The 141,791-nt window shown below is 51.5% G+C and overlaps 3 protein-coding genes and 1 long non-coding RNA gene across 7 annotated transcripts in view; 2 read left to right on the top strand and 2 right to left on the bottom strand.

Annotated features, from left to right (window-relative positions):
- The window catches only part of IGSF8 (immunoglobulin superfamily member 8), a 22,515-nt gene extending 13,681 nt beyond the window's left edge, over positions 1-8,834 (top strand). The window contains exons 5-7 of the mRNA XM_074981054.1: positions 1-246; positions 1,696-1,844; positions 2,697-8,834. The exon at positions 1-246 is cut by the window's left edge and continues 159 nt beyond it. Of these exons, the coding sequence (XP_074837155.1) occupies positions 1-246; positions 1,696-1,811 (362 nt within the window). The 3' untranslated portion in view covers positions 1,812-1,844; positions 2,697-8,834. The remainder of the gene's footprint in view (positions 247-1,695; positions 1,845-2,696) is intronic.
- A 21,015-nt stretch (positions 8,835-29,849) lies between these two features.
- KCNJ9 (potassium inwardly rectifying channel subfamily J member 9) lies at positions 29,850-42,981 on the bottom strand. The gene is made up of 2 exons (XM_074980828.1): positions 42,051-42,981; positions 29,850-30,374 (listed from the first exon to the last, which is right to left on the bottom strand). The coding sequence occupies exons 1-2, from the start codon at positions 42,979-42,981 to the stop codon at positions 30,061-30,063; spliced, it is 1,245 nt and encodes a 414-aa protein (XP_074836929.1). The 3' UTR covers positions 29,850-30,060.
- Positions 42,982-65,841: 22,860 nt separating this feature from the next.
- On the bottom strand, positions 65,842-78,058 carry LOC142003720 (uncharacterized). Of its 4 annotated transcripts, none has more exons than XR_012642878.1 (4): positions 77,872-78,058; positions 72,067-72,247; positions 69,069-70,008; positions 65,842-66,778 (listed from the first exon to the last, which is right to left on the bottom strand). It is a non-coding gene; the product is annotated as an uncharacterized LOC142003720 (long non-coding RNA). The 4 variants fall into 4 exon arrangements; XR_012642876.1 differs by lacking the exon at positions 65,842-66,778 and adding an exon at positions 73,343-73,452 and having other exon boundaries at positions 68,951-70,008; positions 72,067-72,793; XR_012642877.1 differs by lacking the exon at positions 65,842-66,778 and having other exon boundaries at positions 68,951-70,008; positions 72,067-72,793.
- Positions 78,059-80,754: 2,696 nt separating this feature from the next.
- On the top strand, positions 80,755-140,819 carry KCNJ10 (potassium inwardly rectifying channel subfamily J member 10). The gene is made up of 2 exons (XM_074981248.1): positions 80,755-80,936; positions 139,682-140,819. Exon 2 carries the CDS (start codon positions 139,682-139,684, stop codon positions 140,816-140,818), a length of 1,137 nt encoding a protein of 378 aa, XP_074837349.1. The 5' UTR covers positions 80,755-80,936; the 3' UTR covers position 140,819.
- Positions 140,820-141,791: the final 972 nt, after the last annotated feature.

Raw genomic sequence — 141,791 nt, 5'->3', positions numbered from 1 at the left:
GCCAGATGGTGGCGTCCGTGAGCCGCGAGGGTGTGGCCGAGCTTGGCAGACGGGCATCAGGCGGGGACATGAGCGTGGACAAGGTGGGGCCACAGTGCCACCGGCTGAGGCTCCACGGGGTGCAGCCGTCCGATGAGGGGAAGTACCACTGCGCCGTCACGGCCTGGGTGCGCTCCCCTGACCACAGCTGGTACAACGCTGGGGCTGTGAAATCCAACTCCATCACTGTGTACCCCTACGCCCTAGGTGAGTTTTGTGTGCACCACCTCTGCCACGTATCCCTCCGCCCGGGGCGAGTGCTGCTTGCACACTCCCCCATATATCCCTCCGCCCGGGGCAAGTGCCGCTTGCACACCCGCCATATATCCCTCCGCCCGGGGCGAGTGCCGCTTGCGCACCTCCCACGTATCCCTCCACCTGGGGCGAGTGCCACTTGCGCATCCCCCATGTATCCCTCCGCCCGGGGTGAGTGCTGCTTGCGCACCCCCCATGTATCCCTCCACCTGGGGCGAGTGCCGCTTGCGCATCCCCCATGTATCCCTCCGCCCGGGGTGAGTGCTGCTTGCGCACCCCCCATGTATCCCTCCGTCTGGGGTGAGTGCCGCTTGCACACCCCCCACGTATCCCTCCGCCCTGGGTGAGTGCCACTTGCGCACCTCCCACGTATCCCTCTGCCTGGGGTGAGTGCCGCTTGTGCACTGCCCCCGCCCCCACGTATCCCTCCGCCCTGGGTGAGTGCTGCTTGTGCATCCCCCCCACGTATCCCTCCGCCCTGGGTGAGTTCTGCGTGTGCACCCCCCCCACACACGTATCCCTCCGCCCTGGGTGAGTTCTGCGTGTGCACCCCCCCCCCCACACGTATCCCTCCGCCCTGGGTGAGTGCTGCTTGTGCACCCCCCCACACACGTATCCCTCCGCCCTGGGTGAGTTCTGCTTGTGCACCCCCCCCCACAAGTATCCCTCCGCCCTGGGTGAGTGCCGCTTGCACACTCCCCCACATATCCCTCCGCCCGGGGTGAGTGCCGCTTGCGCACCCCCCCATGTATCCCTCCGCCCGGGGTGAGTGCTGCTTGCGCACCCCCCACATATCTTTATGTGCCCTGGGTGAGCTCCCTTTTGCTCCACCCCATGTATCCGTACCCCCAGGTGAATTTCATGCTCACTGCCCCCCCCCCATGTATCCCTATGTTCTGGGTGAGTTCTGAGTGCAGTGCCCCCTCCTTGCATATCCCTATGCACCCTGGTTGTCTGCCACTGTGGCTCCGCCCCCCCATATCCCAGTGTGCCCCCGAGTGAGTACTGCTGTGTTCTGCCCCCACTCCCTGCCCATTGCCCCTCTGTGTATGCGTGTGCCTTGGGTGAGTGATGCTGCCTGTCTCCAGTGTATTCCTACGCCTTGAGTGAGTTCTTTGTTCCCCGCCCCTGTACCCTATGCGCTGGGTGAGTGTCGCTAAGCACTGCCCATCTTGGATGTATTGCTCGGTCTGCTGCAGCCCTTCCCACCCCTAGGTCCTGGGTGGGTGTGCCCACCCTGTGACCCTGCTCACTGTTGCCCTCCAGTGAGCCATGAGATGGGGCTGACCCAGGCACCTGGCTCTCTGCCCCTTCCCCCCACCCCGCCCCTCCTGCCAAGCCCCACCATCTGGCTTCTCCACCAGCTCTCCTGCTCATGGGCCTCTTTGCTCTTTCCTCCAGCCATGGACACGCTGTTCCTTCCCCTCATTGTGGGCATTGCCAGCGCCCTCTTCACGGGCATCACCATTCTCACCACCATCACCTTGTGCTTCATGAGGCGGCTCCGCAAGAGGTGAAGCGGGCGGGAGACCAGCCCCACGACGCTGCAGGTGAGGCAGCCTCTGTGCAAGGGATGCGGGGGGAGGAATTCGCATGATGCACCTAAACCCAGCCTCAGGGGTTGCCACAGAGCAATTCCAGGCTCTCCCTCCCTGGGGCTTTGCTCTGTATCCAAGATGTTCTTGGCCAGCAGGCTACCGCCCTCGAGACAGTACAGATCAGGCCCCATGTGCCCTCTGAAGACCTCATGCTGCATCTGTGACCTGTCTTGGGGCAGCTCTGTTCCATATCGGTGGGGGGTTCTTTGGTCCCTGGTACTCAGCGACTTGTGCCCAGCCCCGCCAAACACAGTGTGAAGTCGCAGGGGTGCTCCAGTCCAAGCTACCTTAAGCCACGCTTCCCGGAAGTGTGAACTCCAAGTAAACGAACAGTTTGCATCACGGGCTGCGCTCAGGGCCAGCCCCTGGTAGTTACAGTTCCAGATCGCAACACAGGTGGTGCTGGAGAAATCAGAGGCTAAAAAGGTTTAGTCTGCGTGCAGCTGAGTGTCAGAACTTAAGGGCCAACTTTGTAAGCATCCGCTGTCTTCGACTGGATGGATTCAGATTTATTTCACTGGGTGTCATAAGCCGTATACTGCGAACAGTTAACTCAGGTGGGAGGGTTCTGGGGTCTAACTAGACCTGGTTAGAAATTTTCTGTCAAAATGACGTTTTCATAGGCAATGTAGTTGTCACAAGCACAAATATTTCTATGGAAAAACTGGTTTTGCTGAAACTTTGGAGTTTTCTTCCTGCCCTAAATCTCAGCCAGATACTTCGTGGGGGGTCCAGTTCCCCCGAATGGAAACATCTTGGTTTGTTGAAGTGAACCAAAATGTTTTGTTCTTTCTTCCAAATCAGCTCAACAGAGGGAAGCAAGGGCATGAGAGGCACCTGAACAACTCCCATAAGCATTTCAGTGGCGTAAGAAGATGCTGTTGAACATGGAACGGGTCAGGAACGAAATGTTAGGACATTTCTTTGGACTTTTGCTTCTGTGAAAAACTTCAGTATTTGGACCTCGTTCTCCTGATTTGGGACCAAAAAAGTTGAGCTGTTGGTATTTCCTGAAGGACAAAATCTTGTCCCCTGCCCAGCTCCGGTTCTAACTCAACTGGCTGTGGTTCTTTGGGGTTTCCTTGTTGGGCTGCCCCCTAATCCCGCCCCCTCACTCTCTGCAGGTGCCCGCCCCATCTCACTTTCCTGCCAACCTTCTGCCGGCCTCCTGTCTTTCCCCAGTTGTGATGGGAGCTGGACAGGCCCCTCCCAGGAGAACGTCAGAGACAGAGGCACAACCACATCTGCTCCTGGACTGGCTGCTTCCCTGATCCTTTCCAACGTGGGCTCTGTGTCCTTGGGGGGTGGGCGCTTGGGGGTTGCTTTTCTCTCTGCTTCCAGCACTGGTGGAAACTCCTACCCTCCCCCGTCCGTAGCCCTTGTTCTCCGCTCCCCTCTCTCCTGTGTTTGGCTCGGTGAGGGCTCTGTGATTGTAGATGTGCGGCGCAGGACATGTGGTCCCCATGGGGAGGGGCCCAGAGGCTCTGGAATCTGGGATACCCGAGTCTTCATGTGCTGGAGATCTGAGTTAATTATGGGTTTGTAGCCTACACAATGGACAACAACATATTACCGTGTTGTTGCCAGCTCAGGGAACTCTGCCGCTAACTTGAGCAGTAGAACCCTGCCTGGGCTTTAAAACTGAAGGTCCTGGGTCAACACCCTCCTCAGGTGACCTGAGAAAGGGGAGGCATCTGCCTTCTTCTCTCATGCCAAGAGATGGGGGGATTCAGCCCTTCCTTGTTTGTGCCCCCTCCCCCCCACCTTTGGGGTTTTAAGTGCATCCCAGCTCTGCCTTCAGGAATAGCCAAGCAGCTTCCTCCCCCATTGGAAATATTTGCTACCAGCAGCTCCTTTCCAGCCAGCAGACCTGCTCCTTGCATATTGCTGGTGCCCTCTGCACCAGTGCTCACAAGCTGATCAGATGGCATGTTACTTTGGGAAATCCTGGCTCCCCTGAAGTCAGTGCAAAGCTCCCATTATCTGCAGTGGGGCCAGGATGCCTGTTCTGATGGCAACAGTGACAGATTCTGACTCATGTTGTTCTGTTAAAGGGACACAGGTGGATGTGTGTCTGAGGAATTTGGGATTCACTGGGTAGATTCCAATCCTTGATATCAGCAGAGATGGGTTTAAAACAAGGGGTGGCTGGTTCTTAATGAAACCTCCCCGCGTGTCCTGGCAGGAGTGAAAGCGCCCAGCCCTGGCAAGAGACATGCTGAAGAAAGGGACTTTGGTGTGCACAGGGTGAGAGCCACCGCTGGGCTGCTGGATTTCCTTACTGCTGCTTCACCTTCCCGGGGGCTAGAACGCCAGCCTTTGGGGAAAGAGCAGTTGGGTCTGATGTTGTGGTTTTACTGGAACAGGCATACGACAGCCGGGATTTTCCAAAACTGCTGGAACGTCGCTGTTAGAACTAGGGCTGTTGGCCATGCACACTCCCAGCACGGTTTAGAAAACCTCTGCCCAAGTAACGGTCGTTCCTGGGGACAGTTTTAGCACAACAGGGTGTTACCCAAAATTAACCGTTCGTATGAGCACAGTCTAGTGAGTATTGTGAAATAACATTTTTATACAGGTAAGTGCCATAGTGCGAAAACGCCATCTACATAGATGTATAAATTATTATTAGTCTCTTTCTGTAGATGTAGGGTCAGATCCTTGTCTGGTATAACTGTGTAGCCTCTTCAAAGCAGGCTAGAATCATTGCTGTAAAGGCCAAGCAGTCTAGTCTGTTTAACCGACAATAATTGGTCACGTGTTCCGCTGAACGACGTGGGATTGCTCCCATATTTAACGTGAAGCACCTGCTTTAAAGCTGAACGAGGGGTTCAGGATCTGATTCTGTCAGTACGCATTGCTGTGCGGAGATGTAGACCTACTGGTAATGTGATGTAAAATCCCAGAGATCACCCCACATCTTTATAACTATTTCATGTTGCGTATTCGAGCGGAAAGCAGTTTTCCAGAGCAGAAGGTCAAGGTGGCATAGTTCTTGAGAGCCAATTTTGTAAGTGTTTCCTTTCTGGTGCTCTTGTTAAACCAATTAGTAACCCAGCTTGTGGATAAAGTCGGTGTGGCTGGGTGGCACACGGGGGATTACTGCCTGATTTTGTTTTTTCCCCGCACACTGTGCATGCAGCTTAAGTCACGAAGCAGCCGCAATTAACAGACTGTTGAAGGGATCGGGGGAGCGAAACGGGAGGGGTCACGGTTGAGATTTAGGGGATTCTGGGAGAGGGGCCTGCAGAGTCTGAGATTCATGTTTGCAAACCCCAGAGCTATGCTTGGCCTATCGCCTTCAGATTCTGTTCCTGATGATTCGTGCAGACCCCAGGTTTCCCATGGGGGTGGAGGGCGCTAATCTGTTGCTATGGAAACCCTGGCTCATGTTGGAAGTGGGGGTGGGGGGTTGGGAATCATTCTGCATTCATATGACATCACAAGGAGATTCCAGTCCTACCGAAGATCATTTCCATATATCTTTCCCTTGGCTTGTCAGGGACTTGGACTCGATGACCTCCTGAGATCCCTTCCAGCCCTAGAATTCTGTAACACTCCTGCACATGAGTTTCTATGGTCCCTGCCTGAACTGGGCTGGAACAGATGGGGCAATCAGGGGGGCAGTGGGGGAACTGGAAGTCCAACTAAGGGAGGCAGCATTGAAGGGGGCCTGCGTGGGAGCTGGGCATCCCCGTCTTTTGTGCACTGCCCGAGTGAGCAGAGTGCCTGCTCCATGTCTGGGATGCGTCTGTGGGGACTGCAGTGCTTACGGCTGTTTTTCATTAGACATTTTCTCTCTCTTAACACCGCCCCCACCCCACCTCCTGGGTCCAATGAAATGAACTTGAAGCTCAAGGTTGCACTCACTTCCCAAAGTCACTTGCAATTCCCTGTTTTTTTGAGGCTTCCTGTAACATCCTGGGATAGAGAATCCAAAGGAGAACTCTTTGTTGAGTGGTTAAAACAAGAGACTCCTGGATTTTATTTCAGTCTCCATCGCTGCCTCTGGGCAAGTCTCAGAGAAGCCTTCTGTGCCTATGTGATGGTCTGATCAGAACCAGGAAGCGGGGATTCTGGGAGAGGGGAGCCATCAATATCCGGCTATGGCAGTGTAAAGCAACACTGTAGTTTGAACCCTTTGGCCTGGCTGGACTGGGACATTTTCCAGGCACCATAGAGAACTCATCTTGGTGAAGCTGCCTAATGCATCAACCGTCAACCTCTTGACGGGTTTGTCCCAGGCATGGCCCTTGCGATGGAGTGTGGTGCTTCTCTGCCTGCTTCCCAAATAGAGATAGAGAGAGGAATCAGGCAGACCCTTCTTCTCAGAGGGTCTGAGGGCTTTGTTTTCTGTTGTGGTTTGAACCTGACCTGGCAAGCTAGTCTTAACCCATGCACCCATGTGAGGTGAACTCTCTCATGTAGTGGTCCCTAGACCACTTCACAGGGAAAGAACTATCCTCTACAGCCTAAGCTGAGCGACAGCCGGCCTTTAGCTCAAGTTATGGAGGCACATGCCTTAAGCTTCTGGCAGCTCTGCTTCCAGTCTGCCTGAGGGCAGTTACACGAGAGCAATCAGCTCCAGGTGGGCTGAGACCCACCTGTTAGGTCCTACCAAATGCACCTTCCATTCCATTTTGGTCAATTGCACGTTCATGGGACTTCAAACTGGTAAATTTAACAATTTTAGCAATTTACATCTGAAATTTTATCATGTTAAATTTTGGGGGTCCTGACGTAAAAGGAATTGTGGGAAGACCACAAGATTACTGCAGGAGGGAGGGGTAATACTGTTACCCTTACTTCTGTGCTGCTGCTGGCAATGACACTCCCTTTAGAGCTGGGCAGCTAGAGAGAGGCGGCTGCTGGCTGGGACTGTGGTGGTATATTGCTGTCCTTACATCAGCTGGGCTGCCTTCACAGCTGGACCTTTGGTCAGCAGCCAGCACTCTCCAAGCCTCCACCTCTGAGGGCAGTACAGACATAATGACGGTCTCCTCATAAACATCCTTGCAACGAGTGTTCTCTGGAAGCTGAGCACTTGGGTGCTCCTGCCACCAGGAGAGTTTCAGGTGCCACCCAGCTGGTTAGGCGAGCGCCCACAGCTGGCAGCGCTTTTGTATTAGTGGTACACACCTTCGCATGCCTCAGTGGACATAAAATTATTCTGCAAACAGACGGAAAAAAGTTAGAGCCTGCAACACCTCTGCTACTCCCTTTTGGTGCAGACTCCTGCCCTCGGTTCTAGAAATACTGATCTTTCCCTGTGAAATCTGTATAGTGCAGATTTCATGGTGAAAGACCAGATTTCGTGGTCCATGACATGGTTTTGATGGCCATGAATTTGGTAGGGCCTTTCCCATGTGCCTGTGTGGAGCCCTTTCGTAGCAGAGTTTATCCATGTGTCTGACTGTAGGATCATCTCTAGAGTAAGGAGAGCTTTGAATCCTCCCCCTCCCTCTGCTGTTTGCTTGACAGGCCAGGAAGTAGCTTGAATTTCAAGCCTGGTCATGCAGCAGTTTGTAAATTTGTGTCTGCAGCTTCTTTGGTAAACAGTGAAGCTCTGTCTTTGGGAGGCAGGCCGGGGTCCAGCCCAAATCTGCTAGCAGAGCTTCAAAGCAGGACAATGAGGGAAACCTTACACGTAATACAAATGGACGGCCTTGCCGGAGCTCCAACACATGGTGGCAATGGAAAGACTTGAACAATCCAAAGATTAATTCCGCTGCGTTGGCAGATTGGTTCCTGCTTGATTATATTTTCCAACAGTGAAACCTACCCATGCCTGTTTCATCAGTTGTGCTAGTCGGTTTTGCTTTCAGGCGGTCTCTGGTGCAGCTTTGGGTTGCCAGTGGCATTTTCTTCTCTACAGATCTGAAGATTGACTTTAAAATCATGAGATTTTTAAAAGAATACATTTAGATCCTTCTCATTTGCCTACCCATTCAAGCCATCCGGGGTCACGTTCTCCAGTTTTTCTGCCCAGTTACGTAAACTGGAAACATCCTTAGTTTTAAAGTGAGTCTCAGGTAGGATGACAAGTATCAGAGAAGGAGCCTAGTTAGTCTGTGTCTTCAGAAACAACAAGAAGTCCTCTGGCACCCTCTGGACTAACAGATATTTTGGAGCATCAGCTTTCATTGACAAAGACCTGGTTCATCAGATGCCCCCACTCGCGCATCTGACAAAGTGGGTCTTTGCCCACAAAAAGCTTATGCTCCAAAGTAATTATCTCAGACAGGACAATTAACATCCTCCCCCGCACCTCTCACCCACTTCCTTCAACCCTATTTGATTTGTTAGGTTTTATTATTGCTTTTTTTTGTTGCTTTCTTTTTTTGGGGGGGGGCGGGGGTGTCCTCTGTACTTATAAATGTCAGTCAATATTGGAAATATATTTCAATATTGGAAATTAAATTGATTTGGTGAAGTGGGTCTGTTCCACAAAAGCTCATTGCTAAATAAATCATTTTGTTAGTCTTTGAAGTGCTACATTTCTGCTGCTTTGTTGTTTTTTTTTTCCCGAAATATCTGTTAGTCTATAAGATGCCACAGGACTTCAGGTGGGATGGCATCTGCCTCAGGCAAGCTGGGCCTTTAAGCACCAGGTATTGCAGGATGGGGCTGGGGGAGTGGGTTGTTGATTTAAAGATGTCTCCGTCAGGGATCTGCAACCAAAACAGCGAGAAGAGCCATTTTTTCAAATTCAGTTACAAAATCAATACTTCGAGTTGCAATGCATGTGACTGTGAGGCCGTCCTTAATGAGTAACATCAAATCATACTTTTTGTAACCCTTGTTTTAAGAGCAGCACTCACACAATGATTTGTAGCAGTTTGAAAGTTTAAGTTACTTTCACTTCTGGATTGGATAGCAAGGCTGCGTCTACACTAGCCCAAAACTTCAAAATGGCCGTGCAAATGGCCATTTCGAAGTTTACTAATGAAGCGCTGAAATACATATTCAGCACCTCATTAGAATGCTGGCAGCTGCGGCACTTCAAAATTGACGTGACTTGCCGCCGCGTGGCTTGTCCGGACGGGGCTCCTTTTCGAAAGCACCCCGGGAACTTCGAAATCCCCTTATTCCTAACAGCCCATAGGAATAAGGGGGTTTCGAACTCAGTGGGTTCCTGTCAAAAAGCAGCCCCGTCTGGATGAGCTGCATCAATTTCGAAGTGCTGGGGCTGCCGGCATGCTAATACAGTGCTGAATATGTATCTCAGCGCTTCATTAGTAAACTTCGAAATGGCCATTTTGAAGTTTTGAGCTAGTGTAGACACAGCCCAAATGAAGACAAGGAAAACGCTGTGTCTGGGGAGAGGCTCTTAAGCAGGAAGGAGCAATGTTCGCATCAACTCTCCATACCAGTGTTTCTCAACCTTTTTTTTTTTTTTTAAATAAAGTACCCCTTTTTGAAAAAAAAAAAAAAAAGTACCCTCAAATCCCGCTTTAACCCAACCCGCCACCCCTCCTCCAGAGCCGGGCACATCCAGCTCCCTCCCACTGGCTGTAATCGAATGCCAGAGACTCAACGGAGCCGCCGCCATTGCTGCTGTTACACACATCTCCCTGTAAGTGCTGGGGTGGGATGCGTGTGAATGGTGGCACACCGCGTTCCTGTTGCTTGGAGTATTTTAAGGCTCAAAGAGCCGCGTGTGGCTCGAGCATGTGTACCCCCCGCGCTTCTTCCATGTCCCGGGGTCAGCAACCTGCCAGCAGAGCAGGGAGCCTGTCTGAGGCACATTCTGTGGCCAGGCTTTGCCCAGGGGGATTCTTGTCAGGGGGGCAAAGTAGAGAGCCACACAGATGTCAGCAGCATCAGTGTCCGGAGCCGCAAATGAGTCCTTAAAAGCCACACGCGGCTCCGGAGCTGTGGGTTGCCAACCCCCTGTCTAGGCTTTATTCCAAGATTTGAAAGCTGAACTTAACCATTGTAATCATTCAATCTGAGCCCCTGCGTAACACAGGCCCAGAGCAGGTCTTATAGAAAAACCTCCAATCTTGCTGTAAAAACTTCCAGTGATGGAGAATCCAACACAGCCCTTGGGGAAATAGTTCCATTTCTCCTTACCTGGGTGTATAAACTTGGAGTCGTGAATGGGACTGAGCCCAAACCAGTGTAGATCAAGGCAAGGAAAGATGTGTCATGATGTACGGACTCTGCGCAGCTGTTTCTCTGCCACCCTGTGCCTTGTGCAGTCGTTTACGCTAACTAGAGCATAGTGGGTTGGAAAACACCGCCACAGTGACCTGGGAGTCTCTCACGCTGGGGGAAGTGACTACACAAGACACGAGCCCCCAGAGACTTGATCGGATGTTAAACCACATCTCATGTCAGTCCAGAGACACTGAGGCCCCGTGGGAAACACCTCCCCCACAAGAGCTTCAAGACCACCTTAGAGCTGACAAGTCTTTTCTGCTGGCAGGTGTCTGAGTCACGTATCTAGGTGAAGTTCCTCTGGGGGGTGTCCACTGGCTCCCTAGACAACTTTGAGGAGCAGTGGGCCCTGTCTGGGGTTCTCCGTGTCCCCCTCTGGTTCCCAAGTTATTTAGTTGTTCCCATAATACAAGAACTAGAGGACACCAAAGAAATTAATGGGTAGCAGGTTCAAAACTAATCAAAGAAAGTTTTTCTTCACACAGCGCACAGTCAACCTGTGGAACTCCTTGCCAGAGGACACTGTGAAGGCCAGGACTCTAACAGAGTTTAAAAAAGGGCTCGATAAATATTTGGAGGTTAGGTCCATAGATGGCTATTAGCAAGGGGGGGAGATGGATGGCAGGAGACAAATTGCTTGATCGTTGCCTTCGGTTCACCTCCTCTGGGGCACCAGGCATTGGCTACTGTCAGCAGACAGGATACTGGGCTAGATGGACCTTTGGTCTGACCCAGTATGGCCGTTCTTATGTTCCCTCATTTTACACCTGGGACCTGCACCCCGACCTGTGTTTTCTCATTTATTGTCCCAAGCAACCAGCTGGTTCCTCGGGCCAGTGGCTCTGCCCACTAGGCTGAGGGAGGGGCCTTAGCAGTAAGCGCACCCACTTCCCAGCATCCCAATACCACTGGTGGGTGTCACCCCAGCAAGGGGTGGGCAGGGAGATGCCAATGGGGCTCACTGATCCCTGGCTCTCAGCCTCTACCTTTGGGAAACCAGGTGATCGGTCCCTGATGAGACATCTGGCTCCCTCTGGGGTCACCCTGCACCCCTATGCTTGCTTCCTATGGTGTGCAAGGGAGTGCGGAGGGTGCAGGGGGGGTTAGCATTCAGCTGTTTATTCTACTTTGGATTTAGGGGGAATTTTAATACCTTCTCTTTTGCTTGTAGGGTTGTTTTCCCCTCAAACGTGGCACTAATCTGTCTTGCAACTGTCTAACCTCCTCGTTCCTGGAAACTGGTGAGGGGCAGAGGGGGGCTTGTGGCTGGAGCAGAGGGGGAGATTCACTCCAAGGAAGGGCCACGAACCAGCAGCTCCAGTGCGGGCTGATAAGGAGTGAAGGGGGCACACGGAGCCTGAACTCCCCCAGCTGGGACCTAGGCATGCTACGGAAGGAGCTCATGTGCAGGTGGTGGGGGCAGGGGAACTTGCCCAGGCTGTGACTGCAGAGGGTTGTCTGGGGAGGGTCCCCCGTAATTCCTTCCCTGCTAGACACACATGTAGCCACCATCTGGCAGCTTTAACCCCTCATCTGATGGAGCAGACCTTGGCTGCCAGCGCCATGGCTCCTTCTGGAAGTTCTCTGCTTTCCACTCATTGCACTGAGATCTGAGGTGCCCTGGAGCTAAAGAGCTGGTGCCACCCCTTGCAGGGCACTTGGCAAAGAGCAATGGGATTGGCTGGGGGCTGGAGGATTGGAGGGGGGTGGAAGGACTGATCCTGCCCATCCTTGAAAAGGCTCATGTCAAGTGTGGGAGGGGCAGCTGGAGCTGCATGCAGCAGCTGGTGGAGCAGGGCCCAGGGACAAGACGCAGCTAAGGGGAGACATGTTTCCAGAACGTGGAGGGGTCTCCCCAGGGCCTGGGGCACGTTTTCCTGGGTACTGAACCTGCCCTGGAAGAAGAAGAGGAGCTGAATATGGAGGGGCAGGTCTCTGCCAGCTCTGTTCATTCACTCTGTGTAGTGGCTGTGGTAGGCAACAATGGGGGATGCAGAGGTGACACCCCTGTGACTCAGGCCCAGCCATGGCGGGTGGCCTCCAGCATGGATTTGGATGCAGAGGGGAAGGTCGGGTAGAGAGGAGAAGAAGCAAGATCCAGATGCTTGGTTCAAGCGCAGTGGAAGGGGAACCACTTGAGGTTGTGAATTTTCTCATGCCCTTGGCAGCTATCAAAACAAAAAAGCGGTCCAGGAGCACTTTAAAGACTAACAAAATAATTTATTAGGTGGTGAGCTTTTGTGGGACAGACCCATTTCTTCAGACCAGAGCCAGACCAGAACAGACTCAATATTTAAGGCACAGAGAACCAAAAACAGGAATCAAGGTGGACAAATCAGAAAAAAAAAATTAGCAAGGTGAGCAAATCAGAGAGTAGAGGGGCAGAAGTGGGGGGGGGAGTCAAGAATTAGATTAAGCCACTCATCCAAGGCCCCACAACAGGTCCCTGGGAATAAAACTGGTGTGTCTTGACCACAGATCAGTGACTGGCTTTAACCTGCTTTAACTTCCCTTTCTTGTTCCGTCTCCCTCCACTTCCTACCTCCCCCGATCCTCTGCATTTCCTTCCTGAATTTGGCTGCCTCTCTGAACACAGCTCTGTACGGGGACTAGCCACCCCCGGGTAGATACGACCTCCAAACACAGTGGAATTGGGGGGACGTGCTTTCATTCTGCCCAACCCTGTGTCAATGTCTCCAAAGCACTTTTGCCTCCCCCATCCCCTGCCCAGATAGGTTTATTTAAAGTGTTTTCACTTCCCCTCATTTTTGGCAGTGAAGCTGCTGCTTCATCACAGCTCTTTGCCAGCTCCCGGCTCTTCAGCTCACAAGCGTGTGCTGGAAGTTGCATTCAGTCTCCATCTGACCTCACCTCCTCCAGCCTCACATGTGCACGCCTACACTGAGTGCTCCTTGGTGCCAGCCAGCCAGCTGCAAATTGGGTGGGACAAGCTTGGAAAATGTGAGTTGAGCCACCCTCCCCCAGTCTCTCTTGTTACTGTGCCATAGAAGAGTATAACAGTCCTTCTGGCACTACCTTTAGCTCTAGTGGCTGAAGCCCCAGGAGTTTGCACCCCATTGAATTTGTTACATCAATGCCCGAAAGCAGTCCTGGTCCAGATCCAGTCCCTGCTGCGTAAAGGAGTACAGCTTCCGCTGGCCTTCCCTTCTTTGTCAGCAGCTGTCCACCGCTCCAGAGGTGGCTGCGTTTCTCGGGCAGATGACTCTATTTGAGGTGAGTGATCACCAGAGAAAGAGAAGAATCGATCTGGCACAAAGGGACTCCTGTAAGAGTGATAGGCTGGAATGAAGGACGAGAGAATTGAAACTGACTGTCCCCCGGGGGAGTGGTGAGAACCCCGGTGTGGGACAAGGCCCAGGAAAACACATCAAAAGATACAATCCGTCCAGTTGTACAATTGGGCAACCTCTGCGTGCGGTGCTGGTGTCTAATGTCTGCAATCCTTGCATCAGCGCAGATGGACGCCATGGAAGTGACTGCAGATTTACAGTCCACACAGAAGCCCACTGGAAATCCTCACCAGGCTCAAGAACCCTTCTGCCCAGAACACACCACAGCAGGCTGTGAAGAAGGGAACAAGCCACAGAATCAGTAAATTCTGATGGTGTGCAAATGGGACAAGTTGGGACAACCTGTATTGAGCCTTCCCCTCCAGTGACCGGTTCCATAGGAGGATAATAGCCTACTACTGCTGCAAGCAAATGAAATTCAGTAAATGGGCTCAGAATTCCTCCAAAATACTGGATTGTTTGAAATTAAGTGTTAGTTTTGGCTCTTTATAAACTGAGAACCAATGCACAGCTCAGAATGGTAATTAGCAGTTATTGTTTGTATTCCCACCATGCCTGCAGGCGCAGGGCAGGATCACCACACCATGGCATCAGGCTGCTACCTGCATAGGTACCAAAGAGACATCCTTTGCTGTTAGTCTCAGGAATATTACAGCTTCCATGAGTTGGGACAGAGAAAATTTCCTCCAATATCCTCAATGATACTAAGTTAAATCCCACTGAGTTAGGTTAATGTCTTCAGGGTAAGTGTGTCTATGCTATTATGGAGCTGTATGTGTTTCCAAAGGAAAGCGAAACTGGAGATCTGCAGGGGAATTTACCCACGTCCAGAGAAGCTCTCTCTCCTACCACCATTGGGTTACCTATACTGGTTATCTATATATATGGAGATACACCTCTCATAGAGCTGGAAGAGAACTTGAGAAGTCATTGAGTCCAATCCTTTGCTCTCCAGGCAGAGTCAAGCACCATCCCTTTTTGTTGTGGTCCCAGATCCCTAAAAGGCATCCTCTAGAGTTGAGCTCACAGCTCTGGGTTTAGCAGGCCAATACTCAAACCACCAAGCTATCCCTTCCCATGGGGAGCAACAGCCAGGTGAAGGATTTGGGGATAAATAGCTTGGGTTCAACCTGGCTCAGGGCCTTGTCCCCTGATCCAGCAAATGGGCAGGACCCCAGGTTCACAGAGGGCCCCGATCCTTTGGAAGAGGTTGGATGGACAGCACCTACTGAATCTCCCTAAGAAAGAGCACTTCTTCAGAGCTGCGATGAACTTGCACCAACCCGGGTTGTGGGTCTGAAGGACTCCTGCTGCCCTAGAAGAGTGGGAGGGACTCTGGTGAGCTCGTTAGCAGGTGCATCGGTTGGTTAATTGTTCCCCATGTGTTTTCTCTGTCAGGCATTTACCTTGAGAATAAAGCAGGCCTCAGCGTTGCAGGGGTCCTTACACCTGGAGCAATTACACCAGGTAATAGCACTCACCAGGCAGGTGGAGAGCAGCAATTACACCTGCTCACCGTCTCCAAAGAGAAAGCCAGCAGGTGTCCAGGGGCAGCCCGTCAGTGCTGGAATAACATGCAGCAAGGATGGCTGCAGACTGGAGGTATGCCAGCCAGAAGGACTGTACCCAAAACAGCAACAACCGGGGACCCAGCCTCCTGAGAGGGAAATACAGGTGCAGCTGCTCTAGATTGTGATACCAGCAATGCTGCACTTTTGCCACGTTAGCTTACTCCAGCCTCCCTGTGTGAAATCAGGGGAGCCAGCCTGGATTCGCCAGTTTAACTGCTTCTGGCACAGATTGCTCCTGTACCCATGGGGCTGTGCTAGGACAGGCCTGGCCTGGGTCAACTCAGCTCTTGAGTCCTGTCTGCCTGCGCAGCCAGCATCTAGTCCTTGCTGCTGTTCTGATTCTCATCCCAGTGCGCTTTTTGCAGCAGCTTTTCAACCTTTGATCTCTAAGCTGGTCAGTCTAGCCACTCCTGTTTCATAGGTGGGGAAACTGAGGCACAAAGATTTGCCCCAGGGAAAAGCTGGGATTAGAACTGGGGCCTCCTGAAGATTGGACCACTAGGCAACTCTATCTGCTTTAACTGTATCTCCTTGAACCAGAGGGAGGAATAGTTGCTTTCCTTTGCAGTCCAAATGCCCCCTGAGTCAAGCTTCACTGGGGTGAAAGGGACTCTGACACTGACCTGGACAAATCTCCTGGCATTTGGTGGCTAATGAAAAAACAGAAGTCCTATCCCTGCAGTGCAACACCTCCTCCCTCAATGGCTACGTCTACACGTGAACCCTACATCGAAGTAGCCTATTTCGATGTGGCGACTTCGAAATAGGCTATTTCGATGAATAACGTCTACACGTCCTCCAGGGCTGGCAACGTCGATGTTGAACATCGACGTTGCGCAGCACCACATCAAAATAGGCGCTGCGAGGGAACGTCTACACGCCACAGTAGCACACATCAAAATAAGGGTGCCAGGCACAGCTGCAGACAGGGTCACAGGGCGGACTCAACAGCAAGCCGCTCCCTTAAAGGGCCCCTCCCAGACACAGTTGCACTAAACAACACAAGATACACAGAGCCGACAACTGGTTGCAGACCCTGTGCATGCAGCATGGATCCCCAGCTGCCGCAGCAGCAGCCAGAAGCCCTGGGCTAAGGGCTGCTGCACACGGTGACCATAGAGCCCCGCAGGGGCTGGAGAGAGAGCGTCTCTCAACCCCTCAGCTGATGGCCGCCATGGAGGACCCCGCAATTTCGATGTTGCGGGACGCGCAACGACTACACGGTCCCTACTTCGACATTGAACGTCGAAGTAGGGTGCTATTCCTACCCCCTCATGGGGTTAGTGGCTTCGACGTCTCGCCGCCTAACGTCGATGTTAACATCGAAATAGCGCCCAACACGTGTAGCCGTGACGGGCGCTATTTCGAAGTTAGTGCCGCTACTTCGAAGTAGCGTGCACGTGTAGACACGGCTAATGCATCCCCCTCCCCACTGCTCCATTGCTTTTCTCTGCTGCTGCAGGGAGCTGGGATTTTGCCACAGATCCCTGGCACTTGTAATTATTTATTGAATTATAATAGCTTCCCCGCCCCTTCCCCAGCTGGCCTTCTGCTGCAAGGAATGAATGGGAACTGGGTCAGGGATAATGTTTGTTTCTGTGGAGTGGGAGACAAAGCATTAGGGTGGGAGAAAGGAGGGTGCAAAGGGTGTGTTCTCACTTGGGATTACTGTTATTCCCAGCTTCCTTTAATGACAGCACTGGGGCCCTGTGTGGCAATTACTAGGAAAAGACAGGGCTCTTTCTCGTAGCATTAGCCCTGGCAGAGACTGGAGGCCCACTGGGCTCACCACGGCAGAAAGCTCCCTGTGAAAATAAGCCAGCCAGGCAGTGTGTGTAGCAGGGGCAGGTCCCGATTCTTCTGTCTTGTATCACAGCTGCTCACTGAAATCTGCCAGCTGCTCTGGCTCCATCCCAGCTGGGAAACAGTGCCACTAGAGCACAGCTGGACAATAATTTTGGCCCAGGGGCCACAGTGTGAATCATGGGCTGGCACCGGAAGGAACAGGGCCTGGGGCAGATGAGGCAGGCATGAGGGCTAGGGAGAGAGACAGTGTGTGAGTGTGAAAGAGAAACACTTTGCTTATGAGAGACAGACTTTGTGACAGATTGTGTGGGCTGCAGCGTGTGTGTGACAGGGACTGGCCCTGACTGGGTGTGTGTGACAGTGACACAGAGTGTGTGTGCTGGCGGCTGCTTGGTAAGTTTCAGGGAGAAGCCGCCCTCTGTCTCTTTAAGGGAAATCTGTCCTGCTCTGCACTCCTGTAGGCATAGTAGGCATCCTTCAGTCTGCATAGACTATGGATCACACCCTTTATAGTTTCAGTTGAGGGCTTCATTTACAGCGTCTACTGTGACTATGAAGACCCACACGAGAGTGACAGTCCTTGCTGCATCTCTTGCAGATGTGGTTGTCTGGCAAGTCCTTAGTGTGCTTTCTGTGCGCTCGCTTCTCCTCTGCTAGCTGTCTGATCCTCATCTCGCCCTTCTGAAGGCCCTTGTGTAACCCCTGCCTCCATCTGCTGCGGTCGTCTGCTAGTTCTTCCCAGTTGTCCAGCTCGATGTCTGCCTCTCTGAGGTCTCTCTTGCAGACATCTTTGTAGCGCAACTGGGGGTGTCCGGGAGGTCTTTTGCCAGAGGCTAGCTCACCATACAGGATGTCTTTTGGAATCCTTTCATCATTCATCCTGTGGACGTGGCCAAGCCAGCGGAGCCGACGCTGCCTGAGGAGGTTGTGCGTGGTTGGGATTCCAGCTTGCTCGAGGACGGCTGTGTTGGTCACTCTGTCCTTCCATGATATTCCAAGGATGCGCCTGAGGCAGCGCAAGTGGAAGATGTTCAGCCTCCTTTCCTGGCGGGCATACAGGGTCCAAGTCTTGCTGCCATAAAGGAGGGTGCTGAGGATGCAGGCTCTGTAGACTTGCATTTTGGTGTGAGTGTACAGCTTGTTGTTCCACACTCTCTTGCTGAGTCTGGACAGAGTTGTGGCAGCTTTTCCGATCCTCCTATTTAGCTCAGTGTCCAACGACAGGGTGTCAGTGATGGTGGACCCGAGGTAAACGAACTCATGGACGACCTCTAACATATAGTTGTCAGTGCTGATTGATGGGGATTCAGCAACATCCTGACCAAGTACGTTTGTCTTCTTTAGGCTGATGGTAAGCCCAAAGTCCTTGCACGCTTTGGAGAACTGATCCAGCAGTTTTTGAAGCTGGTGTTCTGTGTGAGACACTACAGCAGCATCGTCTGCGAACAGCATGTCTCTGATGAGGACTTCCCACACCTTAGACTTAGCTTTCAGCCTTGCAAGATTAAACAGTTTCCCATCAGATCTTGTGTGCAGCAAGATGCCCTCTGTTGAAGATCCAAAGGCATGCTTCAGGAGGAGTGCGAAGAAGATCCCGAACAATGTCGGAGCAAGCACGCATCCTTGTTTGACGCCGCTCCTGATTCTGAAAGCATCCGATAAAGCGTCGTCATATTGGATGGTTCCTCTCATGTCTTCGTGGAACAACTGGATCATCTTGAGTAATCTTGAGCATCTTGAGCATCTGCGCTCCTGAGTGAGTCACTTACCTTCCATGCTTCAGATTGGAGCAGCTCTGCTGTGTCATCCTCTCCCCGATCCCTGCTCTGCAAAGATAGGGTGTGGGGCAGGGGAACACCCTGACTTCAGCGCTGTCCTCTCCCCACTGCCCCGCACAGCTAGCGGGAGAATCCTAGGCACAGCTCAGCCGCAGACAGAACAAAGGTGCGGGGAGGGGCAGCTGAACGGGCTGCTGATGGTAAGTACACACACCCTGCTCATCAGCTGGGGGAGTGGCAAAGAAATGCTTGGCAGGCTGGATCTAGCCCCTGGGCATGATTTTGTCCACCCCTGCACGAGAGTGATTGTTTCCAGGGGACCCCTCCAGCTTGACTGGGAGCCCCCGGAGTCACCCTCCAGGGTCACTATCCTGATGTTCACTCCCAGACGTGCCGGTGTGTTGAAACGGGTAACGGGCCAGCCTGGCCCAGAGAAGTCCAGACAGCCAGAGCTGGGCTGCAACATCCTGTTCTGGGGATGGAGAGGCTGAACGTCGAATGCCAAGAGACAGAGCTGAATCCCCACTGAGCGTCAGGACCTACGCAGCTGGGAAGTCTGTGAAAGGACCAATGCAAGTGGGTTGCTTAATGTAGGAGGGTGGAGGAGGACTTCAGTGGACTTGGTTCTCCTTTACCCTGCTCCCTGGGCCTAATCCTTCTCAGCCCTGATCTTTGTGCCCTATCTTTTCTGACCTGGCTGGCCTTTTGCACCATCATCTACATCAGCACAAATCAATATCATGTCACATCCTCTTTGACCTGGTGCACTTGGTGACTTGTGGTGCGGGAGTTTGTGAGGTTCTGTGCTGCCTTGCACAGATGGGGTTGTAATTAAGTCCAAACAAGTCCTTGTTTGCTGCTGCAGACTGAAAGCCTGGCTTTTCTCCAGAGCCAGGCCTCTCTGCATTCAGGCAGCAGTGCCAGCTCTCTGTGTGGAGGCTTTATTTGGAGTGGCATCCCCGTTCCTTGCCATCCGAAGAGACTTAGTTTGTGAAGAGCAGAATCCAGATCCATGCTGAGTTGGAGAAAACAATGGAAACAATGGGGATTGCTATTGAGTGTGTGTATTTTTGAATCCGGCCATGGCAGCCTTGGTACTCAAATGAGACATTGTTAAGGCACATTTTTAGCAGGGAGGTTGAGCAGTTCACCACTGGCTCGGGGGTTTGCCGTCACTTGGAGTCTTTGCACCAAGGTTAATGCTTTTCCAAAAGATACGCTCAAGCTCAGCCACCAGATATGGGCTGGATGCAGGAATTACTGGGTGAGGTACTCCGGTTTGGATTATGCAAGAGGTCAGGCTAGGGCTCAGTGCTCCTTTCCAGCCTGAAATCTATGAAGGATCCCTAGAGAATCACTGGTTTGGCAGATTTCTCCTTTCTCGGCTTGCAAATTGTCTATGATCAGTCCTTCGTTTCCTATAATTAATTCATCAGCTGTTGCCTAACGGCTCCTCTGTTGCCAGTGCTCGGTTCACTTCTCTTTCAGCACAGGTGTTGCAAACGTTTCGTCCCCAAATTCCAATATCCAGCGCCTGTATGGGACACTTATTAAGTGAGTGCCTTGTAGACCCCCATCTTCTGGGCCACCTAAGAGGATAACAGCCTACTGCTGGTGGAGTTGCTCTTTTAGCTCAGTGCTAGAAGCAAATGCTCTCTCCGTGATAAAGGCCATGGGATCTGTTCTCTGCAATGACGTAAAGCCAGGTGGGGTCAGCTGTTGCTCAGCTAATAGTTTGGTGATAGTTTTCCACAAGTGTTCCCCTGATGTGAGGGGAGCAACCCTGAGCACCGATATTGCCAGCCATGTTCCCAAGGGCTCGCCACCTATGACTGGTGATAGATTGTCTGGAGAGCTGTGCACCGAGCATGCGGAGTCTTGAGGACATCATGCCTGTAATGTTCTCTGATCTGGGCTATGCAGGAAGAGGATGCTAATGGTCCATTCTGGCCTTAAAATCCAAGGGGGGTGTGTGTGTGTGTGTGTGTGTGTGGGAGAGAGAGAGAGAGAGAGAGAGAAGTTAGAAGGACCAACATTCTCTTTGGGCTTACTGAGCCCAAGGGGCTCCATGCTGGTGGATGAGTGAAGGAGCAGCCTGGTGTTCGGGCCTGCCCCAAATCCGTTCCATGCAAAATTAATGGTTGTTTCCCAGCCAGTAGCCCAGTGTCTTGGATTTTTCCATGTCATGTTTACGTCCTTTAGAAACCAGCCTCTTTACCTCCCAGGTGACTGTATCCATCCAGATGCTGGCACCAGCCAGCAGGCACCCTGCAATGGGAACATCAGCCCAAAGCAGCAAGCAACACAGGTATCACAAAGCCACAGCCCTCCCTTGTGGGGAAGAGGCGCGGCACAAGGAAAGGAGGGCAAAGAAACTTTGCCTGGGATGCCTGCCAGACTTCATGAATAATTTTGTTTGCTAATTAACTAACTGGCACACAGCACTTCCCCACTGCTGGGAAAACAGCCCTCGAGATCAGAGCTGCCCTGGAAAATGTTCTGCAGCTCGCCCAGATCTCGTTCGCGCTCCACCAGCAGTGCTGGGCTGGGCTGGGGCCTTGCAGGATCCTGACATTACCCTGGCAGGCAAAGCATAGATGCAGTGGCAGAGGTCGCTCTGAGGGTGCAGGATAGCCTGGGCCTGTGGGGGTAGAAGGGCCTGAGGCCACTAAGCTCAGCAGCACATGCTACTACTGCCACCAAGAAATAGCTGGGTGCTCGGCATCATGCCTGCAGTAGGCCCACTGTGCAAGGGAACGTCTGCCCAGCCACGCCCATATGCCAGCAGGCCACACCGCTTGGGAGATATGAAGCATGTTCCTTGGGGCATTTCTTACACTGAGCAGGGGGACCTGGTGGGAATTTTGCCCTGTTCCAGTGCGGGGGTGTGGGAATGCCTGTGCCCTGTTTTTCCTACCATGCCTGCTAGCTACTGCTTCAAACCGAACCCACTGCTGGGACAGAGCATGGCAGCAGATCAGCAGCTGCATGGGACCCCTGAAGGGTAGAGCCTGAGGGGGAATCCTGCGTGCAGCTGAACCTGCAAGGAGGGATTTAGTCTGACTTTTCCAGAGACCAGGGCTAAATCTCTGCTCCAGCTGCAAACACTGTGGGATAGTACTGCCCAGTGGTCACAGCCAGCAGTTTTTTCCTTTTGTTTGAAAGACAGTGAGCACCTCATCAGAGTTTTGGGACCGTGCGCCCTAGGGAGCCCCCCATGATTTTTCCTGCAGCCTAACACCCCTGCCCCCCGCTAAGCCCTAGCACCTCTCCCTGCAGCATCATGCCCCCCTTGCAGCATCACGGAGAAGAGATCTCCACCTCTGGATTCACCAGCTTCCTGTAGCACCTGCCTTTTCTTTGCAGGGCTTCTGCCCTGGTCCTAGCCATCATTGACTCAGCTTTGCCTAGGAGACTCAGTGGCCCAAGCAGGGCACAGCTGATCCCTGGCAGGAGAATCCTCAGGGCCGTTCTTCCACAGCAGTGCAGCATCTTCCCAGCACGTGTCAGTTTGGGGTTCCCATGGCAGTGCAAGATGGACTGAGCAGGCAGAGGACGCAGCCCTGTGTTTAGAGTAAAGCTGAGGATAGGCTGAGCTGGGTTGCTGCACTAATCTCAGCTAGTGATTCCCAGACTGGCAAGGCAGAGAGATCCCTGGCTGTGCTCATGGTGCCAGGGTTCCCTCTGGTACACTGACATCTAGTGGCATAGAGAGGCTGTGGCCGACATTTGAGGAAGAAGTGATTTAGAGTGAACCTGGGAACTGATTTCTGGGGGGTCCAAACAAAGCTACACTTTTGAAAGTTTGCCATGGCCCACAGCAACTGGGCAGCATCTTTTTATAGATGCTGGGATTTCTCTGGGGAGCAGCTCACCCCGCTGCTACAGCAGAAGCTGCTAAAACCAGCAGTGTGTCCACACGCTAGGCCTGGCAGGCTTATATACCACTAACAAACACAGTTATCTGGAAGCCAACTGCGTCCACATCATCTGGTTTCCTCTTATTGAGAAAAGACGCAGCATTGACAAAGAACATCCCCTCCCCTCCTTTTTCATTGTTTTTCCACTTTCACTTTCTGGGCTGATTTCTTTGTGTTTGTTTTTCCATCAGTGAATGGCAATTTTGGGTCTAGTCATCTGGGGGGAAATTTCCATTCCTGCTCCCCTCAAACAACACTGGATTCTGACACTAAAAAGTGTTTGTTCCTGCAGTGAAAAACACCAACTCGAGCAACAATGATGACAACAACCAAGAATTTGGTTTGTTTTTAAATCTTTCAAAAGTTTGAAAGAGGCTAAATTAGTCCAGGTTGGTTCTAAAACCCAGAGGAGGAAAACACATTCATGTTTTTTGATGCATCTACAATTTCTCAGGGCTGTTTTGAGCAGCTCTAGCTACTTCTTGTTATGGTTAAGGACCCCTTCTGTGCTAGGCGCTGTACACACGCAGCCTAAAAAGATAGCCTTTGCCCCAAAGAGCTTACAGTCTAATCATTTGGATGCCTGTCCAGATACTCACAGATATTTAGGTGCCTAACTTCCACTGGTCTCAGTGGGAGTTAAGCACCTAAACACCCATGGCTTTGTCAGCAGCCTTTTAATAATCCTTTTAATGGACATACTGCTGCTGGTGTAGCACCCTCTATTATTGGCTGATTGCATAGAAGCCTCAGTTAAGACCGGACCTCTATTGTGGTAGGATCTGTGCATACACAGACCCAAAAGCCAGACCCTCCATGGAGATGTGCCAGAGAGCAGTGGCGGTATCATGTCAATTAAAGCTGCAGAGGACAAATAGTAAAATGTTATGCAAAACGTGGCCAATGTTCCCTCTAATTTTTCTCTATCCATAGGCAGAATGAATTTTATTCTGTGCTCCCAGGCATGCAGAGATGTGCACCACCATAGAAACACTGGCTGCCTGCTGGAGGCAGTCTGCTCCCCAGCAGAGAGGCATCTGACTCTCTTCCAGGTGGCTGCCCAGGGGCTCACCTTACAGGAAACACTGGTGTGGGATTGGACAAGTTTCTGCCGTGTTTGTCTTGCATTCAAAAAAAACCCGTAAGAGTTGAGACATTTTTGTCATAGCTTTTCACTGAAAACTTTTCCCCCCCCCAAATCATTGTTTTGTTAGTTGCCATCACAAACGTTGTCGTGCCAACGCCTTATTGGAGGGGACATGTTAGTCAAATACAGGACTCTAAACCGGGGAAGCTGAGTGCAATAGAATGGCCTGTGACATACGGGAGGTCAGACCCGATGGTCTGATGTCTCTTCTTGCGTTAAACTGGGTGGCAATGGATTATTTTTAATTGTCCCCAAACACATTTATGATTGGCCACTTGGCATCACGTGGTGTTTTCTGAAAAAGGAAAAACAACAAAAAAAAAAAGAGGGAGAAGGAAAAAAAACCTGGACTGCTCCAGAAAAGGAGGGTGTGTCTGGAAAAAAATGCAGCTTTGGATCACACTGTGATGGAGTGTGGGGAGTGCATGTGTGTGAGACTCAGGCTGGATGTGTGTGAGACAAGCAGAGCAGCTCCCAGCGGCTAAGGATGACCCTGGGGCTATAACGTAGGCTGGCAGGTAACACCTCTGCCCTGAACAAAGAGGAGGGAGGAGCCAAGATGGGTTTGAATTGAAGGGGGCAGTTGGAAGCTGGAGGGGAGAGGGAGTTGGAAGGCAGCCAGACGGGTGAGGGGGGAAGCTGCACCCCAGAGGGGCACCCCTTGGGCTCCTCTCCCCAGGATGGGTTGGAATGACTGTCTCTGATTGCTGCACTGACTCTTCTGTGAGAAACTGGGCCTCTGTCGCCTAATAAACTTCTTATTCTACCTGCTGAGTGAGAGTCACTCCTGCCTGCGGCCAGGGTGCAGTGCCTGGGGACCCCTGAACCCCATCACACACGCATGTTATTCACTTTGGGCAGAATGGGACTTTATCCTGGCATGTTATACAGGGCAAATTGTAGGTTCCATTGGGCAGTATCTGATCCTCCCTGTATCGAGCTTCATGGACGAAGTGGCTAGCAGGTCCACAGGCAGAGGTGACGGTTAAATGCAGAGTGCATCAGGCAAAATGATTATGGCTCTTCACCCAGACTGGCTCAGCAAATCCCAGGTTTTGGATGGCTTCCCACCCTGGCACACACGCAAGAGATCTGTTCCAGCAGTGATTCCATTGCTGGATGATGACGAAGTGGAATTTGGAAGCTTTTTCCAGGGCGTCGCTCTGCCGCATCCCCTTCCCAATCTCTCTTCCAGGCACGGCGTGGTGAAAGCCAGGCTCCCGGAACAGAGACCTAAGTGCCTGCTGCAAGATCCACACACCCTCCCTCCTATCTCGCCAGCTCTCTGACAGCATCTGAGCACGTGTAGATACAGCTCTGTGCCACAGCTCAGATTAAAAGCTCCGCTCTGTGGACTCGCTGGGAACGCACTCAGCCACACAGGCCCTCAGTCAGTAAGGCTCTTACACGTGGGCATGAGATGTTCCTCTTTTTCCTCTGACTGTTGTACCACGAAGAAGTTAATTTTTCCCTGGTTTTAGGTGCATCCATTTTTGGGTGGCTCAGCAGAGTGCTGTTTTCCATGGGTGTCATGAGAGACCAATTGAAACTCCTTTACAGTAACAGAGCAGTAGCCATGTGAGTCTGTACTCCAACAAAACAAAGCACCAGAAATGGAGCACTTTAAAGACTAACAAAATGATTTATTCGGTGATGAGCTTTTGTGGGACAGATCCACTTCTTCGGATCAATTTCATTTCCAATACAGACTGATGGTTATAAGTACAGAGGACCCAAAAATAAAAAAATTGCAATAAAACCTGACAAATCCAAAAGAGTTGAAGGAAGGGGGTGAGAGGTGGGGGGGATGTTAATTGTCCTGTCTGAGATATCAACCACCACACGCATTGCAAGGACTGCTTCCCTTCCTTGGATGCTCTTGATTATCTCAGACAGGACAATTAACATCCCCCACTTCTCACCCCCCCTCCTTCAATCCTATTTGATTTGTTAGTTTTTATTGCCATTTTTTTTTTTGGTCCTCTGTACTTCTAAATGCCTGTACTGGAAATTAAATTGATCTGAAGAAGTGGGTCTGTCCCATGAAAGTTCATCACCAAATAAATCACTTTGATTGTCTTCCAAGTGCTCCATTTCTGCTGCTTTGTTTTCTTTATAAGAAGAACGAGGAGCCAGGCTCGTTCTGAGCAAGACCACTTTCTATGTAGCGGAGGGGCTGTCTGTACTGAAATCTGAATGCACTTTGTTTCTTGTCAGGGAGGATGACTGTGAAAAAACGATGGTTTGGGTCAGTGATTCTCAGCTTGTGCCAAGATCTCTCCAGAGACCAGGGCCCGGGTGGGACTCTTGGGTGCAGGGCTGGGCAGCTGGGACCTTGGACCCTGCAATGTGCAGCCAGACCTGCAGTGTGTGACCTCGCAGCATGGGGCCTAGCAGCTAGACCTGGACTCTGGGACCCCACGATGCTGGGCCAGGCAGCCAGACCTGACCCCATGGAGCCAGGCAGGTGGACCACAAGATATTGTAGCGTGGGGTTGGGTGGTTAGACCCTGGGACCCTGCAGTGTGGGGAAGCAGCCAGACCCCGCTGCAAGTTGCTGGACAACTGGACCTGGACCCCATTGCACAGGGCCAGGCAGCCAGATCCTGGATTTCTGCACTGCAGACCTTGGTAACTTGGGATGCACCCCAAGGGGCTGGGCAGCTGGGACCCCTGTGATAGGCCAGGAACAGAGCTCCAGCAGCCACACCCACCTAAACCCTGCAAGTCCCTGTTTCCAGACTCCTCCATCCTCTCAGTTCCCAGAGCTCCTCTCAACCTACCCCAAGCGTCACTCTCCTGCCCCCTGCTGGCACGAGCACACCTGCAGGCTGCCTGACTGGTTTTCCCCTTGGCCTGTGCTGCCCTGTCAGACCAGTTTAGCAAATCCTGATTTTTTTTTTCTTTTTTAAGCACATAGGGAGGGTGCATCTGTGTGTGCTAATTGGACTGCGTGCAGCCTGTGGGCTGCCAGTTGAGAATCATTGGCTTAGGTTAGTATCAGGCTGACACAAAGCCCAAGACAATGGCTGGAGATAAGGTGCCTTCGGTAAACATGTCAGGATGTTGGATAGTGACAGAGAGAGAAAGCTGTGTTAGTCTGTAGTCTATCAAAACAAAAAGCCGTCCAGTAGCACTTTAAGGACTAATAAAATAATGTATTAGGTGATGAGCTTTTGTGGGACAGACCCACTTCTTCAGATTCTTATTCATCACCTAATAAATTATTTTGTTCATCTTTAAAGTGCTACTGGACTGCTTTTTTGTTATGTCAGGATGGTAACAGCACAATGCCCACAGATTGTGTCCTCTCTGGGCCCCAACTTTGTCCCACCACTGGTTGTGCCAATAAGCTAAAGGGCTATAAACAGTCAACAGGTCTTTCTCTGTGCAGGCCAGCGGGGGACAGGAATTATTAGGGATCAGGGGATCAGGCTTGCAGAAGCTAGTTCTTCAGAGAGTGGAAGGACCTGGGCAAGACAGACCTGCCTGCAGGCGTTCTGTTCTTTTCCAATCCCACATTTCGCCTTGATCCTGCTGCTCTGACTAGGCAATCCCTCGGTTTGAGAAGGGTCACTGTTCACCACGGATCACCGAGTCCCACAGGGAAGAAATGCAGGTGCCGAGCCCAGTCAGACAGGGTGCCGTAGCCCAGGGCCCAGTCTAAGCGTGGGTGAACTGCAAGTTTCCACCCCAGGGGCAGCAAAGGCAGAAGGCCTGTGGCTGGAGGATGGGAGACCAGAGCGGTGTCTGGGGTGCCAGATTGGCGATGGGCTCATGGTTGTGTTAGCAGCTGAGGATTTATGGTTGATGCGTATGCACGTGTAATCCACACACTGAGGGGTGCGGTTCACTGTCCCATGTACTGGCAGCTAGACCACTTACAGAGAGAAAGAACAAGCCTCCTCTACAGCCTTAGCTGGGAGCCAGCTGGCTTTTAGCTCAAACTGCAGCGGCTCCTGCACTGAGCTTTCCAGGTTCCAGTCTGCCTGTGGGCAGGTTATATATAGTTATTTGTGTGTGGTATCGTCCAGCAAGTGACGACTGGGGTAGCTCCAGCTATGGTAGAAAAGCAGAGGGGGAAAGAGTCTAGAGAGCAAGAACAGGCAGTTCAGGAGAGATCAGCTCAGAGCTGCAGAGAGCTGGATAAAGAACCTCAAAAGGTAGAGCTGGTGACTGCGGATGGGAGGCAGAACAGTCCCACAGGAGGGGCCCAGCCCTCTGGTCAGACAGCCGAGCGCTCCAAGAGACAGCCCAGAATGGAGCAGGAGAATCCCAGGGCTGGCAGCTCTCAGCAGAAGGGTGGGAGATGCAGCTGGACCTGCAACGGTGATGATGTGCAAACAAAACAGTTGTGAAGCATCAGTTGCAATTGAACATTATGGGGCCCTATGAAAGATGCTGCAGATGGCAGCTCTCCACAGCAGGCCCAGCCCGGGAAGGACCATGCCAGCCCCTGCTACTGCTGAGCCTCAGAACCCCTTAACAACGTTTACCGGGTTTGTCCTCATGCCTGATGGAGCCCAAGGTGCCCAAGAAAGCAAGTGGCACTGCAGCAGAGCCAGCCATGGAGCCTTGGCCCTCAGCCCCATGCTTGACCTTAACCACTAGGCCATCCTGCCCGTTTGTGGTGCTAGCCCCCAGAGGGGATTCAGACCCTCCATGGAGCGGGAGAGGTACATGTCACTAGCACAGGCAATAGGAGGACGAGTCTCCCTCCTCTTCTTCCTCCGTGCATTTTCCTCACTGTCACCCTTCTCCACCTGCCAGGAGAACCCCATCAGTCTGTTGCAGCTGCCGGCCACGAGGCCATTTGGAACAGGGACAGCCACTGCCTAGGAACTGGACTGCGATCAAGCCATCTAGCTGTGATTTTTAGTCCCATGTAAGAGTGGCTGGATTTGTACATGTGAGTGAGAGGAGGGAAGCACCTGCCTGATGGGGCCTTGAAGTGCCTGCCTGTCTATTCCGGGTCTGCAGGCAGCGGGTCACACTGGGGGACAAGGAACTGCTGTTCCCTAGAAGATGAGCTCTTGGGCAGCCACTTAGATGCAATTCAGATGCTGCCCAGCTGATTGGCTGAGCACCCACAGCCTCCCACAGCCAGTAGCCTGTGTTTCTATGGGTGGTACACATCTGTCAGTGCATGAGACAAAAATTATTCTGCACATAGACTGAAAAAATTAGAGGGGAAGTTGGGCCCTGGCAACATGGGTGAGGAGAGAATCAGTTCACAGCTGTGGGCCAGTGGCTCAGAGGCAAGTTGTGTCAGCAAAGCATCCCAAACCCGGGAAGTACCAGGTCAGCTCGGCACGTGGCCCACCCATGCAGACTCCGATCACAGAGAAGAAACCCACCTCCCTGCCCCTGCATCTCCAGGGCACCTCAGCACACTGACTTCATTCCCTGCTGTGTGCAGGAAGCCCCTGGCTCTAGGTGTACCTGAGCTCAGGAGGGTTTCCCCAGTGCATCTGTAAGATAACAGACAACGATGCAGCTCTGATTTACGCCAGCTGAGGATCTGGCCCAAAGGGGAGAAGACACATCCATTTCAAAACCGTTTTTTTTTTATTATTATTAAAAGACAGTGAGAGAGAGAGCAAGCTTGGGGGCTTGGGGTGCTAGTGTGTCTGAAGTGGGGGCAGGGCACTGGGGATGCTCCGCAGGTGACCTGCCATCATGCTGCTCGTAGCTGGTCCTGCGGTCCCTCAGTCCCCTGTGTTGCCTATCACAAAGCCAGGCTGAATACAGCTTGCCCCTGTGGGTCCTCTCTCCAGCTACTCTATCCGTATATTCATCCCCTTGACCGTCCCCATCTGTCTCTCCAGCTATTCAGATATGCAAATATATAGCCCTGCCCCTATCCATCCGCCCCATGGCCTGTGCATCCTGTCCCTTTTGCCTCAGCATGCCTCTCCAGCTGCTCCAGACCCTTCTGCTTGCATAGCCACCCTTCCAAAGCTGCTTCCCATGCACATGCCCTCCCCCAGCTTCTGCCTGTCCCGCTCACTCATTCAGCTCATTCTTTGCTCCATCCTTCCATCCCGCCCATTGACTAACCTGAAAAACCCTCCCACGTGGCTATCCCATCGACGTCAGTGCTAGAAAACCCCTCCCCCTGTTCCTTCGCAGAGCAAGCCTCGTCCATTGAGCTGGACAGCTATAAAATAGACATATGTTGATAAATATCTGATTTATTACCTGCATAGTTGTCCCTTGCACACAACTCCACCATCACTGCAGAGTTGCAACCGCTATCATTTTACCCTGCTTTGTAGACCCAAATCACTGGTTACATCTACCATCTTTGTCTCCCTCCTCATTCTCCTATCTCCCTCCGTCCTTCCTCCCCAGGCATCTGCTGCTTCCTGAGTGGTCTTCTTCTCCTGCCTCTACCATCCCCCGGTCTCCCATTCCACACCAAAGGCTTTGTCCTTGGCTGGCTCCATCTTCCCATCTTGGCACCATCCTCTTACACCTTGGACTCACTCTCTGGGTTGGCCAAGCTGCCATTCCTCTCCTTGTCCCATGCTTCTTTCTCTGTCCCTTCCTCCACCTTCTCGTCCAGCCGGCTAGGGATGGACCAATACAGGTGGGCGTCCATGCGGGCCGTGGCCTCGGCCAGTTCCTTGGCACTGCAGCTGGGCGTGGGTACCTCAAAGGTCTGGTGGAAGCTGTTGTAGTCCACCTCATAGAAACCATCCTCCAAGCTCAGCACTGACATGAAGCGATGGCCCCAAAGCACCTCGTCCACCAGGTAGGAGCTCCGGGCCTGGCAGGTCATCCCTAGGAAAACAAGCACAACACTGATTAAGCAATGAGGTACCACTTGACTACAGAACACCAGGCTTCTGTTCCCAGCTCTGAGCTGTTGAACAGCTTTGGGCAAGGCACATAGAATCAGAGAATCCTAGGGTTGGAAGAGACATCAGGCAGTCATCGAGTCCGGCCCCCTGCCTCAAGCAGGACCAACTCTAACTAAATCATCCCAGCCAGGACTTTGTGAAGCAGGACTTAAAAACTTCTAGGGACAGAGACTCCACCACCTCTCTAGGTAACACATTCCAGTGCTGCACCACCCTCCTAGTGAAATAGTTTTTCCTAATATCCAACCTAGACCTCCCCCACTGTAACTTGAGACCACTGCTCCTTGTTCTGTTATCTGTCAATACTGAGAGCAGCCTCTCTCCATCCTCTTCAGAATCCCCCTTTGGGTAGTTAAAGGCTGCTGTCAAATCGCCCCTCACTCTTCCGTTCTGCAAACTAAATGAGGCCAATCCCCTCAACCACTCTTCTTAGATCTTGTGCTCCAGCCCCCTAATCATTTTGGTTGCCCTTCACTAGATCCTCTCCAATGCATCCACATCCTTTCTCTACAGGCGGTGGTGGGGGTGTGCAGAATTGGCCTCAATAGTCCAGATGTGACTCATCAGAGCCCAATAAAGGGAAACAACAACCTTCCTAGATCTGCTGTAAATGCTCCTCCTAATCCACCCCAATATGCCATTAGCCTTCTTAGCTACAAGGGCTCACCATTGACTCATATCCAGCCTCTCATCCCCTGTAATGCCTAGATCCTTTTCTGCAGAACTGCTACTCAGCCAGTTGGTCCCCAGCCTGTAGCAGTGTTTGGGATTCTTCTGTCCCAAGTGAAGGACTCTGCACTGGTCCTTTGTTGAACATCATCAAATTTCTCTTGGCCCAATCCTCCCATTTGTCTAGGTCACTCTGGACCCTATCCCCACCCTCCAATGTTTCTACCTCTCCCCAGCCTGTCACTTTGCCTCAGTTTCCCCGCCCTGGTGCCCATTTGGACTGTTGAGGGCACGTCTACACTGCAACTGGACGCCTGCCACTGGCCCACTGCAGCCGACTCAGGTTGCAGGATGGTCTCATTGCAGCACAGACCTGCAGCATCCAATACGTTTGCTACTCACCATGTGGCAAATAGGACACTGTTGTTGCGAACACAGGGGTGGCCAACCTGTGGCTCTCGAGCCACATGTGGCTCTTTGAGCCTTTAAATGCGGCTCCTCCTGAGAGCCACACATGGGGAGTGCCGCCCGCCTGCTCCACGCACGCACCCCGCCACTTGATGGAAGAAGCACGTGGTGGCAGCGGTGGCAGCTCCGGTGGCAGCTCCGGCTTTGAGTTAGAATGGTGTGGGGGGGGGTTGGAAGTGCCGGCTCTGGGGGTGAAGGGGGCACTTATTTAGAGCAGAAGGCAACCGTGGTGAATACGGAAGGACGACAACCACAAGTGTGGCAATCTTTGAATTCCTATTGGACATGACTCAGGAACACTGGGAACATCTATACTTCAATGAAACACCCTCCTAGACTGAGCCAGAGTCAGTGGCAGGAGCCAGCTGCAGGTTTATCACAGCGGTGGAGACAGCCTGGGAACCAGATTTCCAGAGGCATTTAAGTGATTAGAGATGCAGCTGGGTACCTCCATAGCTTTATAACTCTAGCCCTACGTTCCTCAGATCAGGCATCATTTCTCAGGCTGCACAGCCCCTGGCAGAAGGGGCTCTGATCTCAGCTGGGGTAGGCCCTGTCTCTCACCATCTGTGCAGCACCCAGCCCAACGGGGCCTGATCCCAGCAGAGGCAGGGACTGTCTCTTGCTATGTATCTGTGCAGTACCTGGCAAAAGGGGGTCTGGATCTCAGCTGAGGCCTCCCCATGTTATCAGATGATAAATAGTGATAGCTGGGCTGGTCACATTCTGACTGCCTCAGCCCGGAGGGTTAAGCCCTAGCTTGACTGCTGCCCTGGCAAGGGAAATGAGCCAGCAGTACTCTGGAACCCAGGGCTCTTGGGTCTGTGGAGAAAGGGAGCCAGGCTTCTTGCTGGGTGGATGAGAGATGGGAAAGATAGCAGCATGCTTCCCTCTCTGGGGTGCTCAGCCTGCTGCCTGGGCAAACTTCGGGGGGTGTAAGGCTCATAAAGCAGAGGAGCTGTGAGCAGGAGTGCTTTGCCTGAGGGGAGTGCAGGGGGATCCTCTGTCTCCTGTGCCTGAAGGGAGTACGGGGATCCCCTGACTGTCTCCCAGCTTGAGGGGACCCCAGCTCATCCTCTGTCTCCCCATCTGTGGGGAGTGCAGGCGATCCCTTGACTGCTTCTCATGAGGAGTGTATTGCCCCTTTTACCCTACGGGGTTTTCTGACGAGGCTGGTGGAGACCAGCTGCACTTAGAAACACTGAGGAGGCTCCTGGACTGTCGAGGTGGTATGTTGTAATGCCTGGTGCTGCCTTGTTTGGCCCCTGGGTGTATCAATCCCATCATCATCTCATTGCAATGACTCATTTCCTTCACATTAACAGCCCACACAGGTGGAATCAACTGGACTCATGAAACCAGGGAAATGCACCCTGGGGGCTGTGTTACCTGTGGGTTGCAAGATGTTAAATGATTAGGGGGGTGGAGCATGTGACCTATGAGGAGAGGCTGAGGGATTTGAGCTTATTTAGTTTGCAGAAGAAATGAGTGAGGGGGGATTTGAGAGCAGCTTTCAATTTCCTGAAGGGGGGCTCTAAATAGGATGGAAAGAAGCTGTTCAGGGTAGTGATGGATGGCAGAACTAGGAGGAATGGTCTCAAGTTACAGAGCAGGAGGTGTAGGTTGTATATTAGAAAAAACTATGTCACCAGGAGGTGGTGAAGCAATGCGATGCATTGTCTAGGGAGGTGGTGGAATCTCTGTCCCTAGAGGTTTCTAAGTCCTGGCTTGACAAAGCCCTGGCTGGGATGATTTAGTTAGGGCTTATCCTGCTTTGGGTAGGGGGCTGGACTGGATGACCTCCTGAGGTCTCTTCCAGCCCTAGGATTCTACGATAAATCTTGGTTCGGGGCTGTGTGACTTTTTTAATCCATGTAGTTCTGTTGGTACAATACAGTTAAGCTGTAGCTATGCTGTTCTGGTATAGGAACACCAGGGACTACATAGGCAAAGCACTTCTAGTGTGCAGTCATCTGTACTGCTGAGGGCAAGGTACAGCAATAAAAGTTTAGTTTTGCTGGTTTAGCTGCAGCCATGCTAATGACTTCTACTGGCACAGCTTTTCTGGTCAGGGATCCCCTGTTCTGGAAGAGGTCTGGAGTGCAGGCCTGGCCTTAAATTAGTGTAAAGGTGCTTTCTGAACTAAACATAGGTAGTGCTATATAAGAGCTAGTTGTTAATTATTATTCTGGCATAATGTTCAGCTGCCTGTGTGTGAAGTGCTACACCAAGCTACGCACCTTTTTAGCAATATAATGTGCCCACTCTTGATGGATTTGGATCTAGCTGCCTCTTTAGGCACCTAAGTACTTCTAACAGTCCAACCCCAAAACACTATGATGACATAGGTAGACTAAGAAGTAGAACAGAAGCCAAACTACCAGGCTCTGGTGAATTTTAGCTCAACACCCACAAACACCTGTGTCCTTGGAAAGAGTCCAGACCAGCCTGTGCAAATGTGTTAAATATCTAGAGTTAATTGACAATCAATTTACTTGAGCTATAACCTCTCCTGTATGGGACTTGCCTCCAGGGAAAATACTAACGGGTGATTTTCAATAGTGCTGATACAGTGATAGAGATATGAACAGTAATGCTTTTCTGTGTAGACAACCCCTCCTATCCCACCTCCCACCCTGCCCCAAAACAAACAAAAACAAACCTGGGGACTGGGTTTGGGTTTTTACTAAAACTTATGGGAAGAGAGAAAAGGTTTATAGAATCATAGATGCTAAGCCCAGAAGCGACTGGTTTGACTACCTGCAGAACGTCCCTGAGTTACTGGTGGAACTAGAGTGACTCTATTACAAAAATATCCAGTCTTGATTTTTAAATTGCCATGATGGAGAATCCCTTGGTACTTTGTTCCAAGGTCTAATTCCCCTCGCTGCTAGAAATGTGCACCTTATTTCCTGTCTGAATTTATCTAGCTCCAACTTCCAGCCATTGCATTGTGTTACACCGTTGTCTGCTGGATTGAACAGAGCATTATTAAAAGTTCCCTCCTTCTGTAGACACTATAGACAATTCAGGATGAATGATGGAAGGATTCCAAAAGACATCCTGTATGGTGAGCTAGCCTCTGGCAAAAGACCTCCCGGACGCCCCCAGTTGCGCTACAAAGATGTCTGCAACAGAGACCTCAGAGAGATAGACATTGAGCTGGACAACTGGGAAGAACTAGCAGACGACCGCAGCAGATGGAGGCAGGGGTTACACAAGGGCCTTCAGAAGGGCGAGATGAGGATCAGACAGCTAGCAGAGGAGAAGCGAGCGCACAGAAAGCACACTAAGGACTTGCCAGACACCCACCACATCTGCAAGAGATGCAGCAAGGACTGTCACTCTCGTGTGGGTCTTCATAGTCACAGTAGACACTGTAAATGAAGTCCTCAATTGAAACTATAAAGGGTGCAATCCATAGTCTATGCAGCCTGAAGGATGCCTACTATAGACCAGTGCTCTGCAACTGGTGTGCCACAAAGCAGCTCTCAGTATGCCTCAGAGTTGTGTGCTGGGAATGCCCTACACCGCTCAGTTCACACACCCCGCCACTTGGTGGGGGAAGCGAGTGTGGGCAGTGGTGGCAGATCCAGGGGGGCAGTGGCTCTGGTGAGTCACTGGCATTGAGTTAGAGCAGGATATATATATTGGGGGTGCTGTGAAATTATAACAAGTGCAAAAGTGTGCATGGGCAGCATGTTGTACGGATGTGAGACATGGGTGATAATGAAAGATTTGAAAAGAAGAATATTGGCGTTCGAAAGGAATTGTTACAGAAAGATTCTGAGACTAGGACGGGTGCAGAAGGTCACCAATCAGGAATGATATGGGAAGATGCAGCCAAAAGAGAACCTGCTGCAGAAGGTTATAAAACAGAAGCTACAACAATTTGGACATTCACAGAATGAATGACGAACGAAAAATCAAGACCCTGGTATTGGGCATAACGGATGGTTCCAGTGGGAGAGGCAGACCCTGCAGAGAATGGATAGGTGATGTAGGAGATTGGTGTGGAGCTAGTCTACAGAAACTAAGCCACTCCGCACTGGATAGGGAGAGATGGAAAGAAATAGTGAGGGAGGCATCAGACACCAACAGGCACTGAGCCCATGGTTACTGATGATAACGATGATGATGATGATGAAGTGTGCCATGAAGTGGTAAAGCTTGATGAGCTCTGCTACAGACAGTGATCAAGCCACCCCCTACCCTTCTTTACATTAAAAGAAATAGATTGAGCCCCTGGAGTCTATGACCTCCACTTCCTTCACTCATTCTCCGGGCAGAGCCCTCTCCATGATAGCAACAGCCTTCTGGCGTGGCGGGTATCAGAGTTGGCAGGCTGGAAAGAGCTCTCCTCGGCAAAGAGGGACAATGAGAGGGTAATCCAGAAAGAGACTGAAAGCACAATGGAAGAGAGAAAGGGAAAGTGATCGAAAGGAGTGAAAAAGGAGCTGGAGAAGAGACAGTAAATGAGAGGGTGAGAGTGGAAAAAGGAGAAAGGGGGGGGAGCTATTTGAAGCTGAAGGTTTGTTGCACTGGGCAAATCACGTAGCCAGCCAGTGAGCATGGCCTGGTGCCGCCATTCCTCTTATGCTCGCATTCACTCCAGCCATCCAGAGGGATTAGCCTTGTATTATTGCGATCAATTGAAGCATTCAGCCTCAGCTTGGATAAAAGATGCACAGATCCTAACTAATGCTGAAATCCCTCCGAGCAGGCGCCCGGCCTGCCTCCTTCGAGGACAGAGCGCCGGCTCCATCAGGATCCATGAATGAGCTTCATGGGGTGCAGACAGGGTGTACGGAGGTGAAATTCCCACTGTGCCAGTGTCCTGACACAGGCGGGAGGACGGGGTATGTGGTAAGAACAGAGGATCAGCTTCTAAAATTAGGGCCAGAGAATCAGTAACGCGCTTGGTCCACAGGGCAGCAGGTGGCCATGGTTTCTGGGCTTCGTGCCCACCCTGCTGGGGCCCTGCCAGTGCCAGTCACAGGAGCAATCCCCTGGCCCCCTTATGCTGGTTGTAGGGCACAAGAGGAGGGTTATTTTAGCGCGCCGTGGAGCACCAGTGAAGTATCAGTGCCACCTACGGGTGGAAATGTGCCACGCACCCATGCAGGGAGGGTTCAGCCGCCATGGGTCTGGCTGGTCTCCGCCTTCACTGGAGACCCAATAGCAACAATAACCGGCAAGTCAGGCACCTGTGTGTGAAATTGAAGCCCTGTACATATACAAATGTCACTTCTCCCGCCGTGCAACCCCCTCTGAGGCAGTGGCATCATTTGAGGCAAACATCAGGGATGGGGCGGTGTTGCATCAGCATGTGGGCCGTTGTGTGATTTGAGAGCATCTCACGAAGCTGCGGTGGGGAGCTGAAGAGAGCGCGGAGTACAGAGAGCAATGAGAAGTCGGGGAGCGAGCCCAGTTGGAGCGGGGAGGGATCAATGGCCCCTTTGCCCCATAGTAAATAACACCCTTACTTGGGCGGGCGGAGCAGCTGTGTAAGGCCTGCAGAATGACGCTTTGCCACTGTCATGAGCATTGCCCGGGCGTACGCAGCGCCTCTTGTCCCGCTGGCTTCCATCCGAGTGCGTCCTAAAGACAGCCCCAGGTCTGTTGTGCCTGCTTGTTAGTGAGCTAGGGAGCGCGGGGCCAGCGTAGAGCAGAGGACAGAACAGAGAGCTGGGATTCTGCACATCTGGGTTCCGTTTCCGGCTCTGTACTAGGTGAGCTTGGACAAGTCCCGTCCCTGCTCTGTGACTCAGTTTCCCCATCACTAACTGCAGGGGTAGTGAGCAGAAACTTCAGGGACAATGGTGGAGAAATGATGATATGATGGTGTAAGGTCACTGTAGCGTCCAAGCCTTGCTTGGCTCCTGGGCAAGGTGGGGAGGGGGTGGCTCCACACTCCTGGAAGGGGCAGGGCCTCGGGCTGGGGGTCAGGGGGGTGTTCTTTGGAGTCCCCTGTGCCAAGCCTCTCCACCCTCAGGCTGCCCTCAGAGCCATCCATGGGGAGGGCACTTCAGCAGTGATTTAAAGGACTAGCACTCCAGTCCCTGCCACTGCCAGTTCCAGCAGCAGACCGTGGCTGCCCATAAGCCCACGCTGCATCTCTCACAGCCTCCCACCGTGAGAGGTCTGCTGCAGCCGTAGCCACGCCAGAAGGAGCACAGGGCTGGAGGTGTCAGGGGCTGCTCCCCAAGTCAGTCCTGCTCAGAGGGAGGCCCAGAGCTCTCCCCCTAGGGATGCATTTGTTATTGACCTGCTGCTCCACGCGCTCAGAGCCAGCTGAGGGGGTGGAATTCTCTGCCGGTGGGGTGGCCCTGGGTTGCCGTGGCGACTAACGTGGCCACTTCAAGGGAGGGTTACATAATTCCATAGGCAGAAGTCTCTGCTGGTGGCATGGCCCTGGGTTGCCATGGCGACTAACGTGGCCACTTCAAGGGAGAGTTACATAATTCCGCGTGGCAGGGAGAGGAAAGTGTTTAAAAATAAAAGCTGCTGTTCCCATGCCCGGGAGCAAGGGGCGAGGGAGGGAGAAGGAACAGGGAGGCCAGGAGCCCTGGGAAGATGAGGTTCTGGGGAGAATTTGCAGCAACTTCCCTCGAGGCGGGCTCCTGTCCTTAATCCCCTCTGCGTTGCCACACATGGCCGGCGGGCTGGGCTTCAGCTGAGCCGTCACTTCCTCTCGCTCTGAGCGGATGAGACAGTGGGAAATGTCCAGCGGAAGCCTGGGATTTGATACCACATAATGAGACCTCGTTCACGGCTCTAGCTCTATTCTTCAGGCGCTCTTGGAGCAGGGCAGGCTTATTCTCTCCTGTGCACAGGCGGCTAACTGAGGCAGGGTGGGGATGCCACCGGTCCAAGATCCCCCAGTCTGCCAGTGACAGAAGCAGGGAGAGAGCCCAGGTCTCTGGAGTCTTAGTGCTGGCGGTGCCCACGCCACACCGCCTGCCATCTGGGCTGCTCTCAGCCCTAGTCAGATGGATGGGACCCGGGCGCTGCGCTAGGGTTAAATACCTGGATTCTGGTCTCACTGTGTCACTTCAGGCAAACCACTCAGCCCCGGCTTCCACACCAGTATCCTGGTGACATTCTTGCCTCACTGTGTCTGCCTTGTGTAGTCAGACTGAGCATTTCTGGACAGGGATTGTATTCGGTGCTTCATTTGTAATGAAAGAAGTGACGGGGCTCAAGCAGTTTTTTTTCACTTTCATGTCTGAAGCAAGTCCAGAGGTGCCAGGGCTCTGAACTGCCAGGCCCAGAGGTGCTGGGCTCAGTCCTGGCCTTGGCACTAGTTAAGCACTGATTGTATCTCATTATGTCTCTGTGAAGCCCCTTCCACAATAAGGCCCTGATCTCAGTCAGGGTCTGTGAAGTGCCTGGCTCAGGGCTGGGAGGGCTTGGATCTCACTCCGGTCGGGGTCTGTGCAATGCCCAGCACTATGAGGCCCTGAGTTCATTTGGGATGTCTGTGCCAGAGCAGCACAAATCACAATACATCACCTACTTCTTATCAGTTCTGTGAGAGTTAATGGGTGTCTGAAAAGTGCTAGGAACAGACAAAATGCTCAACCCACCGGCTCTCAAACTGTGTTCGGTGAAGCCCTCGTGATGGGCGGGCAGATGGCTGGGCACACGGTGCTGCTGCTCTAATACTTGCTCCGGATACTAGGTTGTGCCAACAGGCAGCTAAACTAAAACCTGGGCTCGCTCTGCCTCTCTCGCAGAACTCCATGGCACTGAGCTTCACACACAGGAGTGCCCAGGAGTTGCTGTTCCTCTGGCTTGCTTAGACTTCTGCTGCTGATTATCTAGCAGCCCCATTGTGGCAGACTCGGAATGTCTCACACACCTGAGTGAATTTAGCCTCACACATCACCCCTACGGGGGGTAGTTTTACTAGCCAGTTTTAAAGGGGAGTGTGGTCTGGCGGTGAGAGCATTGATCTGGCATTCAGCAGACCTGGGCTTTAGTCTTATCTCAGCCACTGACCTGATGTGTAACCTTGGGCATGTCAGTTCCACTCTTGGTGCCTTGGGTTTTAATTCCCATCATTTGCCTATCTACATGAGCGTGGGGATAGCATAGGCCAGGGCACACTAAGTTAGGGAAGGTAGCCAGGGCTGGCTTGGGCTGGCTCGGGAGTCAGGCTGATGCTCAGGCTAGCTCAGGAATCAGGCTGGTGCTCAGAACTGGCCAGTGGCTCTGGGGTAAGGGCAGTTAGGGTAGGCCAGCCAGCAGCCTGGAATAGTTTGGCTGCGGCTCCCCTGGCCGTGGTGAGCGTTGGATCTTGAGCTCTGGAGGTGGTGGGGGGTGATGTTGGTAGAAGGGCTGGGACAGGGGCTAGCCTCACCAACAGGGCAGAGTGTCTAATCTAAACTGTGAACACTTTGGTGCTGGGATTTCCTCACAGTATACGTCTGTGCAGCACCCACGGCACCATGATCTTAATGGGGCTTCTCCATGACCCTACAATAAATAATAATTGCATTGAAACAGATGGGGAAACAGGTGCAGAAAGCTCAAGGGCTTACATTGTTGAAAGGGACCCGGGATCTGGAGAGGGAGGGGCTGAACTCCTGATGGGAGCTGTGTTTTCAGATTGTTGGAGCTCGACACTCAAAGCTGTTAGTTGCCATTGAAAACTACAACCCACGCATCTTTATGGGTCACCCAGGGCAGCCCCAGACACCGAATCCAGAACTCCTGAGTCCCCATCCAGTGCCTTAAACGTGCAGGCATCGCCACACCAGGAATCCTCTTCACTACAGAGCACACCCTGTTGAATTACATCCAGCAGCTGTCAGTAGGAGCTGTTGTGTAACAACAAAGCACTGTAGCACATAAATGCCCTCTCCAGAGCAGAAAGCCCCACTGCCACTAGCAACCCACATTTCATTTACCCAAAGGCTCAGTGTCATTAACAGGGAATAAATGGTGCATTTCTGCCACCAGGTTATATTAATTGTACAATGCTTTATTGCCTGGGCTTGACACGAAGCTTTAGAATAAAGGAGACTTTTTTTTAACCTTTTCAGAGTAATTGTGATTCATTCCCTATTGATTGACTGGAATAGGAATTACTGTTCATTTAATAACCTTCTCTTAGGGTTCCTATTTCTTCCCGTTGCCCTTTTTTCATTTTTAATTAACTAACAGAGAACTCAAATGCATCCAGTACTGTATAGTAGTATTTGGATAACAGTAATGCCTGCAGCCTATAACCAAAATCCGGGGCTGAGATTGGGGCCTCTGGGTGCCAGGTGCTGCACAGACATGGCAGGATAGGGAATGTCTGCCCTGAAAGAGATCAGGGTGTAAACAGAAAGGGAAGGATCATTATTCCCATTTTACAGGTGGGGAGCATGAGGCAAAGGGCGATGAAATGACCACATCCAAACCACACCGACCAAACAGTAGAACCAGAATTAAACTCAGATCGCATAGCCCTGAGCCAGTTCCTGGGCTGCAAACCCATGATTTGTGTTCGCATTTTACTGTTACCTTCAGGGCTTGTCAAAGGGTTTTGAACCACTGGTCTTGTCCCCACTTTTAGCACTGCAGCATCTCTACCTTTTCAGCTAAAGGAATAATTCCATTAGCTGTCAGGAGTAGTAGGCTGTTATCCTTTTACGTGGCTTTGTTGCTCTGTGCATGTGCTGTGACCAAGAATGAAGCAGGAGACAGGCTCCAGGGGAAACCAGGAGAGAGGCTGGCCAGAGATGGCAGAGCATCAGACGACAAGCTTCCTTGGGGTTGGAGTCAGATCATGGGGGCTACACACAGGAGAGGAAAGCAGGCAGCATGGGAGCAATGTAACAGGCTGGCAAGCTCCCAGCTGTGGAATGGCAAGTGAGCTTTCTTAACTCACCAAGGTTAGGCAGCACTGCCCACCTAGATACAGAACAAACAGGAGCAGGTGTCTGGAGAGTGAGCACCTAAGGTGTGAGCTGAGGAGTCCTGAAGTAGGATCCTGGCTGATCACAGCCTGGGCAAAAGTCTTGGGCTGGCTTCCTATGGGGAATAAAGTGTGTCCCCCCCCGCCCCGTATCAGATGTGTTCTGACCCAGTGCAGCTGCTCATGGATATGAATGGAGCAGCCACATCATCACATCTTGGCTAAATGTTCCCCAAACCCTGGACTGGCACCAACCTGGCCAGATGAGCAACTCACTTGGAACCCTGTCCCTAAACTGGGCTGGGAAAATGTCTGCCTGGGACTGGCCCAACACCTGGAATGGAGCTAGTGTGAAAATGGAAGGGACTCAGTCTAAACTTGGTCCCTACACTGAACAAGAACTAGTGGGACTCCCCAGATGAAGCCCAAATATGGACTAGATCCAGTGCAAGACTGGGGCACGCTCAAGGTAAACCAGCCTTAGCCTAGGCTAGGCCCAAAGCTCATCCCGGTCCAGTGTGGTCATGGAGGAGCTCAGGTGCACCTTACCTGTGGCCTCCACCATCCCTTCCAAAATGACGACAATCTCAAACTCATCCTTCTCCAGCTGCTCCTTGGAGACCTCCCAGAAGGGGCTGTGCTCATTGATCTCGTGGCTGATGATGAGGGGCGAGACCAGGAAGAGGCGGTCATCACCCGTCTCGAAGCCCACATTGATGTCCGTCTGGTTGAGGGGGATAAACTCCCCCTCCTGGGTCTGCTTGGACTTGATCAGCTTGGCCCGGATGGAGGCCTCCACGATGTGGGAGCTGCGCAGGTCCCCAACCCGGAACATGAGGCACAAGCGGTCGTCCCGCAGCGAGACCACGGCGTGGGAGGAGAAGACAAGGGTCTCGGCCCGCTTGTTGGGCTGGGAGATCTTGACGAACATGCAGCCCACCATGAAGGCATTGACCATCGAGCCGAGGATGGCCTGCAGCAGCAGCAGGATGATGCCCTCGGGACACTTGTCTGTAATGACCCGGTGACCGTAGCCGATGGTGGTCTCGGTCTCAATGGAGAAGAGGAAGGCCGAGACAAAGCCATTGAGGTTGTTGACACAGGGCGTCCAAGTGTGGTCCTCCAGGTGGTCCAGGTCACCACGGCAATAGGCAATGAACCACCAAATGAGGCCGAAGAAAAGCCAGGTGATGGCATAGGCCAGGATGAAGACTAGCAGGCTGAAGCGCCACTTGAGATCCACCAGGGTGGTGAAGATGTCCGTGAGGTAGCGGTAGGTCTCCCGCACGTTCCCGTGCTGCACGTTGCACTTGCCGTCCTTCTCCACGTACCGCTGGCGCCTCTTCTTCTTCTCGGCCTTCTCGCGCTCGTTGCCCCCCAGCCGTGCTGAGGCCTTGGGCGGGAGGGAGCAGAGCGGGGGCTTCACCTCACTCACCGGTGTCTCGGGGATGGTGGAAAAGCCAGAGTTCTCCTTCGCCATCTTAGCACCCTGGAAACTAGCTTCCCCGGCCAAGCTCCTTAGAGTCTGAGGGAGCAAGCAGGACACTGGGGGTAAAGAGATGCACCCTCTTTCCCAAGCAAGGATACTTAACTCTTAGAGTGCTGAGGTCTTACAGACCCACCTCCAGCACTCCCTCTACCATGCGCTACAATGCCCCAGTTCTATGGTTATCTCTCGATTACCCCCCCGTGATGTCTAACACCTCTGAAACCCCCTCAGGCCTGTCCTCAACGCCTGATTGCTCCCCCAATGGCCCCAGCTCCCCTCAGCCACAGATACAACCCCTGTCTGCCCCCAGCAACTTCTCTCAACCCACCCAGGACCCATCCTCAGCTTCTGATCACCTTCCTGGTGCCTCCGGACCAGAGAGAGGTACCCCCAAAAAGCTACTTGAGTAAAAGTGCAGCTGCTTGGGGGGTGTACTTAAGTACAGCCAGTGATGTCCCTCTAGAAAACTACTTGAGTAAAAGTACACATGTGCACACACAAACACATCACATCTTTATGGTACTCAAGTATACAGAAGTGAAAGCAGCTGCACTTTTGCTCAAGTAACTTTTTGGGTACATTTCCACCTCTGCCCTGACTCCCCTCAATCCCAGACGTACAGCCATCTCCCAGCTGCCTGCCAACTTCTCAGAATCGCCCTCCCAGGCCCACTCCAACTCCTGATTGTCTCCCTGGTGCACCCAGCTCCGCTCAGCCCGTAAACCTGTCCCAGCCTGTGGCCTCACCTTCTATCCCTCACCCAAAATGCAACCCCACGGAGCCCCAGCATGAATCCCACTCCCCTTCTTTGGGTCTGGCTTCCTGCCATCTCCCTTTCCTGAGGTGCACCCACAGTTGGCCTGCGCCACCCCTCCTGGGCTATGGGACTGAGACAGGGACCCCTTTGTGCCAGGTCCTGCACAGACATGCCAGGATACAAAACTTCTGCCCCGAAAGAGATCAGGGTATAAACAGAAAGGGAAGGATCATTGTTCCCATTTTACAGGTGTGGAGCATGAGGCAAAGGGTGAGGAAATGACCACATCCAAATCTCATGGACAGGTTCTATGGGGAGGGCTGCAGGCTGTGGCACTGACTGGCTGTCTGACCTTAGGCAAAGTCCCCCTCCCTCTGTGCACTGCAGCTTGAAAACTCTCCCCCTACTGTGTAGGGCACACTGGCAGAGAGAGAGGTGTGAACAGAGTTTAGACTTCACAAAGCCTTGAAGGGAGACAAAAAGCCAGTGGAAGTCTCCAGCTACCCTCTCCGACCCCAGTATCTGTGCAGGCTGGCCAGCTGGCCCTGCAGCAGAGCTGGTAATTCTCAGCAAGCAGACTCGAAATGGGGAGGGGTCCCAGCTTGGGATTCTCTGGCATCTTTGGAAGTGAGACTGGAGCCCTTTCTTCACAGATCAGAGACAGCCAGGTGAGGGGCAAGGGTGACGTTCCCTAGGGCTGGGGGAGGGCAACTTCAGGGCCCTGGCAGACCTGCTTCCTACCCAGCTCAGAAGAGGGGTCATTTGTCACAGCAGCTTCTCTGATCTGGATGCACCTCCGAACGCAAGTCACACATACAGAGTCACAAAGGCCAGGAACTGCAACCAGGAACTTGCATCACAGAGCTCTGGGGACTCAGCTGAACACCTCAAACTTACTGCACTGAGCCCATGGAGCAGCCATGAGGCACAGCTGGCTTTCAGTCATTAGAGAACTCGTAACTACTGACTGAAGCTACCTTGGGGTGTGTCCCCAGGGATTAAGCCCAAAATGTAGCTGTTGTAGAGAAGGGGAGATGTGTTTTGAGCTGGATTTTGGGATCCAGTTTTAGTCTCTTCACAGAGCTACAGGGATTTAAAAAAAATACTCACGACAAAATCTGTCTCGGAACTGGATGAAAACTTCAGCATTTAGCTCAGCACAAACACAAATATGGGGGACATATCACAGCACCTTGGCCTAGTGCCATAGAACCAGGACATGAAAGTGACCAAAAAGAAAAGTGTGAAACTGACTAAGATGCCCTAGGCTGAGTAACCTGCAGAAAAGCAACCAAGCATCGCCCATGGCAAACAGTGAATGGGAGCATCCACAAGCAGTATAGCCTTGATTCTCCCTGGCCCTGCATACTGATGAGCTGGTGACATTTTGCATCTGGTTTGTACAGGCATAATAACAACATCTAGTTCTTACTCAGTGCTTTTCCCATTAGGTCAGAATCTTTATCTTCATTTTACAGATGGGGAAACTGAGGCATGGGGAGGTCAAGTGACTTGTCCAAGGTCATTGAGCAAGCCAGTGGCAGAGCCAGGAATAAAGCACGTCTAAAAAAAAAAGTACTTGGACCACACTGGGGAGGGCAGACTACCTACTGCATACCCAGGTGCAGAGCTTACCTCCACCCCCAAATCACAGCTCAGGCACCCTCCCTTTTCTGTCCTCACCTGGCTGAGTGTGGCTGGGCTCCCTGCAGGCCCTAGGAGCTGAGAACGGGGGTGGGGGGGAAAGGGATGACAATAAGTTCTCTGCAGAGGGGAGGCCTGGCCACCTCAGCCTTGGGATCAGCCCTGTTTCCATGACTACCCAGCCAATTTAATTGGGGGCACTACCAGACTGCACAGTTGCAGGAGCCAGGGTAACATCTAGCTAAGGGTATCCCTGGCCATTGGCTGGATGTGCATCTGTCCTCCCAGACCCATCTCTACCTGGCATGCTGGCCACCCACACACAGCTGGGACTCCCCTCAGGAGGGGTGCGGGGTGACCAAGTGCACCCCCACTTCCCTGTCTGCTAATATCTACAGTTCAGCTTTGCCTGCACCTAGAGGTCACACCTGGAGCCATCTTCCCCACTTCTCATTGCAAGCCTTGCCAAGTGCCCCCCCGTCTGCACTGGAACAAGCAGTGCAAGGGAGGATTAGGACCCCAACCCCTCATCTCCAGGAGCCCAGGCCTCTACAGCTAAAATTAAGTGAGGGTTCCCTTAATCGCCCCCAGGAGCAGCAGCAACAGCCATAGTAGAGCCTTTATTCCCTGGGAGGGGCAGTGAGAATGGAAGCTGCTGCCTCACAGAAAGCAAAGTGGATCAAGGAGGCAGCTCACTGCCCTGAAAGGAGACAGCTGCTTGGAGGGACCCACAAAAATTCCCTTTCTATTTTCAGTCAAGTCCCACTTGACCTTGCTATTCCCTGTCCTCACACTGGAGAGGTCACCCCATCCTCAGCAGTTTGCCATTGTCAACCATCTTTTCAGGCCAAAGGGCTTTGAAAACAGACAAGAACCCAGCTCTCAAGCTGCCCAGGGTTCAGTCACCAATACAGGGCAAGGCCTCCCCTCCCTTGCAGAGCTCCAGGGTGTCCCCATGCGGAGGGGCAGAGCTCAGGAACTCTCAGGCAGGGCCTTAACACAGGCAGGGCACCTGTTCCATCTACAAGTCCCTTGCAGGGGAAGAGCAGCCAGGTGTCAGCTACAAAAGCTACCAGAGCTGCGGGACTGGCTCCATCACTCCCATCCAGAGCTCCATGGAACACCCCACTAGGTCCCTGGTCTTTGGTGCTGCCAGTGATTTAGCCGCATCCCCCAGTCTCTTCTAATGACAGTGAAGTACAGACCCATATCCCTCACTGGAGGGCCATCGGCCCCTCTTCCCCCTTCCGAGCATCCTTATATCTAGCATTCGAGATATGGCTGGAAAGCAAGAACAGCTTTTCTTCTTGTGAAAAACATCTGGAATTCTAAGCAGATCAGAACTCAGACTAAGATCAGGTCATTGAACTCCAACAACAAATCAGTCCTCCTCCATGGAGCAGAGACTGGGAGACCAACAAAGAGGACTGTCAAAAAATCCAGGCACTTATCAATATCTGCCTCCGTAAAATCCTCCGACTCCACTGGCCATATACTATTGACAACCAAGACCTCTGGCAAATGACTCACCAACTTCTTCCCAATGAAGAGAAGACGGTGATGGATTGGATGTAGCCTCAGAAAAACGGCCACCACCATTACAAGGCTAACCTTAAGCTGGAACCCACCAGGGAAAAGTAAAAGATGGCACCCAAGAAACACCGGGAGGAGATACCTGAAGGCAGACACTAAAAAGACAGGATACTCCTGGTCGGAGCTGGAAAAGATCACGCAGGACAAGGGACGCTGGCAGGTGGCTGTCAATGGCCTATGCTCCAAAATGTAGGAGTGGAAGAGGCTTACTGTTACTGCTAGGTCCAAGCGGGACCATGCTCCAGGGCACTGGGCACTGGCTTGGACAAAGGAGAAAACGTCAGTCAGACCCTCCAGACTCAGGCGCTAGGGAATCTTCATACACTCACAACAACAAAGGACTCTTATCACTGGCTAGAGGAGGTGAATACTGAAGGTGCCTCTAACACTGAACCCAGAACCCTGGCCCTCCAATCCTGCCCCCTCTCCTGTTCGGCTGATGCTCCTGAATCCAGGTTTGCTGAACCCCTGCTATTCCAGCCTCTGGCTCCCCACAACAGCTCAGCCAGTGCCCTTCAAACCCATTTCAAAGCCCTCTGCGATCTTACCCCTACACTCCACACACACAGAGCTCTGCCAGGGCGCCTCACTCCTGACATGCCCTCACTGCTTTTCCAGCCCTGAGCTTCCCCTCCGGTCTGCACAGCTCTATGGAGGCCCCTCTATCCCAAACTCTAGCTCTCCATTCTTGCCTCTCAATCCTGACCACCTGTCCCTTCTCTGCCCAGATACCTGCACATTCTGCAGGGACAGGAAAGGCTCCCCAGGGCTCTCTGTAGAGCAGTGAACTCAGCTCTGGGACACAGCACCTAACTGGCATTCCATGCTTTTTGCAAGGAGGATAGTCCAGCTGAGCGGCCGGGGAAGATTAGGCCGGGGCCTTGGAAACAAATATTGTCTTTGCATATTAAGATAATGGGCCTGTTTGTGCTTTTTTATGCTACAAAAGTATCCAGGAGCAGCTGCTGCCTCAGCATTTGTGTCCCTGCATGTTCCTTATCAGCCTCGGTTATTCCTTCAGGAGGCCTCTACCACTGAACTTTCCCAGCATTGTTGCATGCACCAAACCCATTGCAAAAAACCATCCTGGCTGCTACTGGCTCAGCTTAAATAGCCCCGGTAAGATTGTTAAGGCAGCTTTGGCCCTGACAGGGCCAGCACAACTTTGCAACATGCAGATTCAGAGAGAGAGAGAGGGAGGGAGAGAAAGACAGAGAGTCAGTTTGCACCATGGGTGGCCAACCAGTTAGAGACAAAAAGCCAACACAGCTGAGGATAGAGTGTAAAGAGCCACATATTATAGATTTATTTTTATGCATCTCTCTCTATAATATGGATTGACAGATAAAAATAAATATATAATACGTAGCTTAGTGCCCTCCCCATCCCCCAGAGCCAGGCACCCCCAGCCCCCTGCTCTCACCATATCACCCTGTGCTCCTCTCCCTCAGAGCCAGGCACCCCCAGATCTCCCCCCCCCCCCCCCAACAACACTAACCCAAAGCTGGCAACTCCCTGGAGCTGATGCTGGCACCATGCATTTCTCCCTCCAAGCGGTGGGTGTAAGAGCAGAGCTGCGGTAAGCATTCCCAGTGTGTGGCTCTGAGTAGGAGCTGCATTTCACTGCTCTAAGAGCCCCATGCAGCTTGAGAGCCATGGGTTGGCCACCCTGGGTTTCCACACACAGAGTATCAGCTCAAATGATTTGCCTAGCTCTGACATGCAGCCACCTCTGGAGAGTGCTGTGGAAGCTGCAAAACAGCACATGGCCATGCTGCTCAAAAGCAGGATAAGCGTCAGGGAAAACAAAAGAGAGCAGATATCAGGAATCTCAAATCATATAAGCTGGTTAGTGAACACTTCCATGGCGTGGGCCATTCTGTTAAAGACCTGAGAATTTGTGTCCCAGAACAAAGAGAATTTAAAAACAGGTTACAGAGAGAAATTTGTGAATTGGAATTCATATTCAAATTTGACACATTAACTCGTGGTATGAGCAGAGACACCAATTACCTCACGCATTACAAGGACTGCTTCGCTTCCTTTGATGCTCATAATTATCTCAGAAAGGACACTGAACATCCCCCATCCCTCTGCCACCTACTTCAGTCCTACTGCAACATTTTTTTTTTGGTCCTCTATACTTATAATTGTCAGTCTGTATTGGAAATGAGATTGATTTGAAGAAGTGGGTCAGTCCCATGAAAGCTCAACACTGAATCATTTTGTTAGTCTTTAAAGTGCGACTTGACTGCTGCTTTGTTTTGTAGGAGTACAGACTAACACGGCGACCCCTCTGTCAGGAAAAAGTTGAGTGGTATCTTCTCCAGTTGAAATTCGGAGGCAGCAGCAGCAAAGAGGAAGAGTCTGAGCAGGAAAACAAACTGCCAAGCCCTGGGGCCGTGAGATCCTTAGGGACTGGCTCTGTGAGATGCTGTCACTGGCAACTCCCACTGAGGTCAGCACCCCAGAGTGTCAGAGCCTGCGTCTGAGTGCAGCCACAGCCCGTCTTCCAATTGGCAGTGCCTTCAGCCACCCAGAGCACTGAGCTGGTCCCTGCTCTTGGCTTAGACTGTCACTGACTCTTAGGCTTAGGCAAGTTTATCAGGGCCCTAGTCAGGTTTCAAGGGCCGCCACTCACAAACTCTCCCTGCCTCAGTTTCCCCATGGTAAAATATTCAAATCTGTGCAAAATTCAGTGGAATTTGCCACCATTAGAGTGGGTACCTTCACTCACTCACACACACACACACAATCACAGACATACTGTACACACCATACAAAACACGCATCTGAGCAAACCATTCACAAACAAAAATACCTGCACATATAACAAGAGAGACAGAAAATGAACGCACACACTAAATATACCAAACACACAGTGACTCAGGTGTACACATACTTAAACAATAGCACAAAGACCAATTATGTATACACGCACAAAAAGAACACACACTAACACTCCCAACCACATACACTTTTACTTGTGAGCATGAATTTTTGAGCACAAGTACCCTGCCACTATCTTCAGATGTTTCCATGGGGAAAAGACACGGGTTCCAGAAATCTCACAAAATAAAGAAATCAACCAAGGCTGGCCCTATGAAATGTGCTGGTGACTGATCCCACGCCCTTCCCCATGATTCTAGCTCCAGGTCTGGGCTTTCCCTCCACGTGGTTGAGGTTTGCTGTGTTGTATTAACGTTATTCACCTCCAAACGTCTTTTCCCGAGGATGGGCCGCAGGGAAGCAGCCTCTGCCAGAGACGCAGCTGGTGATTTTATTTACTGTGGGATCTGAACCAGGGATGGGAGGAATGATAAGATCTTACACTACATTCCTAGAGAGTAGCAAAGTCCTTCTCTGTACTGTACATAAAGGCAGCACAGGACCCTGCCCCAAGGGAGGGTGATGGGACAGCTGTCAATGCATCTGGGAAAGGGACAGTTTGGCCACAGAGACAAGCATAAGCCATTTGCAAAAAACAAGCGGTTGTGTAGCACCTTGGAAGACTAGCAGATTAATTTATTAGGTAATGAGCTTTCGTGGATAGGACCCACTTCTTCAGATTACCCATGAACTCAGGTTTTACCCATGAACGTTCATTACCCAATAAATAAATGTGTTAGTCTTTAAGGTGCTATAGGGGTCAGACTGCTTGCTTTTTTGTGAAGCTACAGACAAACACAGCTACCCCTCTGAGATTATAAGCCCTTGAGTAACCACCCTCTTTATATGTCCTTGGGGCGCTTAGAACCAGCAGCTCTAGCTTTGAGGGGACAGAGCTATTCCAAAAGCACCCTCCCCTGGCTTCGCGCTGCTTGCCCTGCAATCGGCAGAGATTTAATTTAATGGAGCAGAGCTGGGCCATCGCTGGGCACTTCTGAAACTGCCTCACTTCATTGCCCCATATCATCTGAGCTAAAAGAGCCACTCTGCCAGTTAGCAGCAGGGATAGGTTCTCTACTGGGGAGACCCAGAGCACCAGATTCACTTGCTCCAGATCAGTGCCCTGGTAGGCAGGATGCCTGCGTTCTGTCGATTCCGTCATAGGCTCCCCCGAGACATCCTCTGCTCTCTGGTGATTTATTTCCACCTCCCCTCCTGGGATGATGTAGTGGCCCACGCGCTGAGAGTGACAGACGGGGGTAATCAAGATGAGGACTGTGAAGCACGTGCTGGAATGGTTCATACAATGAATTAGGCTGAGCAGCAGACAGGTGTCAGGGTGTGGATGTCCTTCGTAGCATGCCTGGGATTAGACAGTTTATCTCACCAAGAAAGAAGACAGGTGAATCAGACCAAGTAAGGGGCCTCTGAGCTACAAATCCATGCCCCAATCATTCAGTGGGGTCCAGGCTCCAGTGGGACAGCCCCCTCCCCTGCCCAGATTTGACTGCCAGGGCTGAGCCTGCAAAAAGCCCACAAAGCCCAGAGGCACATTTCCACCCTTAGACCTCAGGGAGTTAAGGGGCTTTCCCTGCCCAATAAAAGACAGGCTCAGAAGGAGCAAAGTCTCCTGGGTAATTACAGGAAAATGGCAGAGCTGCCAGCTGGGGATTCAAACTCTGGTGACTTGTTAGGAAGGACATCCAGCACCGAGGGAGATCGTCCAGGTGCTCGGCAGGCCAGGCGCAGGGGACTCCTTGTGGGAGATGAGCTTGGAAAACCTGATCCTGTGTGTTCGGGATCCTCTGGGATCCTAATTAGTCCTTGGGAAGCAGCCCTCTTTCCGAGCTGTATAATACTTAGTTTTTTACAGCTGTTCCTCAGGAGGTAAACAAAGATAGGGCTGTGATAAAGGGCCCGTTTCCCAGCTCCCATGTGGACTCCTTGTGTGACCTTGGAAGAGTCTCAAGATCACTCAGTGTCTTGGTTTCCTGTTTGTTAAATGGGGATCCTTCCTTTCAGCAGGAGTAACCTCTCAGCTACTAGCTCTTGGGGCAGGAACCAGGTCTCACTCTGTGCAGTACCTGGCACAATGCAGCACTGATCTCAGTTAGGGACACTAGGCATTGCAGCTCTATGAAGAAACTGCCATTATCCCCATTTCACAGCTGGGAAAACTGAGGCACAGAGCAGCCACAAGCTCAAGAGCACTGGGGAACAAAACCGCACACTAGAACCTCCCAAAAGCTACCTCTGAGCTGTATTGTTTGAGAAACAGATCGGGGTACAACAGGGACTGACAACATAGCTACCTGGTGGGGTGATAACAGACGATCTCGCTTCCCTGTGCTGTGCAAGACTCCTGCCATCCTGAGCTCTGATTCCAGCTATGCAGGGCTGGATCCTCCCATGTGGCCTGGTTGTTCCATACCCTCAGGGCTGGTAAAATCTGGCCACCCTCAAGCCATCTTCATTGGCTCAGAAGACTGCCCCAGGCTGGTGTAGCGCTGCCATGGGGGCTCCTCTGCCACTCCCCCCTCACTTGTCATTGGCATAGCAACAGAAGTGGGGCACAACTGGGATGCTTCTGCCTTAGGCTGATCTCAGCTGGGTGCAAACAGTGTAGACTAGAGCAGCTCCCAGGCTGCTCCAAATGGTGGGTGTGAGGGACCACCCTGGAAGAAAGGTTATGCCTGGACCAGAAGACACCCCAGGGGAGCTTCACCCATTTCCACCCACACCCACCTGCAGCCTTGGCACTTTCCTCCTCGGCTTGGCCCCACGAGCTCTGCACTGAGCCATCAGGCTGGGATCCCCAGTGACAAATCCCACCTCTGGCCCCTGACCAGTGAGGGGCAGAGCCCACCCCCCCGCAATCCAGGGAGCTGTCAGCAAAGGCCTCTCGCCCTCAGGTTCCCAGCCTAGGTGACCTGCCACCTGCTACGTGGGCACCTCACACCCTCGAACCTATTTGGCCTCCTCACCACCCCCGACCCCGGCAGGGCCCGGCCATCACCCTCATTGCAGGGCTGGGAAACTGAGGCACACACCCCCTGGGAGCGGGTGGCCGAGTGAGCCCCTGACTCCAGCTCCGCCTCCCCTCGCCTGGCCTGGGGTCTCCCAGCTCAGGCTGAGGGACGGCAGCTTCCAGAGCAACCCCCTCGCCCCTGCCCAGCCACCTCCCAGCGCGGGGCCTGCCGCAGGGCTGCCCCCCCGCACCCGCGCCCGTCTGCCGGCGGTGTCCTTGGGCGGGGGGCGCGGGGGTCCTGCCAGGGGCTCTGCCAGTCCCACGTCCTGGCCCTGTCGCCCGCCTGGGTCCTCTCCCTGCGCCCCCCCGGGCGGGGGTGGGTAAATTCAGCCTCCCCCCGACCAGCACACCCCGGGAGCCGGATCGGAGCGGCCCAGATCTGGGGGGGGGGGGCGGGGGGGCGCGGCGACCCTCTATCGCCCAGTCACTTGCCAGCACGGGGGGCAGCCAAACGCCCCCCAGCTCCGAGTTTCACGCCCCGCCCCCGTGTAAACGGCACAGACCGGCTCCGGACCGGCCCGGCGCGCTGGAAGTCAGGGAGAACCGCGGGGAGGGCCCCCCACACCTGCGCTGCTGCAGATCCCCCCCGCACCCCCCTCTCCAGGGCCCCGTGCAAACACCCCCTCCCCCACGTCTGCTCAGCCCCGCCCCCCCAACGTGTGAGCAGCTCCGGCGGGGGGCCGGGGGGGGGGTTCAAGCTCTAGCAGCGCCCGAGGAAGCCCGGCTGAGATGGGCCTCCCCTCCCCCCCCGCACCCCCACGCCCGCCCGGGATCGGGCCCTCCTCCCCACGCCCGGGATCGGGCCCCACGCCAGCCCCAGCTGGGGGCGCACGGAGCTGTCCGGCCCCGCGGTGCTGATCACTTACCGCGGCCGGGCGCCCGCCGCCCGCCCATGGCCCGCAGCGCAGCCCGCCGGGGAGCGCCCGGGATCCGCGAATCCAGCCGCAGAGGCAGCCGGAGCCGCTGTGCGTGTGTCTGTGTGTCTGTCTGTCTGTCTGTGTCCTCCCCTTCCCAGGCACCCCCGCTTCCCGGCCGTCGCCACGGCAACCGCTCCGGACCTCCCTGGGCTGGGCTGCCAACGCTCCGCTCCCCCAGCCCGCTACGCGCCCCCCCTCCGCGCCCCGGATCCCCGCAGCGCCAGGCTGCCGCCGCGAGGCGCAGAGCCGAGCCCGGGGCCGCACAGCCGCGTCCCGCACCTGGGAACGTTCCACAGCCACCGAGCCGGACTGACGGACCGGCCGGGCGCTCCCCACACCTGCTCCCCTCGCCAGCCTTCCAGCCAGCCAGCCATCCCCACACGCCTCCTCCATCCACACACCTTGTCTGTCTGCCCATCCATCCTCACCCACATCCTCAGTCCACCCATCCCATCCAGATATCCCCATACACCTCCTCCATCCATCCTTCTTCCACACACCTCCTCTGTCTGTCCGTCCATTCATACACCTTGACTGTCTCCCCATCCATACACTTCCGCAGCTTGTCTGCCCAACCATCCATCCCCATACACCTCCTCCATCCATCCCTCCAGCAACCCACTTCCTCCTTCTGTCCATTCATCCATCACCTCTGTTCATCTAATCATCCCTACTCTACTCCACCCATTTGTCCATCCACCCACCACCTCCTCCTCATCCATCCATTTGTCCACTTCTTCTGTCCATCCATCCCTCCATCCATCCACCTCCTCCATCTTTCCATCCATCCATCTATCCCCATACATCACCTTTATCCGTCCATCTATCCATCCATCCACAGATGCTGATGTCTATTTTTTAATCCAGAAGATCCTGCATCCCAGCTCCTTCCCCTCTCACAAACTGCCTCTTCCTGCCCCCTACTGCTCCCCCAAATGCTCCCTCCATCCAGCAGCTGATCTGGGCCAGTTGCAGACAGCTGTTTGTTGGAAGCCTGCAGTACAGCTGATGAGATAGTAGCTGGCTGGAGCTGAGTATTTATTACCCTAGAGCAGGGGTCAGCAACCAAAATATCAAGAAGAGATATTTTTTTCCAATTTGGTAAAAAACAAACAAACAAACCCTCAATAATTCAAGAGCTGCAAGGCATGTGAATACGAGACGGTCCTTAATAAGTAACATCAAACCAGACTTCTTTGAAACCCCGATGATTTGTAACACAATACGTGTTTACTGCAGGACAGTTCCCAAACTTTTAAAATATTCTATTTCCTCATACTGTACGTGTGTGCTTGTACCACCGTCTTCCTGACTTCCACTCCCGAACCTTCTCTGTCTCTGGAGGACATCAGTGGGAGTTTTGAGATCCCATATCATTTGCTATTGAGATATGAGTTGTTCATTTTGGGGCTTTTAGACGTTCACCATTTATCGAAAATGAGGAGGAGAGTGTTTGCTTTGCTTTGGTTTTGGGTTTGGTTTGTTTTACTTTGCAGTTATAACAAGAAGTCTTGTGGCACCTTATAGACTAATAGAGATTTTGGAGCATAAGACCCCACGAAAGCTTATGCTCCAAAATCTCTATTAGTCTATAAGGTGCCACAAGACTTCTTGTTGTTCTCGAAGTTACAGACTGACACGGCGACCTCTCTGATACTTTGCAGTTATAGCCAAAAAGGAGTCCTTAGAGAGCTACATGCCGCTCTGGAGCTGCAAGTTGGAGACCTCTGAACTACAGCTCCCAGAGTCTGTACTTATGGATCCACCCATTCAGGTGCAGCTCCCCTATCATCCGTCCACTCGTCTCTACATACCTTGTCCTCTGTTTGTCCATTCATCTGTCCCATATGCCTCCATCCATCCATCCATATATCTATCCTCACCTCACATCCATCTGCACGCACCTCTATCCACCCCTCCTTCAATCCATACAGGAATGTTTATCTATATCTATCTATCTATCCACCCCCATCTCTCTCTTTCTCTGTGTCCACCATTTCTCACTCTATCAACCCGTCCAGCATCTCTTTCTATTGCCCTGTATGCGTAATGTCTCCTTACACCTCCATCACAATTTTCAGTGTCCATCTCCCAAGTCCTTCTCTGCATCTTACAACAAAGTCACGTGTATGAAGGTCTTTCTAAAAAGCTCTCAGTGTGTCTCTCAGTTTCCCTCTCTCCGCCTATATTTATACACACACACAGAGCTCCCCAGATCTCCACTATTTACGAAGCTTTCTCCCTCCCTTCTCTATATCCAGTGCATTATCCACACCCTCCTCCAGGAGCAGTGACTATTTATAGAACTCTCTGCCCCTGTGCTTCTCTCTTCATACAACATTCAATATGCAGCTTCCCACTCCAGCAGTGACTATATATAGAGAAGAAATGAAAATGCTACAGGCCTTTCCCAGGCAGGCTGGGCAGATGGTGGCCTGGCCTGGGGGTGGGAAGGTTAGAGGTTTGCTCCCCAGGTGCAACCAGGCGGATCTGGGGGCTTGTCAATGGAGGTTCTCCCATTGAACTAGCAGTTTGCCAAAGCACACGTGAGCTGGGGGAGCAGGCCAGGCAGCTGAGTCATCTGCCAGCACTGGATGGGGTTGTCTCTTCCCTTGCGGTCAGTGAGAGGGCACAGCTGCTCTTCTCAATCACCCCCCAAAGCACCTTCCTTCTGGCCCTGTTTCTGTAAATATCTCCCGTGGGCCAGGCCAGGGCAATGCAGGAAGTCATGTGCCCAAGTGCAGGGTGGGGGCTGTGCCTGGATCTGAGAGGTCTGGAGTGGTTGTGTGGCCCCACACTTCGACGCTCTTAGAAGCAGGAGAGAGAACAGCTCCTGCTATGACTAGTGCAGGGGCTGACTGGTAGGTGGGGCAGGGTCCTGAAACATCTAAAAACCTGGGCATAGCTCTGCCCCTCTCCCATCTCACTCAGTTTCTCAATTCCTCTTACTCTCCTCCTGCCTCCCCTCTGCTCCAAACTCTGCCATTCTCAGGAATGGGTGAAGGTGCAGCCTGGCTGAATCCCCTAGGACACTTGTAGGGTCTCCACCGCCCAGAGGATAGATGAGCAGATGGCAGCAGGTGTCTGGCACCCTGGGGACACCTCAGAGCTGAGCCTTTTGGAGCAGATACCCTGTTTCTGGTGCTATCTGTCTGTTCCTCCTGCCCATGAGCATACACATCCCAGTTATCCCATCACCTGCTGTTTTGGGGGAGGCTGAGCTGAGGGGGTGCATCTCTCCCTGAGCTGCTGGTTCCCTCCCAGACAGCAGCTGCCGGTCCCTGTCCTGTGATCCAAGTGTGCCAACGAGCGCTGCCTGGGAACTGGGGTGACGGCCCCCTGCAGGAGAAGGCCAAAGGGCAGGCAGCCGTAGTGGACAGAACTGCCGGCCAGAGAAGCAACAATCTTTTCCTCGCAGGGTTCAACATACGTCCCTGAGCCCAGCTCTGAGGGTGGGGATCTACCCCTCCCAGACTCACCTGCCCACAATGCTGGGCCTGGGGAATCATTGCTGAGGATACACTAGCAAGACTCGGCTTCCAGCTCTGGAGCCCCATGCGGCACTCAGGGCACTGGCTCTCATGGAAGCTCATTCTGAGCCACCCTTTTGCCTTGTCTGGTTCAAGAAGCTGCATTGCTGGGGTGCAAGTCCCATGCTGTGCTCTCCTCTGCTGGGAACTTTATGTTTGTCCTTTCTTTGATTTTCCTCCAGTTCAAAATAAGACTAACTAGGACTGAAGATGCCTGTTTATTGTTTGCCTGGGGCTAGTCACACAGCATTTAATGGAACAATACCAGCTAGGGCTGTCTCTGAGGGGAACATTTGGGGTAAATCCATATAATCTCACAGCTTTAACTGGAGGAATGATTATCTGTATTATAGCAGGGACAGCTGAAATTAGACCCCCATTGTGCCAGGTACTGCATAGCGTGAGAGATGGTCCCTTTCCCAAAGAGCTGCCAGTCTAAATAGCCCAGACAGACCCAAAGGGAGGTGGGGGCAGAAAGAGAGACTTAAGGTCATAGAATCATAGAACCCTAGGGCTGGAAGAGACCTCAGGAGGTCATTGAGTCCAGCCCCTCGCTCAAAGCAGGATCAACCCCATCTAAATCATCCCAGCCAGGGCTTTGTCAAGCTGGGACTTAAAAACCTCCAGGGATGGAGATTCCACCACCTCTCTCAGTAACACATTCCAGTGCTTCACCTTCCTCCTAGCGAAATAGATTTTCCTAAAATCCAACTGAGACCTTCGGCTCTGTAACTTGAGACCATTTCTCCTTGCTCTGCCATCTGTCACTACTGAGAGCAGCCTGTCTCCATCCTCTTTAGAGCCCCCTTTCAGGAAGTTGTCCCTCACTCTTCTCTTCTGCAAACTAAACAAGCCCAAATCCCTCAGCCTCTCCTTGTAGGTCACGTGCTCCAGCCCCCTAATCATTCTGATTGCCCCCCACTGGACCGTCTCCAATGCATCCACATCCTTTCTGTGCTGGGGGGTCCAGGGAAGCAGAACGGGCCCTTACAGCCTTACAAGCTGAGTCATTCCCTTTCCACTGAGGAGGCGACTCAGTCAAGGTGAGGTGCCCAAGGTCAAATGGAGCTTGGAAGAGAACTCATGGGTCTGGGTTCTCCATCCTCTGGGCCACCCTGTCCCCAGCCTGGCAGAGATGTTCCCCGGTACCCGTTCTTTGCTCAGCCCTGGGCAATGATCCAGGCTCTGTGGAGAGATCAAGAGAGAAAAGAAAGATCCATGTACTGCCCAGGGGCAGAGCCAGCCTGGAGTAGCAGGACTTGGTCCCCCGCCCATCCCTCGCCACCCGTACTGCTCTACCAGGAAGGCGCTCGCTAGCACAGAGGGTCACAGGAGACAGGCAGGAAGAGCAGGCGAAGAATCCAGCTGCTAAAATTGTCCTGGCCTGGTTAAAGCTGAGTGTATAAATAACCCATCTGCCGTGCCTCGGTGCTGGCCTCCTGAGGGATGCGCTTGGCACAAGGCTCCTGCTGGTTTTAGCAGCTTGTGTTGCTTGCTGCTGCCTGGCTGGAGGTGCCAGGCAGTGCATAAAGCTGCTGTGCTCTATGCAAGTATTGGAGGGGCAGCCATATTAGTCTGTATCTGCAAAGACACTGAGAAGTCCTGTAGCACCTTATAGGCTAACAGACTTATTGGAGCATAAGCTTTCGTCAGTAAAGACCCACTTCTTTCCCCACAGAAGTTTATGCTTCAGTAAATCTGTTACTCTATAAGGTGCCACAGGTCTTCTCATCTTTGCCTTCTGTATAGGACTCGTGAGTGGTTGGAATTCATGTGCCCCAAAGGAACCTCCCTGAGCTGGGGGTCGAACGCGTTGGCAGCCGTTATTAGCTACCCAGGTTTCTGCAGAGGCTGGGTGTATGGAATGGTGCTGCCTAGTGTGGGGAGAAGTAGGCACCAGGACTCCTGGGTTCTATTCCCAGTGCTGAGGGGAGGGGGCATAGTTCTCCTCAACTCTTCCACTGGCCTCTCTGAAGGCTGTATCCTGCTTGTGCCGGGTGAGATGGAACACCTGCCCTTGCATGCTGGCCCCAGCTCTGCCACCGTGTGACCCTGCCCTTTCCACAGGGGTGAGGAATAAGCCCCTTGCCCTGCTCTCTGTAGCTTTTAACAGGGCTGAGTGGGCACAGGGGACGCTGTCCCTCCATCGCCACGGGCAGCGCAAATCCTTCTCGGAGCAAGGCTGTCAGCACCCTCAGCTAGTGAGCGCAAAGCCCCGAATCAGCTGGAGAATGCTTCTCCATAGATGAGCCTGGCTGGGATGCAGCACGGCCTGGGACACAGCCCTGCAGGAGTGAGGGGTCAGGGTGGGTGCGGGCGAGGGGGATGGGCTGTTTGAGGGGGCTAAGAGGTAGTAGTGAGGTAGGGACCATGGGGGTGGTGTAGCGGCGGCAAGACAGGGGAGGGGAAAGGCTGAGGCACAGGGGGCTTGTGGGCAGGGTGTTGGATGGCAGAGGAGCTGGGCTGTGTGTGCTGGGTGCCTAGGGTTGGGCACATCAGGATTCCCATGCCATGCCATGCCATGCAATTCAGTCAGTCAGGCATGGATGCTCTCCCCCGCTAGGGTCCCTCCCCCGATGACAATGCAGGCCCTGGCTCTGGCCCTGGCTCCGTGTGTCCCTGACCCGCCCAGCTCCAACAGTGGCTCTCTCTGCCCAGGCCTTGCAGTGGCAGGGGACGAGATGGCAGCATGCCTGGCTTCTCCTGCCCCATCTGATCAGCACCGAGCTGGTGCCCTGGGTAATGTTCCCTCTAATCTTTTCCATCCACATGCAGAATAATTGTTATGTGCACGTGGCAGGTGCTATGTGCACCAACCACATTTAGAATCAAAGAGCCCAGCTGGGCAGCACTTGACATTTTGAGCAGACGCACAAGTGCCCAGATGACAGGGAACGCTGAAGGCAGAGCTGGGGCCGGATGCTGTGCTCTGGCATGGGGAGGGGGGTTAAATCTAGCATAGCCTCGGCATCACATCAGCATGACCGGCCCGGGTATGGTACCGGCACTCAGCTGCTGAGCAGTAGTGGGTGCCAGGGCAGGCAGGGTGACCTGTCTGCTAACCTGAGGGGCACGTCACGGTCTCAGTGGCCAGGTCTGGCACCAAACCCATGCAGCAAACCCTGTCCTGTGTCCTGCACTGCACCCCCCACCCAACACTGTACCATTGTCCTGTACAGACCAGCTCTGCCCTGCCTTCTGCATGCTCCCCCCATTTGGGCTGAGAAACTAGATAAAACTGGAAAAAATCTGGAGCAAGTCTTACACGGACTCTCAGCTCTGGGTTCATAAGCAATGGGATCTCTAGCATCAGTTCCAGCTGCGTGTGGGCTTCTCATCAGCTTTACAATGTTCCTGCTAAACAGTGGCTGCGTTCCACCCCAGAGCTGGCTGCATTGCAGCCCTGTGCTGTGCCCATACCTTCTCTGGCCCTCATTCCTCCATGCTCCTGGCAGTCTCAGGGACCCTGGATAGTCCTGTCCCTGTGTCCTTTTGGTCTGCTCCATGCAGCTCCATGGGTGCATTTAGCATCACATTGCATTGCATCTCTTTCCATTCACCTGGCACTTCTCACTGCCAAGCATGGAAATGCAGTGGACAGCTGTCAGCACTGTGCCAGGCAGGCAGGGGACAGGCTGGATTGCAGAAAGGAGAACTGAATCGGGACCAGAGGGAATCAAGATTCACAAGACTGTCCCATCAGGTGTAACATCCCCTTGCCGGCAAGAAGGAAGGAAGGTGGGAACCTGACCAACCTGATTGCCTTCTCGGATGAAGTAACTGGGTCTGTGGAGATGGGGAAGGTGGTGGATATGATATACCCAGACTTCAGCAAAGCTTTTTAAACAGCCTCTCACAGTATTCTTGTTAGCAAGTTGAGGAAGCATGGACTGGATAGGAAGATTATTGGGCTCTTTGGGTGGTGATCAAAGGCTCCGTGTCTGATTGGTGATCGGTATCAAGTGGAATCCCCTTAAGGTTGGCCTTGGGGCTGGTTTTGTTCAACATTTTCATTCATGACCTGCAGGAGGGGATGGATTGCACCTCAGCAAGTTTGCAGATGACACTGAGCTAGGGGGAGAGGTAGATACGCTGGAGGGTAGGGAGAGGGTCTAGGCTGACCTAGACAAATTTGAGGACTGGGCCAAGAGAAATCTGATGAGGTTTAACACAAACAAATGCAGAGTCCTACACTTAGGACATAAGAATCCCAAACACTGCTTCAGGTTGAGAACTGACTGGCTGAGCAGCAGGTCTGCAGAAAAGGACCTGGGCATTACAGTGGATGAAAAGCTGGACATGAGTCAACAGCGTGTCCTTGTAGCCAAGAAGACTAATGTCATATTGGGGTGCATTAGTATGAGCGTTGCCAGCAGACCTAGGGGACAGGTTATTCCTCTATTTGGCACAGGTGAGGCCATATCTGTAGTACTGCATCTAGTTCTGGGCCCCCAGTATAGAAAGGATGTGGGTGCATTGGAGAGAGTCCAGCAGATAATAAAAAAGATTCGGGGGCTGGAGCACATGGCTTATGAGAGGCTGAGGGATTTAGGCTTATTTAGCCTGCAGAAGAGGAGAGTGAGGGTGGATTTGATAGGAGCCTTCAAACACCTGAAGGGGGATTACAAATAACAAAGAGACAGGCTGTTTTCAGTGGTGACAGACAACAGAACAAGGGGCAATGTCTCAAGTTGCAGTGGGAGAGGTCCAGTTTGGATATTAGGAAAAACTGTTTCACTAGGAGGGTGGTGAAGCACTAAAATGTGCTACCTAGAGAGGTGGTGAAATCTTCTTCCCTGGAGGTTTTTAAGTCCCAGCTTGACAAACCCCTGACTGGGATGATTTAGTTAGGGTTGGTCCCTCTTTGAGCAGGGGTTTGGATTTGATGACCTCCTGAGATCTCTTCCAGCCCTTTGATTCTAGGATGGACAGACGGACGGACGGACGAAAGGAAGGAAGGAAGGAAGGGTTAAATAGCTAGAATAAGAAACAAAGAAAACAAAATAGAAGCAGCACTTCAAAAGGCTGAGAATGAATGAGAGGGAGTAAGAACAAAAACGAACGAGAAAGAAAAAAATGACAACATAGCAAAACAATAATTCAAAAGACAAAATGAGAGAAGTGACAGAGAGTGACAAGGAGACAGAAGAAGAAAGCAAGAGGAAGAATGAGAGAGAGGAAAAGATAAAGGCACAAAAGGAAGAAAGAAAGCGAATAGAAAGTCGGAAAGCAAGAAGCCTGATTTAATCTGTTGGGCTCTGAGCTCCCAGAGCTCTGAAAGGGACATTTGTTTCTTGCCATTAAAGCCCCTTTGATTCGACTTTGAGAAACAGACCCAGAAAATTTTGGTCAGGGAAAAGTCATGATAAAACTGACGCCGCGTGAGAGCAAAGGGGCCTGATCCTGTGGGTAGCGCCTCCAGCCAAAGCCCCTCACTGAAGCCAATGGGGGCAGGTTGCAGAGGGACAGACACAGAGAGAACAACACTTGGAAAAAACGGAGGGTTCAGGCAGACCCAGGCCAGTGGCAGAGGGATGTGGCAGGGCCGAAGCACCTTCCTACGCATGTGGCCACTGCCCAAGAGGTGCCACCAGGGGTCAGTGCAGCCTCAACAAAGGAAACAGTGTTGAGGGCTGACACAACTCGCTACACTGACCAGCCCTCGGATGGAAAGGTATCAGCCTGCTCCACCTCACAGCAGGCACTGGACAGGGGGGCACTGCAGGGCCCAATGACACTGCTCTGAAATACAGACAGCAGGATTCATTGTCCAAACCAGGGCCAGGGTTTTGCTGGGTCCATAATTATTCAGAGCCCGGAGTGAGATGCCTTCAATTACCAACGTGCTGCTCCTGGTCCTGACACCACAGGCAGACAGATCCCCTTGCACAGGCGACCCAGACTTCCGCTACCCCTACTATGCATCTAAAGGAGGCAGTCGCTGGGTCCAGAAGCCTCCCTGCCCCACACAAATGTGCCTGGAGTGGCTGGGAGGCTTCCCTCCCCTCTGAAACGAGGACACTGACCCCACCCCCAGTGGTGCTGAACGTGACTGCCTGGTCCCCACCACAGAACAACGGGAACTTGATGTGACGGGGCAGGTGTGGGGCCCGGTACCTTCCTCTCTTGCTGTAGCAGCCACTGGTGGAGGCTGCCTGCAGACTCAGGCAGCATCACTTTGTCGTTTGCCTGTGGGAAAGTGCCTTCCCCCTGCCTCAATGGGTTCAGGCTCTCCGCATGCTCAGGCAGCATCCCACAGTCAGTTACACTCAGGGCAGCTCCCCCCTGCCAGAGTCATGGGCTCAAATAGTGTTGCTGCTGCAGTTACACCTGAGCCCTGTTCTGGGGCTTCCCTCCACAGCTGTGAGAGCTGGAAAGTCACCGAGCACCTGGCCCCTTAGGGGCTGTAGGGGAGGGACCCCCACAGGATTTCTATGGAGCTGGCTCAGCTCTTGGAAGGAGATGTGCAGGGTTGCCAGCCTGGAGCTTCAGCAGGTGCAGGACGCCATGGCCCTCCAGCATTCCCTTCTCCATTTAATGCCTCCAGCCCCAGAGCAGCTGCAGCCAGAGACTGTCTCAGCAAGCCCTGGACAGCCCCAGTCCCATGTCTGATCCTGGCTTGTGAAAGTGCCAGCTGGGGAATCCTTCCCCTGAGGGATGTGGAGCTTGATCTGCAGAGATCCAGGTGCGGAGCCTTGAGAGGAGAGAGTGGAATCAACCCTCAGTCCCCAAGGGCTGGGCGGGGGAAGGAGGGAGAAGGATGGCTTCTCTGGCCAGTCCCAAGGCAAACCAACAGGATGGCCAGGCCTGATAGCCTCCCGCCAGGCGTGGGCCCCAGCCAGTTCCCCACACAAGAGGCTGTTTGTTGCTCTCCCTCCACACATTGGCTACGTCTACACGTGAAGCCAACATCGAAATCGGCTATTTCGATGAATAACGTCTACACGTCCTCCAGGGCTGGCAACGTCGACGTTCAACTTCGACGTTGCGCGGCACCACATCGAAATAGGCGCTGCAAGGGAACGTCTACACACCAAAGTAGCACACATCGAAATAAGGGTGCCAGGCACAGCTGCAGACAGGGTCACAGGGCGGACTCAACAGCAAGCCGCTCCCTTAAAGGGCCCCTCCCAGACACAGTTGCACTAAACAACACAAGATACACAGAGCCTACAACTGGTTGCAGACCCTGTGCCTGCAGCATGGATCCCCAGCTGCCGCAGCAGCAGCCAGAAGCCCTGGGCTAAGGGCTGCTGCCCACAGTGACCATAGAGCCCCGCAGGGGCTGGAGAGAGAGCATCTCTCAACCCCCCAGCTGATGGCCGCCATGGAGGACCCGGCAATTTCGACGTTGCGGGACGCGGATCGTCTACACGGTCCCTACTTCGATGTTGAACGTCGAAGTAGGGCGCTATTCCGATCCCCTCATGAGGTTAGCGACTTCGACGTCTCACCGCCTAACGTCGAAGTTAACTTCGAAATAGCGCCCGACGCGTGTAGCCGCGACGGGCGCTATTTCGAAGTTAGTGCCGCTACTTCGAAGTAGCGTGCACGTGTAGACACAGCTATTGCGGCCAGAGGCTGAGTTCCTCCTTTACAAGCCTCCCGAGCACATGAAAAAGCCACCTGGGGTGAGACCCTCCTGCGCCAGGCGAAAAGGAGCAAGGCCAGCCCAGGCCCTTTCTCAAACACTCAGGCCCTGGGATCCATCCAAGCCCCGGGAACAACAGTGGTTTTGTGCCCCTCCGCTAAAGGACTGGGGACTGCTTGTCCACCTGAGCTTTCCTGCCCCTGGCCGGACTCCTGCACAGCACTGAAGGTGGTACCACTTGATATTTTGATTTAAAAATCAGAAGAGTATTCCATGATCCCAGTCCTCCTTCAACGGGTTCAAAGCCGACTAAGGGCTAGGGGTCTGCAAGCGTAACCAAACATTGATTCCTCATTGAGCAGGGGTGTTCCTAGCGGGGTCCCACAAGGAGCTGCTCCAGGCCTGATGTTAGGTAATGCACATTGGGAAAAATAACCCTAATTATACATATAATATGATGGGTGTAAATTTAGCTACAACAGATCAGGAAAGGGATCTTGGAATTATAGTGGATAGTTCTCTGAAAACATCCACGCAGTGTGCAGCGGCAGTCAGTAAAGCAAATAGGATGTTAGGCATAATTAAAAAAGGGATAGAAAATAAGACAAAGAATATCTTACTTCCCCTATATAAAACTATGGTACGCGCACATCTTGAGTACCGCATGCAGATGTGGTCTCCACACCTCAAAAAAGATATATTGGCATTAGAAAAGGTTCAGAAAAGGGCATCTAAAATGATTAAGGGTTTGGAACGGGTCCCATATGAGGAGAGGCTAGAGAAACTGGGACTTTTCAGTCTAGAAAAGAGGAGACTGAGGGGCAATATGGTAGAGGTATATAAAATCATGAATGGTGTGGAGAAAGTGAATACAGAAAAGTTATTTACTTGTTCCCATAATATAAGAACTAGAGGACACCAAATGAAATTAATGGGTAGCAGGTTCAAAACTAATAAAAGAAAGTTTTTCTTCACACAGCGCACAGTCAACCTGTGGAACTCCTTGCCAGAGGACGCTGCGAAGGCCAGCACTCTAACAGAGTTTAAAAAAGAGCTCGATAAATATTTGGAGGTTAGGTCCATAGATGGCTATTAGCAAGGGGTAAGGTATGGTGCCTAGCCTTTTGTCGAAGGCGGGAGATGGATGGCAGGAGACAACTTGCTTGATCATTGTCTTCAGTTCACCTCCTCTGGGGCACCAGGCATTGGTTACTGTCAGCAGACAGGGTACTGGGCTAGATGGACCTTTAGTCTGACCCAGTATGGCTGTTCTTATGTTCTTTCTTATGTTCACAAGGAGCTGCTCCAGGCCTGATGCTAGCGAGGATTTTTATTAATGACCTGGAATAAAATGAAGCCATCACTGATCAAATGTTCAGGTGACACCCAGAAAGTGAGAGAGGCAGCTCATGCAGACGACGGGTCACAGTCACATGAGCTGGCTTCCTTGATAAACTGGGCTCAAGGAACCCCTGTGCATTTTAACACGGTTGTATGTAAAGGGGTGCAGCTAGGAACAAGGAGTGTAGCCATGTTTGCAGGCTGGGGCTTGGCCCTGGGAAGCATGGACTCGAAGGAAGATTTGGGGTAGTTGGGGGATGATCAGTTGAGCATGAGTGGCCAGTGTGATGTTGCGGCCAAAGGAGCTAACGTGATTCTGAGATGTATAAATGGGGGAATCTTAAGGAGGAGCCAAGAGGGTCCACTGCTGATCTTGTGCCATTGCTGCTGGGACGCCTGTGTCCAGCTTGGAGGCCATCGCTGCTGGACTCCTGCACCCGGCTCTGAGGCCATCGCTGCTGGACTCCTTTGTCTGGCTCTGGTGCCCATAATTTGAGGCTGTGAATAAATTGAAGAGGGGTCAGAGAAGAGCCAAGTAAATGGTCAGAGGGTTAGAAAACCTGCCCAATAGTCAATGCAGAGTCCTGTGGTCCCTTCAAAACTAACACATTTATTTGGGCATAAGCTTTTGTGGGTCAAAACCACTTCACCACGGAAAGCTTATGCCCAAATAAATCTGTTAGTTTTTAAGGGGCCACAGGACTCCTCTGAGACCTGCCTAATAGAGAGAGACTCACGGAGCTCAGTCTAGCTTTACAAAGAGAAGGCTGAGGGCTGGCTGTAAGTCCCCACCCACGGAACAGGAATTTGATGATGAGCTCTTCAGGCTAGCAAGCAAGGGTGGGATGGGATCAGATGCTGGAAGTGAGATAAATGCAGCCTGGAAATCAGGCCGGCCCTTCTTGTCTGGTCCCATCAGCTTCAGGTCAGGTCGATGGCTCTACTCTGGCCTGTGTTACCCAGGAGGTCAGACAAAAGGGTCACAATGGTCCTTTCTGCTGCTGGAATCAAGCAATATTTTCCCTCTCCCATGTCATTTTGTCATGCTGCTGGAGTAGTGTCGCTTTGCCTGTCTCTCGGGGCTGTGGTGGCCAATGGTTAGCGGGCCAGACAGGGATTCAAGGGATCGCATTTCCATTCCCACCATGGGGAGAGTTTCTACCCTCTCCCCGGCCTTGTTCTGCTTGCCAGCTCCTGACACTCACTACGTGTTTGCAAAACGGGGCCCAGAGCTGGACGGCAGTGACAGCAATGCTCTACCCCCTTCTGCCCAAAGGCTTCACAGATGTCACTGAGTTAACCCTCGCAACCCCACTGGCGAGTTAGCAGCAGGACCCGCCTATGTAATGAAGAGGAAACTGAGGGATAGGGAGGCGGGGCCAAATCTGCAGCAGAGCTGTGTGTGTGGCCACCAATCCCAGCTCCCCCAGGCCTGTCCGGAGAGATACAGCTGCAGAGAAAGAGGCGCAAGACGTTGTGGCTTTGTGACTTCTCTAGGCCGTAGGGAAAGCCCCTGGCCCACAGCTGCAGCGACTGCAGGAACTGCCCGTTTGCATGTCCCAGAGCCAGCACATTTCTCTGCACTGTCCCAGATGGTCTCTGAGGAATCAGTCCCTTTGGCCTCTCTGTCCTGGTTTCCAAAGGCGACAGCCCATAAGCGAATAAATGAAGGCTCCTTTCAGGACCAAGCCTCAGGTGAGTGATTCTGCTCCATCCCAGCATGTGGCGCTACCTAACTCCACCCCAGGCTGCAGACACACTCTGATGGGCGCCTCAGAGCTAAGGTGCAGTTGGGAGCTGTGTCTATGGGGCAATGAACCAGTTTCTGTCTAAAGTACTTACCTGGTGGAGTATCCAAGCTCCTCACCTTCTTTAATCTATGTCTCTTGACAGCCCTCCTGTGGGGTAGGGCGATTTCCCCCCCACTTGAGCAAAGTGGCTGGCCACGGTCATAGAGGCACCTTGCAGAGAATTGACCCAGCATCTCTAGAGATCCTCTGCTACCCATTCCTGTTATCCCGCACAGCCTCAGTGGTGCTGAGGGAGGCGTTGATCTGTTTTCTGCAGCCCGGTCTCTCTGATGCACGTAGATGTCACCGCTCAGGCTCTGCTCCACTCCGCACCACCCCAAGGACATCAATCCCGCAGGAAGGCTGGATTCAGCTCCTGCATCGGCTAGAGGCAGCCCAGGACCACAGGCACAGGGCAGGGAACATCTTGTCCTCCTGTGCACACAGGACTGGAGATTACTGTGGTTATGCCTCTCTAGAGCCAGCCAGCACTGCACCTGTCCAAGCGATGCCAGGCCTGACGCAGTGAAAAATTAAGGGCAAATCCAAAATACCTTCTGCCCTCAAAGCAAATAGAACCACCCAGCTGGCCTTGTACTAGTCACCACGCTGCATGTAACTCCTTGACAGCTGCACAGCACTACTATGGGATCATTCACCCAGCAGCGAAATGCAGCCACCTCTGGGGTGCAACAGGAGGACTGCTTAAAAGCTCGGCAGCAACTCTGCAAAATAAAAAGCCATCCAGTAGCCCTTTAAAGACTAACTAAATCATTTATTAGGTGACGAGCTTTCGTGGGGCAGACCCACTTCTTCGGGTCCGAAGAAGTGGGTCTGCCCCACGAAAGCTCATCACCTAATAAATTATTTTGTTAGTCTTTAAAGGGCTACTGGACGGCTTTTTTGTTTTGATAGTATATAGACTAGCCCGGCTGTCTCTCTGTTACTCTGCAAAATAGTTAGGGGAAAGAAAGAAACCTGTATCCAAATGTACTGGCCTGAATGGTTCCCAGGAAAGGGTCGTCCAGGCAGACAAAGCTGAGGTGTGATACATCTGTCCTCTTTCTTTGCCTTCTTTCTGTTGTCCTGTTGCTTTTCTTACAGGGACTCCTGCTTTTAGGCCATCTCCTCCCATCTCTTTCACTGAAAGGGACTCAGCTTTCAAGGCTGGAGTCTCTGGAGGGTCCCAGAGGGATGTCTCTGAAAGCACCTCCTGCAAGACACTGGGCCCACAGGCAAAGGGACCGAGGAGCTGTGTCCAGCCCGAAGTCACTGGATACACCTGTTTGTCTCTTATCTGCGCTCTGAGTTGCGTCATAATGGTCACTTGTTTAAAGCAAGAAGGTGCGGGGGGAGGGGGACACTGCAGTAGTGCGGTCTAATGGTTGGAACATCCAGCTGCTCAGGCAGTTCTTAGCTGCTCAGTTCTATTCCCAGCGCTACTGCTGACCCACTACAGAGTGTGACCTTGGGCAAGTGCCTGCCCTTTCTCAGGAGCTGAGTGCTGGTTGTTGCTCCCAGGGAATCTGCCCTGGACTCAGGCAGTCCCAGGCACACAGTTGCATCAGAACGGCAGCAAGCTCCACAGAGACTGCAGGCCAGCCTCTGCAAGGGAGAGGTCTAAAGCTAAACAACTCCGGCCACGCTCGGGCCCCTCGGAAAACCCAGTTTTGAAGGCTGGCCAGCGTCTGTGGCTCTCGTGGACTGAGCTGTGGGTGTGTCACACTGGAAAGGGATCGTTGGTATGTGCAGCACCAAGCACTCTTGAAGCCCTGATCCCTTTTCACTTCTCTCCTAGCGACTCCAGCCAGTTCCAAGCACCGGGGTCCCTCTTTTCTGTGCAGACAAATACATTCTTATGTCGCTGGAATTCTGCAGGATCCAACTGCCGGGCATGGGGACGTCCTCATCTTGCACGTTAACCAGGGCAGCTGTTGCCTGCAGGAAAAAAATAGCCCAGGGGAGCCCAAGGTGGCAGATGGGTGTGGGAACTTCCCTTTAGCAGGACAGCCGGGTATGTGCCCCGTGACTCTGCAGAAGTGGGATCAGTTCGGCCTCCCCCATGACCTCGATAAATAAGCAGCACTCCACCCAGGTCACTGTTTAACACTCCCTGTCTGTGTCATCCAGGGAGGTGGGTTGTCTCCCTGTGGCCCCAACCTCAGCTGCAGCTGCCAGGAGCCCCTGTAATAAAACCAGGCTAATAGGCACGGTGTCCTTTGTGATGGGGACACCTGGAGGGGATATTTAGACCCTCCTCTTTAAGGAGCCAGGCTGTGGAATGATAAAGGGAACAGGGTTGGTCTTGCAGGAGGACTCCTTTCAGACCGTAGCACTGGCAAGGGTGTGGCCGATGCCACAAGCAGGTGGGTCATGAACCACATGAGACCTCACCTCCTGCCTTGCCCTGGAGCTTTGTTGCACTGGAAAATGGCTTCACTTCACTTCACTTCCCAGCCCTTTGCGGCACAGCCAGGCTCGCTCACCCCTGCAGTGCCATCCGAGAGCTGGTGCTTCCTCCCCACGCCCACCGTCAGCTGAGTCTCCACCAGTAGGGCTTGGGTGTTGACCTTGCACAGAGCTGAGCCAATGCCCCAGCAGGCCACAAGGTGGTGCTGCTGGGGGACACTTTTCAGATGAGAACAAGAAGTCCTGTAGCATCTCATAAACTAACAGATATTTTGGAGCATCAGCTTTCATGGGCAAAGACCCACTTCGTCACATGCATGAGGCCTTTGCCCACGAAACCTTATGCTACAAAATACCTGTTAGTCTATAAGGTGCCACAGGACTTCTTGTTGTTCTTGAAGATACAGATTAACACGGCTCCCTCTCTGATACTTTTCAGATGAGTGACAGATAGGCAGCCGTGTTAGTCTGTAGTCTATCAGAACAAAAAAGCAGTCCTGCCGCACTTTAAAGACTAATAAAGTAATTTAGTAAGTGATGAGCTTTCGTGGGACAGACCCACTTCTTCAGACCATAGCCATACCAGAACAGACTCATCACATAAAGCACAGAGGTCCAAAAATAGTTGTCAAGGTTGGCAAATCAGGAAAAGTGTTATCAAGGTTGGCAAATCAGAAGAGCAGAGGGGCAGCAGGAGGGGGGTGTAGGGTGGGGAAGTTAAAAGTTAGATAAAACCAAGTATGTAAAAGAGCCCTTAAGGACCCCACACACCCCTCCTGCCGCCCCTCTGCTCTTCTGATTTGCCAACCTTCATAACAATTTGTGGACCTCTGTACCTTTTCAGAAGAGTGATATGTTAAGGTCTCAGAAGATCCCATGGTCCTTTCCTCCAAAGAGCCACAGTGTTCCCTGTCGTCTCTCTGCCAAATTGTGTCTGCCCCTCCACGAGAGGGCATGGAATTCACCTCCTGTCCCAAGCTGCTGTGCGCTATCACAGCACGCTGCTACCTAGCTTCTGCCTGTTGCTTGAGAGGTGGCAGCATTTCAGTGGTAGGTGCAGGGACCCCTTGAGATACATCAGAGCTGCCCCCAGGGAATCTGCCCTAGACACAGGCCGTCCCAGGCAGGCTGCCTTCACAGAAAAGCAGCAAGTTTCAGAGACACGGGGCCAGCCTCTGCTAGGGCAGGTGTCTAAAGTTAAACAACTCCAGCCATGCTCGGGGCCCCCACGGAAAAGTTGATTGTCAGGAGCCATGGTGCTTTGAAGTGGCTGGAGTCACTAGGATGGAAATGAAAGGGGCTTAGGGATCAGGGCTTCAAGAGTGCTTGGTTCTGTACAGACCAGCGATCCCTCCCTTTCCAGCACAGAGCACCCACAGCTCAGTCCAAGGGCGCCACAGACGCTCACCAGCCCTGACAATGCTAGTTCCTTTCCATAGAAAGGGATGACAGGCCACTGGGTCAGGGCTAGAACCCAGGCAGCAAAAGGTGCCTGTTTCACTAACCCAACTTGCACCTTCGAGAGGTGACTGAAAAGAGGATCCTCCCCCCTTCTGACCCTTACTTACCAATGCAAATCAGACTTACCCCCTCGGCTTTGGCTCTTCGTCCCACTTCCATCACCGAGGCTGGTTACAGGGCCTTTGCGCGAACCAGAATCCGTCTCGGTGGTGCTAGTCGGAGATGTACCTGCTAGGATCTGGCCCGCAGTGGTTTTAAAGAATCAGGAGGATTTTCCTCCCTGGGCCTGTAAACAGCGGAGCTCCCCCTGCCGACAGAAACAGGAGCTTTTCGTAAGGCAAACCAGCCATTGCTGCTCCATGCATCTCCTCTCGCCCCACACGTGGGGCTTTGCCAATGGAAATGTCACATTGCTAGAGAGATGCTGGTCCAGGGCCTTCTGCCGCCTCAGCCAAAATTGGCCTCGCTTTCACCGCTACCAAAGAGGGAGAAAACCCTCTTGGGTCACATCCCATCCATAGTCCTGGGGCAGACACACTGCTTGCAGCAGATTTTAGCAGATCAGGGGCAGGAATATTACAAAGGCTGCAACATGCACACGCCTTAGTCTTTTGTTTATGACAGTGGCACCTCAAGATCCCAGCTGAGCTTGTTGCAATCTGACTTGTCTGGTTTCCTCTGCTAGGCTGCGTTATCTGAGAGGCCAGGCTGCCATGAGTCCTCTGGAACAAAGGCTGGGTAAAGAGATGGAGGCTGAACGGTGAAGCAGGAGGAAGAAGATGCATGGAGGAGGTACAAGGAGCCAAGGGCCCTGTTCCTATTTCGAGGCCAGTTGAGGTCTTCAGTTCCCATCCTGAGGGGCCAAGACAACCGCCATGACTCAAGAATAAGGAAAACCACAAACCACACAGCTTGGCTGTGCCAGAGGGGCTGGCCTCCCCACCTGCAGCACGAGGGGCCCGGCAGGGCTAATTAATACGGGGAAGATTAAACTCTGGGGCCTGTTCATATTAGCAATGCCTGGGGGACACCTGGCAACAAAGGGGTCTGTCTTCATCTGCAGAACTGCTGTTTTCTGTGCAAACAGCTGCGCTGGGATTTCCAAAGTATTGGACGGAGCTGGGCACCAAACTTCCATGGCTTCTAACGCCCGGGGCTGCACCAATGGAAAGCCAGGTTTGCACTGGTACAGCAGCCAGCAGCAAGGGCCTGGGCTGGTTCTCCATCCCCTTGTGCAATCACCAGTGCAAAGACGTGTAAAACCCACCCTGACAGAATAGCAGCAGCTCGTGGTGTTGTTGCACACTGTTAAACAGCAGCTGCCTGTCACCTCAGAGGTGGCCGCATTTCAGTGGTGGGTGAAATTAGCCCTGGAGAAACAGCGGGCGAAGAAGCAAGTTACCTTTGTATCAACCTGGTTGGAAGGGGCCAGGACGGGTGTTATCGCTGGCTGCCTGCAACCTGGCCGAGTTCCTTCCCATCTCAGGGCACGACTGGCCACTGGAGGCAGAGCTAGAAATCAGGTGGGAATCAAATGACATTTTGCCAGGAAATGCCCTTCACTGGACTGAAATATTTTGACACTGGTATTGCACATTCGACAAAACTTTGACAGAGCCACAGGCTGGTGTCCCAGTGTTTCAGGGTCTGCAGCACCACACCAGGGTGCCTGAAAGTCCCGGGAGTCCTGCCAAGAGCCAGCCTCTTGGGACTGATAGGTTCTACTGTGTGGCAGCCAACCTGTCACCGCTGCTGGGTCTCCCAGGGCTGATAGGCTCCCCACTCAGGGCAGACCTGCCAGGTGGACTGCACAGTGCCAGGCACTTCCAGGGTCTATGGCAGGGATTCCCAACCTATGGGTCAGGACCTAAACATGGTCACTATTTAGATTCATGTAGAGTTGCCAGCAGCTCAGAGCTGCACTTGGCTCTTGAAGAAGCCATTTGCAGCTCCTTAGCACAGCCATATCCAGCAGCTCCCTCCGTCAACAGAGAAGCATTTGCGCATTACAAAGACAGCTTCTCCACCTTTGATATTCCTTGGCATCCCAGGCAAGCCACTCAACAGACTCTTGAAGTAAGTAATTTTCATCCCCCTTCCCCTCTTGCCTCTTTTTGCCCCTATGTAGCTGATTTGTCAGATTTTTTTTTGTTTGTATCTCCCCCCCAGCTTCAGAGTGTGACTCCCCCAGGCTCTGATGTGACTCCTCCGCGGCCCCTCCAGCCTCTGAGTGTAGGGTTTAAGCTGGTGGAGCCAAGGGGAGCAACTTGGGGCTGAGGGTCTTTCCCCCACCACAACGCAGAAGAACTATAGTAATAACATAATAATTAACTATCATAAATGTCGTGTTATTAGTTTATTATTATTAATGTGTTTTCCCCTTTTCTATGAAATAACTCATATGAATATATAAACATGAGGGGGCACAAGCTGCGTCTACACGTGCATGCTACTTCGAAGTAGCGGCACTAACTTCGACGTTAGGCGGCGAGACGTCGAAGTCGCTAACCTCACGAGGAGATAGGAATAGCGCCCTACTTCGACGTTCAACGTCGAAGTAGGGACCGTGTAGACGATCCGCGTCCCGCAACGTCGAAATTGCTGGGTCCTCCATGGCGGCCATCAGCTGGGGGGTTGAGAGATGCTCTCTCTCCAGCCCCTGCGGGGCTCTATGGTCACCGTGGGCTGCAGCCCTTAGCCCAGGGCTTCTGGCTGCTTCTGCGGCAGCTGGGGATCTATGCTGCATGCACAGGGTCTGCAACCAGTTGTCAGCTCTGTGTATCTTGTGTTGTTTAGTGCAACTGTGTCTGGGAGGGGCCCTTTAAGGGAGCGGCTGGCTGTTGAGTCCGCCCTGTGACCCTGTCTGCAGCTGTGCCTGGCATCCCTATTTCGATGTGTGCTACTTTGACGTGTAGACGTTCCCTCGCTGCGCCTATTTTGATGCTGGGCTGAGCAACGTCGAAGTTGAACATCGACGTTGCCGGCCCTGGAGGACGTGTAGACGTTATTCATCGAAATAGACTATTTCGATGTTGGCTGCACGTGTAGACGTAGCCACAATGTTATATTCTTGCCTCAGGTACAGAATTAGCTAATTATGGCCCTGCTCCCATCCCTCCTACCCCTGTTTTTGAGCTGCCTTGGGTCACCAAGTCTTCCTGAATTGTCAAAATGGGTCCCCATCTGGAAAAGGCTGGAAACTGCTGGTCTAGGCTTATACACAGACACTCCGATAGGACACAGGAATTAAACCATTACCTTAAAGAAGTAATTTATTCACAGGAGATGAAAAAATCATAGAATCATAGAATCCTAGGACTGGAAGGGACCTCGAGAAGTCATCGAGTCCAGCCCCCTGCACTCATGGCAGGACCAAGAACTGTCTAGACCACCCCGATAGACATTTATCTAACCTGTTCTTAAATACCACCAGAGATGGAGATTCCACAACCTCCCTAGGCAATTTATTCCACTGTTTGACCACCCTGACAGTTAGGAACTTTTTCCTAATGTCCAACCTAAACCTCCCTTGCTGCAGTTTAAGCCCATTGCTCCTTGTTCCATACTCAGAGGCCAAGAAGAATAAGATTTCTCCCTCCTCCTTATGACACCCTTTTAAATACCTGAAAACCACTAACATGCCCCGCCTCAATCTTCTCTTTTCCAAACTAAACAAGCCCAATTCTTTCAGCCTTTCTTCATAGATCATGTTCTCTAGACCTATGATTATTCTTGTTGCTCTTTTCTGGACCCTTCCCAATTTCTCCGCATCTTTCTTAAAATGTGGTGCCCAGAACTGGACACGATATTCCAACTGAGGCCTAACCAGCGCAGAGTAGAGCAGAAGAATGACTTCTTGTGTCTAGTTCACAACACACCTGTTAATGCATCCCAGAATAATGTTTGTTTTTTCTGCAACAGCATCACACTGTTGACTTGTATTTAGCTTGTGGTCCAGTACAACCCTTAGATCCCTTTCTGCCACAGTCCTTTCTAGACAGTCACTTCCCATTCTGTATGTGCGAAATGGATTGCTCCTTCCTAAGTGGAGGAATTAAGGAAGTAAATCAAGGAAGTAAATAACCATACTTGGTTGCTAGAGGTAATTACAGCACCTAAAGATTATCAGTATTAGAGCACAGAGAATTACTTCCCTGGGATTCAGCTTAAAAGTTACAGAGAACAGGGGAAAATAATTAACCAGCCTAGAATGTTCCACCCCAAATCCCAAATAAAAATAACCTGATCACATCTAACTAAATGTTTCCTTTCTACTTGCATATCTATGTGCTGATCATGATGTGGCCAGGATAGTTACTGGATTCATTCAAGCTGCTTAAGATCAATATAGTGGTGTCTCTCTCTCGTATAACTCTACACCAGTCAGTCACCCTATGCATATATGAAAACCTCAGCACTCCTGGCTGTGTTCATCAGTGTGTCAGTCATCCCTGGCACCTTCTTCTGGGCTCTGCCTCAGCACTGCCACATTCCTCTTCCAAGGGAACTTTTGAATCTGCCCTCAGGCTGGTCCATATGTCTGGTCTTCCCCACCTGACAATTCTTTACTGTCCCTGGATCTGGTCCTATTCTGCTCTCCGAATGCCACAGCTGTTTGGAGGTGCTGAGTTTTCATGCTTCTCATTCACACCTCATTCATTCAATGGGGCACCCAATTAAATAAAAGGGGAGAGATTAAATCTGGTACAAAGATGTTCTCTTTACCTTACTTATTTTTAGAGACTGTTATACCAAGATTTGATACCAAAGACTTAATGCAAAGTTCCTACGTAAAAGGACTTCATACAAAGTTTATATCTATATCCATATGGATGTAAACTACTGGATGGAGCAGAAACTTGGAGAACAACACAGAGGACTGTCCAAAAATCCAGACATTTATCAATAACTGCCTCTGTAAAATCCTCCAAATCCACTGGCCATACATCATCAACAACCAAGACCAGTGCTCTGGAACCCCCTACTCATGGATCGGACGAAATGAGTTTCTCCCCACGAAAGTTTATGCTCCAAATAGTCTGTAAGGTGCCACCGGACTTCTTGCTGTTTTTAACCAAGACCTGTGACATCTGACTCACCAATTTCCTGATGAAGAGGAAATCAGGAAGAGAAGACAGCGATGGATTGGACATAGCCACAGAAAACCGACCACCACCATCACAAGACAAGCCTTAAGCTGGAACCCACCAGGACAAAGGAAAAGAGGGTGCCCAAGAAACACCTGGTGTAGAGACCTGAAGGCAGACACTAAAAGGACGGGATACGTCTGGTCAGAGCTGGAAAAGATCACCCAGGACGGGGGATGCTGACGAATGATCGTCAATGGCCTATGCTCCAAGATGTAGGAGTGGAAGATGCTTACTACTTCTACTACATATACATACATACATATGCAAAGTTAATAAGAAAATGGTACAGCAGTTACAAGGTTTCCATGTAAAAAGACTTAATAAGCACATGCTGTAGAGACTTAATACAAGGTAACAAGAAAATGGTACAGAAACTTCTACAAACGCTTGGGGCCCCTCTGAAACACCGGCCCCGAGGGCAACTGCCACATTTCTTCCCGCTCCCCCCGTCAGCAGACCTGGTGCTATGTGAGGTTCTGATCCACTTCTATGCTATGTTGTACAGAATCTTTACAGTTAACCCAGTGGAGACCGTCCAAGCAAACAAATTCTCCCCTAGCAACTGCTCAAGGTGCCAAGGAGGAGCTGTAGGCAAGGTAGAGGCCCCCCAGGCTATGGGTCAAGGCCACCAGCAGCCTAGGTACTTAGCCCATAACATCAGCAGGAGGATTCTGGGAAGTTCCAAACGGCCTTTTGAAATCCAGCTTGTAGAAGAAAACGTCAACGTCTAACGAGCCCCTGTGAAACTCCCACGATCCCCCAGTGCGTCGCGATAGCTTACATTTGGCCAGGTAACATCCCTCCACAAAGGCATGCGCGTTGTCAGTAGAAATGACCAGGAATATGGTGCCTACTAAGGAAGCAGTGTGGGCGGTAGCCCTCATTCCACCTTCCTGCTTGCAGTTTTACCACTTGTACAACGAGAGGAACAAGTGTGCCTCACAGGAGGCTCTGCAGGGCTTAATGAGTAAAAGCTTCGCAAGTGCTTCTGTGAGCTATTAAATCCTGAGGCTGGAAGCTGTGAGGAAGCAAGCATGCAGATCGGGTATAAGCCAGCAGCCAGCTTGCCTACAAGAAGGTGCAGGGAGTTGTCCTTCTCGGGGTTAGGGCCCAGCAAGGCCGGATTGTCTCAATCTTGTTCAGGCTTCCTGCGTGTGGCTGTTCTGAATTCTAAGCACTAAAGGCATGTTACGTTGCTCACTCCCACATCTGCGAGGAGCAGTGGGCATTGTCTGGGACTCTCTACTCAGTATCCCCCTCCGGCTTCCTTATTTTAGCCCTTTGACTCCCGCACCCGTTCCTGTTCTTTCTTTAGTAGTCCCCCATATTCATTTGGGAACCGTGCTGTTTTAAAGGATCCCCCTGTTAAGGGGAACCTTTTAGTTGTGGGTGGGCTGCACCTGCCCACTCCCTCACTTATCCCAGTATGATCCTGCAAGGTATGCTGTGAAACATAACACCTTCATAGCATCATAGAATCCCAGGGCTGCAGAGGACCTCAGGAGGTCATCTAGTCCAGCCCCCTGCTTCGGGCAGGATCAACCCCCACTAAGTCATCCCAGGCAGGACCTCATCAAGCCAGGACTTAAAAATCTCGAGGGATGGAGAATCCACCATCTCTCTAGGCAACACATTCCAGTGCTTCACCTCCCTCCTGGTGAAGTAGTTGTTTCTAATATCCGACCTACACCTCTCCCTCTTCAACTTCAGACCATTGCTCCTTGTTCTGCCATCAGACACTACTGAGAACAGTTTCTCACCCTCCTCTTTAGAGCTCCCCTTCAGGAAGTTGAAGGCTGCTATTAAATCCCCCCTTAGTCTTCTTTTCTGTAAAAGCTAAACAAGCCCAAATCCCTCAGCCTCTCCTCATAGGTCTTGTGCTCCAGCCCCTTAATCATTTTTGTTGTCCTCTGCTGAACCTGCTCCAGCACATCCACATCCTTTTTATACTGGGGGGCCCAAAACTGGACACAATATTCCAGATGTGGTCTCATCTGTGCCAAATAGAGGGGAACAACTGCTTCTTTAGATCTGCTCAAAATTCTCCTCCTAATGCACCCTAGTATGCCATTAGCCTTCTTGGCTACAAGGGCACGCTGTTAACCCATATCCAGCCTTTCATCCACCATAACCCCTAGGTCCCTTTCCGTCGTACTGCTGCTGAGCCAGTCAGTCCCCAGCCCATAACCTTCTCCCTTCCACGGGCTGGGAATCCCAGCTGGGTTTTAAGTCCCAGCTAGGGCCCATTGTCCAATCCCCCGAGAACAGCTAGCAGTTCTTGGGAAGTAGAGAAAAAGAGGCAGTGGTGGGCAAAGCCTTTACCAGCTTCCCTGTCTTTATCACAAGGCTTGCAATATGGGATGCTGTACTCACAGAGCCAGCTCCCAGAGCCAGGTGATGATGGGAGACTCTCGTCTCTCTTGTTGATTGCTTTTGTGTTTCAAGTAAGTTTCAAGGCTTCCAGGCTGCAGAGAAGAGCCCGAGAAGGTGACCTTGGAGGCTCTGAAACCAGACAGCCAAAGGAATCCAACCCCACGAGTCTTCTTTAAAAACAAATAAATACCAATTTCAGGATGTTGGAACCAATCTGGGGATTTTTGAGGTGCTTGGGGCTGTCGCCAATGTTCTCGCTCACCTTTTCCAACCATGTGCAGAATAATTTTATGTGCACCGAGGCCTGTGTGAATGTGCACCACCAGCAGAAACAAAACCTAGCAGTGGGCGCTCTGCTAACCATCTGGGAGGCAGCTGAATCTCTCCTGCTGCTGCAGAAGGGAACACTGGCTGGCCCAGCCACTCACCCCTGCTTTAAGGCCCTTTTGTGCTTCCAGAATGACGAGAAGGTGTCAGTGAGGTGCAGGGGCATGGCGCTGTGAATCTCCATGCCCGGGTATACAAAGCTCTGCAAGGTGCCAGGGCAGGGGAGAGCCAGGCCCTGTGAATGAGTCCCAGCCTGTCCTGTTTGCACCTTCCTTCCCTCCAGGAACCTCCAGTCTGGGGATGCTCATCCAGGTGGCTGCTGGGGTATCCCTGACCTGCTGCCAAGCCCCAAGGTGATGGCTGCATTACACCATCACAGCACAGCTCTCTTTGTCCTGCGCTAACTGACACTGGTACGGACAGACAGGGCCTAGCATGGAGACCTGCTAAGCCTGGCTTTCCGTGCCCTTTAAACCCACACAGCTTGGTGGGGATTGGGCCTGGTAAGGAAATCCTTCGCTGGTGCCTGTTGTTTGCCATCCCTCCCGCTCTTGGGGAGCGGTAATGTGACCCTCTCTGAGAGAGGGATTGATTTCCACCTCATTAACTTTCCTCTCAAACTTTCACTCTCCATCCTTCCCCCCACCTCCCACTTTTCACTGCCAGTTCTTTTTCTGTCTTTCTTTCCTTTTTTCTTTCACCCTCCCCAGCTCCTCCCACCCTCCTCAGGCCCCTCCAATCCCTACCAGCCCCATCCTCCTGTGATAGGGCCTTTGGGCCTGTCAATCAACTGCCTCTGCCGCCCCCTCCTTTTAAAAAATAATCCTTTCATTCAATTGAACTTGGACAAAGTTTTGTAACAGGGGAAGGGGGAAAAAAAGAGCATAAAAGAGATGGGAGCTCAGGGCTTTTCAGAGCCTCTTATCTGATCATCGAACCAGCATTTAAGAGCCCTTGCCCGCTCGCCTCTGCAGCTGAACCTTGGCACTGTGCGGCATCAACTTTACTCAGCTCAGCTCACGGCGTGAGGAAATTTTTCAGACCCAGGCAAAGGGGGAAATTGGGTTCTTTCCATCTCAGGGTCCACCCAGAGTCCTGCCAACGTGGACACCAGCTGCAAACCGTCCCGCTTTCTCTGGGCGCAAGGTAAGGGCAGAGGCCACTCCTAGCTGGGGTGAAGATAGAGCAGGGGATGGTTCTGATCTGATAGCCTGGACTCCCGGCAATACACTGTTCCTTGCTGTAGCCCTGCACTGAAATCTCTTAAACCGATGTTTCTTAAATGATGTTCCATGGCCCACAGGTGTTCTGTGACCAACTCGCAGGTGTGCCATGAGCCATTGAAAACATGCACTGGTGGGCTCTATTTTCTGTTATTAAGACCAAATACAATTTCACTTCTTCATCACTCTGGCACCTGATTCAATGACTTCATTTAGTCTTTGCTTTATATGTGGCTGTTTGGGGGGGTTTGGTTTGGTTTGGTTTTTTTTTGGTCTGAGAACAATTTTTTTTTTGGAAGAAAATTTTCAGAGATGTTCCACATAAAAAATATTATTGTTTGGTGTTCTCTAGTCACAAAAAGGTTTAAGAGACACTGTTTAGATGCAGGTGAGCAGAGTCCCAGAGTTGGGCTAATGCTGAGTTTGTGCAGGCTGATTTTACACAGGGGAACCTTTCCCCTGGAATTTCTCCTTCTTCAGACCAGGGTAAATGAGAACAAGATCAGGGCCTGGGAGGAGGGAGGGGTGTAACAGAATACAGAGAATTAAGAATCAAAGTTTTATTCGAAGTGCTGGCAAAGTTTCTCGTGCACAGGAAAAATCTCCTGGAACTTAATACGTCTTTGGGATCCCAGCTGACCCCTGCTCGCCCCCGGCCCTGGGTCAGACAGCTGTGCAGCACTAGCCTCAGTGTTTACCTTCCTGCGTGCGTGTGTGCAGGGGTGCGTGGGATCCCACAAGACACCCCCACTGTCTCCCTCTGCCAGCCTGGCATTCTGCGCTGCTGGAACGTGCTCCGTCCCCAGCCCGAATGGCCGACCCAGCACGGCCTCTTTGTTGAGCTGGGATTCCTTTCGCAGCGCAGAGCGGGTGCTGATTGACGAGACGGTATCTCTCGTCAATCCCCCACTGCAGCCAATGTGGGGGGATTGGGTCCCGCAGCTGGGAGTCTGCAGACCCGCCCCAAAACCTGCTCTGCGCCTGCCGTGCTGGAGCTTGGAGCAAATGCCCCGATCTCCTGGTGTCATCTCCTCCCCTCCCTGTCTCTCTGCCCAGCGGCTGGAGATGGGGCAGCTAGGAAATTGCTCCCCCCATTACCCTGCCCTGCCTGGACTCGTCCCTTGCTGTGATTGACCAACAAGTGCAGGATTGGATTCACAGTTCACTGTTGGTGCTGTTAGATGTCCTTGGGGCTCCCAACAAATGGCTCGCCCCAGCAGGTAATGACACAATTATTAAGCACTCCCAGACCAGACCAAGGGCTGCCACAGGTGCTGCACAGTCATCTCAAGAGAGAGGGAACCCAAAGTGCTCACAACCCACTAGCAGAAGAGAGATTATCCTCCCCACTTGACAGCTGCTTGGGTGAGATTAAGAAAAGTGCCCACGGCTGTCCTGGGAACTGTGGCAGAGCCAAGAGCTCGACCCAGCTGTCTACTCAGTGCCTTCACCACAGGAGATTCATCTTCTCCTTGTGCAGGCAGAAAGATTGCCCTGTAAAAGCCCCACCTGCCCTGCATCATCAAGGCATGATGCCGGGTGAGTCCGGCCCTTTGCTATGTGCTCAGTGGCTCAAATGCCTTCGAATCAGGTGCACTGCAGCTAATGGCGGTTCGTTAAGGCAGCCCTCCTAAATGTCCTAAAAAGGTGGCAAGGGAGCAGCAAAGGGCCACACCAGCAATTTGCCAACGCCTCCTCCTGAGAGCCATACAGAGCTCAGTTGTTCATCTGATCAAAGGGAAGGGTGACAGGTGGCTGGATTACAGCAGAGGAATGCTTTCCCAGGGAGACAATAACGGGTGCAAATGGGCTCTTTGAGTGAGTGGAGAACAGCAGAACAGGAGCCAGGGGCTGGCAGCTGAAGTCAGATAAATTCCAGGTAGAAATTCGGGCCACGCTTCTAACTGGGAGGGAGACTGGGCCTTGGGATGAACAACAAGGGAAACAGGGATGCCGCATCTCTTGACATCTTCAAACCAGGCCTGGCTTCCTCTCTTAGGCTATGTCCACACTGCAGGGTTTTTCATAAATAACTTATTTCAACATTCTAATGCCGAAACCAGTTATTTCTGAAAGGAGCATCCCAGCTGCAAGAGCATTTTGCTATGGAGCATTCACGCTCGAGAGCCCAATTTCGAAATCCAAGCAATGACGGGCGGCCTTCCCGCAGGCCAATTAAGTTGTAACGACCTCTGCTTCGTACACGCTGAGTCAAGTTTGAAACTGAAAAGCAGGGAGGGTTGGCGAAACTCGTTCGTTTTGGTGGAGCTGTTATTTTGAGTTAAATGCCCTGTGATTCCACAATAACAGGCTCTGCCGCGTGGGTGTCGGGGTTTGTTTGTTTGTCTGTTTGCTTTCCGAAAAAGGGCTTTTTCCACACACACACGCACAGCGTGTAGACAAGCCCTGAGCCAGAAAAACGTTACTGGGCTTAGCACAGGAGGAACTAAGTGAAAATTCCTGGCTTGTAATGCGCAGGGGGACAGACTAGATAAGGAATCAGCAACCTCCAGCGCAGGCTCATCCGCCCATGAGCTCGGCCCTGCCCTCCTCCGCCGTACTGTGGGAGCGTGATCAAAGCCAGGCCCCCTGTGGATTAACAGAAGACTAGCTAATGCTCCCAACCACTGCCTAAGTGGTAAATCTCTGCATCTCCACTGATTTATTCACGAAGCTGTTGTAAATAGGACTATTAGTGACTTATAAAGTATCACTGGCACTTGGACTGGCCATAGACGTCAAAAGGTCAAATTTCAGCACTCCGCCTTGGAAAGGTTGCTGACCCCTGGACTAGATGGTCCCTTCTGGCTTTAAATTCTACCTGTCTATGACCCCATCGTGCCAGGAGGCTGTGCTGGGTTATACAAACATGCTGCCATCATCATCATCATTATCATCAACAACCATGGGCTCAGCGCCTGTTGGTGTCCGATGCCTCCGTCACTATTTCCTTCCATCTCTCCCTGTCCAGTGCAGAGTGGCTTTGCTTCTATAGACTAGCTCTCCACCAGTCTACTACATCATCTGCCCATTCTCTTTGGGGTCTGCCTCTCCCATTCAAACAGCCCATTATGCCAAATACCAGGGTCTTGATTTTTTGTTCGTCGTTCATTTTGGAAATGTGCCCTAAGAGCGGTAACTTGCGTTGTATAACCTTCTGCAGCAGGGTCTCTTTCAGCCGTAACTTCCTACATAATTCCTCATTGGTGACCTTCTGCATCCATCCTATTCTCAGGATCTTTCTGTAACAACGCCTCTCAAACACCAATATTCTTTTCTTCAAAACTTTCGTTATCACCCGTTTCACATCTGTGCCCCCACCCAAAGCTGGATTCCAGAAGGGCAGGACCACGGTGCCTCAGAAGGGTTTCTCCTGAGGTAGCCACTGGGTGAAAGGTGGTTTGTAAGCACTCGCTGTGGACATCAGTTCTCCTGCTGGCTCTGCTCCTGTCTCCAAACCACTGGCCGGAGGGGACACTTCCAACCTGAGCCCTGCGCTGGTTGCATTATTAGTGCTGAGTGACTGGAAATGCCCCTTCAGAGTCCCCCGGCCTTTTGCTTTTGCTCTGTCCTAGAGGCTAGTCATTCATGCCAGTGTGATTCACTTTGAACCCAGGTTTAAGGACCGCCTTCCCTAATCACAAGCTATGTTCCTCTCTGAAACAGGGGTAAATACCAGCAAATCAGGGGATTCCCCGTGTTCAGTGCCCAGAAGGATGGTCTGTTGTTTAGGCAACAATTCAGGGTTTCTCTGGCTCCCTGTGTAACCTTGGGCCAGTTAATTCTCAACAGCTGGGGCCAGATTTTTAAATGTGCCCAGGTGGGTGTGGAGCCTGTTGCCGACAGCAGTGATTTTATCCCAAGTCCTGCCTTACTTGCTGCTTTCCTGCAAGCTCCAGCTCCTGGAGTCAGGTGATGACATGAACCTCTCAGCTGTGTCAGTCTCACCTAAAAGTTTATGGTTCTCCTTATTACGGAGGAAAGGTGAAACTGTGTGGCTCTGAAAAGCTTGGAACTCAGAAGGCAAAGAAATTGAACCCACTTGTATAATGATTATTATTTTCTAATTGTGTAATTTTTCAACCAATCAAGTGATGGGGAAGAGGAGTCAGCTCCTTTTTGAAAGAGTTTGTGTTGACAGGGTTGTAGCTGAAAGGTTTTGCTGAGCTCTGGAGCATCTGCTCCTCCTTCCCTATCCACGCAGTGTGCAGCGGCAGTTAGTAAGGCAAATAGGATGTTAGGAATTATTAAAAAAGGGATCGATAATAAGACAAAAGATATCATACTTCCCCTATATAAAACTGTGGTACGCCCACATCTTGAGTACTGTGTGCAGATGTGGTCTCCTCACCTCAAAAAAGATATATTGGCATTAGAAAAGGTTCAGAAAAGGGCGACTAAGATGATTAGGGGCTTGGAACGGGTCCCATATGGGGAGAGGCTAGAGAGACTGGGACTTTTCAGTTTGGAAAAGAGGCGATTGAGGGGCAATATGATAGAGGTATATAAAATCATGAATGGTGTGGAGAAAGTGAATATAGAAAAATTATTTACCTTTTCCCATAATACAAGAACTAGGGGACACCAAATGAAATTGATGGGTAGTAGGTTCAAAACTAATAAAAGGAAATTTTTCTTCACACAGCGTACAGTCAACCTGTGGAACTCCTTGCCGGAGGAGGCTGTGAAGGCCAGGACTCTATTAGGGTTTAAAAAAGAGCTTGATAAATTTTTGCAGGTTAGGTCCATAAATGGCTATTAGCCAGGGATAAAGTATGGTGCCCCTAGCCTTCAGAACAAGGGCAGGAGATGGATGGCAGGAGATAAATCACTTGATCATTGTCTTCTGTTCTTCTCTGGGGCACCTGGCATTGGCCACCGTCGGCAGATGGGATGCTGGGCTGGATGGACCTTTGGTCTGACCCAGTATGGCCATTCTTATGTTCTTATGTTCCCTGTGTAAAAGGGAAATAACACTGATCAATAATAGTGATTAATAACCCTTCGCCTGCTTCATGGGGCAGCTTGTGAGCGAAAGCCCTTAAATACCTGCCAACTCTCAATCCTGCGTAAAGTTATATGGTGATGCCTCCATCACGGCCTCAGACCTCCTGGTGCTCAGCCCAGAACACAAAGACAGCCCCTGCCCCCAGCAACTCCCAACACAACTCTAAGAGGAGAAACAAGAAATGGGTAGTGACAGGGAAGGAATGGAGGGTAGAGGCCTCTCATCACATCCAGCCAGGTCGCTGAAGCAGTGTCAAGGGACTCAACAAATATTAAACATGCTGGAGGGAAGGCTCTTCCATGGGCCCCTAGGGTGACTTTCTTTGCATCAGTTGGGCAGTGAGCACTCAAAGCACAGAAGACCTACATTCGGCGGGGGCTCATTTGCAGGCAGAAAAAAAGAGAGAACTTGGTAAGAGAGTCCTGATCAGTGGTCTCAGAGGGGCTGCTGGGTTAGTCTGTAGCTTCACAAATAACAGCACCTAAGAGTCCAACAAATGTATTAGGTTCATTAGCTTCTGCGGGGCTGTGTCTACACTTGCATCCCTCTTTTGAAAGAGGATGCAAATGAGGGAAATTGAAAATGAGAATGAGGCACTGATTTACATATGCCATGCCTCATTTGCATAATCTCTTTTCGGAAGAGATAGGTTTTATTTTCCAAGATCCCTCTTTACACTGCTTTTCCTCTTTCGAAAGAAACTCTGCTGAAAAGAGATTATGCAAATGAAGCACAAGATATGAAAATCAGTGCCTCATTTGCATGTTCAATTTGCCTTATTTGCATTCCTCTTTCGAAAGAGGAATGCAAGTGTAGACACAGCGTGGGTAAAGCCACTTCCTCAGGTGACTGGAGTGGAAAAAGAGAATCCAGGGTTTATATAATGGGGGTGGCCGGGGGGGGGAGGAAACGGTATTACTTGGCCCTAGTAGGACCAGTTAAGGAAACAATTAAGCAAGATGTTTCCCATTCCTGTGAACATCAAAGGTGGGGAATTTGTGCTTGTAACGCATAACGTAGTTGAGCTCCATGCTCAAGCCAAGGTTAAACATGTCACATTTGCAAATGAATTCTCATTCAGGAATGTCCCTCTGTCATCTTATGGCAGAATTCTTTTGCAGAAGAGTGGCTGCTTTAAATCCATTCCTATGACATCAGCAGAGCACGGGGCATTCCCAAAGCTCTGCCCAGGCTGAGCCCCGTCCTGGAAGAGCTGAAAATCTCAGGAGCTGAGCCCTGGCAGGACACAGGCATGATGTACACTGGCTCTTTGCCATGGCAGGGACCCCCCCGCGTCTCTGCACCCAGCTGCGGTCTAGCTGGGACGCCCATCCCAGTTAGCCATTTGTGATGGGGAGGTGGGTTGTGACCTCTGCTCAAACACACACCCGCGCACGCGCACACACACACAACCAGGACTGTGACACCCAGCGTGAGAAGTCCTGCAGTGGTGGGGGCTGTTAATGGGGGGAAGGCAAGAGGGAGGGCAGCACAAAGTTAAATGTCATCAGTGTGAGAAGGCAATGGGGCTCAGGATGCAAAGGCAAGAGAGAAAGGGTGTTAGTAATACAGGTGTGGGATGGGAGGCAGCTGTGGAGCATTCTCCATCTGAGAGCGTGCAAAGCAGGGAGCTCTTGCACTGACATAGTTCATACCCCATAGTTAGCTATCTCCATCAATCGCTCTATCCCCACCCACCCACCTATCTATCTATCAGACTTGAGCACTTCGCAAATATTTGAACAAATCTTTATTTCCAGGACTGTATCAAATCTTGTGTTTTCTTGGGTGTTGTGTGAGTGGGTGGGTGCAGTGGGATGAGTGTTTAATGCTAAAATGTATCAAGGAAAAGTACAATTGAAGAAAGCTCTTTACCTATCATTCTGAGCACAGTAAGGCTCGTGGCCCATTCTTTCCAGTGGCAGTGAGTTCCACAGTCTTGCCACAGTTCCTATGATCATTCTGCTTCCTGTGCTATGAGGGCTGGGCCTGTCACACCCCTCCCAAGATTTATGATGATCGTCTTATAATATGATTATTGCATAGCTCAATTATGCTTTGAACAAAACCTGTCATATAGCATATCGAGTTTAAAGTTACACTCTGCACATCCCATTTTTGTGCTGGTATCATTCTTGTATGTGAAGTTAGAAATATGAAGAGTGAATCTGGTTTTAATCATAGTGTGCTAATGAGGACCATTAGGGATACTTCAGGAGCTTAATGGCTCAGTACGCAAAGCAATGATCTATGAATGGTCTTGTTTGTCCTATAAGCCCAAACTGTGGTTGGTCCTAGAAAGACCTGTGACCATGCCACCTGGTACTGGAATCCATCTAGGAACCTGGTAATTTTCTGTGGGGCTGGAGCATGCTAAAATGGGTTCCCACCTTGGAGGGAAGTCTATTTAATGTAAAGCAGTCAATCCTTTATCTTCAGCTGACCCTTGAAAACGTCTGGCTCATCCTAAGACAAACATTAAGAAACTTGACAAGGAAGAACTCTGAAGAGTTTGCAGTGTAGGAGGGGCAGCTGGGGAGGGTGTGGGGCTCTGGATGGGGAAGAAGTGGTCCTTAGTTTGGCATGTTGAATCCTAAAGGTACAGATGAGGAAACTGAGGCAGGGAGTAGGACAGGCCTGGCTCAAGTTCATACTAGAAGGGAGTGTGAGATCTCACCAGCTCTGGGCCCCTACCTCATGGAGCACACTGACAAGGCTGGCTTGGAGTGTCTGGGGGGGAAGTGCTGGACCCAGGATGGGAGAGGACCAGGAGGAGCACCAGTATCTCAGGGTGTGGTGAGGGAGGGGGCAGAGGAAGCATGACCATAGCTGCAGGCAGCAGCAAGATCAAACAGGGCCTGCAGAGTAAGGCTGCGGCACCTGAACCAGCTGTGATGAGAGGCAAAGAGCTGACGTTGGGCACAGAGGGGGGCCTGAGTGGGGTGAGAGTGAGGCAGAGACACCAGCAAGGAGTGGGGCCAGTCAGTGACCACAGGGCAGGCAGAGCCTTCAGCAGCCAGGCTGGGATGCAAAGGCCACTCTGGTGAGGAAGAGCCCAAATGACTGGGCAGGGTGTGGACCATAGGGTGAGGGGAACATGGCCGGGGCCAGTGGCAGGCTGAGGGATTCAGAGGCCAGGTAACTCATTTGTTCGGCTCCCCCGCCCCATCCCATGTGGCGCAGCCCCCACCCAACACATGTTGTCCTCTTCAGCCCATCTCTCTTGTGCACCAGCTCTGGGAAGAACTAGCTATCCACTATGTCTGCAAGCAGGCCCAGAGGTTTGGGTGGCCCTGGGTGGGAAGCCCAGCATGAAGGCCCTGTTCCCCCCTGCAGCCCAACAGCTGGCACTCTCTCACAGGGCAGCAAACACCAGACTGCAGGAGGCACCCCTGCAAAGACCAGACCCACTCAGCATGGCCAGGTCCCCTGGCTATTAAAGAGGAGTTTATCTGACAGCCATCCCATGACAAAATAGAAGATTGCAACCCACCAATTAGAGACACGTCCCTCGGTCAAAGGACAGTCCTTGAAACCTGTGGAGTCTCCTGGGGTTGTTCCTGCAGGGAGAGTGCGTGGTTCAGAAAAAAGTCTGTTCAGTTGGCCTTTGGGTGGAGTGCTGCATTTTAAAATGATATTTACTCAAGAAAGACCTTGAGCAGAAAGGAAGCCTGCCGGCATAGTTAAAGCACCAGTCTGGAGTTCAGAAAATCCACGTTTAATTCTCAGCCTCTGCCAAGCTAAATCACTTGGCTGCCCGGTGCCTCAGTTTCCCTTCTGTGAAATGGGGGTAATTTCCTTGGTGACTTGCCTGTTTGGCTCATGATCCAAGAGTGGGTCTTAGCATTTTCCATCACTTTTCCTGGGTTCAAAGGACTCAAAGCAGGACTGTCAGCTTCAAAAGGAGCAGAGTCAAGTCCCACCAATGTCCCAAAGCAAAGTGTTTCTGCGAACAGACAAAGATTTGTGGATTCATCTGGAAAATAATAATAATAATAATAATAATAATAAAACCCCTGGTTGTTTTGCACAGGTCACAGTAGAACGCTTCCTAGCGGTGTTTCACACCCCTCCATGTGCTGTGGAGGGGGACATCAGGAGCAGGGCAACAAAGCGAAGGAGGGACAGTGTCTACTCCCTCCCTCGCTGGACAGCATCAACACAGTACAGCTTCCAAAGGGCTCCACCGGCATCAGCAACAGGCGCTGGCCACAGTTGTTAAGGCCAGAAAGGCCCATTCTGATCATCTCATCCAGACTCCCCAGGGATTCCTACAGTCGGACGCTAACCCCGGCTGCAGAAATTGCTGGCTGAGGTTCTTTGGCCAGAGAGAGGGAGCTGAGGGGAGGATAGAGGAATGGAGAGCGATCGCTAGAGAGACAGTCGGGTGTGTAGAGCAGCAGAGGGATGGGCTGGTGGGGAGAGAGGGCTGTACGGTGATAAACAGGTCACTCCGAGAGGAAGATGTTCATACCTAAATGCCCCGTTGCTGTCTGCCCTTCTCTCTGCACCTGCTGGTACCACCCCCATCACTTCCTCTCCTGTTTCGTGTCCCTGCCTGGGGGCCCTGCTTTACTCCCCAAAGAGATCCCCCGTGCGATGTATTTTCACCTCCAGCAGGGATTCCTCCATGCCCCCGCGAGGCAGTGAGGTGTCTATGTGAGGACACAGGGTTTGGAACAGCGCTTTCTCGACTATGCGGCTCACCTGCCCAAGGCTCAGGAGCAGATTAGGGTCAGGCTCATGTGCTCTGGTTTGCAAGGAGTGCAAACCAAACCGAGAGCATAAATCAGCAGCCCCTGCTTCCATAGGTAGTACAACAGCCTCCGAAAATACACCGGCCGGGGAAAGGGATGCCTGTGTAGCGTAGTGGGGGGAGCGTGCGACTCCCATCTGATCCACATGGCATATGCACTGCAAGCAGCTTCGATCTTTCGTTCAAGTTAGAGCAGCTCCTGCTTGTAGTCCTGGAGGGCCCCGCTTCAGTCCCTGGAGCGCCAGCCAAGTTGGCAGCTGTCACATATGTTTAAGCTGCATTTTCTAGGGCTCGGCTCCAGGGGACCCTGTAAGCTGTGCACCTGGGCAACCCATTAGGACAGATTCAGGACCTGCCCCCACTGATTAGCAGAGCACCCACAGCCTGCCACAGCCAGTGTTTCTACGGGTGGTGAACATCCAAACATGCCTTGGCGCACATCACAAAATTTATTCTGCACATGGATGGAAACATTAGAGGGGTGATTGCTCAGCTCCTCTTTGACAGTCAGTTTTAAAAGTGCCCGATGCCCTCAAATGCCCGCTGTGCAGCTCAGAGCCAAAAAAGGCATTGAACGCCAATAGCTCTGGGGGGATGTGCCAAGAACACTCAACTGTTGGTTTTCAGTGCCTTGGGAATCCGGTTCATTAGGGCCCAGACCAGGCCTGGGGTCTAGAGGCCTTTCCCCATTTCTCTCCGGGCATGTCCTTGAACAAGATGCTTCTCTTCCTTGTGCCGTCCTTTCCCTTTCTGTAAAGCAACAATTGCCTGTGTGGCTGGAGGAGGCAGCTGAGAATCATTATAAACAACTATCTGTGGTTTGATGATGCTGATGGCGAAAGTAAAGCAAGTACAGTGATTGATTAAGCTCATATACTGTGCTATAAATCAGGGCCATCTACCATCTCAGAAGACGGTATCTGGTGTGCCGGCAACTCCTGAAAATCAACCCATTTGCCAAACAAAGGACCCAAATTAGGTTATTGGATTCTATCACATTAACAGATTCGCGTTTGAAAGCTGATTGGAGAAGGCATCGTTTGGCCATGGATTGCCAAGCAAACAGCTCAATAAGCAAGGAGCAGGGAGTTAAAACACCAAGTTAGGTAAACATATTTTAGCCTATTCTACCCATGCACGGGCTTGTCCTTGGACGGGTTCTATACACAACGAGCAATTGGGATGGAAGGTTATGGTTTTGAGGTCCTCTATACTCAGACATGAAGCTCTTTGGGACAACGACCGTCTCTTACACATTGGGGCTCTGCTCCATGAGCAGAGCTTGTTAGCAATATAATAATAATTAATAAATAGTATTAGTATAAAAAATTGGGCACAGTTAGGACGATCTGGTAGCATTTCAGTGTTGCCAGCCCTCATGGTTTTACTGCTGCTTTTCTTAAATCTCCAGCTCCTGGAGTCATGTGATTAGGTGAGAACCTCTGTTGTCGTTTGGAAAAAAAGTATGTTTCCAGTCCTGTTGATTGGGGTTAAAAGCTGGAAATGGTGATCCCCAAAGGTCCAGAAATTAGTAAGCCCATAACGCCCCCCTCACTTCCATGTGTTATGTTTTTCGAATATCTCGTGAATTTGAAGCCAATCTCATGATTTTAGGTGCCTGACTCCAGATTTTGATCATGGCATTTTATACCTGCCTTGCAATGAGGTAGATGTCTGTTAAAGGGGGAGGACAATGGAGAACAAGACCCCTGAGTGGTAAATAACTCTGGCTCGCAAATTCACCACATGACCAAGTGTGGAAAAAGTTGTCTGGAAGAAAACAAAGTAATAAATCCAGCCCCAGGGTGGGGAGGAACTGAGCTGTGGACAGTGATTTTTTTCCCCAAGCTAGAGACAATCTGAGGGGTTGATGGGGGCAGAAGAGCCATTTGGCCTTGTGCTCAAGATCAAAGGGGACCTCAAATTTAGACACACGTTAATTTTTTGGCATTTGGTAAGTTTCACACATTTGTTCCTCACTAATTAGTGCATTTGCACAGGAAAAGGCTAGAAAAGCATTTGTTAAACAAAAAGATATTCAAATTATGTATCACGGTACTATAGCTAATGGCCTCCAAAGCTGGAGTGGCCTGGGCCTCTCTGGACCTCTGAGAGGGTCTGGCCCTGGAAGATGTGTCGTCTTGGTTTATCAGTATATTTGCAGGTTGTGTAGCCACACTCCAATTAGCTTGAATCCAGGGATTCCCAACCGATGGGTCAGGACCCAAACATGGGTTGGGATTAGATTTACTAAGGGTCGCCAGCAGCTTGGAGCTGCGTGTGGCTCTTAAAGAAGCCATTTGCAGTTTGTTAACGCTGCCACATGCAGCAGCTCTCTCTGTCAATAGAGAAGCAATTACACATTACAAGGGCAGCTTCTCCACCTTTGAGATTCATGGCCATCCCAGGCAATCCACTTAATAGAGTTTTGCAGTAAGTAATTTTTGTGCCCCCTCCATCCTTCCCCCCTTTACTTCCACCTTCTGTTCTATGTAGCTCATTTGTAGTTTTCATTTCTTTTGTTTCTCCCCCCAGGCCGAGTGTGACTCCCCCACAGCCCCTGAGTCCGACTCCCCCCACACTCCCAGCCCATGAGTGACCCTCCCAGCACCTGAGTGTGACTCCTCCAGTCCCCCCAGTCTGTGGATGTGACTCCCCCAACCCCTGAGCGTGACTTCCCACCAGCCCCTCCAGCCTCTGAGTGTGGGGTTTAAGCTAGGGGAGCAGTGGGGCGAGTGCAGTTTGGAGGTGAGAATCTTCCCCCCCACCACCACTTAGGTCAACTATAATAACAAAATAATTAACTATAATAAACGGAGTGTTATTTTATTATTAATGTATTGTCCCTTTTTCTATGAAATAACTACTAGGAATATATAAACATGAGGTGGTGCAATTTTATATTCTTGCCTCAGGTGCAAAATTAGCTCGTTACGGCTCTGCCTCCCCCCGTTTTTGAATTGCCTTGGGTCACCCAGTTTTCCTGAATTCCCTGTCTGGAAGAGGTTGGGAACTGCTGTTAATCAAACTAGCTTCAGTACCAGATCAGTGAAACCATGGCAGTATCCCAGGTAATTACCTAGGCCCTGGGTTCCAGGAGGGCTGCTACAGCCATGCTGAGGCTCGTGCTGCTGCAGTTCACTGCTCCAGATCCCCTGCCAGCTCCGTTAGAACTAGCTCAGGTGCATCTATCTGGACTCTGAAGTGTTATCATCTTTCTTTGGACAAAACTCGGGTGTCTCTGGCAGAACCAGGCCGGGCCAGTGGCTGGGAGTCTGCAATAGAGGGGGATGGGATAAGGGCTATGCATGGATGCAGGGATCTCAGGAGCCTCTGGAGTGAGTGGGGAAAGAATTCCCAGAATCTTCACCCTGCTAGCTGGCCAACATCCACTGAAAGGTGCTGGTCTGCATGAGAGCTCAGCTACTGAACCAGCTCTAGGCAGGAAGAGCTCAGCTGTAAAATCTCTCGGGCCAGGGCTACATTCAAAAGTCAGGTTGTTCTAGCTACACCCCTCGGTGCGTGAAAAATCCACAACCCTGAGCAACATAGTTAAGGCTACCTACCCGCTAGCACCAGTGGAGGGAACAATTCTTCTGGTCACTTAGCAACTGCCCCTTGGGGCGGTGGATTGGTGATGGTGACAGGGAGTTCCTCTCTCTCTCACCAACAGAAGCTGATACCTGACCCACCTCATCCTCCTCACACCCAGAGACTGACTCAGCTGCTGCTACACTGCATCCATCAGCTGGGTCCTTTGAAACCAGCCACGCTGGCTTGGATGATCTAACAGGGTCATAGCTCAGGTCTCAGGAAAGAAATTCCAGCCCCAGGCCCCCTCCTCAGGGGTTTTTGGAGGCACCAAGCATCTATAGCCTTCTTGGAAGAGGAGTTCCCTAATGACCCCCACCCTGCCTTAGGTCATCTCAGGCCTTGGTGACTCCTCATCCAGAGTCACTCTGGCTCTGCTGGGTCAGGTAGGCCAGCTTTTATATTGCCCATAACAAAGTTCACCCAGTCTCTATTTGACAAAGCTGAGCTCTGTGACGGTGGGAGTCAGAGCTAAAAGTCGGATGCATTAGAGGAGGTCCAGCGGAGGGCAACCAAAATTATTAGGGCACTGGAGCACATGATCTATGAGGAGAAGCTGAGGGACTTGGGCTTATTTACTCTACAGAAGAGAAGAGTGAGGAGTGATTTGATAGCAGCCTTCAACTTTCTGAAGGGGAATGCTAAGGGGATGGAGCGAGGCTGTTCTCAATGGTGATGGATGGCAGAACGAGAGACAGTGGTCTCAAGTTGTGGTGGGGGAGGTCTAAGCTGGATATTAGGAAAAGCTATTTCCCCAGGAGGTGGTGCAGCACTGGAATGCGTTACCCAGAGAGGTGGTGGAATCTCCATCCCTAGAAGTTTTTAAGTCCCGGCTTGACAAAGCCCTGGCTGGGCTGATTTTAGTTGGACTTGGTCCTGCTCCAACCTCTCCAGAGGGCTCTTCAAGCCCCAGAAATCTATGAATGGTGGCAAAAGTCAGCAGGGAGCTCTTTAAAGAGCTGGAGCTGGCAGGGACCTGGGTTGCAATGGGACAGAACCTGTGAGAAATTTTAAGCTGCTTTCACCCCGACGGGAATACACTTTGGCACTCCCTAAACCTCCCTGCAGGGGCCTGCCAGGGGAGATACTTGATTAAGGATGTGGTGATTAGCCAGTTAATGAAGGGATTCAGCTCATCAACTGGGACAAGCTCCAGAAGGGCAAAGACACCCAGGATCTCAGACCACTGAGATCTCTCCCACACCCCCTGCCCTGTGCCTAGCGGGTAGGTGGAAACTTGGGCAAACCCTTCTGCTGGGACACAAGCTTGCGTAAGACACTGCAAATAAAAGCCAGGAGGTGGCAAAGGGGAAATTGCCCCAGAGCCGGATGAGTTAAAGGGGCTTGGGGCTCCCAGCCGATGCTGCTGCTACTATGGCAGTGGTGATGGCCAGAGCCCCAGACCCTTTAAATCGCTGTGGCAGCACAGCACTGTGGGCAGGGGAGGCTCCAGTGCCGTGCTCCGGGAAGCACTGAGGGTTGGCTGGCCTGGCCCGGCCCCGCCCCTCCGACCTAAAGCCCCGCCCCTCCCGCCTGAGGTCCATTCATCACATCATCCTAATCGCCCTTCTGTGCACCTGCTCCCGTTCTAGTGCAGCTTTCTTAACCACGGGAGACCGGAAGTGCACACAGGGCGCCTGATGAGATTCCACTAGCACCGGATATAATGCTATAAGCCTTCCCTGCCTGCACTGGAAACACCACACCTGATGCACGGATGCTGGAACGCTGTATGCAGCGGGGGGTATGAGCAGCCATTGGACCAAGCTGTAAACCCTTTACTTGATGGAAATCAGTTCCGGACAGGGAGTGCTACAGCAAACACACCCACACCCCGCTCCTAGGTCCAGCAGTTAGGGTCCGATGCATCCTGCGTCTGCATTAGCCTTTTCGCACCTGCATTGCATTGGTGGTTTGTAACCACCTACTCATCCTCTGATCAGTCAATATGCCCAGGTCTTTCTCCTCCTCTGTTGCTTTTCCTTGATGAAGCCTCAGCTTGTAGCAAAATTTTTTATTGTTAGTTCTTAAGTGCATGACCCCACAAGTGGCCCTATTCTTGTTGTTAGTGTGTACGACCTCGCACGTGGGCCCTATTCTTGTTGTTAGTTCGTATGACCTCGCACATGGGCCCTATTCTTGTTGCTAGTGTGTTCGACTTCGCATGTGGCCCCATTCTTGTTGTTAGTGTGTATGACCTTGCACGGGGCACTATTAAATTTTTCCCCATTTCTATTACTCCACTTTTCAAGGTCATCCTGATCTTGTTGTTTGAAGAATACCGCCCAACTCTGTGTCACCCACAAAGTTTATTAACATCCACTTTTTTGGTCATGGTCATTAATACAGATCTGAAATGGGATTGATCTCAAGACCAGTCCATGAGGTAGTTCCCTCCTCACCTCCCTCCACTCTGACAGTTCACCTTTCAGTATGACTGTTTACGGTCTCCCCTGTAACTTGTTCCTTATCCACCTTTGAGTTCTTATAGGAATCCCCATGTTCTCAAGTAATCATTTCCATGTGGAACTGTATTTCAGCTTTACTAAAATCCAGGGGGATCATCTCTACTGCTTTTCCTTTGTCTAAAATAATCCATTCTTTGCTCAAAGACACAGATTAAGCAGGTCTGGCCTGATTTGCCCTCTGTACGCCATGCAGGTAGGTTCGCACAAGGGAAAATACCACGTCAGTGAGGAGTAAGTTGCAGTTTGGGTGTTGATGGTTGGAAGCTATTCTGGGTGTTGAGTTGAGCTAAGGGAGCTCTGGCAGAGATGAGTCAACTGGGCAGAGGCGAGGGAGGAAATCAACAAACGGCCTGAGGTTACTGCAATTTGTCTAATGGCTCCACAGTTTCTTGCAGGAAGCATCACACACAGGGCACGGAAAGGCCTCAGCTCAGGGTGGTGGTGCAAGTCAGTGGCAGAGACAGGCAAAGAACCAGGCATCCTTTCCCCGTTTGCCAGTGCTTATGTCAGCACCACACGCACATCCCAAGGCGAAATCTTTGCAGAGCAAATTCCAGTTGCAATATGGGAGAACAGGGTTTGTTTTTTTTTTCTGTCAGGTGCTGCCTTTAAACCACAAGTGGTGATTTAAATGCTGGTGTAGAACTCAGCGCGGTTTGCTGGGGTCTGGGCCAGCCTGGGGAGGACACACTGCCATCTTCGCATCTCAAGCACTTTCAGACAACTTTGTGTGCCACGGAGCTGGCAAACCGAAGAGCCATTGGGCTCGCCTGAAAGAGCAGCTGAACAGTAGCCTGGCCTCCCCTGCTGTCATCCATTTCCCCTCGTCCGCTCTCCCCGGTTCCTTCCTTCCCTCACCTCTGTGCGACACAGGGCGGCTGGGCGCAGTGGAGGGGGAGAAGGAGTGATGCGAGAGGAGGCAGCGAATTGCTCCCTGTGCATACTAATGAGGTCCCCATTGTCAAAGCCCCTTTGTGTGGCTGGAAGCTCATTCAGCCCCTCTCCTACAGGCCACACAATGCAGCTACTGTCTGGCCTGGCCCCCCCACAAACAGTCAGATGCTTTCACAACCTTCCTCTGCCTCCCTCCCCGAAGCCCGGATCCATCCCTGCGCAGTGTCCTGATTTATTAGCCCCGAGATCCCCATAGCCGCAGAGGCTCTGGGGTAGGATTCTCCTGGCCCAGACACAGACAGTGGGAGGGCCGTGGGGCTGGTCTCAGGGCCCAGTGTGGTGCAGTGAGGGGACTTGGAGCCAGAGCTGCAAGAAAGCTGGTTTGGAGTCACACAGCCCAGCTGGCCCAGGGGTCTCCCTGGTGGGGCTGGCACACCGTGAGACAGACACCAGCAGCAGGAAACCAGTCCCATGCTGGGTCCTAGCAGCAGGTGCATGGGGTGGGTGGGTGCTGGGAAGGGTAATAATAATGGTGCTGGTGGAGGTGCTGGAGATGGGCGGTCTGGCCTTGCCAGCTGTCACACTGGCTGTCCCCTGTCCCTGCTCTGCTGCTCGTCTGCTCCCCTCTTCCAGATTCTGTGAAGGACGTATTCTGTCACCTCAGAGGTGAGTCCTGCCCAGAGGAGGCCATGCTGCCCCCGGAGCTGCCAACCCAGCCTAGCCCTACAGGAGTCCAGCCAGGTCTGGGGGCACAACCGGGGTGAAAGTACCTGTCACAACCCTGGGGCCTGCCAGCTCTTTAAGTATCTCCCTGCTGGCTTTTGCTGCAGCTCAGAGCTCTCACCTCTGGGCACACCACCTCAGGAATGCTTAAAGCATGCCTTGCTCACCTACATGTCCGCAACCGCCACACCCCACAGCTCCCAGGGCTAGTTTGCCTCAATTATCTTTAGAGTCGGCTGTCACGCAAGGAACCCACAGGCCTGGACCCTCTAAAACAGAGATTCCCAAATGGTCTTCCGTGGAACCTTGGGGGTCCCGTGAAGTGGAAATAAGGGCTCAGCGAGAAAGTTCCATTACAATAATGTTTTATGATTTAGAAAATAATAATTGATATTTAAACATTTATGAATTTTCTTAAAAATCATTTTCATTTGTGTTTGCCACTGTAAGTGCCCCTGTGTAAGGTCAGCATAGCCAGAGAGTGGGGACAACAATGTCACTCCTCAGCACTGCATACACAGTCAGTCAGTGATACGACCAACCTGCTATATACCACTGTAAATCATGCTCAGGGAGCGTGGATCATTTTGGGGTGGCTTTATGTCATGAATATTCAGCTTTATCAAGACTTGCAATTGGTCAGTTGTTACCCTTCACCAACACATACTTGTGCAAAACTGGGTTCTCGAATTACGCAGCAACAAAAACGAAATATGGAAGTTAACTCAATGTCATGCCAGATACGCAAATCCAACTTTCCAGTACAGTAGAAACCCAAGATACATGTACTTCAGCTGCCCACATCTCGCTTTAACATGACTCGGTGGTGGGGAGCTGGCACCTGGCTCTGGGCTGTCCACCACTCACAGGAGCTGGAAAGCTGTCCAGTGCTGTCTCCTGTGAGTGGCAGGGAGCTGAGAGCCGGGCTCCAGTTCCCAGCAGCTCATGGGAGAAGGGAAACTGAACAGCACTGCGGCACTGGTCAGTTTCCTGTCTCCTGTGAGTAGCAGGCCTCCAGTGCTCTGGTCAGTTTCCTGGCTCTCCTGAGTAAGGTGAAATAGGACTTACAAGGGGTTGTGCAAGTTGGGGGCCTACTGTATTAAACCAAACATGAATTTGCCGAGAAAAGAAGAACAACCACTCTTTGCATTGAAAATTGCCAATATAATTCATGTTAGTTTTTGACATTTATTTTTTGCACTCATCAACAATGATTTTTGTTTTTAAATATGTGCAATTAAACTAAATGTTGATCTCATGGCCTGTTTAGCATTTGTTTATTAGAAACAGAGAGGTCGCCATGTTAGTCTGTACTCGAACAAAACAAAGCAGCAGAAATGGAGCACTTTAAAGACTAACCAAATTATTTATTCGGTGATGAGCTTTTGTGGGACAGACCCATTTCTTCAGATCAATTCCATTTCCAATACAGATTGACATTTATAAGTACAGAGGACGAAAAAGGAAAAATAAATTGCAATAAAATTTGTTAGCCTGGCTGCTTTGTGGTCTGCATTTTCAGCTCCCTATACAAGACTGTTATTAGGAGTTCTGCAGAATCCTTTCCAGTGTAAAAGGGTTCTGTGGCCAAATAAAATTGGGAAACAGTGTCCAAAAACATGAGCCTTTAGGCAGCAGAAAGTGTGACATTTAGGCACAGCTAAACGGCCCAGTGGAAAACCCCAAGTACCGGGGAGTGCAAATTAAGTGTTGCAGGGGAAGTTTTACCCCCAGGTACACGAATCAAACATAAGAGTGCTCTGGCAACACAGTGACGTACATAAGAGGTATGTGACATCCACCCTTCAACATCTAACCACAATGGGGCCTTGGTAACCTAGTGATGTCTATCTAGGGTGACCATCCATCCCATTGTTGGTGGGACGGTCCCATATTTGGGATGCCAAAAAGGCAACCTGACTTATTTTAAAAAAGGGACTAACTGTCCCGTGTTTTCTGCGTAGGTGCAGCTGCCTGGTGGAGAGCACATCCTGTCCGTCAGTACAAGCTCTCTGCAACAAAGAGTCAGCCGAGGCTTGGGGAAGTGAGAGGGGGAGAGGGTCCTGGGTGCTCTGTCTCAGCCGCTTCCCTGAGGCTTGGGGATGGGAAGGAGCACCCCTCCTGTCCCATATGTGGCCATGGGAGATATGGTCACCCTATGTCTATCGTCATTGGTGAAAATCACTGCAATATTATCCTGGAAAGGAGAGACCTCTGCCAAAGTTTGTCAAGTAGAAATAGACAAAGGAGGAAAAGGGGGATAATCCCTACTAAATAAGCACCAAATGTGGTAATATCAGTGTGACGTTATAAAAGTGGCATCCCAGCCCAGGGACAGGAGGGGTATGTCTACACAGCAGCCTTATTCCGAAATAAGCTATTCCAGAAGAGCTTATTTTGAAATAATGCTGCTACACACAAAAATGCATCTCAAAACAGCACTTAGGCATTTCAAAATACAGTGTCTACACATACAGAGCCTATTTCGAAGTACAGCCATTGGACATACTGTGGCTTCTTTCGAAATAGGCTCTCTTCCCTGTCTTAACAGCACCTATTTTGCAATAGCTTTTCCAAGATAGGCGCTATTCCTCATAGAGCAGTATCAGAGGGGTAGCCGAGTTAGTGTGTATCTTCAGAAACAATGATGTCCTCACAGATGGAGGTGTACCAATTTCGAACTAAGCCAACCACTGTTTTGAAATTATTTCATAATAGTGGTTGCATTGTGTAGACGCTACGATAGTTATTTTGAAATAATGGCTGTATAGACATACCCCTAGGAGAAGGAGATGTGGTCCGAAATGATGGCCCCTGGTAATGGTAGGGAAAGCAGTGGTGTTGAGGAGGACGGTGGCATGAATTGCCTTGGGTGGTTGTAGAACCTCCATCATTTGAGATATTTAAGAACATGTTGGACAAATATCTAGCAGGGATGATAGGGATGGTGCTTGGTCCACCATGAGGACAGGGGCATGGACTTGAGGTCCCTTCCAGTTCTGGTATCGTATGAGTCTATGATTTCAGCTTGTTTGGCAAGGGATGGGGTTTGTCTATGGGCATGCAGACGAATGCCCTCTAGCTGGGGTATCAAACTCAATTTAACTTTGGGCCAGAGTCAGCCCTCAAACCCTCCCAGTGGGCCACTAATGTCAGTGAAGATGGTGATTGGGGGGCGGGGGGGAAATGTTTCTTGTATTTTTTCATTTGAAGGTGTTAGAAATAAAAAAAAAATCCTTTCACACAACTCTGGACAATTCCTCACCAGCCAGAGAGGTTTTAGGTTTCGCCGGACACCTGGTCACGCTTCACTTGTCAGTTTGTTGGCGTTTGGCCTAAGCGACTGAGCAGCTGAAACCTTCAGGACTCCACCAAGGTGTGCATCATCAGAGAGTTGTGTCTGCTATTATGACGTCTGTATAAGAGAGAGAGAGAAAGATTTCTGTGTGTGTAAGAGAGAGACGGAGAGATTTCCATGTATGAGACAGATTTATGTCTGAAGTGACCATCCCTCCCATTTTTGGCAGGACAGTCCCATACTTGGGACACCAAAAAGGTATCCCTACATATTTTAGGAAAGGGACCAATTGTCCCGCATTTTCCACCAGCAGCTGCAGCTGTCCTGTCCCTTCAGCTTCCTTGGGGCTCAGGGAAGCAGAGGCCCATCCTTGCTGCTTCCTTGGGGCTGCGGGGAGCGCTGAGGGTGCTGTGGCCCGGGCCTTGGGGAGGGCAGGCAGCTGCCACCTCCTTCCTGGCTCCCCAGGCCTTGAAGGAGCCAACCCTGCCCCCACATCCGCCTGTCCTGTATTTGGAACAGGGAGATACGGTCGCCTTATTTATGTCTCTGTAGCTAGATCTACCCTAGAGAGCTTAGCTGACAAAACTCACGGAGCGTCCACACTAAAAATGCGTTCTGTCGACAAAACCCAGCCCTTTTGTTGCCAGCCTTCTGCCTCTCCACCAGGAGGCAGAAAGCCTTTCTCGACAGAATCTGCTCCAGAGGGGCCTCTGTCAACAAACAGGGCTTCCAGGTCAGCAGGCAGCCCTGTCTGCTGTGCTTCTGGGTGGCCGTTCTATCGAGAGAGCAGCCGGGCTGTTCTGCCTCTGTCTGGCAACAAAGCGGATCAAGAGAGCGATCGCTTTTATGTATGGCTGTGAGCTGTCGGCAGAAGTTTTGTCGGAAGATGTCTTCTGTCAGTGACTTCTGTAGAAAGATCGCTGTAGTGTAGACGTAGCCTGTGGCTATTGTGTGTGCGTGAGAGAAAGAGAGAGGTATTTCTTGTGAACATCTGTGCCACAGAGATTTCTATCTGAGTGCGAGAGAGAAAGAGATGGAGGAAATATTTTTGTGTGTGTGGGAGAGAGAAAGGGAGAGGTTCTGTGTGTGTGTATGTGGCAGAGAAATTTCTTTGTGTGTGTGTGTGTGTGCGCGAGAGAGAGAGCAAGAGAGAGAGAGAGCGTTCTGTGGGTGTGTGGGAGAGAGAAATGTGTGTGTGTGTGTGTGTGTGTGTGTGTGTGTGTGTAGGCTGGTTAACATGCCCTTTCCCAGGGCAGGGATTTGAACTGCTGATGTTCAGAGCAGTTTGGTTAATCACTTCCTGGAGTTCCAAAATCTCAAACTGATGATCCCGGCCACCCCCGGAGTGATCACCGCGGTCTGACTCCACTCTGCCATGGGATCCAATGGCCCTGCCCTGCACACCCAGCTAGTCCCCATGCCACTTTGACCTCTGCCTTTGGCCTTTTCGCTCCACTGGTTCCTGCCTGGCACCCAGCGTGCCGATCAATGTCACTTCCCTTGTGCCCCAGGCAAAGCCCAGAATAGTATCCCACTTGGTCCAGGCTAGTCCCTGCCCAGGGGTCTAGTCACTGAATAGTCCTAATTTCCCTTTCCCTTGCTAACATCCACGTGCTTGTGCTGGGATCCCTCATCCCCCACTAACATCAACCCCCTCATGGAGGGATCCCCTGCCCAGGGTAACTGCAAGCGAAACTTACCAGCCCTGTAGAAGTGTATCAGCTCAGGCAGCTCCCTTACCAATGTGGTTTGCTGCATGGCAGAGGCAGTCAGTACAGCTTCCCAGACTAAGCAGTGCCCTCTGCAGCTGGGTGTATGTGGACATTGGGGGCCTGCGTGCTGCTGGGAGCAGTACAGCGGGTGAGTTCCCCTCTGCCATGACCCTACCCAGCAGCTGCGTGGGTCTGATTGCAAAACTTCTTCAAAGCTTTTAGCCAGACAGCTTGGGGAGGTTCTCCGGCTGCTGGTGGCCCAGGGGCCTGGAGTGTGAGACCCCTGTTCCAGGGTATCTCCGTCTCCCTTGCTGAGTTGGGGTGTTTGTGCCAAACATATCAATAACCTACATTTATAAATATAAAAAAAACCAATTCCTCTCGTGTGGTGTTGCCCCTGTGCACATATCCAGTCACTGAACTGCTGCTGGGCCTGATCCTGGCACTAGAACCTGCCAACGCTCCCAGCCATCATTGGGAGTTTGTAAGTGATCAATAACCTCAGAGAGCGGATAACAGATTGGCACCTGCAGATGAGACCCTGAGGGATGCACAGGAGCAACTTCCTGACCCAGAGTAGGAAACACTGTGCCAAAAGCTATATTGAAAGCCAGCTGGTCTTGCAGTCAGAATCAAACGCTGGTCAGAAGCGCCGTACGTCTCACCAGGGAGTTCCTCATTTCCTCAGCTGTTTCCTTTCTCTTTCTTTGCCTCTACGACGTGACTTCTACTTGTCTTAACTAACTAATTGGTCAGTCGCAGGGTAACGTGTCCTCCGGAGGAAACGGGCACAGTTGCAAGCTCTCGCGCACGTGCCCAGCACACGAAGGAGCACTCAAGGTCATGGCCGTCAGGCTAACGTGACATGCTTAGTGGGTGACCCTTTGTCTCCCCCATTAGGTCTATGAGTATTGACAGGAGCGTTGATGGGGGGAAAGAAGGGCAGTTTAGAGAGGCTCGGCATTTCAAAGGGGCCCAGAGCTCTGGCTATGCCCACTGCTACTTGGGCAACAGCAGAGGCTGGTGCCCCAGGTCCCTTTGAACTGCTGCAGCAGCACTGCTTCATGCAGCTGTGAGACACAGGGGGACCCAGTGCCCCTCTCTGGGTGGTATTAAGGGCCGACTGCCCTTGGGCCTGCCCCTTCTCCCATTGGCCCCACCCCTTCTCCCACTGGCCCCACCCCTTCTGCCTTTGGCCCCGCACATTCCGGGATGCAGAGCCAGGCCCCTCTCTCACCTTAACCCAGGGCCCACGGTGGCCGTCGGCCCTGCTGGGTATTGAAATTGTGTCAGGCCTTCCCACTACCTGCCGATGGATCCTTGTTGGGTATTACTGACTAGCTGTGAGGGTTCAGAATCCTGCCAGGAGAAGCTGTTATGCACGTGTTACGGGGGCTAAGTAAATTGCCTTGTGATAATATTATGGGGCTGGAAGTTTAAAATGACCCTTCACGCAGAGCTCTGTGACCACGCACCGTGGTGGTGAGAGGTCATTAATTTATGTTTTAATTGCTGCCAAAAGGCCATAGTCACTCAAAACTCGCATGGTTTGGGTTAGCTAATTTCAGCCATTTCAGTCCCCTCTGCTTTCCTAGGCTGCCCCCAGATCTGCCCTTTGCCTGCTCAGTATGCCCTGACTGGGGAATAACCTCTCCATCAGCAAAGAGCACATTATCCACCCAGGGAGGAAAGCGGGAGTAGACCCTGCCCTCCCCTCTGCTTTTCTGGGGGCTTGTTTAAGTAATTGTTAAAACCCATTAAGGGATTAATTATCGAAAGAGGGATGCTTCTGCATCTGTATAGTGGTCAGTGCTGTAGTTAGGCTAGCTCAGAGTTAACCGCACTCATTTGGAGTAGGAGTTGAATGTGAGTAAAGTGAAGTTACTAAAGATTTCTGAAAATTTACTTGTGATCAATCAAAACACAGCAAGAAAATACATTAAAAATCATGAAGGAGGTTTCATATCACTGCAGCAGAACCAGACTATTTTAATTCCCCTGTTCTGTTGGGTTTAATCATATGTTTCAGGTAACAGTTGAAATGCGGTGTAATATACTCGGAAAGTCCCTCATTTTGTTCTGACAAGTATCACAGACAGCTGCAGCTGAGGGGTAATAAGGGATGGAAGCTAAGTGCAGCTGTAAGCATGAGTGGTATTTCCATCAAAGCAGGGTGGTAACAATCCACGAAACTGATTTGCACAGTAATAAAGAAACGGTTAAATAAGATGTATAAAAGGAGAAAAGGCTCCCCACCAAAAAGTACCTACACCTCAGCCCCGCTTCCCACCTCCCACACTGGATCTGAAGCCCATAGCCCATATCCTGTCCTCTGCCAAAATAACACTCGCTATTCCTTTGATGTGTGATTTCTGAGACAACAGGAAACAAAAGTCACTGAGGTTTTCACCAGCTGTAAAAAATGTAGGGGAAATGCTTTTGTGCACTGGTGTCATCTTTGAAGCAATTTAATCTAATCTAATCTCAGTGAACCGTAAACAGAATTTCAGAAAAACTGAACATAACAGTTAAGTTAATTATCTAAATTGTTGGTGTCAGTTATACGTATGTACAGGTTGAACCTCGCTAGTCCGGCACCCTTGGGACCTACCAGGTGTCTAACCAGAGAATTTGCCAAACCACGATTGGTCACTGCTGTCTAGCAGCATTACCAACACTTCCACAGCTTACTGGGCACCTAGAAGACATTTAGCATTAAATAACAGCAGTGAACACGGAGAACCAGGACTGGTGGCTGTAAACAAGTGGGCCATCCAGCTAACTAAAATCATGCTGGACCATGGATGTTGCCAGATCAGAGAGTGCTGGACCAGGGAGGTTCAACCTGTACTAAAAAGCCAATGTGTATTTAAAAAAATATATATTGCAAAGGGGCATGCCGGGGAAATGTAACCCTGCAGGCAAGTAAATGTAACCCTGTCACCTTCAGCAACCTGAAAAAAGTTCTTTCTTCTAATCAGTAACTCCAGAATAGCTACATCTTTACGGGGAGTACCACAAGGTGCAGTAAAAGATATCAGTAACAGAGAGATAGCCGTGCTAGTCTATATACCATCAAAACTAAAAAGCAGTCAAGTAGCCTTTTAAAGACTAACAAAATAATTGATTAGGTGATGAGCTTTCGTGGGACAGGCCCACTTCTTCAGACCATAGCCAGACCAGAATGAGTCTGTTCTGGTATGACTGTCGTCTGAAGAAGTGGGTCTGTCCCACGAAAGCTCATCACCTAATCAATTATTTTGTTAGTCTTTAAAAGGCTACTTGACTGCTTCTTTGTTTTAAAAGATATCAGTTCTACATAAACTATATACCTGTAACAGCATCCTATAATTTTAAAATTACATTAGCAACAGCTAAATTCCATTGCTCCAGCCTGGTTTTAAAATGTAAAATAAGACAAAAATCAGCCACTTGTTAAATTCTCATCAAAGTGCCGTTAAAAATAATTCAGTCCTGGGGTCCATAATGGTGCATCTTCATGTAAGCTCTTACTTAACTAAGTTTATCATGGCAAAACTTGAGCCCTGTTCACCGCCTTTTTGCCTGTGTTCAATCCAGGCGAGAATGGGTTTGGTCCCTTGGCAGGTACCACTCAGTGAAGTCTCAGGGGGGTGCCGTGTTAGTCTGTATCTGCAAAAACAACCAAGAGTCTGGTGGCACCTTAAAAACTAACACATTTATTTGGGCATCACGTTTTGTGGGTAAAAACCACTTGGTCAGATGCATGGAGCAATCATGGAGGTAGAACTATAGACATGTCTCTTTCGGCGGTCATTCAGTAACAAGTAGGACATCTTCTGATCACCCTCCTATTTGTGAGTTCACCGATAGCAGATCAGCCCGATTCTGGAGCCGCAGGTCTTATCGCAGATGGGGCAGGTGTTGGTAGCTGCTGGAGGGGCGTGGGGCATTTTTCTCATGCTCGTTTCTCCTTCTCCACTCTCCTCATCTGCACTGCGGTGGGACCTCTCCAACTGTGCCACCTCTTCGTGGATTACCACTCTCTACTGGGGACGGACCTGGGCAAGGTTCTCCCAAGTGCTGACACCAATGCTGCACTTTTTCACATGTGCCTTCAGCATGTCCTTATATCGTTTCTGCTGGCCCCCGACGCTCCTCCATCCTTCCTTCAACTCAGAACACAGAACCTGTTTCGGGAGGCACTGATCAGACATCTGAACCACATGCCCAGTCCAACCAAGTTGTTGGCGAATGATAATGGCAATATATATGTGCTAGTATATCAGAAGAAGGGAGTTACTTATCAAGAATAGGGCCAGTGTTAAGGAGGCCAGTTCAGTCAGGGATGGTGTGGATTACTCCCAGGGGAAGTGTGAATACCAAGAGAGGGGAAAATGCTTTTGTAGTGAGGGAACTATTCTAAGTCCTTATTCACTCCTAATTTGATGCTGCTAAATTCGCAAATGAATTGCAGCTCTGCTCTTTCTCTTTGCCGTCTGGTTTTGAAGGTTTTTGGTTTTGGGTTTTTTTTTTTTGTTTGTTTGTTTGTTTTTGTAAAAAGATGGCTTCTCTTAAATCCTTTACTAAGTGTCAAGGGAGGGTCAGCTGTTCCCTCTGGTTTTTGTATGATCCCTTTCCTGGTGTCTGATTTGTGTCTGTTTATCCTTTGGAGCAGAGACTGCCCAGTTTGGCCAGTACTCTTGGCTAAGGGACAACGCTGGAACATGGTGGTATATGTCATATAAGTAGACGAGCATGTGCATGAGCCCTGGATGGTGTGGCTGATGGGATTAGGTCCTGTGATGGTGTCACTTGTGCAGATATGTGGACAGAGTTGGCAACGGAGTTTGCTGCAGGGATGTTTCAAGTGCGGTGTTTGGCTGGGGGGTTTCTAGTTCGGGATGCAAATGTATCCCAAAACAGAAACCTCAGTGTAGCCAGAGTTTTAGAGATTAATGAATTTATTAGGTCATGAGCTTTCGTCAGTGAAACTCACTTCATCAGATGGGAATGGAAAGGAAAAACCGAATCCAGGGTTTCTATCGCTGGAGGACAGGCAGGGTGGGGAGAGGGGCAATCTTTCATTATTCATGCCAGCTAACCCTTCTTTCCCTTTCCTCCCCCCCCGCTACCACACACACCACACAACTGCCACCACACGAGCCACTACATGCTCCCCAGTAGCTACGCACGCTACACAGCTCACACAGCTCTCCCCACCACACACTCAGACCCTCCTCCCGCAGTGCCTACACACTTCCCACCGCTCATGCTTCGCACGCCCCACCCTGATCATACTTCGCACACAAGGCTGGAGGTGAGGGATGCTCTGTGTGTGTGTGTGTGTGTGTGTGGTGGGAGCTGTCACTCAACAGGCCCCACCCACAAAATCTTCATTCTCTCTCTCTCTCTCACACACACACACACCCCCTCGGGCCACGTGCTTTGCACACCACACAAGATTAACACAATCCTCACACCTTGCGTGCCCCCCAACGGCTCCAAGCATTATGCTCTTCTTCCCTGTACACCACATGCAGCCCTCTCTGCTCCCCATGCCCAATGCCCCTCTGCATGCACAAAGCTGGTGTGCCACCTTCTCGCACATGCCACGCCCAGCTCTCCCAAGTGCCCAGTGCCCAGGGCTTTTGGGCTCCAGTGCCATCACACCAGTCCCGCCCCCAGAGGCTGCCTGGCTTCCTTGGGTAGCTCCAGCATTTCTTCCCCTGCTGCAGCCTGCTGGGTACGCTCTCAGGTACGGCCTGTCTCGCCTCCTCTCCGCGGGCATCAGCTGTGCCCGCCGTGCCCTGACTCCGGCCTCTGACGTCTGAACACAGGTTTTAACAAGCTGGCTCTTGTTGCTGAGACTAGAATGTTGCCCTAGAGGCAGAAACATGTTTTCGACTTGGTCGTTTTAATCATCGGGCAGGTTACAGTTTAACCCTGCGCCCCGCAGGCTGGGAAGGTTGTGTGGCACTGGTACAAACAGGCAGCCACGGATCCCCGCTCCCACGGCGAGGAAGCATTCATCCCGCCGGCACCTCTCTGTCGGGGGTGACAGGGTCACACCCAGAGGCCTTCACTAGGATCAGGTGGCAGCTGGGGCAAGGACCAGGGCTTAAATTCTCTGTTTCCCAAGGACCGAGCCCCACTATACGCCGTAAACTCCAGGTTGAAAACCCTGGCTCAGCCACAAAGTGAAGGAGCTGCTGAGCTAAACTGCTGATGGCTGGGAGGAGAACCAGAGAGGGAAAGGGGGTTGCTCAAGGTCACGCAGCAGAGCAGGGACTAGACCCCAGGAGGCACTAAACACACTCACTGCTGGAATGCCTCTGGGCCCCCCACACCCACAGTGATGCATTCTCTGCTGAGACTTGAGCCCAATCTCCCAGGGCTCTCCCTAGGCATACGCAGCTGCTTAGGGCACCATGAGACATGGGGCACCACTAGGCCACTGTGTGCTGCGTACGGCCCAACAGCCAGCTCCACCTTCCAGCCTCCCCACTGGGTGTGCCCAGACCCCACTCACCATCTGGTTCCCCTTTGCAGCACAAACAGCCGCCTGCGCATCCTGCCTGATCCCTCCAGCCTCCCTGCCCCACTCCTGCCCCTGTGTCTCCGCAGCCCTGAGCAAACCCCCCCACACTGGAAGCGGCTGGCTCCCCCTCACAGATGGGCTGTGCAGGTGCTTAGGCTGTGTAGGGCACCAGGAATCATGAGGACAGCTCTGCAACCTCTGCTCCCGCTAATCTTTTCCATTCAGGCATGGAATTTTTTCCATGTGTGGAATAAATTTTACGTGCACTGAGGCACAGGTGATGGGCACCACCAGTAGAAACAAACCATCTAGCCGTGGGCCCTGTGCCAACCAGATGGGCAGCACTGGGCTCTCTCCAGCGTGGCTGCAGAATTGCAGTTTACAGGGAACACGGCCTGCAGCTCCCCCTCTTCCATCCCAAACCAAAGCAGTGACTTTGTTCAGCTGGTACTCAGGCCCCAGGTCCCTCTAGGCCAGGGCGCCACATTTCCAGTCCTGCTGTGACCCCGCTCCAAGCCCTGTCATTCTGCAGTGTGGACACAGCTCAAGCCACACACCTGAGTCAGAGGCCTATGCAGTGCAGCCTGGATGCATTAGCACAGCTATGAATCGTGTAAGCTCAGGTTTACAGTGCAGTGAGGATGATGCTCCGGGATGGACTTGGAAATAGCGAGTTCGCAAGCTGGGTTTACCGCTGTGCAGTGGAGACGCACCAGAGAAGACAATGTTCCTTAATGCAGGTAACTTCCTGTGCTGGGACAGTAACAGAGAGGTTGTCGTGTGAGTCTGTACTCCAACAAAACAAAGCAGCCGAAATGGAGCATTGTAAAGACTAACAAAATGATTTATCCGGTGATGAGCTTTCGTGGGAGAGACCCACTTCTTCGGATCAATTTCATTTTCAATACAGACTGACGGTTGTAAGTACAGGGGACCAAAAAGAAAAAAAATGTAATAAAACCTGACAAATCAAATAGGATAGAAGGAAGGCGGTGAGAGGTGGGGGTATGTTAATTGTCCTGTCTGAGATAATTACAAGCACGAAAGGAAGGGAAGCAGTCCTTGCAATGCGTGAGGTAGTTGATGTCTCTGTTCATACCACATGTTAGTGAACAACAAGAAGTCCTGTGGCACCTTATAGACTAACAGATATTTTGGAGCATAAGCTTTCGTGGGCAAAGCTTGTGCTCCAAAATATCTATTAGTCTATAAGGTGCCACAGGACTTCTCGCTGTTCTCGAAGATACAGACTAACGCAGCTACCTCTCTGATACGTCACCACTTGTCAAGGTGTCAAATTTGAATAAGTACTCTAACTCAGAAATCTCTCGCTCTAATCTGTTGTTAAATTCTCTGTGTTGCAGAACACAAATTCTCAGTGAACACTGAGGTTTATGTGTATTGAGTTTCTCGATGTCTGCTCTGTGTCCATTCATTCTTTGGCAAAAGTTTTGCCCAGACTTTTTTTTTTTTTCCTGTGCTTGGACAGCTGATTGCAAAGCCATACAAGGAAGGCAGTGTCTTGGGACTAGGATGTGTTCCAGGAATGGCAGTGAAGGGGAGAGTTGGAGGGTGGTGCCTTTTTTTGCTTCTTTGTGATGACAGACAGGGAGAATGACCATCTGTCCCGTTTTAGCTGGGACTGTCCCGTTTTTTAGCTCCCTGGAGATCGTCCTGACTTTTTTTTTTTAAAAAACAGCTTATTGTCCCCTATGTTCCAAAGCAGGGACCTGAATTTTAAAGAGACAGCTCCTTAAGCAACAGAGGCTGCTTGTTTAAAGAGCGGCTGCAGGAGGTAGTTGGCTCTTTAAGCAGATTGTTTAAATATGCTGTTACTAGCAGCCCCTGGGGGTAGTGGAGGAGGGGCAGAGTCAGGCTGTGTGCTCTGCTCACACTGCCTGAGAGGGGCAGAGGTGGGTGTGTCTCAGATTGTTCTGCACACACACACACACACACACACACACACACTCTCTCTCTCTGTCAGGTGATAGGATTGGGACAGGGAGGGCAGGCCCTATGGCAGAGAACAGGGGCAGTTCCTGGGGGGGGGTTGCACTTTGTTTGGTAGCCCACAGGCAACACAAACAGGCAAGTTTCTGGAGTAATGGGCAGCTGGGGTCAGGCCAGGGGTTAGATGGGGGATCCTGGGTTCCGAAGAGTCCCATGAAGGATGCAGGACAGGACCCAGGAGGGAGCAGAGACAGGAAGAAGAGGACCAGGAAGATGAACCAGGGAGGAGGGCTGGTAGGGCTGGATTAACTCTTCTGGAGGCCAGGGCTATTAGGTTTTGTGGGGGGCCCTAGGATCTGGGGTGAGCACAAAATCAGGGGTTCAGATTATAGATGAGTTTGCTCCAGGCTGGGCCAGAATGCTGGGGCATGAGATGGCCTGAGGGTGCTCCAGCTAGGGGCGCATGCTCTGAGGTAGAGCCTGAGATGATGGGTTTGAGGTGCAGCAGGAAGGAGCTCCAGATGGGGGTCTGGGGGGTTTGGAGTGTGGGAGGGGGCTCAGCCTGGCCCACTGCTGGATGGGGGCAAAGAGGTGAGTGCTCAGGACCCCAGGCAATTTAAAATGGCCTGGAAGCCCCAGATCCTTTTACACTGCTCAGACAGATGTGGCAGGTAGAAACATACTCGCTTGCTTGCTCGTTCCATTCTTTCTGCCTGCGCCTTCCCTCAAAGCCCAGAGCGACAGCCTCCCACCCACAGAGAGGAGATGGAAAAAGGTGAGGTGATGGGAGAAAGAGGGTGGGGTGGGGAGTTTGGCTGCTCCACTTTGCACAGGTGTTAATGGGTTAGAAGGGAAAGAGCACTTTTCACAACATAGTTCTCCAGGAGTTTTGTAGCTATCAGAAACCGATCAATAATTTAAAAAAAAAAATCCTGTGTTACTTTGCTATTTGGTGCAGAGTGAATGAAAAACTGGAAGAGCTTCACCGTAGATCCTGTTTATTTGACTTTTCAGTTAGAGTTGGATTTCCAGATAGGTGGTTTCCATCTAGTATTAGCATTTGTTTGGGGAGGGGTACTGAACTGTTAGGCTGCAGCCCCTATCTTAATCTGGCTTTGCCCTGGGGAGTGAGGGAGCCAGCTAGCCCAGGACTGCAGAGCAGGGGAGAGTCGCAGAGAGGTAGCCGTGTTGGTCTGTATCTTCACATAATAAAAAAGCAGACCTGTAGCACCTTAAAGGCTAATATGATTATTAGGTTATGAGCTTCGTGGGATGGACCCACTTCTTGGAAGGGGTGACCCACTAGGAAACAAACAGGCACCATGTGGCCTGGGCACCTCTAGAGTGGAAAAGGGCAGCTGGGCCTAGTGGTTAGATGGGAAGTCAAGTCACTGTTTGGGGGCAAGAAACCCATGATGGGGGATTTCAGTGGGAGACGGTGGAAAGCAGCATTAGGGCAAGGAGTGATGATTTCCAAGCCTTTCAGTGCTGTACCACTCAGGGGGATTCATACGTGACAAGCTCTGGAAATCCTGTTTACATAGTAGGGCACTGGAAGGTAGGCCTGTTGTACCCAGACTGGACAGTTGGAAGGTTTGGCAACTGGCCTGGCACAGTGTGTATGGATATTAGAAGGTGTGATGTGCTGTATGGAGTACGCTGAGGTACTGCAAGGTATCAGGTATGGAAGAATATATTGTTTCACTTTGAAAGCTAAGGAGTTATCTGTTGCAAATGCACTGACTCCGGTGAAATTAAATGGGGAAGTGGGTGGGGAAGTGGCCTAGTAGATTTCATTCTCTTTTTATACTGCTGCAAAACTATCCAGTGGCTTACATTGTTCCAGAGCCCAGCCCCAGGGCTCCTCCCCACTTCTAGCCTCCTGTCCTGACTCCTGCCCTCCTGCACACACACCCAGCCCTGACTTCCAGCAGTTTACTCCCAGACCCCACCCCCACATCCCCTCAGCCTCCTGCACCCGTCTCTCACTGCCAGCCCACACTCTGAAGGACAGTGATATGAGGACAAGCACTTTTATAGAGCAATAACCACTCAATTATAGGTGTATATATGTTAATGTTGACCTATTTTTGTTAGAATAATGCGGTATATGGTTTAAATGGGGCTCAGTCAACTTAATGTTGTTTTGAATTTTTGTACTGCATAGTTCTCATGGATTGCCAGTGAACTTGCTTAACTCCAAGCAGGTTATCTGGTGCCCTGTATTTCACATAGGGAAATATGGTCACCCTACTGATGAAGGTGAGACAAGGTTTGGATGGGGGTGTCATCCTGCTTGTTTTCACATGATAAGCCTGGATACTGCAAATATTTACCTCCACAGTGAAACTTGTCGTCTTAGAGATGTGGCTTGCAAGCTTCCAGACACCTTTATGGAAAGCAGCTGTACCTTTCACAGGCTCATCTGTTCTCCTGTATGTTTACTCTACACTGGAGTTAAATAGCTGATAACAAAACCCATAGATTTTAAAATGCCCTCTTGATTGGTCAGGAGGGTGAGTGAGGTCATAGTTTTACTGGTCACCCATTGGGCAGGAACAGGTACAAAGACTGGATTTCTAATGAAGGAAAAAAAAAAAGGTAGGGAAAATCTCTGTGACATCCCGCAGGGTACAAGCTGGACAGTTGACTCACGCATCTGATGCAGTGGGTCTTTGCCCATGAAAGCTGATGCTCCAAAATATATGTTAGTCTCTAGGTGCCACAGGACTTCTTGTTGTTCTCGAAGATACAGACTAACTCGGCTCCCCCTCTGATAGTTGAACATCTGAGTCCTCCAGGCCCGGGCGCCTTTCACACTGCTTTGCTGTGAGAAAACACACTCCTGGTCTGTTCACACGCAGCCTCCAGCATGCAGTCACTCCCCGCTGAGTGATACCAGCACTCTAGCTGGTCACTGCCAAATTCGATTCCAGCACATTCCTAGTCCCAGGCCAGTTGCGTAGCTGAAATCACCTTGTTCCTCGGCGCTGGTGAGGAGTTTGACTTGGGCCCTGGAACAGGCTGTTTTTCCGCATGCGCACTAGTGGAAGTACAAAATCCAGCATTTATATAGCAGGAAGTGGGGCGTAGGGGTGGGGAAGGAAAAAGGGAAAAAAGGAAGTTACCTGTCACTAGTAGGAACAGTAAATGAAGCTGAATATTTCTTATTCCTGCAAATATTGAAGGTGGGGAAATTACCCTTGTAATGCATAAGCCGGTCAAGAGCTCTATTCAGGCCAAGGTTAAAGATGATAAACTTGCAAATGAATTCCAATTCAGATGTGTCTCTCTGTAGCCTTGTGGTAACACTCTGTTCAGAAGAATGGCTACTTTTAAATCTGTTCAGGATCAAGTTAATAGTTAAAGACCCTGGATAGATTCTGGTTTGCTGGCTGGGGAGTCCACCTCCCCTTGCAATGCTAGAAAAAGTGACCATGTTTCCTAAGGGCCTAGCCTCCTTTTGGAGCTTCACTTGTGCTTGTTTTCGGGGGGGAAGCTTTTCCATTACAAGGGCAGGCCCTATTTTATTATGCTACGGTTCCATAGGCAGCATCATGTTTTTCCAATACACAGTCTAGCTGCTAACAATTTTTTAAGAAAAGGAACAAATGTGTTCTGTTTACAATGAAGATCCTTCCCTGGGGCATCAAGTAAGCAGCTCAGGAGATGGTGAGGAAGCCTGTATTTTGTCAGTCCTCTCTAACAGTTTCCTCTCAAAGCTATCTAATTCCTCTGTTCCCCTTTCCTCACAACCCATCCAACCATGCACCGCCCTAGCAGCAAAATTAACTGGAGTCAAATCCCATCTAGATAGTAATAAATAAAAGTGGTCTTCATGAACTGAGCGTGTGTTTAAAAGAGGCAACTCTGTGTGCAGCTCAGTCACAATCAAAGAAAACCCCCAGGCCAGCCCCCTCCCATTTGCTTTTATCTCTTGGGTTTTAGTCTCACAGATTTAGTGGAACAATAGGCCATTAAGATAGTGCCAGGAGCACTGGGATGGTAAACTGCAGGCAAGCATGCTGAATGCCATCACAGGGGTGTGTGTGGCTCAGTGCCCTGAGAGAGAGAGAGAGAGAGAGAGAGAGAGAGAGAGAGAGTGTGTGTGTGTGTGTGTGATTTAACCCTTTGAATGCTGACATTTTCCACATTCCATGACTATCTCTTTGCTGAGGAAAGACACCACACAAAGGAGGTCAGGGAGGTTATGAATCTGCTGCTTTTAGAAGTCAGGGTGTTACAAATGTTTTACAGCAATTGACTGCAAGACCACTGTGATCATAGGTCTGACCATCGGCTTGATCGCAGACCAGCTTTCGCCTAGAGCAGAGCTTTTAGAAAAACATCCCATCTTGGTAAAGAAATGGCCTGTGGTGGAGAATGCACCACAACCCCTTTGTAAATCGCTCCAAGGGTTAATCGCTCCTCCCCATTTAACATGTGCACCTTACTCTAGTCTGCATGTCCAGCTTCCAGCCACTGGTTTGGGTTAGACCTTTTTGCTGCTAGACTGCAGCTGTTATTGAATAGGTGTCCCTTAGCGGACACCTACAGCTTGTGACCAAGTTACCCCTTTTATAGCCTTTATTTTTTCCCCATGTATTCAAGCTAGGAGCCCCTTGTGCTACTGTAACCCATGTGCCTCCTGGGTGTGGGCCACAGTCCCATTTAGTGGCACCTAGACCATCACTCACAGAGAGACAGAACAAGGCTGAGACCCAGATGACTTTTAGCTCAACCTGTAGAGGCTCCTGCACAAAGCTCTAGAGGTCTCAGGTTCAAGTCCACCTGCAGGTGGTTACACTAGGCTGGGGTGAGCAAACTTTTTACATTGGGTCCCACTTTTAATCCCGGCATTTAGCAGCCTTCTCCTCCCCTCCCCGCCCCCCGGCTCCAGCCCACCCTGTCTCATGTAACCCAAACCAACAGAAATTTCAGTGATGTTCATATGAAAAAAATCCCCTTTTCAGCAAGTGTAAAAAAAAAAAAAAAAAAAGTCTGTAGAATGTAAAAACTGGATCGACCCATATAGCAATGTGAATGCACAGACAGCAACACAGCGATGTATTTCAACGTTTGTAATGAGATGGATGCACCTGAGACCCAGCAGCCAATCATGCTGTGCCTCCCCCTTAGGAAATGTCACGCCCTCAAAGGGACCTGCCCCCCCACTTTTCTTATCCCTGCACTAGGCCCTGGCACAGCTAGGTGGGACAAAGTCCCGCCTCTCTGAGCGTTTCTGATCTAACAGGACGAGAGAAGAGGTCTTAGCCCCGCTTTCACATCAGGCAGCTGAAGCATCAAGGGTTTGTTTGCAGAGCACCTGTACACTCCTGTCTGGCCTGCACCAGCTGACTCCGCTCCCAGCAGTGTTCCCTGCAACATATTTCATTCCTGTGTTGAATAAATTTTATGTGCACTGAGCAGCACCAGTGGTAACACATGCTGCCAGCTGTGGGCGCGCTGCTAATCAGTTGGGCACAAGCCCACTGACCAGGGGAGGCAAAGGGGATAATTGCCAGGTGGTGGCTGGAGCTCCAGGTCCCTTTGAATTGCCGCAGCATTGCTGCTGTGCATGACCGTGACAGGGAGGCCAACGCCACGGTCTGGGCTGCACTGAGGGCTGAATTCCCTAGGCTCCGCCCCCTCCCCATTGGCCCCTGACCCTTCCAGGGCACAGAGCCAGGGACCTCTCCCACCTTGCTCTGGGGCCCATGGGAGTTGTCAGCACCGCTGGCTGGGCAGCATCTGAATTCCTCCTGGGTGGCCAACTAAGCGCTCAGCTTACAGGGAACACTGACTCTCAGGGTCACTGCTTTGCAGGGTAGACTTCCAGGCTTGGGCTGCAGCCTGGGTCCTATAAAGCAATGAAGCAGCCTGCCGGCCAATCAGCTAGCACAGGCCAGCTGGTTGCTGTGGAGACAAACCATAGCGACTTGCCAAGGCTACACCGGAGCTGGGAACTGAACCTGGTCCTCTTGTTCTCAACCCTTCGGTCACCCAGCCCCCTTCTTTGCAGGCATGCGGCTTGCAGCCCTTTGGATGCAGTCTGGCTGTTCCCAGACCCTCCCACTCCAGCACTACAGGGGACAGGCCCCTGCTGCCAGGAGCACACACTCACCTTTTGTGACGCGAAAGGTTTCGAGGCCCTTCCAGAAATTGCTTGGAGGAGGCCCCAGGTGTGAAGTTACATGGAACCAGATCTGCCAGCTACTCACCGTGGCAGCAGATTGTCAGCTCGGACTTTGCGCGGTGTGCTTTTCGAGTGTGCTGCTGCCTGGGGAAGGGAGCACAGACCCTGCGATTCCAGCTCTGGCCTGGGCACCCGTGGGGCTGTGACCTGAAGTGTGGGTGGGGAGGCATCCTCACCCTTGGGGGGTGTGGGGGGGGGGGATCTCAGACAAGCCTGTAGGTGTCTCTTGAGTCTCTGCATTCAAAAAAAAAAAAAAAAAAGGAGCCATGTCTCTTACTGCTGCGATGCCGAAGGACCCCTTAGCTGGCAGCAGTGCAGCAGAAAAGGACCTGGACATTACTGTAGATGAGATGCTGGACATGAGTCACCAGAATGTGCTTGTAGGCAGGAAGGTTAGTGGCATATTGGGGTGCATTAGAAGGAGCGTTGCCAGCAGAACTAGAGAAGTTGTTATTCCCCTCTGTTCGGCATTGGTGAGGCCACAGCTGGTGTATTGCATCCAGTTCTGGGCCCCCAAGTCTAGAATGTGTGTGTGTGCACTGAGGGAGTCCAGTGGAGGGCAACCAAAATGATTCAGGGGCTGGAGCACGGGACCTATGAGGAGAGGCTGAGGGATCTGGGCTTATTTAGTTTGCAGAAGAGTGAGAGGGGATTTTGTAGCAGCTTTCAAGTTCCTGAAGCTGGGGGGCTCTAAAGAGGATGGAGAGAGGCTGCTCTCAGTGGTGACAGATGGCAGAACAAGGAGCAATGGTCTCAAGTTGCGGTGCGGGAGGTCTGGGTTGGATATTAGGGAAAACTCTTTCCCCGGGAGGGAAGTGCAGCACTGGAAAGTGTTACGAAGACAGGTGGTGAAATCTCCATCCCTGGAGGTTTTTAAATCCCGGCTTGACAAAGCCCTGGCTGGGATGATTTAGTTACGGCTGATGCTGCTTTGGGCAGGGGACCGGACTTGATGGCCTCCTGAGCTCCCTTCCAGCCCTAAGATTCTGCGACCCGTTGAAAATGGGATCTGAGTGTAACTGGCACACAGGCACCTGCCTGAGCTTGCAGAGAGCCTGAAACGATCCCTCCCAGGTGAGCTTTATCCTGGGACTCTCCAGGGTCGCTGACTCGGGAGCCCTGGAGTCATGGGTCTTTCCCAGCTGAGGACTCTATGCGGAGCAGGGCAGAAGCACTGGCTATTGGAGGAGCTCCTGGCTACTCCAGTCTTGGCCTTTCCCAGAAGCAGATGTTTTGGGCAATAGCATGAAGTGCCCCAGTGGTGGGGAGCCCAGGGCCGCTCCTTCCAGGTGATTTGCTGCCATTATTTTAACAAGAGGCTGCTACACAAATAGCCGCTCTTCTGCCACCACGAGCCCTGCCTGGACAGCAATGCATGTGCTTGCATCAGTTCCTCTGTGGTTTCCCCACAGCCTGCTAATTAGGGGGATGTGGCCCAAGGAAAGGGGACGTGTCTCACATTCCGCAGCACCGTGGCTGGTCCTGGTTTCTGGAGTGTCCCCTTGGGGCTGTAGAGGTTAGAGCAGCCTTGAGGCAGCTGTGACTTACACTGCAGTGGGACTGGAGATAAATGTTAAACTTAGCTTTGCTCAGCCTCAGGGCACATCTATACTTAGCGGAAGATCGACGGACTGGCGCTGTATCTTCCGGGGTTTTCTTTAGTGTGCCGAGGGGGGCTGCACTAAATCGAACAATCAGGGCACCGCTGTCGACTTGGGTACGCCTCCCGGTCACCAGGAGTAGGGGAAGTCAATGGGAGAGTTTCTCCTGTTAGCCTCCCGCCGTGGGGATGGCAGCAAAAATCACTTTGAAGTACCTTGACTCCATCTACACCGTTCTCCTAGCTAGAGCTGCACATCTTATATTGGTTTGTCCCCTCGTGTAGACCCAGCCTAAGAATGAGCCATAGGAGAGAGTGAGAGCCCAGCACAGGCAGATGGGTGTGGTGTCAGAAACACTACAGCAGGAGGAAGGATGGTTTAGATCCTGGGGTCGTAGATCTTCGATGAACGGGGGAGACCTCTGTTGATGTCCCACCTGTGTTGATTGTGGGCGACTTTGGACAAGCAACTAATTTTCTCCGTGCCACTTCTTCTCAGTCTGTGAACCCATGACGATACTTGACTCACTCATTAGGTGCTGGGCAGATGACTGTGGAGCAACGTAATTACTGCAGATCATGCATCTGACGAAGCAGGTCTTTGCCCACGAAAGCTCCAAAATATCTGTTAGTTTATAAGGTGCCACAGGACTTCTTGTTGGTTTTGCAGATACAGACTAAACGGCTCCTCTTCTGATATTGTATATCGTGGGTTGTCCATAAAAGAATTGTACAGGATCTTTTGCAGGGGGATAAGGCAAAACACCACGTTTATTGCTAATATGTAAATCAATCCCTGCTTTATCAGCTGTACGTGATGTATTGCACTCACACACGCACTCCATCTTCTTGTTACCAACTAGTCGCTCCCCCTAATGTCACTGATCAGGTACATTAGATGGGCCGGGGTGGAGCCATGGTTAGAATCAGAGGTTCCTAGGTCTGGAAGGCACCGCAGAAGGTCATCAAGGGCTTCTCCTGATCTGCATCATGGCTCCGACGCTGACAAAACAAGACCGGGGTCCCTCCTCAAGATACTCTAGATTTATAGCCGTTTCTCAGGCAGCTGTAGAGTGATCAGTCATGCATCAGTTCACACATATGCAGAATCTGTGGTGCTGTCTTCAGGGTAGTGTGACCATCTGGTGGAACAGCCCTCTTTTTGGGTACCAGAAAGGTGTCATGATATATTTTCCAAACAGGGCTAATTGCCCTGTATTTGTGAGGGGAGCAGCTGCCGCCTGGTTCCCCCCACACACCAGTGCAGCTGCTGCCCAGTTCCAAGCTCCCCACAGCTTTCAGGAGCTGGGAGCTGAACCCACAAGGCTGTGCTTGGCTCCCAGCTCCCCACACCTAGGGGAAGCCAGGAGGAGCACCGGTGACAGGGCGCCAGGATCCCATCCATGCAGCTGCTCCCCGCTTCCTGGACTTCCATGGAACAAGGAGGAGCTGCCCCTCCCCTCCCCATACCTCCCTGTCCCGTATTTGGGATAGGGAGATACGGTCACCTGAGTTCTGGGTGTTATTTTAATGCTGCCAAACTTCAAAGAGGGTCCTTCCAAAATAGGTACTTGCCGCTGACTCCCAAGGCCACAGATGTGTCCAGGCTCCGTTCAACAAGCCCAGTTCCCAGGTGTTATTGTTCTTGGTTCTTCCCTTCCACTCCGTCTCCAACCATTGCAGCTGTTGCTGGAGTTGCTTTTCCCCTTCTTGCCTTAGCTATTCACACCTCATTCATTCAACAGAGCAAGCCATCAAGTAAAAGGGGAGAAATCTATTCTGCCATAAGGACCTTACTTAATTCAAAAGGCTTAATACAAAGTTATAAATAGTTTCTACGTAAAAGCAGTCCTGTAGCACTTTAAAGGCTAACAAAATAGTCTATTAGGTGATGAGCTTTCATGAGGCAGATGCACTTCTTCAGAGCTATCAAAACAAAAAGCAGTCAAGTAGCACTTTAAAGACTAGCAAAATAGTTTATTAGGTGAGCTTTCGTGGGACAGACCCACTTCTTCAGACCATAGCCAGACCAGCACAGACTCAATATTTAAGGCGCAGAGAACCAAAAACAGTAAGCAAGGAGGACAAATCAGAAAAAGATAATCAAGGTGAGCAAATCAGAGAGTGGAGGGGTGGGGGGGAAGGTCAAGAATTAGATTGAGCCAAGTATGCGGACGAGCCCCTATGGTGACTCAGAAAGTTCCCATCATGATTTAAACCATGTGTTAATGTGCTGAATTTGAATATAAAAGCCAGCTCGGCTGCTTCCCTTTCCAGAATGGTGCGATAATGCTTCTTCAGTAACACACATACCTTTAGGTCATTGACAGAATGCCCCATTCCATTAAAATGTTGACTAACTGGTTTGTGGATCTGGAGTGTTTTGATGTCTGTTTTGTGCCCATTGACCCTTTGTCTAAGGGAGTTAGAAGTCTGTCCAACATACAAAGCATCTGGGCATTGTTGGCACATGATGGCATATATGATGTTAGTAGAGGAGCATGAGAAAGTGCCTGTGATTCTGTGAGTAACCTGGTTAGGTCCAGTGATGGTATTTCCAGAGAAGATATGTGGACAAAGCTGGCAGCAGCCTTTGTTGCAGGTAAAGGTTCCAGGACTGGTGTTCCTGGGGTATAGACTGTGGCTGTTAGCGAGGATCCTCATGAGGTTGGGAGGTCATCTGTAGGAGAGAACAGGCATGTCACCCTGGGCCTTCTGGAGTGTGACATCCTGATTCAGGATAGGTTGTAGGTCTTTAATAATTCGTTGCAGTGGTCTGAGTTGGGGGCTGTAGGTGATGACCAGTAGTGTTCTGTTCTTGGCTTTTTTGGGCCGATCTTGGAGTAGCTGGACTCTGGGTATTCGTCTGGCGCTGTCAATTTGTTTTTTTACTTCTCCTGGTGGGTAATTCAGGTTTATGAATATTTGGTAAAGTTCTTGTAGTTTTTGGTCTCTGTCAGTTGGATCAGAGCAAATGCGATTGTACCTAAGAGCTTGACTGTAGACAATGGATCTAGTCACGTGCGCAGGATGGAAACTAGAAGGGTGTAGATAAGTATAGCGATCAGTAGGTTTTTGGTACAGTGTGGTACTGATCAGGCCATCCTTGATTAGTACTGTAGTGTCCAGGAAATGTATCTCTTGCATGTTGTAATCGAGACATAAGTTGATGGTGGGGTGTAGATTGTTAAAGTCTCTGTGGAATTCTTCTACAGCCGCTGTACCATGGGTCCAAATCATAAAGATGTCATCAATGTATATTAAGTAGAGGAGTGGTAATAGGGGACGAGAGCTGCCAGCTTTGTCCACATATCTTCTCTGGAAATACCATCACTGGACCTAACCAGGTTACTCACAGAATCACAGGCACTTTCTCATGCTCCTCTACTAACATCATATATGCCATCATGTGCCAACAATGCCCAGATGCTTTGTATGTTGGACAGACTTCTAACTCCCTTAGACAAAGGGTCAATGGGCACAAAACAGACATCAAAACACTCCAGATCCACAAACCAGTTAGTCAACATTTTAATGGAATGGGGCATTCTGTCAATGACCTAAAGGTATGTGTGTTACTGAAGAAGCATTATCGCACCGTTCTGGAAAGGGAAGCAGCCGAGCTGGCTTTTATATTCAAATTCGGCACATTAACACATGGTTTAAATCATGATGGGAACTTTCTGAGTCACCATAGGGGCTCGTCCGCATACTTGGCTCAATCTAATTCTTGACCTTCCCCCCCACCCCTCCACTCTCTGATTTGCTCACCTTGATTATCTTTTTCTGATTTGTCCTCCTTGCTTACTGTTTTTGGTTCTCTGTGTCTTAAATATTGAGTCTGTTCTGGTCTGGCTATGGTCTGAAGAAGTAGGTCTGTCCCACGAAAGCTCACCTAATAAACCATTTTGCTAGTCTTTAAAGTGCTACTTGACTGCTTTGTGTTTTGATAGTGTATAGACTAGCACGGCTTCCTCTCTGTTACTATTCTTCAGAGCTGGAGATAGTGCTGGACTGGAAATGGTGCGGAAGGTGAATTGTCACGCCAAACATATGGCAGAGATACAGACAAAACAGACTGAAATAAAAGGACTTGATACAGAGATATACAACCAAAGACATCATACAAAGTTCTATGAAAATGAGGGTTATATATGGAGAGAGTTAATACAGAGGTTGCATGAAGATGATCTACACCAGTGGTTCCCAAACTAATTTGGCCACGGAACGCTTTTGGGCTTGGACTATATTGACGGACACATACGTGCTGGTCTGGGATGCGGAGGGAGGGGAAGATTTCATACTGAAAAACTGCTATATGCAAAGCTCCAAAGTTGATTTTTAACAACTTCATTTTTTGAGGTGTCTTTTATTTACAAAGAACAAAAACCAAGAGAAAATCATGTGAATGAACACCTAAGCTGTGTCTACACATGCACGCTACTTCGAAGTAGCGTCGGGCGCTATTTCGAAGTTAACTTCGACGTTAGGCGGCGAGACGTCGAAGTCGCTAACCTCATGAGGGGATCGGAATAGCGCCCTACTTCGACGTTCAACGTCGAAGTAGGGACCGTGTAGACGATCCGCATCCCGCAACGTCGAAATTGTGGGGTCCTCCATGGCGGCCATCAGCTGGGGGGTTGAGAGACGCTCTCTCTCCAGCCCCTGCGGGGCTCTATGGTCACCGTGGGCAGCAGCCCTTAGCCCAGGGCTTCTGGCTGCTGCTGCGGCAGCTGGGGATCCATGCTGCAGGCACAGGGTCTGCAACCAGTTGTCAGCTCTGTGTATCTTGTGTTGTTTAGTGCAACTGTGTCTGGGAGGGGCCCTTTAAGGGAGCGGCTTGCTGTTGAGTCCGCCCTGTGACCCTGTCTGCAGCTGTGCCTGGCACCCTTATTTCGATGTGTGCTACTGTGGCGTGTAGACGTACCCTCGCAGCGCCTATTTCGATGTGGTGCTGCGCAACGTCGAAGTTGAACATCGACGTTGCCAGCCCTGGAGGACGTGTAGACGTTATTCATCGAAATAGCCTATTTCGATGTTGCTACATCGAAATAAGCTATTTCGATGTTGGCTTCACGTGTAGACGTAGCCCTAATGTCCTCCTGATAGGAGGATGGTTTGCAATCCTAATAAGTATAAAAATTAAAAATTAAGTACAAACCCAATACAAAGCATCAATATAGCAGCTGAAAGAAGGTTGGATAGTGTTGTTCTTTAAAGGACAATATTGTTCAAAAAAGGACTGTCCTTCTTTAAAGCCTAAAAATCATTTTTATGAAAAGGAAACAGAAAATATTTTTTCTTAAATTCTGTGTTTTTATACATTTGTTGTTTTTACAGCAAACTATTGGAAAATAAAAATACATTACATTTGACAGGTTTTTTTTAATGTGAAAAGTGTTTTTGCATCTGTGTTGGTGTGAGTCACACAACAACAATCCTATTATAAAAATGCATTATAAATATTAATATACGTACAATCTAAATACTATTCAAATACCTTAGTATCTTTGATACACACATAATTTCTTATTTAATATTTTAGAAGGAAAAATATCGCTAGCATCAAAATTTTTCCACGGCACACATTTCACATCACATGGGACGCCGGTGTTCTGTGGAAGACAGTTTGGGAAATGCTGATCTGCACTCATATGAAAATGATTCATACAGAGATGTAGCTACACTGTAAAATGATTAACACGGAGATGTGTCTGCACAAGTTCTGCCCTCTCTGAGTTTTCAAAAATCATGAGCAATCCCCCCCCAGAAATTGTATGTGGGGGTTAAAAATCAGGGTAATAATAAAAGAGTCTTCAGGTCTCGCATTTTCCAGCTCCTCCATTCAACCTAGAGGCGCATAATCCCATGGCTCCAGGAGCCGGAGCTTTGAGGAAAAACAGTACACATCACACAATGAGATGCTCACAGGAGCTGGCCATGCTGGAAGAGCTGGGTTGGGAGGAGACCCTGGGGAGGGAGATTTAAAAAAAAAAAGTCTGTCACTGTGGATGTCATCTGATTCACTTGGAAGGCCAGAAGTAAAAGGCCGTCAGCTTGTCAGCATCCTTCATGGTGAAGGTGTAGGAGAGATGTCAGATGGGGTGATGGGGCCCGTGACAGGGAATGCAGCCGAACTCTTTGTGAGCTGCAGCCCAGTATCAGAATATTAACACAGGGCTCCCCTGGGGCCTGGCCAGCCACTCTGTTCAGCCTTTCTCTGTCCTTCTTGGGTGGCCGGATGCACCGGCCGTTTGAGGGACCCCTCACGGGACAGAGACGCTGTGTTTGAGGAGAGTGTGCCATGGCTATTTCGATGACTCAGCCAAAGATCAGGCCAAGTCTGACAGAAAGGACCCAAAATGCTACCTAGCGGCCCCACCCCCTCAGATCCATCTCAGCTCAGCATTATAATGAAGGGAGATTTATCCTCGCCCCAAGTGACCCGAGGCTATGAGCGCCACACCTCCTGCCCGGGCCTGGGGAGAGGAAGCCGGTGGTGCCAACTGCAGAAGGACTATGGGCAAAGAATGTGCTGCCCTCTTTCCAGCAGCCAGACAGATGCACAAACAGCCTGTCAGGATAGAGATCGGTGATCCAGAGAGTGGTGGGGGGAGATGCATAGAAGACACTTCCAGCCCCTTTCTGCCACCCAGCTCTGCCCTGCCCGCCCCCGCCCCCTTCCACCAGCCACCGGAAAAACCAATGGATGAGGACAGGGTGGTGCGGGGACCGGTGGGGTATGGGGAGACAAGCTGAGCGCTTTGCTTCCAGGACAAGTTTCCAAACATTGACGCGAGGATGAAAAGGGCCTTTCTTGTTCCCGCCTGGCTTGTTTTCTGTTTGCAGGAAAGGAGATCCGGGCTGCAGGGGGAGCTGGGGGGGGAGGTGTCTGGCTGTGGCACAGTCGGAAACACACATCGCTTTCTTCCCCAGCGGGTTTTGTCTCTGTCTGGTTCCATTTATCTCACCGGACAGGGATTAGCGAGTGCAGAGAAAGCTCAGCTCTTGGGCCTTATGTAAGAAGGCAGAGCCCCTCTGCGCTTCAGGCTGGCTTGTCACCTTCCATCCCCATTCTCTCCCTTCACTCTTTGTGTCCCTCCCACCCCAGGCTCCAGAAGGGGAAGGTTTCATCCCGTCATGCACCATCTCCCCAGCCACCCTGAGGCAAAAGGGGGGGGTGATGGGCACCGTGGCCCCCAGGCATGAGGTCATAGCCACACTCAACAAAGCACCCCAGTTCCAATGGGGACAACAGGCTGGGGGTGGGGGAGTGGTTTCCAGTCAAGAAACAGATCTAGAGACGTTATTATTCCCCTCTATTCGGCATTGGTGAGGCCACAGCTGGATTATTGTGTCCAGTTCTGGGTCCCCCCGGTATAGGAAGGATGTGAATGCATGGGAGCAGGTCCAGCAGAGGGTAACCAAAATGATTAGGGAGTTGGAGGACATGACCTAAGAGGAGAGGCTGAGGGATTTGGGTTTATTTAGTTTGCAGAAGAGAAGAGTGAGGGACAATTTAATGACAGCCTTCAGCTTTCTGAAGGAGGGCTCTAAAGAGGGTGGAGGGAGGGTGTTTTCAGTAGTGAGGGCTGGCAGAGCAAGAAGCAGTGGTCTCAAGTTACAGTGGAGGAGGTCTAGGTTGGACATTAGGAAAAAGCACAGTTAAGTGAAATGCACGAGTTCGATTTGCATTTAACTTGTATTAACACGAGGTGAGCACAACTTGAAGCTGCTCTGCGGCTGTCTGTCCCCTGGCTTCCTCCAGCTGTCTGCCTGGTGGGGCTTCTCCCAGCTGGGGGAAGCTGGGAGGGCAGCGGCACCTGGCTTCCCAAGTGGTGGGGAGCCAGGAAACTGACCAACAACGTACTGGTCATCTTCCCGGCTCCTGCCAGCAGGGGGAGCTTGGAGCCAAGCTGCTGCCTCACCTGGCTCCCCTCTACTGTCGGGGGTCCAGGAAACTGACCAGGGCTGGCGCCCCCCTCAGTTTCCTGGGTCTCCTGTGTTGCACAGGAAATTTGACGAACGCGGGGGTTGCAAGAACGCAACCCCCACATAAGTCAGGGATCTACTGTATTCCACCAGGAGGGTGGTGAAGCACTGGAATGTGTTACTTAGGGAGGTGGTGGAATCTACATCCCTAGAGGTTTTTAACTCCCATCTTGACAAAGTCCTGGCTGGGATGATTTAGTAGTGGTTGATCCTGCTTTAGGCAGGGGATTAGGCTGGATGACTCCTGAGGTCCCTTCCAGCCCAGATTTAAGCCCAAATCCCTCAGCCTCCCCTTCCAGGTCATGTGCACCAGCCCCCTAATAATTTTTGTTGCCCTCCACTGGACCCTCTCCAATACATCCACATCCTTTCTGTATTGGAAGACCCAGAAGCAGATGCAATACTCCAGATGTGGCCTCACCGAAAGGGGAATAATAATTTCTCTAGATCTGCTGGAAATGCTCCTCCTAATGCTCCCCAATATGCCATTCACTTTCTTGGCGACAAAGGCACACTGGTGACTCATTTGCAGCATCTCATCTACTGTAATGCCCTGGTCCTTTTCTGCTGCACTGCTACTTAGCCTGTCATCCATCCTTTCTTAGGTTTAGTCTTCACAGGTGTCTTATTGGCTGGAAGGTTACTCTGTGTTGCTGGTTATTGAACTATGTGAGAGGTCATGGCAATGTGTCCTTTCTTCTGGCCCTTTCTGATGATAACCTGGCAAACCCCCTAACCCTTCTCAGCAAGTGTCCTTTGTGCACAAACGGCCATTCTTTTTGTCGCCGTGATCCTGTGTCTCACCACTGCAGGAAATAAGCTTCTCAGTTCATACTAAATTCTACAGAACCTTTCTCCACAAGCTACAGAGCAACTCCTATCTCAGCAGCCTTCTGAAAAGTAAGTGCTAATCCTACTTCTGCGCCTGGTAGTGCCAGAAACAGGTGAGTCCTGCAGGATGTCATTTAACAGTTGTCTAACTGGCTGTGCATTAACCACTTCCTGAGAGCTTCAAAGAGTGGTGCTTCTGTAACTGCCCACAGGCAAACCAGAAACTGGGACCTCTGTAACTTAGTGCAGGCACCTCTACAGCTCGAGCTAAAGGCCACCTGCCTCTCAGCTTAGGCTGCAGAAGACACTTATTCTTTCTCTGTGATGTGGTCTGCGTACCACTACATGGGACAGTGAACCACCCAGAGGTGTGTGGGAACAACAAGAAGCCTGGTGGCACCAAGATAGATAGGTGTGTGGGTCACACTACTGACTCCCCTTTCCCTTGATGTTTCTCACTGAACCAATATCAATTTGCTAGCATTGATGGGGTAGGAGTAGGTCGTAGTTCTGGGCATTGCTGCAGACAACAGGTCATGCATCTGGTCATAGGAATAAGGGGACTTCGAAGTAGGCGGGGTCCTTTCGAAAAGGAGCCCCGTTGGGATGAGCCACGCGGCGGCGAGCCGCGTCAATTTCGAAGTGCCGCGGCCGCCCGCACGCTAATGAGGCGCTGAATATGTATTTCAGTGCTTCATTAGTAAACTTCAAAATGGCCATTTGCATGGCCATTTCGAAGTTTGGGGCTAGTGTAGACAATGCCCTTGTGTCTTCAGACCCATCACTGTCAGCCAGGTTGAAACTCGTTGTCTGTTTGGGACGGGATAGCAGGTTACAAATTTCTCAAAATGTTCAATGTTCACCACCCAGGAGCTCTGACTGTCATCAAATGTCATCAAATTCAGAGGAGAGAAAATGGCAACTGTGCTAGAGAGTGTTAATACGTTGTCCAGAACAGTTGCCATTTTCTCTCCTCTGAAGTTGGACGTCACAGCTCCTGGATGCCTCTTGCCCCAGGGAAGCCGTCTTCTGTGGTCCTGCCAAATCTCCACTTACCTGGCTCTGTGCCCTCACGGCAAGCTGCAGAATTCTTCCTTCGGCTGTGCGTGGGCTCCTTCTGCTAGCTGGAGACCCTCAGAGCAGGCTATGCTATTTCTCTTTCTCTCTCTCTACCAGATTGCATGAGAGCAAACAAGGGCCACTTATGTCCCCCTCACTGATTTATTTACAGGAGCTCCAGGCAGAAGCTTGTTCCTTTGGCCCATTGCTAATTTGCCTGGTTGGTTCACACGGTCCCAGCAGGAAAAGCAGCAGTCAGTTACCTTGTGCCTCTAGGTGATTTTTTCTTCTCTTTCTATGGATTATTATTATAACTAGTACTTAGCCTAAGTGTACCTCTTCCTGTTCAGCCAGAGGCAGCACTGGGCCCCCCATGGGCTAGAATTCCTTTGCCATCAGCTGTTCTTTTTGGACCCAGCAGACAAGGAATTAGAGGCAGAGCCGGGGGACCTGGGGGAGAGACTCAGATGTCAGCTCTGGTGGCAGTTTTAGGGTTCGGTCAGCAAAACTGTACACAACATGAAGCTGAGGCTTCTTGCTGGGCGGGAGGTGGGGAGAAGAGGGAATGTTCAAGCATCTACGAGGATGAGACATCACAAGGCAGAGGGCAGAAAAAGGCCCAGAGGCACTGTGGTCCTACAGGATTGCAGGATGCCACCGAAGGAGAAACCGCTGCTGTGTAGTGGTGATGGTTTTCCTTTGAGCTAGCAGCTCTCCAGGGAAGTGCTTGCAAAGCCTGCACTGCAGGGTAACCCCCAGAATTTGCCATGTCATGCACACAACTAACTCCCATCCCTTGTGTCCACCTCATCCCCACACTATCCCACATCGCCTCCTGGCTGGTCCCCCGGTAGACAGTCACCCCAGCTCCTTGGACATGCAGCTGGTCCTGAGGTTGGCACAGAGAGAATCCTGCAGCAGAGCAGACAGGACCACAGCTGCTGGAAGTGGGGTGAGGCCAGAAGTGAGAAGGGAGGCTCTGGGTGCACCACGACCCCCTGTAGTTTTGCCCCATGGCTCCTCTATCTAGAGCTAGAGTAGGGGAACCAGGCCTCCCAGATTCGTTTCCCAGCTCTAGGGATGAATCCATTAGCGAGGAGCTGGGGAGACAATCCTGGTGGGTCTAATGGTCTCTAGTGAGTGAAGTGGGAGGTTTGAAACCCCAAGTGCTGGACCCAAGAAGGCACAGGAGATGACGTCTGCACTAAAGGAAACGGACGTGCCCAGCCCATGTGACTGTGGAGAAAAGCTTGAAACTGTGACACAGGGCTCAGAAAACAAGGCAAACAGAGAGTCTTCCACATTTACTGAGTTTAAAAAAAACCTCATGATTTTTAAACCACTATCTGCCATAAGGTAGGTGGCAGAAACAGGCTCAGGGCTGATTATGGACAGAGCCAGGGGAACAGACTCATGTGCTTTGAAAAACTCAGGGTTGGCTGAGAACCCCAGAGTTGTGGCTCACAGCCGCTATTTTAATCACTGTCCTCCCCAGTTTGGAATTAGAACCCTGGCATCCTGGCTCATAGCCTTCCCTCCCACAACCCTTTAACCACTAGTCCCCACTGCCCTTTTCAAGCAGGCTCTAGGAGCTGGGAGTCCTAACACCTAGCTCCCTATTTCAGCTCCGAGACGCTAGCTGTGGGGCACATGAGGCAAAAGAAGCAGAGATCCCAGGTTCTCTTCCCAGCTCTGGAAAGTTATCTGCTGAGTAAAACAGGAGATTTGGAGCCAGGCTGCCTGGGTCCTGCCCTACTTAGGCATGGGCTTGGGCCTGTGTGAGTCACGGTGCTGCTCTGTGCCTCAGTTTACCCTGCTGGGAGCACAGCTGCTCTGGTCTGACAAAGTGCTTTGAGATCAATAGCTAAGACCTACGCGTGTGCCAAATAGCTGGGGAGAGCACCAGACTGGGGCCATAGGCCTGGGACTTGGCCTTTCTCAGCCAGCTCTTTCCTCTCACTAATTACGTGTGCCTGTGCCATCAGTCATTACTGCTGCCTATGACCCTTTGCACCTGAGCATCCCACACAACTTTATAGACACTGATCAGCCTCACAGCAGCCCTGGGAAAATAGTTCACTGTAGTACTTCGGGGGAAACTGAGGCACAGCATGGTTTTCCCGAAGAGGACAATAGCAAAGCAAGGAAGAGAACCCAGGCATCCAGCTGCCGAGTCCTGTGCTTTCGCTGCAAGATCAGCTGTAAACACCTCTCCACTCGTGCCAGAGCTGTGCCTTGTGCCTGGCATACTCCTGCCTTCCTGTGACTGCAGCTGTCCTTCCCGTTTACTCCTCAGCCATGCGGTGATACAGCATTTGAGTGTATGAGGCATTCCGGATGACAGGCTGTTGCACTGCAGGGGATGCGTGTTCCCGCATTCTCCCGGCCCAGCGCCTCCCCTCCTCTGGAGCACTAAGGAAAACTGACATCAGTGAAAGGAGGAAGAGGGGGTCTCTTGGGGTGAAGGATCTTAGCCTGCCCAACCTGGCGAAGGGGGGTCTGATCCAATCAGGGCATCGGCCAGGCTGGTGCTTAATGGATCCTGGTATTGGACGATCCCAGTGCATGTGACCAAGAGAAATGTGCCCCAGCCTGCCTGGGGAGGAGGTTAACGAGCACGTGATGGACATGTCATAGCAGATACACCCAACCCCGTCCAAAAGAGGCTCGAGAGGGGTGGAGAAGGAGGATCTGAGGGTAGTTAGATGGACGGATAGGTAGGGTGGTATATGGGGGGGAGACTGGTAGAATTTTTTACAAGCTATTCAGCTGAATTGTGCATGGTGCTGCATGCAAATCATAGCCAAGACCTTCTTTCAGCAGGGAAAAGAAGGACCAAGCCTGGGCAGCCTTCACGAAGGAGCTGGAGAGGGAGGGTGTTGTGGCAGAGATACAGGCAGGAGGTCGCAGGAAGCCATGGGAGAAGACTGGTGCAACCAGGAAGAGCTGGAAGGAGATACGGTCTAGAGTCAGGAGCAGATCAATGGCAGGAGTGGGTTAAGATGGCTCATGGCATTTAGGTGGTCCCTGGGGTGAAACGACCAGCTCTTTCTAGGGCAGGGGCAGGAAACCCCCAGGGTTTGTTTCTTCCCACCAGGTTGCACAGAACTTTGACATTAATCTGAGTTAAGGATCACAAGGGCCTTCTTGGCACACACACAAAGCTGCCCTGGATTCACTAATGCTGGCACTCACAGGTCTGGCAATGTTTCCTTTGTTAGATGGGGTTTAGTCGAAAACCTATTGGGGGAATCTTCATTTTTTTGACAAAAATATTCTGGGTTTCACAAGGAAAAAAGAGAAAAAAATTCAGTTTTTCATGGCTGAGAACTGAAGAAACATGACAGGGTGGTTTACTTTTGTTAGGTTATTGCTTTTCAGCGAAAACCTGGACTTTTCACAGGGGAAAATCATCTGCCAACCAAGCTCTGGTTTCAAAACTAATTTTGTTTAAGCCTCTTGTGTGGATGCTGTTAAACTACTTCGTGAGTGGCTCATAGCAAGCCAGAAACTTTAGGAGCGAAAGGTTCAATGGGCCAGATTAAACCCCTGGTGTAACCCACTGCGGTCTACGGAATGATAGTAGGGATGGAACTGCTTTTCTGTCACACCCATCCTGTTTTATGAGTCGCTTCCACAGATCATCCAGGTCATGCTCTTCCCAAGGAGCTCAGTGACCATGTCAATTACAAGTGGTCATGTGGATTTCCGTGGCTGGCCGAACCTCAGCCAAAAGCCCACAAAACTGGACACAAGCGGGCTAGAGTTTTGCCAAGTAATTCTCCCCTCCAGCAGGAAATGAACGTTGATGTGGATTGGCAGGGATGGAGGGAGACGAAAAGCAAAATATTTTGTTTTCACTGCAAATTTCCATGCCAGCAAAATGGCAGTGAGCCCTGGTGTTGGCTCCCAGCTGATAGCCATGTGGTGCGTAACCCAGCTAGCAGAGACAGCTGAGGGGTGGGACTGCCCTGCATGTGTCTGACAGTGGCAGCCCTGCCCTAAGGAGAAGCACGGACTGGCTGCCTGGGCTCAGTTATCTGCCCTGACACAGATCTGGGACCAGTCACTCTGGGCTTGACTAGCAAAGCTACTTAGTGGCCTGACTCCCACTGGAGGCTCTGGGGGCATGAGGAAAATTACAGCCCTGCCTTGCTGTGCTGGAGCAAGCGCTGGTAACAAGGGCCGTCTAGGTAGGATCAGAGACACCCTCCCCTGCTGGCCTGGTCTGCAGCGAGTGGTGGCTCTGGCCATGTTATCGCTGTGAATACAAGAAGCAGGACTCGCACTCGATCCTTTTATTGCCCACACAATGGGAAAAGTCGCACCATCACCCTCTTCTCATCCCAGCTCCCTGTCCTGCTCACCACAGTGTACAGCGCGCACTGCTCCGAGTCACCCCTGGGAATTAGCTGCAAAGGGTTAACAAGGGAGAACTCATCAGATGGTGAAAGTAATCACCTGCAGGCTGAACTCTGGAGGGTTATGGGCCAGGCCAAAGCCCTTCCTTCCTTCAGACTGTGTAAGCCCAAGGGCAGCGCAGAGTAAAATCTTTGGGCAGCTAATCATAGAATCCTCAGGCTGGAAGGGACCTCAGGAGGTCATTGAGTCCAGCCCCTGCCCAATGCAGGACCAACCCCAACTGAATCATCCCAGCCAGGGTTTTGTCAAGCCAGGACTTAAACACCTTTAGGGATGGAGATTCCACCACCTCTCTGGGTAACACATTCCAGTGCTGCACCTCCCTCCTGGTGAAATAGTTTTTCCTAATATCCAACCTACACCTCCCCAGCTGTAACTTCAGACCATTGCTCCTCGTTCTGCCATCTGTCACCACGGAGAACAGCCTCTCTCCATCCTCTTTGGAGCCCCCCCTTCAGGTAGCTGAAGGCATTGGGCTTGTAAACCCAGGGTTGTGAGTCAACCCTTGAGGAGGCCCCTTAGAATCACAGAACACTAGGACTGGAGGGAACCTCAAGAGGCCATCGAGTCCAGCCCCCTGCCTCAATGGCAGGACCAAGTGCTGTCTAGACCATCCCTGACAGACATTTATCTACCTTGTTCTTAACTATCTCCAGCAATGGAGATTCCACAAGCTCCGTAGGCAATTTATTCCAGTGTTTGACCACCCTGACAGTTAGGAACATTTTCCTAATGTCCAACCTAAACCTCCCTTGCTGCAGTTTAGAGTCTGGGGCAAATAGATTTAAAAATAAAACTTGTAATTGTCAGGGGTGGTGATTGGTTCTGCCGAGAGGCCAGGGGACTGTACCCGTTCAGTTCTATGAGTTATGTACATCTCCATCTGTTTTCTCTTTTGTGGACTAGCAGGCTAGCCTGGGAATTGGAGATGGTCGTGCTATTCTTGGCTTGGCCAACAATCTAGGACAAGATGCCTCCTATCTTACCCCTTGTCTATTTAGACTCCAAACCCTCTGGGGCAGGGACAGGACAGTACCCAGTGCCATAGTGCCCTGGGCTCCAGCAGGATTATAATGCAAACGTATCCAGCTGTCCCAGCTGGCAGCGGGGTAGGAAATCTATGCCTGGTGAGAGCTGCTCAGCTCCACCTGAGCCGCTGACATGAGCTGTGTCTACACGTGCACACTACTTCGAAGTAGCGGCACTAACTTCGAAATAGTGCCCGTCGCGGCTACACACGTCGGGCGCTATTTCGAAGTTAACTTCGACGTTAGGCGGCGAGACGTCGAAGTCGCTAACCTCATGAGGGGATCGGAATAGCGCCCTACTTCGACGTTCAACGTCGAAGTAGGGACCGTGTAGACGATCCGCGTCCCGCAACGTCGAAATTGCTGGGTCCTCCATGGCGGCCATCAGCTGGGGGGTTGAGAGATGCTCTCTCTCCAGCCCCTGCGGGGCTCTATGGTCACCGTGGGCAGCAGCCCTTAGCCCAGGGCTTCTGGCTGCTTCTGCGGCAGCTGGGGATCCATGCTGCAGGCACAGGGTCTGCAACCAGTTGTCAGCTCTGTGTATCTTGTGTTGTTTAGTGCAACTGTGTCTGGGAGGGGCCCTTTAAGGGAGCGGCTTGCTGTTGAGTCCGCCCTGTGACCCTGTCTGCAGCTGTGCCTGGCACCCTTATTTCGATGTGTGCTACTTTGGCGTGTAGACGTACCCTCACAGCACCTATTTCGATGTGGTGCCGTGCAACGTCAAAGTTGAACATCGACGTTGCCAGCCCTGGAGGACGTGTAGACGTTATTCATCGAAATAGCCTATTTCGATGTTGCTACATCGAAATAAGCTATTTCTATGTTGGCTTCACGTGTAGACGTAGCCATGGAGTGATTGCTATCACGCCATGATCTACTTAGCAGCCTGGTTAGTGATCTTTCTACACTGCCCACTTAACCAGGAATAGCAACTCCAGATACAGTAGCCAGATCACAGGGCTCTGGCCAGTGATGGGGTTAGAGTGACATCTTCTGGGGAAAGGAGGTCTGGAGTAGCAAGACCAGGGATGCTGCCAGACTCTGTAACCTCTGTGTCTGTTCTCTGGGCCAGCACCTTCTTCTCCCTCAGCTCCTGGCATTCAGCCGGCTAGCCCCAGCCAATCAGCATCTGTCACCCGCCCCCTGTCCAAAGTAGGGCCACTCCTCTCACACTCTCAGGAGCACCTGGCTTTCCCCCTGGGTGCCCAGCAGCCACTGACCATCTTTGGCCCCCAGGGCGGCTCCTTTTATGTGAACCCCTGGCTCCTGAATGGCTGTTCCATGAAGCCTTCCTCTGATTGGCTACTTTCTGCAAAGCCTCTCTAGGCTGCTTGGAGGACTCATCCACTGCTCCTGTCTGAGACAGGGTGTGGCAGGCCCATGCAGCCTCCATTAACCCCTTCCGCTCCCGTGTGGGGTGACTACTCCATCACAAGGTAAAAGCCCTGAACTAAACCAGCCCTTGGACAACAGCAGTCCAGTTTCCTTCTCTGCCACATACTCTCCGCGTGGCCTTGTGTGACTCATTTAGGCCTAGAGCCGCAAAGATACTTACAATTACCTCAATTGGAGTTAGAGTCCTGCATTTCTTTGGGGATCTGCCACAGCGCCTCATCTGTAAGAGGCAGAGAGAAGAAAGCAACACTTCCTTTCCCCTCTCCCATAGCCTGTAAGCTCTGTTTGGGGACGCTGGGCCCCTTAGAAACAGTGCAGTGCCAGGCCCCATAGGACCTCAATTGGAGCTGGAACCTCTTAAGGCTACTGTCATACAAATAAATAAGAATAGGCTTATCCTCAAGCAAGCTCTTCTATAAGGTTTGGAAAGTTCTGGTGTGCTGGGTTTGGGAACCTTCTCCAAGTCTCCAGAGAGTCTTCAGGCTGAAAAAAAATACTCCGTGAGGACCTGTGAGGACCAGATTAGCAGCCTGAGGAAGAGCCCTGGGGTGAGCTTAGAGTCAGAACCATAATATCCTCTGCTCTTAACAGTACCTGCCCTGAGCCCTGGACATCTTCCCAGCCCGTAAGCTGCTCCGAGGGTCTGGGGAGTTGAGTCCCATATCGGTCATCTCCAAATATGATCCAGCTGCTTGCCCAGTTCTAACCCAGGCTTGAGCCCAGTGGTCTCAGAGCTTCACATGCTAGTGTACTGAACAGCCCAGGTGTGTGTCATAGGCCCTGTACTGCTTACATCTAATGGAGATGCTCAGGTTGCAGAGGCGTGCAGAGTTAGAGCAGGAGGTCCACATCTGATGCGCTTCCCATCTCAAAAGGGATGGTCAGCCATGTCCACCCCCTCCCTAGCTGCAATCCCTAGATCCTTTGCTGCAGCAGAAAGTCATGTCTCAGGCGGGAGTACGGGGGTGGGGGTAGGACAGGGGAAGCCCACTGCCGCTATTGCCCACCTCCCTCCTGCTCCAGACTGTGGAAAAGTTAATTCCACCCAAGGATATTTTGCAGCTCTACACCCTTAACACTACACCCCTCCCTCCCACACTGAGGAGTGGGAGGGCAGAACAGAGGGAGGTGCCAATGACAGACAGAGAGACAGACAGGCTGCATCTACACTAGAAAGTTCTTTGAAAAGAGCCTGTGGAGCCTCTACACACACAAAAGTGTATTTTCAAAAGTAAATCAAAAAAGTGTGGTGCTCCTTTCGAAATCGCTCTGCCGTTCCCTTTTCAGGGCGAGCGCCCTCTTTTGAAAGAAGATGTGTAGCCGCTCCACAGGGCCCTTCTTCTGAAAGAACAGTCTTCGTTTTCCGTCCCTGGACTGGTCTTTTGAAAGAGCAGATCACGTCTTTGATCTGCATTTTTGTGTGTGGACGTGCTTTTTTGAAAGAGGTTCTTTTGGCAGAGATCTTCCAGAAGAGCTTCTTTCAAAAGATCTCTGTATTGTAGACATAGCCACAGAAAGAAAGAAAGAAAGAAAGAAAGAAGCGTTGTATGGGGATAGATAGATAGGTAGGTTGATAGATAGAAGGTGTGGATGGGGGATGGATAGATAGAGGAGGTGTGCAGGGATTGAAAGAAGGACCATGAGAGAGATGAGCGTAGGAAGAGCGTGACGAGAGAGAGATAAATGACAACCATTCAATAGCCAGATTAACATGGCAAGAGACAGACCGTTGCTGTGGATTCATCTACGCTGCAATAAAAGACCCCCACCGTCGAGCCTCAGAGCTGCGTCAAGTGACATGTTTCATGGGGCTGTAAATAGCAGCACAGATGTTGGGGGTGGGGGTGCAGCCTGGGTCTAGACTCCCCCCTGCCAGGTTTCAGCGCATGGGCTCCAGGCTCAGCCCCAAAGTCTTGTCTGTTGTTTTCAGGCCTGTGCCCCGTGAGCTGGAGCAGACTGACCCAGGCTCTGAGAATCAGTGGAGCGGGTTCTTCTGGGCAGGGCAGATGGACCCTTTGAGGGAAATGTTGACCCTAGTGAAGTCAGCAGGAGTTTTACCACTAACTTCAATCGGCCAGGCTGGCCCCTGTCTGCAGGTAGGTAGGAGGATCACTTGGTCAGTCTGTCTGACTGGCAGATGAGAGCAGACAGATGCTCCTGAGGGAGCAGCGGAATTTCTGCTTCACCCAAAACCCCTGTAGAATCACAGCCACAGCCCATCTGTTTCCACTTGCGGCACTGAACAGCTGTCAGTGCAACTGAGATGCTCCCATCCATGCCTGGAGATTTAGCACCCGTGTCATTCCCCATAGGACATGCCGGTGCCTTTGGTTTCATGGCACTATGAAATGAGAGAAGTCTGCACATTGGCTACCTCCGAGTAAGTCTTTCCAGATCTAGCAAATCCTCAGAGAACCGGTAGTTTGGTTGGAAGAGACGATGGGCTGGCTTCTCATTGCACTGGGGGCTGTACGAACATGTATGGTTGTCCCTGTCCAGAAGCGTCTGAGGGAATTTAAAAGATAATGCACCACCAGATAATTTATTAGTAAAACTCATAAGACCCTGCCCCCTTGTGGCTAATTAACAGTTTTCTCTTTCAGACTCCACCAGTATTTGGAGTGTACAAAGGAGAAAGGCTTGTAAGTGAGCCCAGGAATCAGAAGAGCCAGTCAACACACTGCTGTTGGAGTCCCTGTTGGAAAGAGAGGGCCGGGCCCCAATAACAAAAATCCCACAGCGTTCACTGAATAAAATATTTAGCACTGTTTGAGGTACCGAGGAATAGAAACTGCCCCTTGTCTCCCTTCCATTTAGTTGGCTAAATTGACAAAGATTCAGAGTGGTGGCCCTGTGAGTCTGTACTCCAACAAAACAAAGCCGCAGAAATTTAGCACTTAAAAGACTAACAAAATGGTTTATTTGGTGATGAGCTTCCATGGGACAGCCTGAAGAAGTGGGTCTGTCCCACAAAAGCTCATCACTGAATAAATCCTTTTGTTGGTCTTTAAAGTGCTCTATTTCTGCTGCGTTGTTTTGACAAAGAAGCACGAGCTTTACTAATAAATGACTTAGTGCTCTATTATCCCAACCTGCAGTCTTCATACAGGCTGCCTGGCCATCTCATCCAACTGCTGTCCGTGCTCAGCCTGCATGGTCCTGTGGTGTCTGAACTCAGCACATCCTGCGGTGGCTCCTAACCATGTCCTGCCCTCTCTCTCCTAGATGACGTCTGCCACCAAGGTGTACTACAGCCAGACCACCCAGACCGACAGCCGCCCCCTGATCGGCTCTGGCCTGCGCAAACGGCGCGTGATGACCAAGGATGGCCGGAGCAATGTGCGGATGGAGCACATCGCGGACAAGCGGTTCCTCTATCTCAAGGACCTGTGGACCACTTTCATTGACATGCAGTGGCGTTACAAGCTGTTGCTCTTCTCAGCCACCTTTGCCGGCACCTGGTTCCTTTTCGGGGTGATCTGGTACCTGGTGGCCTTGTTGCACGGAGACTTACTAGAGTTCGACCCACCAGCCAACCACACCCCCTGTGTCATGCAAGTCCACACACTGACTGGAGCCTTCCTCTTCTCCCTGGAGTCTCAGACCACCATTGGCTATGGCTTCCGCTACATCAGCGAGGAATGCCCCTTGGCCATCGTGCTGCTCATCAGCCAGCTGGTTCTCACCACCATCATGGAGATCTTCATCACCGGCACCTTCCTGGCCAAGATCGCCCGCCCCAAGAAGAGAGCCGAGACCATCAAGTTCAGCCAGAACGCGGTGGTGGCCCAACACAACGGCAAGACCTGCCTGATGATTCGGGTAGCCAACATGCGCAAGAGCCTGCTGATTGGCTGCCAGGTGACTGGAAAGCTGCTGCACACCTACCTCACCAAGGAAGGAGAGTGCGTCCGGCTCAACCAAGTCAACGTGGACTTCCAGGTGGACACGTCCTCCGACAGCCCCTTTCTCATCCTGCCCCTCACCTTCTACCACGTGGTGGATGACTCCAGTCCCTTGCGAGACACCGCCCTGCGCACGGGCGAAGGGGACTTTGAGCTGGTGGTGATCCTCAGTGGGACAGTGGAGTCAACTAGCGCCACCTGCCAGGTACGCACCTCCTACCTGCCGGAAGAGATCCTCTGGGGCTACGAGTTCAGCCCGGTCATCTCCCTCTCGGCCAGCGGCAAGTACGTGGCCGACTTCAGCCTCTTTGACCAGGTGGTCAAGGTGTCGCCCCTGTGCTGCGTCCATGAGACGGTGCGGTTCGGGGACCCGGAGAAGCTGAAGCTGGAGGAGTCCTTCCGGGAGAAATCAGAACGGGAGGGCAGCCCCCTGAGTGTCCGCATCAGCAACGTCTGATCCTGTTCATCCCATGCTGAGCTCCAGGCTTCAGCCCTTCTCTTCAGCTGTTTTTCCTTCCTTCCTTCCTTCCGTGTCTCATGGGGCATCTCCAATGCTTCACCCTTTTTAGGACTGCACCAGAGGATGGCAGCTTTTAGTTCCCCCCACTCCGAAGTGCCAGTCCAGCCCTCACTGTTTGCAGGCGCCCCTGTGCCCAAGGGAGCAGCTGGGACGTAACTTTCTTCCTCCACGCCAAAGCGTTTTCTGCTCCCGCCTTTTCGGCAGCGTGGTGGTGGTAGTCTGACTGGCTGGGGCACTAGGGCCTGCTAGGGGACGGCGAGAGGACTGCAGCCTCCCACCACCGAACACTGATTCTGCAGGACAGGGGTTAAGTCTGCCTTCGAGCTGACCGTGTCCTCACCATGGAGACTCAACCCTACCACCCAGCTAATCTGCCAGCGAGAGATGGGGACATCGTGAGGCCCCAAGAGAAGCTGGCACCTGCCTTCCTGTCCAGGACCTAGGAATGGCCACACTGATCCAACCAATGACCCGTCTCGCCAAGGAGCTCGTCTCCAACAGTGGCCTGTGCTAGTGTCCTCAGCGGCTGACACTGTCACGATGGACCAAGCTGTCTGCAGGGGAGTTTCCTACTCACCCTGGAGCAGGCGGTTGGACAGCACCTTCCAAAGCTCATGGTTGTTGTCTTAAATCCTCCCTCTTCTAACGCTGGATCTCTGTGTTACACAAATAAACACCCAGTCCTTTTGCTCAACCTGCTGAACTCCTGCCCTCTATGACCCTTGTGGCAGTGAGTTCCACCAGCTCACTGGGGGTGGAAAAAAAAAACATTTCTTTTTCAATTTGCCATGGGGAACTTGGGGTGTACTTTGCCAACAGAAAACAGTGGCTCTCTGAGCTGCCAATTCTGAAACTGTTTCCGTGGGAATAAGCAGAGGGCAGCGTCTGGCTTTGAAAAGAGAAATGTTCC

The sequence above is a fragment of the Carettochelys insculpta genome, chromosome 30 (genome assembly GCF_033958435.1).
Source record: "Carettochelys insculpta isolate YL-2023 chromosome 30, ASM3395843v1, whole genome shotgun sequence".
In the NCBI taxonomy this organism is placed as follows: Eukaryota; Metazoa; Chordata; order Testudines; family Carettochelyidae; genus Carettochelys; species Carettochelys insculpta.
This window is presented reverse-complemented; position numbering and strand designations above follow the sequence as displayed.

Excerpts from the sequence above, each read along its gene's own strand:
- KCNJ10 (XM_074981248.1), top strand. The coding sequence starts at position 139,682 with ATGACGTCTGCCACCAAGGTGTACTACAGCCAGACCACCCAGACCGAC.
- KCNJ9 (XM_074980828.1), bottom strand. The coding sequence starts at position 42,981 with ATGGCGAAGGAGAACTCTGGCTTTTCCACCATCCCCGAGACACCGGTG. Across the intron at positions 30,375-42,050 it reads AGGGATGGTGGAGGCCACAG|GGATGACCTGCCAGGCCCGG; the intron begins GTAAGGTGCACC and ends TTGTTTTCCTAG.